The 142,126-nt window shown below is 46.4% G+C and overlaps 4 protein-coding genes across 4 annotated transcripts; 2 read left to right on the top strand and 2 right to left on the bottom strand.

Moving 5' to 3' along the window:
* Positions 1-2,313: 2,313 nt before the first annotated feature.
* LOC104305313 (high affinity choline transporter 1) lies at positions 2,314-11,146 on the bottom strand. The gene is made up of 8 exons (XM_009906147.2): positions 10,969-11,146; positions 9,769-9,882; positions 7,413-7,568; positions 6,777-6,925; positions 6,163-6,306; positions 4,982-5,135; positions 3,787-4,004; positions 2,314-2,835 (listed from the first exon to the last, which is right to left on the bottom strand). Exons 1-8 carry the CDS (start codon positions 11,144-11,146, stop codon positions 2,314-2,316), a joined length of 1,635 nt encoding a protein of 544 aa, XP_009904449.2.
* Positions 11,147-22,390: 11,244 nt separating this feature from the next.
* On the bottom strand, positions 22,391-38,959 carry LOC104305296 (transmembrane 4 L6 family member 1). Its single transcript, XM_009906127.2, has 5 exons — positions 38,826-38,959; positions 35,992-36,174; positions 32,492-32,557; positions 23,379-23,524; positions 22,391-22,592 (listed from the first exon to the last, which is right to left on the bottom strand). The coding sequence occupies exons 2-5, from the start codon at positions 36,160-36,162 to the stop codon at positions 22,391-22,393; spliced, it is 585 nt and encodes a 194-aa protein (XP_009904429.2). The 5' UTR covers positions 36,163-36,174; positions 38,826-38,959.
* Positions 38,960-58,105: 19,146 nt separating this feature from the next.
* HEPHL1 (hephaestin like 1) lies at positions 58,106-101,535 on the top strand. Its single transcript, XM_009906126.2, has 20 exons — positions 58,106-58,275; positions 69,177-69,421; positions 71,032-71,244; positions 73,267-73,446; positions 75,280-75,534; positions 76,545-76,713; positions 77,664-77,803; positions 77,974-78,105; positions 82,931-83,142; positions 83,577-83,727; positions 84,914-85,126; positions 86,435-86,648; positions 89,021-89,160; positions 90,050-90,190; positions 95,262-95,368; positions 96,921-97,143; positions 97,885-98,024; positions 99,209-99,368; positions 101,126-101,206; positions 101,286-101,535. The coding sequence occupies exons 1-20, from the start codon at positions 58,106-58,108 to the stop codon at positions 101,486-101,488; spliced, it is 3,489 nt and encodes a 1,162-aa protein (XP_009904428.2). The 3' UTR covers positions 101,489-101,535.
* A 3,422-nt stretch (positions 101,536-104,957) lies between these two features.
* PANX1 (pannexin 1) lies at positions 104,958-131,000 on the top strand. Its single transcript, XM_054164666.1, has 5 exons — positions 104,958-105,194; positions 116,566-116,705; positions 125,512-125,735; positions 126,991-127,661; positions 130,748-131,000. Exons 1-5 carry the CDS (start codon positions 105,014-105,016, stop codon positions 130,831-130,833), a joined length of 1,302 nt encoding a protein of 433 aa, XP_054020641.1. The 5' UTR covers positions 104,958-105,013; the 3' UTR covers positions 130,834-131,000.
* Positions 131,001-142,126: the final 11,126 nt, after the last annotated feature.

The raw sequence follows: 142,126 nt of genomic DNA, 5'->3' as shown, positions 1-142,126 counted from the left end.
AAAAGTTGGGCACAGCAGCACAGAAAGAAAGCTCTCTCCAGATGTAGTCATTTGCCTTTCAGAGCTGCTGGGTGGGATGGCTGGTGAGTGTGATGCTGCCCTTCACATGAGGACGTGAGGGTTTCACTCTCATCTGGGCCATGCAGCAGGTGTCTGCCCTTGTGCACTTGCAGCATGCCAGCTTTGGTCTGCTGCATGCAGTGGGCCTTACAGGTCCCCAAACTAGGTCACTCCTAAACCTTGCAGGGGTGTATGCTCGAATCAGCAGCTGTGATTTAACAAGAGCCCAGTTCTTCTGGCGCTACCCTAATGATAGCTTTGGTGTCTCCCTTAGCTAAGCATGATCTCACATGCTCCCACTCAAATCACCAGGGTATGAAAGACTTCACTGGGTGACTGCCTAGGGCCACAGTTAATGGTAATGCTTTTAATTTTCAAAGCAGTTTTATTTCCCTTTACTAGACATGGTACCATTAATATTTCATGATGGTCTCTAGAGATAGAGGAAAGAATTTCTGGTCATACAAAGCATACCAACAGGATTGCCATGCAGAGGGAGTTAAATGTGCCCAGGGGTCTGCTAACACTAGGGAAAAGCATAAAGTTCTGTGATATTTGTCTGATGAGGAGCAGAATCTCCACCTTGCTGAGGATGGGTATTTCAGAAGAGATGGATGCTCCTCATGGAGGGCAGAGTCATCAAAGCCCCAGATAGAGTTTAGGGCTACCAGTCCTCCTCCTGAGCCACTGCACTCTCCTTGGTACAGTTCAAACTGACACATGGCTCCTTGCTGAGCTTGCTGTGGCCATGCATGGTGGTACCAGCAATGCTTCTTACCTTGTGCATGCACAGTGTGGTGTTCAGCATGTTCTGTAAACAATTGATTGAGCAGCATCATAACTTCACCCTCAGCAGCTCATTTGGTTGTCAGGGTTGCTCTGCTGTGGGGTGTTTTGGATATGTCAGTAAACACCTTCCCTTCAACAGTACCAGGTGTTTCCACACACAGCAGCTTCCTCAGCCACTGTGTAAAGGTTTTGTGGTGAGGGGCTGCACAGAGCAGCTGCTGTGGGCAGGTTGTGGCTGACCCCTGGTGAGCCACCAAACAGCTGCCGTTGGAAGTATAAAGTGACAGCCATTCACCAGCCACTGCTGCAGGATCCTCCTGAATCTGTATTTCAGCTCCCTTCTTAATGACACATGCTGCCATGGGACAGTGTCAGTCCATCAGACCTCAGGCTAGAGACCAAATTCACTAGTTAGCTGGCTGGCTTTTCTGGCCCATGGACAATTTATGCAAGCAAGGCATCAAGGGCTTTTCTGATCAGAACTGATGGCTTGAAGCTTTCAGGATCTTTCCCTCAGGATTTCATGTCTCTGTAGGCAGGTGCAGATTCAGCTGTCAGCTCTTTTCTGTCATTACAGCCCTCTGAGTTCTTTCCCACCAGTTTGTCTTTCACACCCACACCCTCTCACTGCTGTGCTGGGCTAACACCTTCACATGAGAGATTTCACCAGGTGTTTTAGGCAAGACTCAGCCAAGAGTCTCTCTGACAGCTCTATTTTCCCAGCTGTCTGAGTTTTTGTTAATAGTGGCTGCATAAAACTTTCTTATCCATTATTTAAGGGCTGTTGCTTCACCTTGCTCGACTGCTTCTGCCCTACTGAGTCATATGAGAGGGGATGTCCTCTCCTTGGCCACGTAGCAGCAGAATGGCTCCGTGGCTGGGGAGAGGCATGCACAAAGGTTTTTGTGGTATCAAGGAAAGCTTTGTGAAAGCATGCAAAGAATGGTGCAGAGCTGATATTACTGCTGGAGTGCTGTGGTGCTTGCACTGCATTCAGTAATCTGTGTTTTTATAGGCCTGATGCACTCCCAGGGGATGATTATGCTAAAAGTCTAGTAATGGGAGCAGGTTTGCTCACCTGATTGTGTTTTTTAATCGAGAATACCCACTCTGTTAAGCATTAATTCATCCCCTTGGTGATGAGAGAAGCATGTGATTTGAGAAGGCCATAAATGTTGGGGCATGATTTGTAGCCCTGCTTTAGGGTGGGGTACCAGGGGTACCCTGAAGGAAACACTGCTGGGGCCTGAGGTGCCCAGAAGATTGTGCTCCATCACCATGAGCTTTTCATCACTGCAGATTGTGAGCACATGCATTCTGCTTGGATGAACAGAGCAAGTCTTTATTACTCTGTGAGGTCTTTTAAATCATTCATTGCTGGAGAAAGCAAAGGGAAGAGTGATGCTGCTTGTGCCATACTCTGGCTGCTGAATGCACTGTGGCCTTTCAAAGGAGGACCCATATTTAATCACAGTTGTCTTCTAGGGCAACTGCTGGCAAATCCATCTGTTTCTCCAACTGCTGCAAGGGGATGAGGGTGCTGGGTCCCCCCCTGATACTGCAAACATCCCACCTGCGGGGAAGGAGGTTTCTCTGAAACAAAACCTCAGCCAAGTATGAAACAGTGATGATAGTCCCCAAGGTGAGAAGCATGGTGGCTGTTTTAAAGGGGAAGAGCTGACTGTAGGTCCCATTCACCAGGGAGCAGGCTGAGTAGCAGATGGTAGGTGGGATGCTCAGAGCAGGCTCCCCCGCCAGCAGTCTCAGGAGGAGCCCAAGCAAGAAGCCAGCAGCTGAGCCGTAGGTGTTGGTGCAGGGAGCAAAGAGAGCACAGCACAGCTGGGGGAAGAGCAGGGTGTACACCAGGTCCCCACTGAGGAACCAGAGGTCATAGACAGACCTGGAGTAAAACGCCAGACCAGTAGCCCCAGCCCCAAACACCAGCACAGAGGTCCTCATGGCCCATAAGACCTCTTCCTCTGTGGCCTGTAAAACAGAGATTTTAACATTACAGACATGGCAGTCATGGGTGGGGTGACCAGCACTGCCCTGGCCTGGCAGGGCCTGGCTGGCTCTCATCATACCCTCGCTGCTTTCAGGCAGTGCTTGCCATCAGCAGGCGCCCAAAGCAGACATCTCTGGAGATGCTGCTGCTCTCTGTAATTTTAAGTGGTGTATATTTTTTGATCTTCCCTTATTATCCTGGTCCAAATGCTGCACCAGTCACTTTTATAAAGAGCAAAGCCCACCAGTGTGGGTATCTGCATGCCTACCAAGAATATAAACATCCCTGACATGTCTGAAGCTCTAGCTCCAGAACTGTTCAGCAGCTGAAGCATAGACACCTCCAATTGCAGACTGGGTCTGAGACTGGCTTGAAACAAAAGCATCTTTCCTGACACCAGAACTGCTGAATGCTGTAGTGAATCATAGAATCAATAAGGTTGGAAAAGACCTCAGAGATCATCAAGTCCAACCTGTCACCCAATACCTCATGACTAACTAAACCATGGCTCCAAGTGCCATGTCCAATGCCCTCTTGAATGCCTCCAGGGATGGTGACTCCACCAGCTCCCTGGGCAGCACATTCCAATGGCTAACAACCCTTTCTGTGAAGAACTTTCTCCTCACCTTGAGCCTAAACCTCCCCTGGCACAGCTTGAGACTGTGTCCTCTTGTTCTGGTGCTGCTTGCCTGGGAGAAGAGACCAACCTCCACCTGGCTACAACCTCCCTTCAGGTAATTGTAGTCAGCAAAAAGGTCTCCCCTGAGCCTCCTCTTCTCCAGGCTAAACAGCCCCAGCTTCCTCAGCCTCTCCTCACAGGGCTGTGCTCCAGACCTCTCCCCAGCCTCGTTGCCCTTCTCTGGACACATTCAAGTGTCTCAATACCCTTCTTAAACTGAGGGGCCCAGAGCTGGACACAGGACTCCAAGTACCTGTTTCCTCAGGATTTTCCTGTAGATATTGTGAGCAAACATGGAGCTGGCAGAGAGGAGAGCTGAATCTGCAGAAGACATTGTGGCAGCAGCAATGGCTCCCAAACCAGCAAGGGAGATGTATGGTGGGCAGAGATAATGTAAGACAAGTGGCAGTATCATCGCCGATTCCCCTCTCTCCAGCGGGCTCGGGAGACCGTAACTCGTCTGGTTCCAGTCTTTAAAATAGAACAAGGAAAAGTCACAACAAATCCTTCACTGAGGCTTCTGCTTCTTTGAATCATAGAATCAATAAGGTTGGAAAAGACCTCAGAGGTCATCCAGTCCAACCTATCACCCAACACCTCATGACTACTAAACCATAGCTTCAAGTGCCACCTCCAATCCCCTCTTGAACACCTCCAGGGACGGTGCTCACTTCGCATGAGGACTGGTCAGAGCAGGGCGAAGTGCTGAGACCCACTTGGCATTTGAAGGTTTGCATTGATTTGGTTTTGGATTCTCTTATGCTCTCCCAGTCCCATGAAGCATGCTGCAGCTCTCAACAGCTCCAAGATTTCCTTTTTCCCAGTGCTATCTACAGAAATCAGCTGTGCTCTGTGTGCTTACAGGGCTGGGACAGTTAAAAGGTCAACCTCTTAGACCCTACTTGTGAAGAGAAGGGAGTTTTGCTCTGATGCCCCTAATGACAGATGAATGAATGAGTTAACTAATTCCTTTCAATGTCTGGTGATCTGGCTGCTCTTTAGCTCACAACAAACACAGGTCTGTAGTAATTTTGCTGAGTCTTACATGCAGAGGACATCACAAGCAAGGATACAGTTTCTTGGGAAGTAGGATTGTGACAGTTTAGGCTGTGCCTTTAAGCTGTTGTTGGTGTGGGTGAGTTAAAACATCACACTACAACAACGATGAGGCAGGGTTTTACAGCATCTGCTCTCATTTTTCCTCGACACAAGGTCCATGAAAAACCATTTCATTGTGACAAAATAGCTGTAAACAGGTCTCAGGGCCATTCAAATGTCTCTAGGTAGCTGTGCCTTAAACCTTAGGGGGCTCCACATTTCTGGTGGCCAGGGCTATGCTTTTGGGTAAGGAAGGGTAGGTAATTTGAAGTCTAAATCAGTACTTCTTTGGATCCTGCTTTTGATCACCTTTGACAACATGTTCATTATTCAGAGTCAATTAGTTTTACCTGTTGATGCTGCAACTGCACCAATGAGCACAGAGGGGATGGCCATTAAAAAGCAGCCAAGTCCAGAGAGGTAGGAGATGAGCCTTGCTTGTCCTGTTGAGGCAGTGGAGAGCACTCTTTGGAAGTAAGTTTGCCACGGGATGCTCCCAAGCACCTGAAACATTCAGATGTTACCATGTGTACCCACCAGGCTGCTGGCTGCTTTAGGGCACCATCCTCCCACCCATGCAGCCAGTTGCTTGGCATAGTGAAACAGGCACAGAGGAAGGAAGAGAAGCTTTTCAGAAATGCACCTTTGGCCAAAAATCAAACAGAGCTAGAGTATCATCTCAAACTGAAAAGAAAATGACCATTTTCACTTTGCTTTCTTAGTACACAAATTTGCTCAGATAAAATCTCAGGGGCCTGTCCTCACCAAACAAGATCAAGCTTCTCTGCCTTCCTAGTACCAGTTGAGCAAGAGTCTATCAGCCCTCTGTAGTCTTGGCTTCATCTTGGTAGATGAAAAGTGGAGTTGTACAGTGGATCCATAGAATCAATCAGGTTGGAAAAGACCTCAGAGGTCATCAGGTCCAACCTATCACCTAACACCTCAGGACTAACTAAACCATGGCTTCAAGTGCCACAGTCAATCCTCTTTTGAACACCTCCAGGGATGGTGACTCCACCACCTCCCTGGGCAGCACATTCCAATGGCCAACAACTCTTTCTGTGGAGACCTTTCTCCAGTGGCACCATGCTTTCTGATGACCTGCAGTCCTGCCATTTTGATTAAGGTTTGTTTTTTTTAACAACTAGAGGGAATTTTACATAACTAGGTTAAAAGCTGCAAGCTTTTAGGTGAAGGCTGCAAGACCAACCTCTGAAAAGGTAGGAATGCTTCATTTAGGTGCCAGGAGTAGTACCAGCTACCTCAATAGTCTTACTCAAGAGATACATTCCTTCAGGAGAGTAAAAAGATGGAGTGTCCCTACTGATTTCCTTGTCACAGCTTGGCTCTGAAGTTTCCCCAGTACTTTCAGTGTGCTGCAGAGTGGCTGTGAGAGGAGGTTTTACACATCATCCTGCCTCTGTGAGCTGTGCAACACTGGGTTCCTGGGTGGAAGAACGTGCAAGTTTTCCAGTAGCAAGTTGCTGCCCAGTCCTTTCTCCCAGCCACCTGCCAAAGAAATACTCCATACCAGGTAGAAGAAGTCATCCAGCCATCTTCCAGCATCCTGTTTTGCTATTCTCCCAATCCAAGAGCCTTGGTAAGATTGGTGAGTTGCAGTGTAATAAATGCTTTCTGTTGCAGAGTTCACCAGGGCAAAGGGGATGCAGATCCACTAGGATAGAAATGGAAATTGTTAACCATTTCCCTAGGGTCCTTGTTCTTGTAGAATCCATCTAGACACTGAAATCAAGGTAGATGAAGAGCATGAAGTTACACAAAATTAAACCCAGACTACAAAGCCTTCCTTGTTCCCCTTCCCTTTAAATCTACATGTAGCTTGTTCATGGCATCGTTAAGAACATGAGTTTGTAATTCAGGGCAACTGGTGCCTTCACTAAGCAAATCTCTTCCTCCCAGCCAAGATTGTTCTGGACAGGTTCTGCAGAGCTTACTGGTGAGAAGCTACCTTCACTCTGCAAGGACAGTTCTGTGAACACTGTATGAGGACTATAAGATGCTTCAGGAGACCTAGTCTCCCAGAAAGGAACTGTAGGACAAGGGCCTGTGTTGGTGGAGATACTGAAAAGAAGAGAGAGATTTTTCCCTTAGGAAACTGGGAACAAAGAAAGGCACAGCACTTGCCAGGCTGAGTGTAATGAAAGCCAGCTGGATGACATCTGTGTATGCAACAGAGTAGAGGCCTCCCAGTAGAGTGTAGAGCGTGACAATACATGCTGAGATGATGATAGCTAAAGAGCCTCCGATATCCAAGATGACCCTCATCGTTGCTCCTGCAGACAAGGACAGTGGTCAAGCATTTCAAGACAGATTCCATAACTGCAGAATACAGAGTAAATAAGAAGATGCCATGCCCTTGATGCCAGCACATCACACTGTGCTAGCTGAGCACAATCCACTGAGAGTGAGCAGTGTGAGGGCTCAGGAGAGTTCCCTCTCTGCTCTTCTGCTACCTTGCTACACAGCCTTTGCCAAGGCACTTGGCCTTTTCACACCTGCTCTGCCCCAGGCAAGAGGAAGGTCCTAACTCATATTGCCAGACCTCTCTATTACAGTGTCATGAATACACACTACTGCCATTTGGTTTAAACCTAGAAACATCTTTTCCAGACATGAGGAATGCTTGTGTTCCTCTCACAAAAGGGGACACCAAGCACAACTTTCCACAGCTTAGTCCAACACAATGCCCAAATATGTATTACACTCTGAGAATTGTGCCAGATGACCTCTAACAGGTATAACACCAAAGTAACTATTCACCCAGGGATGCCAGGATAGCTGCAAACCAGAACACCTCTCCTAGCAGTGGTGGAATGAAGAGTAAGCTTCCCATCAGGTTCCCATAAGTTTCTTGAAGGGGATCCATCACTGTCACATAATTCTTGGATCTCATGGGATTTACAAAGAAGAAACCACCTGTCAGAAATGATGGAAATGTCATGGAATTTTGTATGTAGTACATTCTGGGGGGGAGGGGGGAGAGTGAAAATACAATTCGGGTATCAGACCCCTACAGTGAGTGTGGAATTCATACATAATGGACCCTCAGGAATGTTGCAGCCAAACAGATGCTGGGACCTCAATTTGCTTGCCTAAATGTGATATTTCATCCACCTGAGAGGTCCCAGGTTATAGAGGACATCTGATTGCAGGTGAAAGCTATGACCCTCCACTTCTGGCACACCTCCATCTTTCCAGAGTGGCTGCTGGAGGCCAGATAGGACCCTGTAGGGCACGCCAAATGGCATTAGATACCTGTGTGACCCAAGCAGGGACTTAGCTAAGAGGATACCCACATGTAGTCTCCTCTCCATCTCCAATGACCCAAAAACCTGAGGCACACACTTTTCTGAAACGCTTCCTGTGGTAAATGGCAGCAGTCAGAGTGAGACACTGCAGACTCATATTTGGCTAAATAACAGACAAAGTTCTGCCCTTGACCACGCTGGTGGCCATTAGGTCAATGATGCAAGTTCCTTTTTTTTTTTTGGTGACATTAAATTTTATGGGCTTCATTGCCTCTTCCCAGAACTATATTGTTTTAATCTGCACACTGAGCTGAGTCCCAGCTGCCTTCATCTAAATATTAGACTTCAGATGCACAGCATTTCATTAAAACCAAAGAATACGTACAGTGCCTAACCCTGAAGCCAGCAGGACTGCTTGTCTGGGCGCTACTGGCCTGAGTAAAGATTGCAGGATCAGACCTGCACTCCCCAAATTCATTAGGAAGAATTACTCACATAAGAAATGCTGGCAACACGTTTCCAAGCCTGATTCATCTTCACGTCAGCTGGACTCTTTTCTCTCACTTGAGAATGAAGGTTATTGTTCTTTTGGACATTCCTGTGGAAGTTCTGCACAGGGCTCCTGGCTTTAATCAGCCTGACTCTCTAGAGGGTTATGGCGTAACTCAGGGAGGACTGGAAGTAGCTTCGGTCCTGGTGAGGCAGCTGAACCTCAGAGTGATTCTTGGGCTTCAAAATGACAACTTATGTATTGGGCTCTGCAACCTGAGCTTAATTTCAGCAGAACGGTGGCCAGCTGTAAAGTGGGATAAGCTGGATGCACTGCAAATTCATCCCGAGACAAGACTGCTCAGGAGAATGCACTTGCAGAGAAAAATCAAGATTGTATCACTTCAGCATGCAGAAATGTTGAAGGAATAACTCAAGTTATGCCAACGCTCTCAACAGCCTATGAATTAGAGACCATAGAATCAGTCAGGGTTGGAAGGGACCACAAGGATCATCTAGTTCCAACCCCCCTGCCATGAGCAGGGACAGCCCACACTAGATCAGGCTGGCCAGAGCCTCAGCCAGCCTGGTCTTAAACACCTCCAGCATGTCCATATCCCACAAAAGAAAAGCAGTAGGCACAGTGTCACATGCTGCCAAAGTTCTCAGATAAGATTTTTGTCCTATAAGCTGCTCCAGGCAGGCAAAACTCTAAACGAAGTACAAGCTACTACATTTTTTTTGTTTGTTTTTAAGGTTTTAGTTTAAAGGGTAGCTGGAATGTGTCCAGAGAAGGGCCACGAGGATGAGCAGAGGGCTGGAGCACCTCTCCTATGAGGACAGACTGAAGGAGTTGGGGCTGTTCAGTCTGGAGAGGAGAAGGCTCCGAGGTGACCTAATTGTGGCCTTCCAGTATCTGAAGGGGGCTACAAGAAGGCTGGGGAGGGACTTCTCAGGATCTCAGGTAGGGATAGGACTAGGGGGAATGGAATGAAGCTGGAGGTGGGGAGAGTGAGGCTGGAGGTGAGGAGGAAGTTCTTCCCCATGAGAGTGGTGAAACCCTGGGATGGGTTGTCCAGGGAGGTGGTTGAGGCCCCATCCCTGGAGGTGTTTAAGACCAGGCTGGATGAGGCTCTGGCCAGCATGATCTAGTGTGGGGTGTCCCTGCCCATGGCAGGGGGGTTGGAACTAGATGATCCTTGTGGTCCCTTCCAACCCTGACTGATTCTATGGTACCTGCTTATTCTGTATCTATGGGAGAGACTGAAGAAACAACATCACCTTTCAAAATGTATTCTACACTCTGTCACACATCTTAATATATTAATATATATATATTTTTTTAAAGCTTAAGTGTCCTGATTACATGAATTATTTACCAATAACAAGGGACAAAGCAAATCCCACAGGTGCCTGGAGCCACAGTAGTCCTTTGGAAGGCAGGTAGACAACTTCAGCTGTGCCATTGATATAAGCTCCTCCAACCCAGGTGGCTGCAAACATGGAAGGTGGAAAGGTAAGAATTGTGATACAGATTTTCAACCAGTCTTGGAGAGCACTCTTGAGAGCTTTCTAGTCTTTGTCTTGCATGAATATTTAATCACATTTCTATTTCCTTTACAAAGTTTTTTCCCCTCATAGTGAGGTGTGCTGCTGAACACAAGTAACAGCAGTAGAATCTCATCCACAATGACTTCCCAGGTTCAGTAATGTGCATGGAAAAGCTCAATGTTTAAACACTGAGAGGCACTTTTAAAACATATTCCTGTTTGATTTCATTGTTCCTGGTGGAAAATCTCTGCTATAGCCAAGAGAATTGCCCTTCCCACCCCACACCCCCCCCACCCCCCCCGCTATGCCTGATGGATCATCTTATGTGAGCATCACTTACAGAGTCTGAGAAAATAGACATTAGAGGGGAGAATGATGCAAACAAATATTGCAATCAGAACACCAACGTGGGCTTAAGTGCTTTAGCCAGGCAAATAGCACTTGGGGAAGACTTCACAAAACCAACCAAATGAGAAAAAACCCCAAAACAATAAAACACAAACATGCAGCAGGTCAAAGAAGCAAATTTCAGGCAACAAGGAGAGAAAAAAGGGAAGTGGATGGCAAGCATCAGCAGGGAGAGACATTCTCTGTTTCAGTGAGAGCCAAATGTTCACCATGAGTAGCAATGTATTCCACACAGAACTGGATTATCCCAGGATTAAAATTCTTCTGTTATGCTGGATAACAGAAACTCACTGAAGAAGGAGACCACAGCACTCCTTAATGAAAAGTGTCATATTCTTCTGTTGCTCTTAAATTAAACTCTTTAACTCTTAACTGAACTCTTAAATGAATCTCTTTAATTTAAAAGAATCTACATAAACATCAGGCTCTGCTCAGTGTGAAGAGCTTTGGAAGAATCCATCCCAAAATGATTCATGAAACCATACTCCTTCAAAGCCACACTTAGGCAAAATCTGCCCTGACATTAAAGGAGTTGCCTTGCTTTGAAAGAAAAGTCCCCCAGATCTATGGAATGCATGTGTCTAAAGAAGAATATGAAGAAGTCCTTTGAGAACACTTACCTGTTGCAGTGAACAAGCCAAGGAAAACATTTATATTCCTGCCTCCAACTATGGCCATCTCAGTTGGGCTTCTGTTCTGCTGGTCCTTTTTGCTTTTCCAAGAAGCCCAAATTCCAGTAGCTAAAGTTAGTATGAAAAACACACTCAAAGACACCAAGCCTGGTAGGTTTAGAGACATTTGCTGGTGCTTAATTTAAACCAGAGAGGAATAATGGCTTGATGACAATATTCTTTGATTGAGTCCACAATCAGGAAAAAATAGATGAAGGATCAGGAAAAAAACCCAAAAAGTAGGAAAAAAACCACAACAAAACCCCCAAGAAAAATTACTACCTCCTTGTAAAGAAACTGCTAAGCATGAATTTGCTGTACTTTGCAGGGAAAGATGCAGCACAAACCCTAAAGTCTCAAGAACTTGATGCAGAGTCTTGTTCTTTTGATGACTGTTGGCAATTCTGTGTTCCCTTTTCTTTGGAAGATATTCAGGTCTGCATTTCTGGGGCACACAGACTAAGAGGGTAGTGACTGGTGCTGATAAGAGCAATGGAGCACTGATGTGAAGGGCAATACTAACAAGGCTTAAAGGAGGGGAAATGCTATATTTTGTCTGATGTGCAAGGGCATGAAGATCTGTGTGTCTCTGGGTTCTAGGCACAAGGCTAATGCAGAAGATAGGGCTAAGAATTTGTCTGCTTAAAGGTGACTGAACTAAACCCACAATAATCATCTCAATAAACCTAGGAAATGGTAGAAGAATAGAATATAGTAGGATAGAATAGTGTAGCATAGAATATGAATGGAATGGAATGGAATGGAATGGAATGGAATGGAATGGGATGGGATGGGATGGGATGGGATAGAGTAGAATGGAATAGAATAGGATGGGATGGGATGGGATGGGATGGGATAGAATGGAATGGAAGAGAAGAGAAGAGAAGAGAGGAGAAGAGAGGAGAAGAGAGGAGAAGAGAGGAGAGGAGAGGAGAGGAGAAGAGAAGAGAAGAGAAGAGAAGAGAAGAGAAGAGAAGAGAAGAGAAGAGAAGAGAAGAGAAGAGAAGAGAAGAGAAGAGAAGAGAAGAGAAGAGAAGAGAAGAGAAGAGAGAAGAGGAGAGAAGAGAAGAGAAGAGAAGAGAAGAGAAGAGAAAAGAGAAGAGAAGAGAAGAGAAGAGAAAAGAGAAGAGAAGAGAAGAGAATTAACCAGGTTGGAAAAGACCTCTGAGATCATCGAGTCCAACCTATCATCCAACACCATCTGATCAACTAAACAATGACCAACCAAAGGAGCTGTGTGCTGATATTCAAAGCTAGCACACTATCATTTCACTGCTGGAAGCAGTCAGGAGAGCAAGATGTTGTTAGACTCTGCATTGAGGCTGCATTGAAGGGAAGGTCCAGACTGTTAAACTACTTTGTGAGGCTCCCTTTAAACAGATGTAAGTCTGAGAAGATCTCATATATGTATTAAGGAATTCAGTTGCATTTATTATAGACTTGCCATACCAATCTTTTTAGCTGCCTTGTGAATCTTTTCCATCTGTCCAGGTATGATTCTTCATAACCAATTCTATGTGAAACTTGCCTTATTTAGGGCACTTGTTTGACTTAAGGAGCTGGGGTTGCTTAGCCTGGAGAGGAGGAGGCTCAGGGGAGACCTTCTTGCTGTCAACAACTACCTGAAGGGAGGTTGTAGACAGGTGGGGGTTGGTCTCTTCTCCCAGGCAACCAGCACCAGAACAAGAGGACACAGTCTCAAGCTGTGACAGGGGAAGTTTAGGCTTGAGGTGAGGAAAAAGCTCTTCACAGGGAGAGTTGTTAGCTGTTGGAATGTGCTGCCCAGGGAGGTGGTGGAGTCACCATCCCTGGAGGTGTTCAAGAGGGGACTGGACGTGGCACTTGAAGCCATGGTTTAGTTAGTCCTGAGGTGTTGGGTGACAGGTTGGACTTGATGATCTCTGAGGTCTTTTCTAACCTTGTTGATTCTATTCTATCCTGTGATGGCTACAGAAAGCAGCAGGGAGAAGTGCAGGAACTCTGTGTTTTCTGTAACACCTCTCCATGTGAGGCTTCTTGTAAGTTAAGCAGGGATCTGGTGGGAAGCCTCTCTGAAGAGTGTTAAAAAAGAGGTGAAAATTAAGAAAAGATGAAAAAGGCTAGGAAGCAGGTGATTATCCTGCCTTGGGTGAACCATCCCTTCAAATTCATACTCAGGCTGAGGGGTTTTACCTTTGACCCAATTACATGGGTGCAAAAAGGGTCACCGTGCACTTCCAAGCCACATCTCCTGGGTGGTAATTAGAAACCCTGCCTTTTATCTTAGTTGCATCTACTACAGAGGTGTAGAAACTGCAGCTGTCTGTCAGTGGAGGCACTGGTTCCTCTGGGCTGTCCTTCTTGATCACAGCAGGATGTTTCAAAAGCTTTAAAAATGCTGTTTGCCCACAGACATGCTCTGAGCCTTTTTCTGTGACCAGTTCCTTGGTGGACCTGTTGTTGTGCTCTTTTGCCACTAGATGACTCTCAGCTAATGCATCTATTTTACTGAAGAAAAATAAAATAAGAAATCTCACTAAAGGAGAGATGTTTGAGGTGGCCTTCACCTCCCTGCTCGTGGTGGAGAGACATTTTGGGTGCCAGCTGCTGCGCTTTGCAGTTCAAGCTCCCTAGGTAACCCACGGAGAGAAATATGCAGTTTTGGGATGTGATTCACTGATGTATATTAGGTCCTGTGAGGCAACACAGCTCATGGGCAGATCTCTGCCTACTGGGCTCAGAGCTGCTTTTAAGAGCTGTATCACTGTACCTGGTAGACATTTCAGGGCATGATTTGGCTGCTCACATAGAGACAGCTGGTGCCACCTGAAATCTGAGGCTCTAAAGCCTCTGTGATGTCCACACGGGCAAGGAGATGTTATGGAGCCTTTGTGGGAGACACATGCCCTTTTGTGGGAGAGAGCAGCCAGGTTATTCTGATGTACCTCCAATGGTTCTGAGTATCTGCTTGGGGAATACCCAGCCGACTTCTTACTCTCTTCTTATCTCTTGACCTTGGTGAAACAAACTCTGGTATGAGTGGTTGATAAAGACAGAGCAGTGTCTGGAGGCAAGTGGAGTGCTGCATGCCTTGGAAGTTTTCAGTTTATGGTGGAAATGACCTGCACCATAGTGAGAACTTACAGCCTTGAAGTTAACCAATTGGAAGAGATAAATATGGACAAAAGAGAAGCCTCTGTGCCTTTGATAAAGCCTTGCTCTGGCTTTCTGGGTTAAACGTGCTACATTATCCATGACGAGCTTTAAACAACTCTCTGTGAACCATGGGGGCAGGAGGTGCTATGAGGTGAGACAGAGCCTGCAGGGAAGGACAGTTCTGAAGGGTGGTTGTCCCCTGTCACTCCACTTAAAATGAACAAGCCTAATGAGCTAGTGCTCTGTAGGAAATGAAATAAAGCACTCAGAGAACATGGAAAGGGTTTACTTTGTGTCTGTGTTTGGAGTTCGTTTGCAAAGAAGTGGTTGCCTGTGAGCAGCAACCTGGGAGGAGAGGTGCAGGGCTGGGGCTGAGGTAGTAGGGCTGAGGCCATGGCACAGGGCTGTCTGCAAGGACCAAGCTCCCACTGTTTGGCTTTGCTTTGTGCCCAAGAGAAACGAAGCACTGGAGCCTCAGGCATCTGAGCTATTTGCATCAAATGATATGACAGCTCCTTTTGAAATGAGATGGTATGAATTAGTCTGTGGTTTCCAGCTCAGGGATTTGAATCATGTCCTTGGTGCTGGCTGCTGAAATACTGGGTCATTGTTCTCAAAACATTTACAGTTTGTCAGTTGGTGTCCTTGGTCTGAAGTCTGGGTTTGCAGCTCTTCCTGCAGCCCCAGTTACAATGTGTTGACCAGTTCCTGGAGAAGGCTTTGGTATCACTTTGGAGAGGACTAGCGACAAGATGAGGGGCCATGCTTTTAAACCAGGGCAGGATAGATTGAAGTTGGATGTTAGAGGAAGTGCTTTACAGTGAGGGTAGTGAAACACTGGAACTGGTTGCCCAAAGAGGTGGTGGAGGTCCCATCCCTGGGGACATTCAGGGTTAAAGTTGATGGGGCCTTGAGCAACCCGATGTAGTTAAAGATAGAATCACAGAATCAACAAGGTTAGAAAAGACCTCAGAGATCATCAAGTCCAACCTGTCACCACAGACCTCAGGACTACTGAACCATGGCACCAAGTGCCACGTCCAATGCCCTCCTGAACACCTCCAGGGAGGGTGACTCCACCACCTCCCTGGGCAGCACATTCCAATGGCTACCAACTCTCTCTGTGAAGAACTTTCTCCTCACCTTCAGCCTAAACTTCTCCTGGTGCAGCTCGAGACTGTGTCCTCTTGTTCTGGTGCTGGTTGCCTGGAAGAAGAGACCAACCCCCACCTGGCTACAACCTCCCTTCAGATAGTTGTAGAGAGCAATAAGGTCTCCCCTGAGCCTCCTCTTCTCCAGGCTAAGCAACCCCAGCTCCCTCAGCCTCTCCCCAGCCTCGTTGCCCTTCTCTGGACACATTCAAGTGTCTCGATGTCCTTCTCAAATGGAGATGTCCCTGCTCACTGCAGGGGATTTGGACAAGGTGATTTTCAAGGGTCCTTTCCAACCCCATGCATTCTATGATGCTCTGATTTTGAGATGTCAGGCTTTGCCTCATGCAAAAGGTGGTTTGAAGGATTAAAAAAGACGACAACAAAACCCAACCAAACAAAAAACCACAAACCACCAAAAACAAAAAAAAACAAAGCAAAAACCTGAAATAATGTGACCTAATTTTAGGCATCTCTCTGTGTCTGAGCTAAATGAATTTTTAGCATCTTTGTGTTTGCAAAGACAGAGGTTGGCTTTGGTCACCCACACATCCATGTTGCTAACTCCAGATGAGATGCTGAAGTCCTTAGATAGCTGTGAGTGGAAATCAGACTTGACAGAGGACATGCAGATGACCCTTGCCATCTGGAGGATGAGCAGGATTCTGTGCTGCACTTCAAGTGGCACCAGGTGCTCCTGTGTAGGGTGGACAACTGAATCTTGCCCAAAGGTAATGCCTCACACCACCTCTTTCTGTGTCAGCTGGTGAAAGGCTTCATTTCTCCATGAACTGTGTAGCTTGATGCCTTCCCCAGTGAAGACTCTTTTAGGTGGTTCAAGCTGGACAATTTAGTTCTACTTTCTGTGTTATTCCATGGCTCTTCCTATTTGAGATAGTTTGAAGTTACCGGCCCTTCAGGTCACAAAAATCCAGCCAGAAGATAACTTCATAATAATAGCATTTATTATTTACATGTATCAGTGAGGCCAGTGCTTGCACAGTTGACAGGTCAGAGGGTGTCCCTGTTAGCACACAGACACTAAACATCCCCAGGGCAGGACAGCTTGGAACAAGCAGGTGGCAGCAGCACGGTGCATGCACTGACTCTTGCTAGAGTTGGTGTGTGCCAGTGGGTACCTCTTCCTCTCCCAGTGCTGGCACAGCCTGAATTGCCCTTATCAGAGAGAGTCAAGGAGATGACTATGAGGAGAGGCTGAGGGAGCTGGGATTGTTTAGCCTGGAGAAGAGGAGGCTTGGGGGAGCCCTTCTTGCTCTCTACAACTACCTGAAGGGAGGTTGTAGCCAGGTGGGGGTTGGTCTCTTCTCCCAGGCAACCAGCACCAGAACAAGAGGACACAGTCTCAAGCTGCACCAGGGGAGGTTTAGGCTGGAGGTGAGGAGAAAGTTCTTCCCAGAAAGAGAGATTGGCCAATGTGCTGCCCAGGGAGGTGGTGGAGTCCCCATCCCTGGAGGTGTTGAAGAGGGGATTGGATGTGGCACTTGGTGCCATGGTCTAGCAGTCATGAGGTCTGTGGTGAGAGGTTGGACTTGATGATCTTTGAGGTCTTTGCCAACCTTGATTCTATGATTCTATGAAACTAAAGGATGAGGGCAGGGCTGACATTCAGGGTCATGAAGAGCTCACGGAGCCCCACTGCTGATGAAGGATTCTCTCTCGGTCTGGCTACACTCTGAATATCCTTACTTGTAGATTTGCCTCTTCTGCTGGTTGAGTCAGTTTGCTTTGTCTTGAAGTTGCTTTATATTGTAGCACTGCCCAGATTTCACTGCTGACAATGAACATGAGCTTTTCAAACCACCTGGCAGGCTTAGATGCACCCAGTGGTGACTGCAAGTTTCAATTAAGTCTTGTTTTATTTATTTATTTATGATTTTGGCAGAAGGTACTTTGAGGTTTTATGGGTCACATTTTCTGCTTCTAGGGGTGAAGCTGTGCTCAAAGGAAGCGTGCATGGGCTCTTGATCTAGTGGAGAAGAGAAGAGAAGAGAAGAGAAGAGAAGAGAAGAGAAGAGAAGAGAAGAGAAGAGAAGAGAAGAGAAGAGAAGAGAAGAGAAGAGAAGAGAAGAGAAGAGAAGAGGAGAAGAGAAGAGAAGAGAAGAGAAGAGAAGAGAAGAGAAGAGAAGAGAAGAGAAGAGAAGAGAAGAGAAGAGAAGAGAAGAGAAGAGAAGAGAAGAGAAGAGAAGAGAAGAGAAGAGAAGAGAAGAGAAGAGAAGAGAAGAGAAGAGAAGAGAAGAGAAGAGAAGAGAAGAGAAGAGAAGAGAATTAACCAGGTTGGAAAAGACCTCTGAGATCATCGAGTCCAACCTATCATCCAACACCATCTGATCAACTAAACAATGACCAACCAAAGGAGCTGTGTGCTGATATTCAAAGCTAGCACACTATCATTTCACTGCTGGAAGCAGTCAGGAGAGCAAGATGTTGTTTGACTCTGCATTGAGGCTGCCACCTCCCGGGGCAGCCCATTCCAATGGGCAATCACCCTCTCTGTGTAGAATTTCTTCCTAACATCCATCCAAAACCTCCCATGGCACAGCTTGAGACTGTGTCCTCTTGTTCTGGTGCTGGCTGCCTGGGAGAAGAGACCAACCCCCTCCTGGCTACAACCTCCCTTCAGGGAGGTCTCCCCTGAGCCTCCTCTTCTCCAGGCTAAGCAACCCCAGCTCCCTCAGCCTCTCCTCACAGGGCTGTGCTCCAAACCCCTCCCCAGCTTTGTTGCCCTTCTCTGGACACCTTCCAGCAACTCAGCATCTTTCCTAAACTGAGGGGCCCAGAACTAATGTTTCCTTCCTTATTTTGTATGAAGGGGGCATTTCTACAGAACATTGTGTGTGCTGCATTAGAGGACAACACAGGCAGCCACCAGTCTGTAATCACTGGGCTCAAATAACTCGCTCCCATGCCGCAGTGCAGAAATATGAACAGCTTTAGACTGAGCAAATATGAATGTTTCTTTCTGAAAGACAGACCCCAAGTGCTTTAAATCTATTCAGCTCTTTGTAACTGCATACATGCCTTCAGGAAGGATAAAGCTTATGTTTCAGCTGGGCTGACTCAAGGCAAGTGGTGGCATGTCCAAGGATTGAGGAGCTCCCTGAAATGATTAAGTTTCTGAAATCTGCCAGCCATGGACTTTAGCACAGAATGGAATCATTGAGGTTGGAAAAGACCTTTAAGGCCATTGAGTCCAGCCATAAATTTAGTGTTGACTTACACATTTCTGCACCCTTGGATGTAACTACTTAGTTGTTTGGCTTTGAATTTTGGTGGCATGCTCACTATGTGTTCCTGTTTCTTTGTTTTAGTAACAGGATGCTGCTGGGATATTAGATGCTCTACAAGTTACATGGCAAAGCCATCTCTAGTACCTGGAATACAGAAACTACAACCTCAGTTTGAGCTTCTTAGCCATGTACTGTGAAATATTCCCTTAGTTACATTTTTAGCAGAGGAATGGAATGGAATGGAATGGAATAGGATAGGATAGGATAGGATAGGATAGGATAGGATAGGATAGGATAGGATAGGATAGGATAGGATAGGATAGAATAGAATAGAATAGAGTAGAATAGAATAGGAGTTAACCAGGTTGGAAAAGACCTTCGAGATCATCAGGTCCAACCTATCATCCAACACCATCTAATCAACTAAACCATGGCACCAAGCACCCCATCCAGTCTCTTCCTAAACACCTCCAGTGATGGTGACTCCACCACCTCCCTGGGCAGCACATTCCAATGGCCAATCTCTCTTTCTGTGAAGAACTTCCTCCTAACATGCAGCCTAAACCTCCCCTGGCACAGCCTGAGGCAGAGGGGATTGGATGTGGCACTTGGTGCCATAGCTTAGTAGTCCTGAGGTGTTGGGTGACAGGTTGGACTTGATGATCTCTGAGGTCTTTTCCAACCTTATTGATTCTATGATTGTATGATCAAGGGCTTTATTCTGAGAGATGATGAGGAATCATGCAATTCCTGCTTGGGATTACTGTTACTGTAAGACTAGGACTAATGCAGGCTTTTTTTGCCTTTCAGATGAGATCTCTTATTTGTTCCTAAGATGTGCATAATTACTGCCCTTATCAATGTAACATTTATCTTTATCAGGTAATTGCTTCACCCATGTTATCTATTCTTCAACACTCCTGCAGACCTTTGTGGAAAATAGTGACCTTGCTAGGCAGTCTTGGAAGGGAAAAAAATGGTGGTGAGGTTCTCCACTGTTTTTTAAACCCAGGCTTTGTTAAACTGTTGCTCCAGACCCTACTGTCTGAGTTGATCCAAATGCCGCTCCAGGGCCACCACATCTCTCAGATGCTCCTGAAGAACTGACCTAGAAGTGCACTGGACTTGGACAAACATGACAGCAGGACGTTGGACTCCAGGATGGCTGAAGGAGTCTGAAAACCTCTACAGTGTTGCAAACACTGCTCAATATATTTGCTGTGCATGGTAATTTAAATCTGGGAATGTCTGGGTAGCAAGTGAGTAGGAATGGACAGGTGTGATAGTTTCAGGCTGTGCCTTTAAGAAAGAGAGCTGCAAATTCTCTAGCTGTACAGTTGGGTGTAAAAAGGAGAACAAGAGAGAGAATCCTTAGATGAAATTCATGGGTAGATGTGTGGAATGTAGTCTTTTGTTCTTACATTCTTTTCTCACTCTGTCTCTCTCTGCTGGCACTGCATGTCTGCTCCTGGACAGAGAACTCTTATCAGCTAAACTTGAGATAAGCATTACTAACTTCTTAACAACCCCTTTGAACTAACTGAAATTTCCCTAACATCTCTCTTTTCTCTTTTCTTTCTAATTAACCAGAGGAAAAAGGGAGGGGAGAGGGTTGGGAGGTGGGGAGCAGGGCAGTGTCCTCCTTCCCAAGGAGGATTTCTGTGCTGTTTCCTCTTTGTAAACAGCTGTACAATGTTGTGAACACTGTATATTTTTGTACATATCCATTGCATTCCAGTATTGCTTGTAAAATACAGCTTCTCATTTGCTTCCCCAACTGAGTTCAGCCGAGCTTTTGTTGATGTGGGTGGATTAAACCATCACAACAGGTAAGCTCAAAGTGGGTTTTGGAGGGGATGGGAGGCTATTTACATCCATTCACAGAGCATCTGCTTTGTGCAGCTGATAAATACGTACATCAACAATGGTTCCATACACACAAGAGGGCAAATGGTGAGCTGTGATCTGGGGATCCTGGTGTTTTACATGTATGTACAGTAGTCAGGACCAGGTGGATCAGTGGTTTTGCCAGTACCTGAGCTTTAGCAGGAATATTCAGAGAGATGAAAATGTGGAGTCTCAGATCTATATGATCTAGAATCTTTCCACTCTGACTTCTTCATAAAAAAAAAACAAACCATTTTGCCCCATGAAACTCCTGAACATTTTGGGCTTTGTCTGTCACCCCCTCACCAGCACAGCACAGTGCACTATCCTTGTATATGCATTGGCAGCTTGGGGATCGTCCTGGTGTTCCCTGTAGGTCATTCACATCCCAGAAATATTTGTCTGAAAGACAATGAATGAAAGATGATTAATTAATATTTCAGAGAGACATCAGGCTCAACTGCAAAAACAATGAAACTAAGCAGTAAAAATGAAGCAATGGTGATAAAGGGAACTTGAAAGAGATTTTCTTTCATTTTTTCTGAAATCACACTTTTCCTGCAGCTGGCCAACTGAAACTACCTCTGCTTTTCATCTCTCTCACTTAGAGGTGCTGGGAGGCTCATTACACTTTATCAAAAAGGCTTCTTGAATAGGAACATGACCATGCAGCACAGTATGTCAACATATCACACTGCTCTGCTGTCTTGAAATACCTGAAAACTGTTTAGAATAGAATAGAATAGACTAGACTAGACTAGACTAGAATTGAATTGAATTGAATTGAATTGAATTGAATTGAATTGACCAGGTTGGAAATTACCTCAGAGATCATCAAGTCCAACCTATCACCCAACACCATCTAATCAACTAAACCATGGCACTAAGTACCTCATCCAGTCTCTTCTTAAACACTTCCAGTGTTGGTGACTTCACCACCTCCCTGGGCAGCACATCCCAATGGCCAATCTCTCTTTCTGGGAAGAATTTTGTCCTAACATCCAGCCTAAACCTCCCCTGGAGCAGCTTGAGACTGTGTCCTCTTGTTCTGCTGCTGGTTGCCTGGGAGAAGAGACCAACCCCCACCTGGCTACAACCTCCCTTCAGGTAGTTGTAGACAGCAATGAGGTCTGCCCTGAGCTTCCTCTTCTCCAGGCTAAGCAACCCCAGCTCCCTCAGCCTCTCCTCAGAGGGCTGTGCTCCAAACCCCTCCCCAGCTTTGTTGCCCTTCTCTGGACATGTTCCAGCAAGTCTCCCAGGCAACCAACACCAGAACAAGAGGACACAGTCTCAAGCTGTGCCAGGGGACGTTTAGACTCAAAGTGAGGAGAAAGTTCTTCACCGAGCGAGTCGTTCGTCATTGGAATGTGCTGCCCAGGGAGGTGGTGGAGTCACCATCCCTGGAGGTGTTCAAGAGGGGACTGGATGTGGCACTTGGTGCCATGGTTTAGTCGTGAGGTCTACTGAGACAGGTTGGACTCGATGATCCTTGGGGTCTCTTCCAACCTTAGTGACACTGTGATACTGTGAAGTCAACATCTTTCCTAAACTGGGGAGCCCAGAACTGGACACAGGACTCAAGGTGTGGCCTAATCAGTGCTAAGTACAGGGCAGAATGATTTCCCTGCTCCTGCTGGCCACACATCCTGATGCAGGCCAGGATGCCATTGGCCTTCTTGGCCACCTGGGCACACTGCTGGCTCATGTTCAGCCTACTATCAACCAGTACCCCCAGGTCCCTTTCTGCCTGGTCACTCTCCAGCCACTCTGCCCCCAGCCTGTAGCACTGCATGGAGTTGTTGTTATTCCTGACTAGAATGTGAAGGAGAAACGGTGTGCAAATCTGTACATACTGCCCCAGCTCCTTGGAGGAGCTCATTCAGGGACTGTGTAGACCTCTCTGATTCCTAAGAGTAAAATTTGTATGAATGTAAAGCCCTCTGATGCCTCCTACTGCATACCAACCTTTCTTCTCCTCATACATGTGCCGCATATGAAAGCAGCAAGTCCACTGACAACTTGAATAAGACAAAGGATGGCTTCAATGACACCAATGGCCAGGAGAATAGAGAAAAGGATGACATTCCAAAGGATGATATTTTCAGGTTCTTTGCAAATGCTCCACGTTGTCTGGTTGAACAAATAATTGTCTCTGTGACAGAGAGAAATAATTGGCAGTCTATCAGAAACGAGTTGACACTGCTTCCTGCATATAGAATACAGAGTTCTGCATCCTGCAGTTTCTAGCATTACATATTCTGAACTTGATTGGGCAGAGTCTCAAATTCTGCTATTATTTTTTATAGCTGGTGATTCTCTTCAGAACTGCCTTTGTAGGAGTGCAGTTGATGGGTGGGGAAGAAAGCCACGTAGGTACTTTGTTGTATCCACCAGAAACTCCCTGTTGTTTTATGGCCACGCTAAATACAAAAGGGAAAGGTCCCTAAGGATTTAAAAATGTGTCTTCATAATCTCTTTTCCTGCTGTGATAGCTCAGCTCAGTCCATCCATTATCTCCAGCTCTGGTTTGAAGAGTCTGGTTGCCAAGGTTAACTTTAAGGAGTTAGAAAAGATTGGTGCTTTGCTGTTCAGAAGTAGGTAGGGTAGACTCAATTCATGATGGTTTAAGAGATCAGCATGGCATACTTAGTCAACATTTCCTTTTGACTCCACTGAGAGTCACTGCTCAGTAGCCTTTTGAAAGCACGGTGCAATTTGCACAGGGGATTGCTAACAAGAACAAGAAGAAACTTGGTCAATTTGCCCAAAGATAGTCCTTGGTCCAGCTGGTGGTGAGCTAGAACACACAGGCTTAGAGAAATATGAAATTGTAGACTGAGTGGACCATCAGTTCACTCTGGAAAAATTCACATTTGCTGTTAAAAACAGGGAGACATTAGGGAAAGCAAAGCTGGGAAAGCCTGTGAGTCATACTCACTCCAGACTGGCGTTCCTGAAAGGGTAGAGATATTCTCCATCGCCTGTGTCACACAGAGGGCCTCCAATCAGTCCCAGTGAGGAAATGACTGCACAGTATGTTCCTCCTGCAAATCCCAGCACAGCCAGGACCACTGACAGCAGCATCTGGAAGGAAAAAGACCTTCAGTTTCATGTGCACAGAGGCATTGAGTGACACGGAAGGCTTACACCAAGTGGGAAGGAAACAATCTTTGTTTCTCACTGTATGCTGAAACTCATAATGATGGACAAGCCCTGTGAGGAGAGGCTGAGGGAGCTGGGGTTGCTTAGCCTGGAGAAGAGGAGGCTCAGGGGAGACCTTATTGCTCTCTACAACTACCTGAAGGGAGGTTGTAGCCAGGAGGGGGTTGGTCTCTTCCCCCAGGCAACCAGCACCAGAACAAGAGGACACAGTCTCAAGCTGCACCAGGGGAGGTTTAGGCTGGATGTTAGGGCAAAATTCTTCCCAGAAAGAGAGATTTGCCATTGGAATGTGCTGCCCAGGGAGGTGGTGGAGTCACCATCACTAGAGGTGTTTAGGATGAGACTGGATGGGGTGCTTGGTGCCATGGTTCAGTTGATTAGATGGTGTTGGGTGATAGGTTGGACTTGATGATCTCGAAGGTCTTTTCCAACCTGGTCTATTCTCTTCTCTTCTCTTCTCTTCTCTTCTCTTCTCTTCTCTTCTCTTCTCTTCTCTTCTCTTCTCTTCTCTTCTCTTCTCTTCTCTTCTCTTCTCTTCTCTTCTCTTCTCTTCTCTTCTCTTCTCTTCTCTTCTCTTCTCTTCTCTTCTCTTCTCTTTTCTCTTCTCTTCTCTTCTCTTCTCTTCTCTTCTCTTCTCTTCTCCTCTCTTCTCCTCTCTTCTCTTCTCTTCTCTTCTCTTCTCTTCTCTTCTCTTCTCTTCTCTTCTCTTCTCTTCTCTTCTCTTCTCTTCTCTTCTCTTCTCTTCTCTTCTCTTCTCTTTTCTCTTCTCTTCTCTTCTCTTCTCTTCTCTTCTCTTCCCTTCCCTTCCCTTCCCTTCCCTTCCCTTCCCTTCCCTTCCCTTCCCTTCCCTTCCCTTCCCTTCCCTTCCCTTCCCTTCCCTTCCCTTCCCTTCCCTTCCCTTCCCTTCCCTTCCCTTCCCTTCCCTTCCCTTCCCTTCCCTTCCCTTCCCTTCCCTTCCCTTCCATTCCATTCTATAATAATACTATGATATTTGTGGGAATAAAAAATAGTTGCCTTTCTCTGACTAGTGCAGATATCCTGCATGTGAAAGGTTTTTAAACTCTATTTGTGTTGCTCTTAAAAGAGCAATGTGCTCTTGTGGCCAACAAGGCCATTGCCATTCTGGGATGTATTAGAAGGGCTGTGGTTAGTAGGTCAAGAGAAGTTCTCCTCCCCCTCTGCTCTGCCCTGGTGAGGCTACATCTGGATGACTGTGTCCAGTTCTGGGCCCTCAGTTCAAGAAGGACAGGGAACTGCTTGAAAGAGTCCAGCACAGAGCCACAGAAGTGATTAAGGGAGCAGAACATCTTCCTTGTGAGGAGAGACTGGGGAAGCTGGGGCTCTTCAGCTCAGAGAAGAGGAGACTGAGAGGTGACCTCAGTCATGTTTACAAATATGTGAAGAGAGAGTGCAGAGAGGAAGGAATCAGGCTGTTTTCAGTGATGCCCAATGACAGGACAAGGGGCAATGGTGGAAGTTGAGGCATGAAAAGTTCCATGGAAACATGAGGGAAATGTTTTTCACTGTGAAGATGGCAGAGCCCTGGAACAGGCTGCCCAGGGGGGTTGTGGAGTCTCCCTCTCTGGGGATATTCAAATCCTGCCTGGATGCATTCCTGTGTGATCTGGTATAGGTGATCCTGCTCTGGCAGGGGGTTTGGACTAGATGATCTCGAGGTCCCTTCAGCCCCTGTAACATTCTGTGATTCTGTGAAAAGTGAGTAAGGCCAGAGCTTTATTTATTCAGAGTTTTATACCTGACCAATCAATTATGAAAATTCTGCTGAGTCTTCCTTCAAAAAAGCCAATATGAAGGCAGGATTGGCTTTATATGGTCCACATCTCAAGTGCCTTGGCATTTCCACATCTTCACCAAGAGGACATTTCTCAGCCCTTGTACCAACAGAAGCCAGCAAGCAACTACTAAAGCAGGTATGAAAGCAGCAGAAGATGCATTAGTTGCTTTTGCTAATTGGCAAAGAATGCAAAAGAGCCTTTCTTATTGCTGCAGCAGAGTGGCAAGTGGTTACCACTGCCCATGCAGCAATGAACCAGCAGTGACTCTGAATGACATGTAGTGCACGTGTGTGTTCTGCATGGGCGACTCCCACAGGAGCACCACCTTTGCTCTCTTTTGGGGTAGTTTTCTACTGATGGGTGGAATGTATCTGGCTGCTCTCTGTATACAGAAACAAGAATCTCAGGCAGATGTGACGGGTGGTGTACCTGTGATAGGCTTCCCACTAGTCTTGTTAAGAACCCCTGCCTGTGATTGTTCATAGCCTTGTCAGGTAGCAGAAGACAAAAGGAAACTCTGGAGCAGACAGAGAGACAGAGGAACACCTGGACTAGGGGCAAAGCAGCAAGACTGCCTTGAAGTCAGGGCAGAAGTATGGCTGAGGAAGCACATTGGAAACACTCCCATTTATGACTTGGGTTTGAAGCCAAATACCTCTAGCAACATTTCCCTGTTGCCAGTAACTATCAGTCAGATCTAAGAGCCCACAAGGAAGGATGAAGCCTTCTGCTAATGCCAGCTGCTCCACAGGGCGTTGCATTACTGAGTCAAATGAAATATCCATCACCCACGTTGCAGATTTGTGACACAGTCCTGAAAACTATTCACTATCCAAACTTGTTCTGGCTGGTGAATGCAGTTTCCAGCTTGCCAGCTGATGACATTACTGCTTTCCATACAGCCTTGCCTGCTGCCACTGTGTGAATTGACTCATTTCGTGTGTCCTTTTGCCTCTAAAGCAATGCCTGAGTTAGAAGTGGTTGAGATTCCTATTAAGATTGGTTTCATCATAACTGATTAATAGCTCTGGTGGGTTTGGGTTGGTTATTTTTTGCAAAGCTGGACACTCCTTTTGTCTTTATCTGCATGTTGGCTTGCACTCTTGCCTCTTAGCAGTTTTGCTGCCAGCACAATGTAGGTAATTCAGCACATTATCCCAGAGCAAAGCAGCTCTGGGTCAGAGCTGATGCACTGTCTGTGACTCTAAGATCACCAGCCATGCCTTGTGATGTGTCCTGCCCATGCTGAACCATTCCTCTCCACCTATTTTCTCACTTACTTCAACTGTGCATTCTGCATCTTGGTTGAAGAATCTCAGTTATACTAACTGTACACGTATTAATTGGGGTAGTTTCAGGCTATGCCTTTAAAAGTTAGCTGCAGATTTTGAGCTGGAAAGCATCAATAAATCACTATTGGGTGTGAAAAGGAAAGCAAAAGGTTATTCTAAACAAATTCATTGGGTAAATGTCTGGGATAAGAGAAGCTGTATCATAACAATTCTTCACATTTCACTTCCCTTTTCATCCTTTTTCTCTTCTCCTCTGATCTTGGCTGTTCTGCTTTGCCCAGGAGAAGATAACCCTTCTGGCTGACCTTGAGATAAGACTAACACTGCTTTCTCTCATCTTCTCTCTCTCTCCCTTGGTACAGGGGGTTTGGGGAGGTTTGGGGGGGGGCAGTGGAGCAGCTTCCCTAGTCTTTTGGACCAGGGGGGGTTCCTTGTTATTTGCCAAGTGTACATACCTGCATAATATTGTAAATCCTGTATATTTTGTACACATTCATTGCTTTCTATTGTAGAGTGTGGTTTTTGCTTGTAAACACAGCTTCATTTGCTTCTAACTGAGCTGCTCTGGCTAAAGTTAATGCTGGGGGAAACTTCAGCCCACCACATTTATATAGATAAAGGCTACTTGTCACTGAAAGGGAAGACTGAAGTGACTGCAGCTGATGGATTTGTTCTCCTGGGCATTTTCTAGATGCACAGTGGCATTTCCCCATTATATGTGCTCTTCTAGAGTCTTGTCTGGAGGCTGGTCCTATATTCTACAGCAATGGAATAGAATGGAATGGAATGGAATGGAATGGAATGGAATGGAATGGAATGGAATGGAATGGAATGGAATGGAAAGAATAGAGTAGAATAGAATAGAATTAATCAGGTTGGAAAAGACCTTTGAGATCATTGAGTCCAACCTATCACCCAACACCATCTAATCAACTAAACCATGGCACCAAGCACCCCATCCAGTCTCTTCCTAAACACCTCCAGTGATGGTGACTCCACCACCTCCCTGGGCAGCACATTCCAATGGCCAGTCTCTCTTTCTGGGACAAACTTCTTCCTAACATCCAGCCTGAACCTCCCCTGGCACAGCTTGAGACTGTGTCCTCTTGTGCTGGTTGCCTGGAAGAAGAGACCAATCCCCACCTGGCTACAACCTCCCTTCAGGTAGTTGTAGACAGCAAGAAGGTCTCCTAAATCCAACAATTTTATTAACTACTGCATCATCTCAGCCTTTTAGCATTTTTCTGAGCTGTGCCATCATCACTTAGCACTTTGGCAAGGCTTGGGGTGTGTGTGGAATTTTCACTTCCTCCTTTGTGTCTTAAGTTGCAACAAAAGATCTAAGCTGGGATGCTTGGGATTTTGAAATTGGTTTCTCAGGGTCTTGTGTTGGCCTGTTCTCTACCTCTTGCAATGGTTTTGCTGGCAATCTTAGCTGATGTTTTAAATATCAGCCCTGCTTTCCCCTTCACACTGTTGGATTATAATTGGTGAAGTGATGAAGACTTTTAGCTGTCCTTCCTTGAGCATTTGCATCAGCTGCTTTTGTCAAGTTACCAAGTCCCAGCTTGTGTTGCTCTTTATTGCCCTGGTTCTTGTTTCATGCACAGTTCTTTCTATTCAGTTTCTTTCTCTGGAGGCATTTTGGGTGTTTGGTTTTATTTTGTTTTGTTATTTGTTGTTTCTGGGAAGTTTTTTGTGTGTCTGTTGGTTGGGGTTTTGGTTTGTTTCTCTTTTTTAATTTACCTGTCTTTATGGGGGGTGTTTGTGGAATGAAAATCCTGTCTGGTTATTCAGATATCTTGGCTTATCTGGGTTTCTTTGTCTGGAAAGCTTCTATGGCTATTCTTGTTCTACTAGTGCCTCTTAAGGAAGATTTAAAGGGAGATATTGGAGTGTATTTGCTGATAGAATAGAGTAGAGTAGAGTAGAATAGAATAGAATAGAATAGAATAGAATAGAATAGAATAGAATTAACCATGTTGGAAGTGACCTCAGAGATCATCAAGTCCAACCTATCACCCAACACCATCTAATCAACTAAACCATGGCACCAAGCACGCCATCCACTCTCTTCCTAAACACCTCCAGTGATGGTGACTCCACTACCTCCCTGAGCAGCACATTCCAATGGCCAATCTCTCTCTCTGGGAAGAATGTCTTCCTAACATCCAGTCTAAACCTCCCCTGGCACAGCTTGAGACTGTGTCCTCTTGTTCTGGTGCTGCTTGCCTGGGAGAAGAGACCAACCCCCACCTGGCTACAACCTCCCTTCAGGTAGATGTAGACAGCAATAAGGTCTCCCCTGAGCCTCCTCTTCTCCAGGCTAAGCAACCCCAGCTCCCTCAGCCTCTCCTCAGAGGGCTGTGCTCCAAATCCCTCCCCAGCTTTGTTGCCCTTCTCTGGACACCTTCCAGCAACTCAACATCTTTCCTAAACTGAGGGGCCCGGAACTGGACACAGGACTCAAGGTGTGGCCTGACCAGTGCTGAGTCCAGGGGCAGAATGACCTCCCTGCTCCTGATCCAACCCAGGATGCCGTTGGCCTTCTTGTCCCCCTGGGCACCCTGCTGGCTCATGTTCAGCCTACTGTCAACCAGTACCCCCAGGTCCCTCTCTGCCTGGCTGCTCTCCAGCCACTCTGCCCCCAGCCTGTAGCACTGCATGGGGCTGTTGTGGCCAATGTGCAGAGCCTGGCACTTAGATGTGTAATCTAAGTGCCTCTTAAGGAAGATTTAAAGGGATGTACTGGAGCGTATTTGCTGATGCAACAAGAGAAGCTGTGCTTTGGGAAGGCTTTTTTTCCTCATGGTGCCAGCACAATGGATGCTTTCAGGTGTGTGCATGCTAAACTGCATGGCATGGAATCTTTCTAAACCTGCTGCTTTTCAAAATCCTTACTCCATAATGCAAGGACAAGAAGTCAGCTGGGTATGTTTGCAAGCAACAGCAAAATGGATTAATGAACAAAACTTACTCAATGAGGCACATAATTGCCCTGAAATGGAGAATTCAACAAGGTGACTAAAAGGATGAGATATTTAGTAATTGTTATTACTCTTGTTGATACTTTAGGACCATGTCAAAGCTAGGATGAAGTCTGAAACTCTTAAACCAGGGATTGCACAAAATATCATAGGATGGAGTCCCTACCCAGAGGAAAATGGTTATGTTCTGACTCAATAACAATTCTGATCAGTATTAGCTCTTTAGCCTTTTTCTTTTATCCTGTGGAAAGGAATGCTGAGTATTCAGTGTAAATGATAATGTTATACTTAAGGTCCCCAAAGCAGAAAGGTTGTCAAACTAACCCTTGGATTACAGAAGCTCCTGAGTAGCTCCAGTGTAGGCTGCTTCTCTGCCAGCAGGTAGAGGTTGGTGGAAAAGCCACCAAGATCTGGGGACCCCGTGTCACGTCCACCCAGACTGACCTTGCAAGGAGCTCTACTACCTTGGGAAATTTGCTACCATTATGCATGTTTGAACTGGTCCCAGGGCTCCTCTCCTTTGCAGTTTCTGGTGATTCACACCATACCCTGCCTTGCTTATACTGCCCATGCACTGAGAGCATCTGAGCAAACTTTCTGTGAGTATCTGTGCATTTCCTTCACTATCCCCAAAGCAAAGCTTCCCTGAGGTTTTTTTCTCCTGAAGATGCACATCATCAGCCTTCAGATCTCCCTGCAATATTCACCTTTTTTTTGCATGATTGGAAATTACTCTTCCCCAGGGGAAATGGTTGTTTTTAATGCCATTCACATCCACTTGCATTTTGCTCATGTCTCCATCTCTACATCAAGCCACTATAGAGTGACTTGTAGAATCATAGAACTGTTAGGGTTGGAAGAGATCTCAAGGATCATCTAGTTACAACCCCCTTGCATGGGCAGGGACACCTCACACTACAGCAGGTTGCTCACAGCCACATCCTCCAGTGATGGTGACTCCACCACCTCCCTGGGCAGCACATTCCAATGGCCAATCTCTCTTTCTGTGAAGAACTTCTTCCTAACCTCCAGCATAAACCTCCCGTGGTGCAGCCTGAGACTGTGTCCTCTGTGTCCTATTTAGTGCTGGGATAAAGAAATGGAGACAGGACACCTGAGATACTCTACAAACTAAGCCCATTTCAGATGGGTTTCCCTTAGAGACTTACCATGGTGTGGGAACACTCAGACTATATCTGTTTTTCACCACCACTTTCTACATCATTCAAAGTCAGGAGAAAGCACCTGCCTCAGGCACTGGGTTGAGGGATCTTAGGCTCAGACTCCAGCTCTGCAACTGGACTACTTGGCCATCATTAGCATCCCCTCTGTGCATGTGACATTTGGTAAAATCAATGTAATGACATGTCCCTTGGGATGTACTTGTTAGGCCACACCTTGAGTCCTATGCCCTCAATTTAAGAAGGACATTGAGACTCTTGAACGTGTCCAGAGAAGGGCAATGAGGCTGGGGAGAGGTCTGGAGCACAGCCCTGTAAGGAGAGGCTGAGGGAGCTGGGGTTGTTGAGCCTGGAGAAGAGGAGGCTCAGGGGAGACCTTCTTGCTTTCTACAACTACCTGAAGGGAGGTTGTAGCCAGGTGGGGGTTGGTCTCTTCTCCCAGACAACCAGCATCAGAACAAGAGGTCACAGTCTCAAGCTGTGCCAGGGGAGGCTTAGGCTCAAGGTGAGGAGAAAGTTCTTCCCAGAAAGAGTAATTTGCCATTGGAATGTGCTGCACAGGGAGGTGGTGGAGTCACTGTCCCTGGAGATGTTCAAGAGGGGATTGGATGTGGCACTTGAAGCCATGGTTTAGTTACTCTGAGGTGCTGGGTGACAGGTTGGACTTGATGATCTCTGAGGTCTTTTCCAACCTTATTGATTCTATGATTCTATGAATAATTGATTAAATAAATCATCTTGAAGAGGTAAAGGTTTTCTCATGGATGAAAGTAAGCATTAATTGAAAGGTACATAAGAGATATGCTTTACTGTATGAAATCTCTCCTTCCAGGCTGCTTCTGAGAATGATACAGACTGAAAAAACCTTCCAAGACAGTTTATTCTTGCTAATAAGGACAGCCTCACACAAGTCTGTGTGCAGGGCTTGAGGACTAGTGGAGATGCAAGCATGACATTTTGCTTTAGAATATTCTTAATCATCAGAGGAAAAGGCCTCCCTGGCGATTTTCTGGGTGACAGAGAGCCCAAATTACATTTGCACAGTGCTTGGGCAAACGTGTGCTACTGGTCACAGCATGGAAGCAAGCCTCCAGGAAGAGGTGTTGGCTTCAGCAGCTTGGATTTTTAACGTGGGCCTGGAAAGTAGGTGACCTATCTGCCCCTACAGAGGTAAGCAAGGATGAACCTACAGAAAAGCAATTTGCCATGGAAGGATGTGGAGGAAACAGGACCAGGTGGAAGCAGGAGGAACAGGCAGCTGTCAATACTTAGGATTGGCTTGAGCAGGAGGAAATTGAGCCATGTTTTACTCTGTGTAAGGCAAAGTGGAGTGAAGGAGCTTCGTACCCCTCTGCTCTCAGTGTTGTGCCTAAATACTCCAGCACCTGCCCCAGCCGAGTACATCTCTCATGTCAGTCTGGGCTGCAATATCATAACATTCTTGTTGGCTAACTGAGCTCTCAGCCCCAACCCAGGGACGCTGTAGATCAAGCTCCCCTTCCACATCTCCCTGGCAGGGCTGTTGACAGCGGTGCGCTGGTCTGTCAGGCTGCATTTCCTCCCGCTGAGCAGCTATGTAAGAGCTATTGTGCGAACCCTACAGTGCCGTTTCAACACAACGATACCCACTTACCCCACACCTGTTAGCACAACATCTTGCTCTGCCTGCTCCCAGCATCATGAATGCCGGCAAAATAACCTGTGAAGAAAGCACAGGGTGAGTTAGGGTGCAGTACTTCTAAGTCTAGGACCTGGAGCATCATATTCCTCAAATGCAAACTACCTTCTGCCTCTTCCCTGTGAGTTACACCTGCCTAGATGTTGGTGCTTGCTGAAGAGGAGCCTGGATTACAGCTAGGGCTGACTACAAGCTTCTGATAGAGTAATTCTGATTGCTGAACTTGTGCTGCTTCTTTTCAACAGGGCTTTGGGCTTGTTTGGTTTTGGTTTTCAGGAACAATTCTGAGAGACTGAATTTCTGCTCAGAAATCAGGGTGCTCAGGGTGAGAATTACACCAGTTCAAATCTTCTAAGCATTCTGCTCTGGATTGTAGTTGGGGAACTAGTCTTCAGCTTCCTAAACCACATCTGATTTTTGGTTCTTTTTGCTATGCTTCTGCAAACCACAAAATGGACTTCACTCAGCAGGGAACTCCCTGTTTGCATCAGCTTTCTCCATCATAACTATCAGGTGGAGCTGGACTGATGGAGTGGAGTCAGCAGCTGCCTGTGTCTCAGGATATAATGCCACCTTACAGAGGCACTCTGGAGTTAGGAAAAGCTGGGTTTAGTTTGGTAGCTAGGGGGAATGAAAGTTTTTGTGTGTCTGGTTGTATAGCCAGAGCACTCCTGCTGCCTGGCCCCTGCCCACTGCTGTTGTGTAGGCAAAAAGCAACACAAGACAATGAGTGTTTGAGAATGTAGGAAATGGTCCCTATGAAGTTAATGAAAACAGGAGAAGTCCCCAAACAAACAAACAAACAAGCAGAAAAGGCCAAAGCTGTAAAAACAGCCTGACTAGTTCTCAGAGGGATGTTGTCCCACACAGGGCAGTAAGAGCAGAATGTCCATGGTGAATGAAGCCCAGGGAATTACAGGTCTAGTAGGAACATCTCTCTGGATTGTGTTATGAAACCTGTTTAGATTTAGAGGCTCCTGAGTACTTTTCAGAGAATTTGCTCTCTGTTGCCTATTGTGCATATCCCAGAGGCAGCCTCCAGACCCTGAAGATGTAAGGCATTGAGGTTAAAGAGATCTTCCTTTTCCTGGAAAGAAATCAGCTCTCGGGTAAGATGGATGGTCCCCAAGGCAGCCTCAGCCCCAGCATGCCACTGTTTGGCACTCAGAAGGTGAGCTAGTACCTCTGCCCGTCAAACCAACACTCCCTTTCCTCCAGGGCTGTCTTTCTTTGGAGGTTTCTCTTCTAAGCTTGTGAACACCTTTGTGTCATTTATTAGCCTGGCTCAGGATGAAGGGTTTGTTTGGCAGCTTTCTTTCTCTGCAGTGCCTGATTGTAAACACCTGCCTTTTGACATGGAAATGAGGATTTGCTGGATTTGGCTGTTGTCAGTGAAATGAGGGCTCTGTGTGTGTTACATGACAGTCAGTCTTCTACTTTAGGAAGAAGTCAGACACTTCCAGAATACAGAATACAGAATTAACCAGGTTGGAAAAGACCTTTGGGATCATCAAGTCCAACCCATCACCCAACACCATCTAATCAACTAAACCATGGCACCAAGCACCCCATCCAGTCTCTTCCTAAACACCTCCAGTGATGGTGACTCCACCACCTCCCTGGGCAGCACATTCCAATGGCAAATCACTCTTTCTGTGAAGAACTTCTTCCTAACATCCAGCCTAAACCTCCCCTGACCCTGGAGGCTGTTTTCTGGATACAAGGAGATTATCCAAGACTGGGCAACCTGTTGACATGGTTTTCCAGACTTTCCTTTGGGGATAATTTTGGGTGCATGGGTTACAGCCTGGTCTATCCTCACTGCAGATGAGGCTCCAGTCATGGGGCGTTCTGCCCCTTTCATAACTTTCTAGGAGGCCCAGAAGCCAGTTGTCCTTTTTCCATCCTTCAAGCAGCTGGAAATCAGAGCTGCTGCTGCTTCCTTCCCCCTGCACCCACAGGCCTTTGTACTGCTGTTCTCTGGAAAACATGTACACTCAGCAGCATTGTTTGTGGATCAATAATTACTCCTAATGCCACGTTGTGAAGGTCAGTGCAAATTTTTTTCCTCCCCTCTCAACTTGCTGTTCTCATTTTTGATGTATGTGGCGCTGGCCACAGGCAAGTCTGTGTGGAAGCCTTAGAAGGAGGCTTCTATGAGCTTGTGATGCTCTCATGCCTAACATCTGCCTTTCCTTTCATTGAACGCCAATGACTCCTGGGCTTGAAATGATATGACTTTTCCACAGGTCTCTCATGTAGTTCCACTTCTTCCTTCAGGCTTCCTTTCACAAGCCCATGCTTACGTTCGAGCTCAGCATTAGTAATAGGACCGAGCAGTAGGCGGAAGAAGAAGCCAGCGAGCAGCTGGTGGAGAACCATTTCGGGAATGACCTTCTACCATGCTCCTGCTTTGGGAAATATGAGTCTGAGCCATGTGGGTGGATAATTGGGAGAGCATAAAGAGAGAGGGTTTTCTAATGAACTGGAAAGTTCAGTATTCCCAAACAGGTTTCCTTCTAGTTATGGATATTGACATAAAAGTGATACGAGGCTGGGGAGAGGTCTCCAGCACAAGCCCTATGAGGAGAAGCTGAGGGAGCTGGGGGTGTTTAGCCTGGAGAAGAGGAGGCTCAGGGGAGACCTTCTTGCTGTCTACAACTACCTGAAGGGAGGTTGTAGCCAGGTGGGGTTGGTCTCTTCTTCCAGGTAAGCAGTAGCAGAACAAGAGGACACAGTCTCAAGCTGCACCAGGGGAGGTTTAGGCTAGATGCTAGGAAGAAATTCTTCATAGAAAGAGTGATTTGCCATTGGAATGTGCTGCCCAGGGAGGTGGTGGAGTCACCATCACTGGAGGTGTTTAAGAAGAGACAGGATGAGGCACTCAGTGCCATGGTTTAGTTGATTAGATGGTGTTGGGTGATAGGTTGGACTCAATGATCTGAAAGGTCTTTTCCAACCTGGTTAATTCTGTATTGACTGAAGTTACCAAGATAAACACCTACTGAAAATTGCTTCAGGTTGGTTTTTTGGTTGTTGTTTCTTTGTGGCTTTTGTTTTGTTTGTGAATTATGTGATCTTAAAATCAATTAGAAGAGTAACAGAGGGCTGCAGTGAAAACTCACCACCTCCAGTGTTCCTTTGACTTATGGAGGGTGAGCACCCATCTTACATAGAATACATAGAATACATACCTTTCTCCATATAAGTCAGTCCTATTGCTTGGATTCCTGATATTTATTTCAGGAATACTTTGTATTTCTGTGATCAGGAACTTTTCCAGCCTTGAATGCACTTTCTCAGTCCCATATCCAGCTTCGTAGTGTTTGTGCAAAACACATCTCTGTGACTTCTATTAACAGAGGTTTTCTTAGCCTTGAATTTAAAGCAAAACAAAGCAACAAAAGAAAGAAGGAACAAACCCACAGGATATGGAAGCAGCACTCCCCTCTTACCAGCATCCCAGCTCCCAGTATGCCATGGAAAAACCAGACCAGATCCGTTATCTCGCTAAGCTGCAGAACTTGTCCATTGGGGAAGTACAGGAGGATGTTGGAGACTATGGCACAGGCTGCCAGCGGGAGCAGGGTGATTCCAATGCACTTAGAACACTTCCTCGTGCACATGGCAGCTCTCTGCTGGGGAAATACACAGGGAGTTTGGGGTTACTGCAGTGCAAGGGAGCACAGGATTTCAGTAGCTTTCCTAAAGAGAAAAGAAGGGGTTTTGAAGCAAGAGGTGTTTTGGCTTATGTGGATAATTGTGTTCCACAGAGCCTGCTCCTTGCAGAGACATCATCTAAAATGGATTTATTACAATTTAGAATGTTTAATTGAATTGGTTTAAAATTTCCAGGAATAAGCATGTGTTGATATGAAATGAACAGAGAATTTCATGTCAGTTAATGGACAATTCTCTCTCCCTTGGGAACATCTATAACAAAGCCATGGCCACACAGATTGATACCCTGGCTGACACACTTCTTGGTGGGGCTAAGGCCTTGGGTAGAAGGAGAAGAGAATGTATCAGGTTGTCTGGGATCACTCTCAGGAAGTTGCTTTGAAATCTCCTACACTGAAGGTCTTGAAGAGCAGGAAGTGATTGCCAGGAATGTCACAGTATCACAGTATCACCAAGGTTGGAAAACACCTCAAAGATCATCGAGTCCAACCTGTCACCAAGGACCTCATGACTAGACCATGGCACCAAGTGCCACATCCAATCCCCTCTTGAACACCTCCAGGGAACAGCTCTGCCTTGGTGCTAGGACACGTGAAGGAGCTTCACTAGGGCCCCTACTAGATGGGTTTTCTTTATTTCAGTCAAAAACACGTCAGCAAGTATTGGAGAAACTTTCTTTACTGTTCCTTATGATGTGCTTGTTCTGCAGATAAGGATAGATAAGTCTGTGGGCTAAGAGAAGGGCAACGAGGCTGGGGAGGGGTCTGGAGCACAGCCCTGTGAGGAGAGGCTGAGGGAGCTGGGGTTGCTTAGCCTGGAGAAGAGGAGGCTCAGGGGAGACCTTATTGCTCTCTACAACTACCTGAAGGGAGGTTGTGGCCAGGTGGGGGTTGGTCTCTTCTCCCAGGCAACCAGCACCAGAACAAGAGGACACAGTCTCAAGCTGCACCAGGGGAGGTTTAGGCTGGAAGTGAGGAGAAAGTTCTTCCCAGCAAGAGAGATTGGCCATTGGAATGTGCTGCCCAGGGAGGTGGTAGAGTCACCATCACTAGAGGTGTTTAAGAAGAGACTGGATGGGGTGCTTGGTGCCATGGTTTAGTTGATCAGATGGTGTTGGGTGATGGGTTGGACTCGATGATCTCAAAGCTCTTTTCCAACCTGGTTAATTCTAATTCTAAATTTTTTTAAGGAGTTGTTTGACATCCACTCTAAAATATATATATAAAAAAAGGGAACATGTCTAATCCTGCAGCTGTTTGGTAAGAGAAGGTCACAAAGCCATCCCACCTCATTTTCAGAAATCCACCATAATGTGTAGAACAGTAACTCAATATTTTACAAGTCAGGTTCCTCTTTTCAAGTCAAACAATCACCTTTTGAAAACCAAAGAATCAAAACAAATGAAGCACTGGTTGAAAGGGGTCTCTGCAGGTCTCCAGCCTTCTGCTGAAAGCAGAACTGCCATCAATACTATGTTGCTGCGTCAGCCATGGCTTTGTGTAGCCAAGCTTTGGAAACCCCCAAGGACAGAGCTACCACCTCCTCTCTGTGTGACCTGTTGCAGGGCTGCCCCAGAAAAAGTCTTTCATCATGTTCAGCATGAATCTCCCAATCTGTAAACATGCTGCTGCTCCCTGTTATATCCTCTCCCATCACTCCATCGCCTTTAATGAGCACTGCACTTAAATGCCTTCTCTTCTGAGCACTTTGCCATCACATTATGCTTTTAGATTCCAGCTTTGTAACAAGTGAACTGGCACTCAACTATTCTAGAAGGGAATATTCTCAACAGAGGTGCTTTTTAGTTTATAGCTGTTATCCATTGTTTATGTATTGCTCAAAATTGGGCAGGGAATTTTGCAAGCCTTCGGAGAAAGCTCCATCTCAAACAGCTACAAATCTAAGCAGATTGACAATGTGCAAATGAAAGATGAAGCAGGGAGGGAGTGAAGGGAAATGGAAGGAACATTTCACCTGTTTTTCCTCTCAAATGCCCAATGGATTTCCTCTCTCTATATATCTTTTTGGTTTTCCTAGACCTTTCTGCTTTCCTGCCTCATTCCAGCTTTTGCTTTTCCATATGTTTGTTCAACCTCACCTGCTTCCCCAGAGAGAAGCAAACAAGCTCAGGCACAACCTGGCCTCCTTCTATTAAAGCTAAGACTTGGAGGTGAGTTATAAATTCTCTTCTGTATCTTTTGCACATAGCTGGAGGACTCAGTTCTTGCCTGGTGCAAAGCAGCGCACTGTTGCTTTGGCTGGAAGAACAGAAGCTTACAACCCATTCTCTGACCTAGCTCAACACCACTTCCAGCTTCAAGGATAGCTTAACCTAAACATCAAGCACCAGACCCAGCAAGAGCCTCTACCACCAAAATGCCACTTTGCTGCTTGTGTACATCAGAGGATCTGACCGTGCTGTTACGCATTAAGTAAACACTCTGAGCTGCCTCAGCACTCAAAACACTTTGTTAATTCAGCAGACAAAAGCACTTTCTACAGCTTTCTAAAGCAAGGTGACCAGAGCAAGCTTCTAATTTTAAAGTAGGGGTTTTAGAAAGCTTTTGCTTTTTAATGCTGAGGAAAGCATGCAAAGATCTTTACTTACTTTCTACACAGGGCTACAATGGCCTCCAAGCTCCAGAGCTTTCCCCACAGCCAGCTTCAGGCTTCTCTGGCTTCTCTGTCTTGGAGTGTGGTGATCTGAGGGAGCCCAGCAATGTTTTCAGGCTACAGCTTCTATTAAACAAATAGCTATTTCTCTCCAGAGAATGAGGAAATACCCCAAGCTATCCCTGGTTGGCCAGTGCAAGGCTGGCATGTCACCCAGCAGTATTGATTATTTTAAGGCAGTGTTCCAGCGGTCAATGCCTTGGCCCCCCCAGGACAGGCGGATTGGAGCAATAGAGACCTTTTTACTGCTGCAGCCATTTCACTGTGCAGAGTTTTGCAGAAGAGGAAAGGCAGGATATGCCAGGGGTGCAAGTGTGCAGAGAGTGGTAGAAAACGTGTTTGAAGCACAAGGTGGTGCCCCAAGCTTCAGCTGACATCGGTGGCAACACCATTTCACCGTGCCTTTTGTGATGGTGCTTCAACCCCAAGGAAAAGACAATCTTCAGACAGGGCAAAGGCCAATGGCATTTAAAGGATTAAATTTTGAACAACTTGAAGACCATTAGCACTTTGCACTGACAGCTGGAGCAGCTGGGTTGACCTGCCAGCTTGTGCAGAGTTGAGAAGCAAATAAGAAAACTTCATGGTGATAGTTAAGATGAGCCCTTCCCCAAATCCCATACCCTGGTTGCTTGGAGTTTTTATAGACTGTTACTCTATAATACCCCTAAGGTAACACCTTTTCCATCCTTACATAGCTGACATTCTCATTCAGGCTCAACATGCTTGATTTCAATTCTGCTTTTCCCTGATGTTGCCTTGCACACAGCCCTCTGGGCTGATACAAGGCTCACCTCTGTAGTTTCTCATCTGTATTGTGTCCCCAGCACTCATTTTCTAAGGCTTCTTCTTTTCACCTTCCCCAGTCTGTCTCTCAGGCATATCAGACTTCATTTATCACTTGTCATTGAGTGTTTCAGCTTGGTGCCTAGACTTGATTGTGCCTCTTAATTTCAAATACCTCTCAGAACCATTCTCTGCTGAATATTAGCAGTTTTTCAACAGGTGCACCATGAGCAAAACCAATGTTGTGTTAGTTGTAGGCTTTTCCATTTGCCCACAGCAATCTCTTGTCTTTTGTTCTGCTACAAAGATTTTAAACTTGTTTGGGACAAGTTCAGTATTTTCATCTGTGTTTGTACAGTGCTTTGTGCTCAAAGACAAAAGCTTCTAGCCAAGGGAGGTTGTAGCCAGGAGGAGGTTGGTCTCTTCTCCCAGGCAACCAGCAACAGAACAAGAGGACACAGGCTCAAGCTGTGCCAGGGGAAGTTTAGGCTCGAGGTGAGGAGAAAGTTCTTCACAGAGAGAGTTGTTAGCCATTGGAATGTGCTGCCCAGGGAGGTGGTGGAGTCCCCATCCCTGGAGGTGTTCAAGAGGGGATTGGATGTGGCACCTGAGGCCATGGTTTAGTAGTCATGAGGTGTTGGGTGACAGGTTGGACTTGATGATCTTTGGGGTCTCTTCCAACCTTATTGATTCCATGATTCCAGAATGACAAGCTGTGTTAGGCACAATTGTCACACTGCTTCAGGAATAGCTTTAGATTTGCTTGCTGTGTGTAGGATGTATATTCAGCCTGATGAGATCTGAATTAATAAGTGCTGATTGAAGTATAGAAGGAATGCCAGAGAGCAGAGCACCACAGAAGTCTGTATGAACACCAGAGTGCCTGTTTTTCTGAAGTGACTCATCCTAAAGAAATGAAAAGAGCCACCATGCTCTAAAACATTTAGACTTCTGCCTGTGAAGCGTGTAGTGTCTAAGCTGAGTTTATATGGTTGTGTACATCTGTTTTTCCCTCTGCAGTATTGACTTTGAAGGCAGTGAAAGCATTTTGTGTTCCACTGGTCAATGCCTCCTGGTTATATTGACTTATTGTACATCAGCTCTGGTCCTGCTTTTATTTCTATCCTTTTAGCCATAAACTCTTCACTAATTTTCCAGTTATATGTACTAGCATGGACACTGAGAGAGGAAGTTTAAACATGTGAAAAATCCTGTTCATCACTCTAGAAATGAAAACCATTCCAGCCCTACAAATTCCCTGGGTGCTGCAATGTATGAGCTAGAAACTGAAGAATTAGAGCTCCATGCAGGCTTTGAAGGGCATATCTGACTGCCCACTTACTCTATTAATAGATCTGCCCTATTTGATGTGCAGCTGCAGTGCACTAATGAGAAAATGCCCTTTTTGTTGTTGATATGCTGTGTAAAAAGGAGCCAGGCAGCTCTGCTCTCATCCATTCTAGGACAAATCTCAAGTGGATCCTCTGAAGTCAAAGCTTTATTCCAAGTACTCAGTGACATGCACCTCAATTAAATTGATTCCACTTTGGCACCATCACACAAATGGTCTCTTGCTGCTGTTTCCTGCAACACCTTGCTCTTAATGTTTTCATCAACTGAGATAAAGGGAGGTTGAGTTTCCCGAGGAAGAACCTGGACAACAACTGCTGTTATGAGGCTTTTCCCAATATGGGATGGCTCCAAGGGGATTCAAGAGCTGGGGCACTGCCCTGGAGTTCCAGATAGGCTTTCCTGCTCTTGCAGCAGGTACATAGGTTAACATGCCTTGCCCCTGTCCAGAAGCGTACAAATGCACTGTTAAGGTAGAAACAGCAAGGTGGAAGTGGCAGTACCAGGGTTATTCTGGTTCTCCTTTAACTGAAGCATCCCAGCCCCACACAACCCCAGCCAACAAGAAGCTGATCACATGGCAAAAGCACTGAGGAAGATGAGGAGCAGCTCAAAGCAAAAAGACTCAAGTCCTGAATCAGATCAGAGAGAGCCATAAAAAAATGAGTGAATGATTGTGTGGTGCAGGTTATAGTGCTTATATTAACAATATGCATGGGTCTGAAGAGGTGAAATGGAAGTTGTTCTGGACCAAATCTGAAACAGAGTCTCTGCACTCTTTGGCAGTGTATTCACTTCATGGTACTGTCAGACACTTGTTCCCAACACACAGCATGCTGTAGGCATGCACTTCACAGCAACAGACAGCTCCAACGTCACAGGGATGGATATTTCCTTCTCTTCTCCTTCTCTCATTTTTTCCCCAATGTGTTTTTCCCCATTTCTTTTCCCTTGTCTTTCCATATTACTCATAATTCCCTTTCCTACATATTTAGACTCTCTCTCTCTCCTCCCTGAGATGACATCCTGCTGAGCAAAGGTTTCCCTCTTTCCTCAGCGCATGCATCACTGCCTCTGGTGACACTAGTAACACTACTAAGACACAGCCCTTTGGGAATGAACCCTGTAGTTACCAGTGAGTCTCTGAGCCTGATGCATCCCAAGGGTGCTAAGCTAATGTTCTGCAGAAGCACCTTCTAGGATGAGGGGAACGGTGCTGAAACAACACCCAGTGAGCTCTGTGCACCCAGCAAAGTATTGCCCACCGCTCGTGTGTGTGTATGCTCATCTGATTTACCACAGAGCTCGTTTTGCTTAATTACCTGAGTGCTCTGTCCAGGGATGTTACTGTGCCAGCCTCACTGTTTTCTGAAACAGCAATGAACCATGACCTGTGGCCAAGGGCTGTTTGTGCTCCTAACACAGAGCGACACTGTCACTATCCAATATTAAAATAATTAGAGGTTGGTGCTTTCATTTGGCTGCCTTCATGCAACACTGCTTTCTGGTTTGGGCTGAAAGGCATTTCTCATCCCTGTGTTTTGTCACTGGGGTTTGTCCAACATGTGCTCAGGGTGCAGATGGATTAGGAAGTAAAAGCAATGCCCACTGGAGAATGCCCCTATTTACGTGACCAAATGGGAGAGATGTTGCTTCTTCTGGTCATGCTTCCCCTCTCTTCCCAACTTTCCCTGAACTGCCTTGAGTCCCTCAGCAAGCCTTCAGTACTGAAGAGCAACTATTTGGACTCTACTGAAGGAACATGGATTTTGTCAAAAAGCACCCACTGCATTTTTTTAGAGCTGTTTGACATTGTCAGGAAAGAAGGTTCCTGTAGTCCAGGGTGGTGGCTTTGAACAACCTGAGAGAAGCATGACTTGACTGGATAACCTGTGAGAGATGAAAAACTCTCATGTAAGCCAAGGCACCTGGGGCAGTGACTCCCACCAGCAGGAAAGAGGAGGGCAACAGCCGAGAGGTTAAAAATGATCCTTGAGTGTTTTGTTATTGCAAGGGGACTGTCCTCTTGTTGACCATCCCCGTGTAGCTTTGTGCCAAAACCCCCAACCAAGCCAAAAACCAAAACCACCCACAACCCAAACAGCCAAGGAAAATCCATACTGGTTTGGTATGTGTAGCTGTAACGTTTCAAATGTGTACATGAGGCCAGGTTTGTAGCCAGAGTTACTACTTCCTGCTAGAAGTATTTACTCTCTACTTTGACCTGCATCAGATAAACTGATACATGTGGAAAAGTTGCATAGCTTTGGGAGATACAGCTGGTCTTCAGATCTTAATCTGTTTGGTCATTCCAGCTGGTGGCAGCTCATTGAAGAAAGGAAATCCATCCCCTTGCTAGCCCCAAAGTTGTTAGTTTGGATCCACCATGGGACAGAACTGTATTTGAAATCTCCACACATCTTATGCAGCAGAAAGGCCCCAGGCAATCAGGGCAATGCTTCTGCTGGTGGGAAGTGCCTTTGAACATTTCTTAGCACTGCTTTGGATTCTGAAAGGCATTAGCTGCTTGCACAGACAACCACATCACAGAATTAGCCAGAAATGAAGCAATCTATAGAATCATAGAATGCTAGGGCTTGGAACACGCCTCCAGAGATCAAGTCCAACACCGCTGCAAAGCAGGACCACAGCAGGGCAGGTCACACAGCAATGGGTCCTGGTGGGTTATGAAAAGCTCTAGAGAAGGAGACTCCACAACCTCTCTGGGCAGCCTGTTGCAGTGCTCTGTCACCCTTGCATTAAACAAACAAGCAATATATATATATATATATATTTACTAAAAAAAACTTCTCATGTTGAGAAGGAATTTCCTGGGATTGAGTTTATGTTCATTACCCCTTGTCCTATTCCTGGGTATCACTGAAAAGAGACTGGCTCCATCCTCCTGCCAGCCACCCTTCAGATATTTGTAGATGTCCCCTCTCAGGCTTCTCTTCTCCAGACTAAATGGCCCCAGGTCTCTCAGTCTTTTCTCACAAGAGAGATGCTCCAGTTCCTTCAATATCCTTGTAGCCCTCCTTGAACTCTCTCCAGTAGTTCCCTGTCCCTCTTGAACTTGGGAGCCCAAAACTGCACACAATATTCCTGACATGGTCTAACTAGGGCTGAGTAGAGGAGGAGGAAAACCTCCCTCAACTTGCTGGACACACTCTTCTTAATGCATCCAAGTAGACTGTTGGCCTTCTTGGCCACCAGGACACATTGCTGTCCCATGGATAACTTCTTATCCAAGGTCCTTCCCTGTGGAGCTAGTCTTCAGCAGGTCAACCCCTAACCTGTGCTGGTGCATTGTATTATTGTTCCCCAGATGCAGGACTTTACACTTGTCCTTGTTGAACGTTGTCAGATTTGTCTTTGCCCATCTGTCCAGTGTGTCCAGGGCTCACTGAATGGCAGCACAGCCTTCCAGGGTGTCAGCCACTCCTCCTCTCTGCTTCTGTGTCCACTGAATGGCACTTTCAGGTTTTTCTGAGAATGAGGGGATGTTGAGGAAGGTGGACTGCAGGCATTTCTGTTTATCTAAAATTAGGTGCCAAAAGGAGACACAATTTAAAGTCCTTTATAAAAAAGGTGTGAAGTGCCTGTCTCCATTCTTGGTAATATCCAAAAGCTGTCTGGGTATGGTCCTGGGCAATGTTCTCCAGGTGGCCTTGCCTGAGCTTGGACCAGATGACCTCTGGAGATCCTGCCAAGCTCAGTTGCTCAGTGGTGGTGTGTCTTTGTGAAGGACTGTCATCTGTCAGAGGGGGATAACAGCACAGTGCTGGTGTTTCAAGGGGGCAGCTACACCACTCTTTGCACTGAGCACCATGGCTATGTTAGCAGCAGTGGCACTGTGCTGCCATCGGCTTCGGTCCCTGGTCCCTCTAGCAGAGCTGGCTTGAATCCACAGTTCCTTCACAGCCAGCATGAGGAAGACATGAAAAAGATAGACTTGAAAACATGAACAAACTGTCCAGCATATGCTGCTGTCATCCTTCAGTGGTGTAATCCATTCTTTATATTAGGGTGTGGGCCTAAATTGAGCTAAGGGCAGGACATGCATTAACTGTGATGACAGCAGGTCTCCAGGAGCTGGGAGAAAGACAAGAACCTGGGGAAGTGTTAAGAAAGAGGATACTGGGTGGAGACAGAATCATAAAAGAGGCAAATGAGAGATGAACCCACACACATTAGAAAAATAAAAACCTGGAGGGCCTCCTCCTCTGGTAGACATAGTTTGCCCTCTGCAAGAGCAGGGCTTCAAGCTTGTGTCTTGCTCCACCAGCATGCAGGAAGGGAAGGAAACATAAAGTCTGTAGCCATTAAAGGGAGCTTGGTGAGAGCCCAGGGATGAAACACAAACCTGGAAAGCTGGAGCAGTGCATGGAGGACAGCTGCTTCATCATTTTAAACCTGGGTTTGATATTCTTAAAAACTGTTTGTATTGTTGTGTATGGTTAATATGAGAGAGGGATGCACTTCCCTATGACCTGCCAGAAACTACTGCCTCTTCCTTTCAAGAATCCCTTTTTGAAAGAGTCAGGGATTCTTTTAAGAGTACTTTAACAGTTTTCATAGCAGCACATGTTTGGTGGTAGTTTGCATCAGGTATCCTCATCCTGCAATCAAATCACAAAAGAAATGCAGCTGATGTTGTCCAAAACCTGATCACCAGATGATGTTATATTAGCTGGATGCTTTTACCTGGGAAAACCCAAACAAAATGACCATTTGGATTCATACAGCAGTCAGACAAAGGTTCAGCAGTTGCTGGATTCACCCAGAACATCACAGACCCGGCTACAACCTCTTTCCACTCATGGGTTAAAATTGTCATGGGTGAGAAATGCAGATGCCCGACCATTGGGCTAGCCTAGGACTGCCTGGCTCAGGATATGCCCATGTGAATCTTCGTGCTCTGAGGAAAGGTGGAGTGGTTCACGTTGGTGCATCTCTCCCCAGAGCATCCAGTCCTGCTACACTGCCGGCCTTGGTCATGCCTCCCACCCCTTCCTGAGCCAGTGCCAGCTGTTTAGCAGCCACTTGTGACAGCTTTCAGCATCTGCCTGTCTAGTCAGGCGTTAGATAAAGGAACAAATTACTGTGGAGCATCTCATTACTTCATGTAAACTTCTCTGCATTGTGCATTGAGCCCCTGGCACCACGGGGAGAACGGAAACTAATTGTGAGAGACTCACTGGGTGCCTGGGAGGAAAAGGAGATGAGCTGCCACCAAGCCCACACTCATTCCCTTGCTGAGCAGCTAGCAGCAACCTGTTGCAGCACGGAATTTGTCTTATTCAAATACTTCGACTTGTCCTTTGAGAGTTGTGATTTATTTTATTTTTATCTTCTTTTAAGAGTGGAATATCTTCAGTCCTCAAGGCTGCAGAGGAAAACTTCACAGCTCGATTTACTCCTCCACAGTTCGATTTACTCAAAAATCAGAGGCCGAATAAGGAGAATTATTGCCATTTGCTACTTTTTTTTTGGTACAAAGCTTTGAGAGCCTGACTCTTGATTTTTACAGTCTCCAGAGGAGTGGTATTGTGCTCTTTTGACTGACAGGGCACTTTGAAAAAAGCAGCTGTTGCAAAATAACGTCACCCAGTTTTCTCTGGGTTTGTGCTCCTTTCCTCCCTCTTTGTCTGGTTTATCTGGCTGGTGAGATTAGGAGCACTGCAGGGCAGGGAGGGTCCCTGTCTGTGTATTTGCACTGTGTCTTGCCACTTGTAAAGGAAGCGAGTAATCATCACCCTTTCTGCTTTCATGTCTACTTGCACAATAGAAATAATTAATAGTAATAGCAATGCTTTGCCTATCTGCGGCTCCTTTCATCTGAAGACCTTAAAGTGCTTGACAAACATTAACTAAATTAGCTTCCAAATACCCGGAGAAGGAGTCAGATATAATGATCCCCACTTTGGAGATGAGTACACGGGAGGAGAAGCTAAGGCTAACAGTGCTTACAGTTAGTCAGCTGAAACCATGTTTCCTCCAACGAGGGAGGTTGCTCAGCACTTCTGAGGCTCAGGCTGTTTTCTCAGGTGCCCAAAGGTGGGTTTTCGTGTCCACTTTTCGCTTCCAAAACATACAGTCTTCAGGCCTGTGTGATCTGCCCCGGTTCCTGCAGGAGCTGGAGGAAGCATTTCAGTCCCTGTGATTCATGAAGCTTCCCATTCAAACGACTAACTTGGCCTAGGAAAAGAGGAAGCTCTGCTGACACCGTGTTGGCACCACTGTGAGCAGGCAAAGCCAGGGTGGCTCTGTCTAGGCTAGTCCTGATTTCAGAAATGTAAGTGGACTCCTGGTGCAGAAACACTCCAGCTGCAGCTTGAGGGTAGTGCAGTCACATTTGCATCATGCTTTCACATCATAACCCTTTGGGAGAGGGGTCTGCATCTGAGTTGACAAATTTGCTGAGTCTTCTGTGTGTGCTGCAGTCTTACCAGGTTGCCTCCCTGCCGCGGTGTTCACAAGCTCTTACCTGCAAAGAAAGGTATCTGGGCTCTTAAACCTTAAATCTTGTCTCCTGCACATCTCTGTTAAACCAAGGGTGCTCTGCACCTCCCAGAATTGCACCCAGCAGACGAAGGAAGGGACTGGGCAAGAGCTGGGCAGAGGAGAGAAGAAATCCTCAGTAGGGACTAGATAAAATTCAGTGCTGACTAGAAATTATGTAAGAAAGACAAGTGATGTTTTGGAAGCTTTAAAGGTGAAAAGTTAGTGTCTAATTCTGTAGAAATTATTTTCCTTTTAGACAGCAGACCTGAAAGAGCTCCATTTCATGAATGGCATCCTGGCTGGATCATAAACTTCTTCCAACAGGAAGCAACAGTCACCGAAGAGCGGTAGGGCTGCCTTTTATTGCAGAGCTTCAAAGACACAGATGAAAGACACTAAAAGTGTTGCAAATCATCTGCAGATCCAATAAATCACAGCATTTCAACGTGGGCATTCATCCAGGCTTCCACAACCTCATGACATTTCCCCCACTTTCTCCTTTTCAGACAGAGAAACTTGGCAGAAGAAGATGCCAAGACAGCAGATAACTTCTGTTAGCTTGTCCACCACACACAAAACACTCCCTTTTAATCAGCAGACCCCAAACAAAGTGTCACAAGCACGCTGGATGTCTGCAGGGACCCCAAACAAAGTGTCACAAGCATGCTGGACGTCTGCAGGGACCCCAAACAAAGTGTCACAAGCACTCTGGACATCTGCAGGGACCCCAAACAAAGTGTCACAAGCACGCTGGGCATCTGCAGGGACCCCAAACAAAGTGTCACAAGCATGCTGGACATCTGCAGGGACCCCAAACAAAGTGTCACAAGCACACTGGACATCTGCAGGGACCCCAAACAAAGTGTCACAAGCATGCTGGACATCTGCAGGGACCTCAAAGTGTCACAAGCATGCTGGACATCTGCAGGGACCCCAAACAAAGTGTCACAAGCATGCTGGACATCTGCAGGGACCCCAAACAAAGTGTCACAAGCATGCTGGACATCTGCAGGGACCCCAAACAAAGTGTCACAAGCACTCTGGACATCTGCAGGGACCCCAAACAAAGTGTCACAAGCATGCTGGACATCTGCAGGGACCTCAAAGTGTCACAAGCATGCTGGACATCTGCAGGCTTAGAATGTTCTTGGGAATGGCTTGCCTGGCAGAGGTGACTTTGCAGCAGTTTGGAAGCCACTTGTGCAGATGCAATCACATCACTTCTTCCTCTCTGCTACCTGCTTAAAGTCCTGGTTGATTTTCAGATGCTGGGGTTTCTTACCACAACTCCCCTATTTAGCCATAGACAAAATGGGGCAATGATCTCATAGGAGAAAAACAAAAGGGCCACATTTCCTCTAGAGTAAGTAAGTAGGTCAGTGCTGTGACACATGATAGAAGAGGATCCCACGATGCCCACAGGGCAGCTGGAGGAGGCTGGGGAGGCATCAGGGGACAGCTGAGATGGATCTTGGCACTGCCCCTCCTGTAGCATCACTCCCATAAACACTGAAAGCCCAAGATCCTGGTCTCCACCACACTCCTGCTGATAGGAAAGCAGGTGGGGCAGGAGGGCTCTTGCCTTCCTTCCAGGACTTGGAGTTTACCCAGCCTTCCTCTTCTTCATTTGTATAATAGGGTTATTAAACAAGCTCTGCCCCACAGTAATGACGTAAAGTTAAGCTCTTTCATGTTTGCAAAGTGCTTCAATGGGCAGCACCATAGAAACCCATAAATAATGTACCTTGAAGTTGTGTCGAGGCATTAGCCTTCTTTTAACAGTGCAGATATTGCGAGTTACCACATGCAACAAGCTCCTCTTAATTAGGATCAAAACTTCCCTTTTTTAGCTTTGCTTTAATGACTTTTTGGAGTGAACACATTTCCCTTGCCCAGCCTATTTGGCAGTTTAGTATAACCACTTTAAACTTGCACCTCCTTTCAGCACACTGTTGAATGCTTTCCTTCTTGTTTTTGCAGAATCCCCTGCACAATATTCAAATGTGTCTTTCCCCCTCCTCCCCCCCCAACATCTCATTAGTTTCTCTAAAGCCTATATTCAGCTACAGTGTGGTCCTTTGGTGCCATATAGGATTTGGCTCAAACCCATGATGGAAAGGAAAGGATCTGCAGGCTGCTTCAGATGAAACAGGAGTCCACTTTCCCATTTCACACCTTGTCTCAAGACTTGTCCACAACTGGTAATGCACCCAAGAAGCTGTTCTGCAGGGAGAGTGTCTGCACAGAGATGCACAGAGAAAATGAGAGTGGTGAAGCCCTGGAATGGGTTGTCCAGGGAGGTGGTTGGGGCCCTGTCCCTGGACGTGTTTAAGGTCAGGGTGGATGAGGCTCTGGCCAGCCTGATCTAGCGTGAGGTGTCCCTGCCCATGGCAGGGGGGTTGGAACTAGATGATCCTTGTGGTCCCTTCCAACCCTGACTGATTGTATGATGCTATGATTACAGTGCCCTATTGTGGCAGTTTTAGGCTATGCCTTTAAAATTCAGCTGCAGATTTTGAGCAGAAAAGTAGAAAAAAATACAAATAAATCACTATTGGGTGTACAAAGGAAAACCAAAGATTATTCTAAACAAATCAATGGGATGGAAGTCTGGGCTTAATGAAGTTGTATCATAACAATTCATCTCACTTCACTTCCATTTCCATTCCTTTTCTCTTTCTCTTCTGATCTTGGCTGTTTTGCTGTGCCTGGGAGATAATGCTTCTGGCTGACCTTCAGATAAGATTAACACTGCTTTCTCTCTCAAAAAATCCTTTCTTCTGGTACAGGGGGAAGGAGGGAGGGTTTTTTGGGGTGGGGGGCAGTGGAGCAGCTTCCTTGGTCTCTTTTGTACTGGGGAGTTTCTGTCTTCCTTGGTCTCTTTTGGACCAGGGGGGTTTCTCTGTTCCTTGGTCTCTTTTGGACCAAGGAAGGTTTCTGTGTTATTTGCTAATTGTAAGTATCTGTATAATATTGTAAATCCTGTATATTTTGTGCATATTCATTGCATTCCATTGTAGAGTGTGGTTTTTGCTTGTAAGTACAGCTTTCATTTGTTTCTAACTGAGTTAGTCTGGCTAACTTAGTTAATGCTGGGGGAAATGTCAACCCACCACACTTAACGATCTGCAGACAACCGTTGTGGTTAAAGTCCAACTGTGACCCTGAGCTGGGTGCATGGACTGAGCCTGAATGGCTAAAGGGCAGACATCAGGAATCCATGAGGGCTCTGGAATGGGAATCTGGAGGGTTGGGCTAGGTCTTCATCCTGCCACAAAGACTTTAGAATAGAATAGAATTAACCAGGTTGGAAGAGACCTTTGAGATCATCGAGTCCAATCTATCACCCAACACCATCTAATCAACTAAACCATGGCACCAAGCACCCCATCCAGACTCTTCCTAAACATCTCCAGTGATATTGACTCCACCACCTCCCTGGGCAGCACATTCCACTCTTTCTATGAAGAACTTCTTCCTAACATCCAGCCTAAACCTCCCCTGGTGCAGCTTGAGACTGTGTCCTCTTGTTCTTTGTCCTGCCACCTATAATATGGGCTACATTTTCCTTTCTAATGTCCTTACTGATCATACACCTGTGCTGTTCATGGGCTTTCAATGGCTTTTTTGTCTTTCTGCCTCCAACAGTTTCAGTGCACAGACTTGGAGTAATTCTGGAAAATGCTGTGTATGCCAAGGAAGCCTTCTTAGCAGAGTCCTATCCAGAACTGCAAACAGAGTTGATGGATGCCTTGGAGAGCAGATGGGGTTTGAGATTTGAGATTTGGGGCTGTTCAGTCTGGAGAAGAGAAGGCTCCGAGGTGACCTAATTGTGGCCTTCCAGTATCTGAAGGGGGCTACAAGAAGGCTGGGGAGGGACTTCTCAGGATATCAGGTAGTGATAGGACTAGGGGGAATGGAATGAAGCTGGAGGTGGGGAGATTCAGGCTGGAGGTGAGGAGGAAGTTCTTCGCCATGGGAGTGGTGGGACCCTGGAATGGGTTGTCCAGGGAGGTGGTTGGGGCGCCGTGCCTGGAGGTGTTTAAGCCCAGGCTGGATGAGGCTCTGGCCAGCCTGATGTAGTGTGGGGTGTCCCTGCCCTTGGCAAGGGGGTTGGAACTAGATGGTCCTTGTGGTCCCTTCCAACCCTGACTGATACTATGATGCTATTTCCAACCTGCCAGCACAAACTCAACAGATTCAGGGGATTCGGATACACCTTGTGTGACTATCCAAAACTGCAACAAGAATTTAACCTTCTGCTTATTACTGCTGCAACTCAGAAAATAATTAGAAAGTAGAAGTTGTTTTTCCACAGATGTACTATGGGGCTTTTGTATTTAATATGTGTTTGTGGCTGAAGAGTGTGGGAAAACTGATGAAGGGGAAGGATGGCTTGGTCAAAAGAATGGTGTGAAACTGGGGAGGGTGTAACACAGTTCCCAGCTTTACCTTAGGCACTCTCTGTCACCTAGGCATGTTCACAACAGACATACCTCCAGGTTTGGTGGCAATACTGTCTGAGGGTAATCCTGTGGCTGGCAGACTAATTCCCCAGCATGGACTGCAATGCAGACACAAACTGATACAGCAGACAGACCAGGAAGGAGTGTCTACAAAAGGGAAATCTACTGCTATCAAGGAGAAGCAGAGGGAATAGAGTAGTCAGTCTCTTTGAATATCAGCTCATCAGCTGCTCTGTGAAGAATTCAAAACAGCACTTGATTTCATGGCACCCAGTTTCAAGGAACTGCAGGAGATCAGCACATCAGCACATCCAGCATCTCTCTTCATTGGTCTTACGTCCATCATCAGGTTAACTTCAGTATTCTAGTTAATCTGCTTACATTAGTTGGTACAAGTCTGAGCTTTAGTGGATTAACTTGAGGCAATTATTGCAACCATTCCTGATGTACATAAAAAGAAAACTCCCTTGGTGAAATTCAGGGCTCATTCACAAACTGGTACCCAAGGTGTTCACCCTTCAGACCTACGAATGTCGCTCCTCATTACAGAACTTTGAAACACAGCCATGAACTAATTTTAGCCTTCAGAGGGATAGAAAGTCTCAGAGGAGCCAGTATCCAATCCTTTTGCTGAAAGAATCCTGAACAAAGTGACAAACTTAATCCCATTACCTCACTGCCAGAGGGGAGCTTCCCAGAAATTTTCCTGATGCAAGGGCAAAACATCTGTTCTTTCATCTTTCTCTGAATCATGCCCACAGCACCTCTCCGGAATGTAAATGTACCTGGGTTTAATGATGTGACAAGGTAATTAATGTTAATGTGGGGATGCAAAAGGTATACAAGTTGCCAGATCTAGTAAATGCTGAAGCCAAGCTAAGGCGTTTACCGGGCTTACAACACATTGCTGATACAGAGTGCTGAAGCCCACACACTGCTCTCCCTAGACAAATCATTTTCACAGCAGTGGACAAAGAAAGGAGCTTGGAGTTTGAATTTTGAATAGCTACCCTGGCAAGAAGGCAACCAAGACCTAACTCCTGGAACATGAGAAGCAATAGAAAAACTAGGACATAGCACTATTATTATTTAAATGACTCTGGTGTAGTCAGATGCCAGCTCAGAATTGCACACTCCCCCTTCTAATTGCCCATTAGCTTGATGCACTTGAGTTATGGGAGTCCACCTGTATATAGACAGAATTTTGTTAAACATAGGATGGAATTCTCTTCTGAAGAAAGGTTGAGGGGGTTGGGGTTTTTTTAGCCTAAAGAAGAGAATCACAGAATATATCTGGTTGGAAGAGACCTCAAACGTCACCCACTCCCACCCTCGACCCACCACTGAAGAGTCAACAATAAACCATGTCCCTAAGCACCAGCTCCATACACCACTTGAACACCCCCGGGGATGGTGACTCCACCACTGCCCCAAGCAGACCATTCCAATGTTTGATAACCTTTTCAGTGAAGAAATATTTCCTAGCATCCAGCCTGAACCTCTATAGTTCAGCTTGTAACAATTTCCTCTAGTCTGGTCACTTGCCACCGAGGAGAAAAGGCTGCCCTTTCCTCCCTCCAACCTATCTTCAGCTAGGTGTAGAGAGCAATGAGGTCTCCCCTCAGCCTCCTCTTCTGCAGATTGAGCAACCCCAGCTCCCTCAGGTGCTCCTTGTAGGTCATGTGTTCCAGGCCCTTCACAAACCTCCTTGCCTTTCTCTGGACACACTCCAGTGCTCCATATCCTTCCTATCGTGAGGGCCCCAAAACTGAAGAAGATTGAAGTGGGATCTTATCAATACTTATAAATACTACAAGGGTGGTTGTCAGGAGAATAGAATTAGAATAGAATTAACCAGGTTGGAAAAGACCTTCAAGATCATCGAGTCCAACTTATCACCCAACACCATCTAATCAACTAAACCATGGCACCAAGCACCCCATCCAGGCTCTTCTTAAACACTTCCAGTGATGGTGACTCCACCACCTCCCTGGGCAGCACATTCCAATGGCCAATCACTCCTACTGTGGAGAATTTCTTCCTAACATCCAGCCTAAACCTCCCCTGGAGCAGCTTGAGACTGTGTCCTCTTGTTCTGGTGCTGGTTGCCTGGGGGAAGAGGCCAACCCCCATCTGGCTACAACCTCCCTTCAGGGAGTTGGAGAGAGCAAGAAGGTCTTCTCTGAGCCTCCTCTTCTGCAGGCTAAGCAACCCCAGCTCCCTCAGCCTCTCCTCATAGGGCTGTGCTCCAGACCTCTCCCCAGCCTCATTGCCCTTCTCTGGACATGTTCCAGGCAGTCTATTTTCAGTGGTGCCCACTGGCAAGGACAAGAGGTAGCAGTCACAGACTTCAACACAGGAGGCTCCATCTAAACATAAGGAGGAACTTATTTCCTTTGAGGTGGTAGAGCACTGGAACAAGCTGTCCAGGGAGGTGGTAGAGTCTGCCTCTCTGGAATTATTCAAAACCCACCTGAATGCCATCTTGTGCAACCTGCTCTAGGTGAACCTGCTCTGGAGGGGTATTGGACTTGATGATCTCCAGAGGTCCCTTCCAACCCCTAGCATTGTGTGGTTCTGTGAATCCTTTAGGTACAAACCAACAGGCAGGACATAGCAGAACAGTCTGGATGAACCTGGCCCTGTGCCTGGTCTTTAAATATCTCTAACGCTATGCAAATGGCTGATTTAAGCAATTGAACTCTACGCCATCTCATTCAAAGCACACATTACCCTCTCAATAAAGGTATCTGCTATTCAAATGCAAAACCCCTTAATATTTTATGGCAATGAATATTTTCCTAACAGGCACCTGGGTAGTTATGTAAACCCAGGTGCTAGAGTGACAGGGCATGAAGTTTGTAACTTGTCTGGGCTCAGGACAGCTACTCTGGGCAATGGAAGCATTAACTGCAGGAGGCTGCAGGGTCCCAGGCCTTCTGCAAAGATCATAGTGGGATCACATTAACCTCCAGGTATTTCCTTGGCCTTTTCATAGCTTCACAGCCCACTAACTGGCCTGCTGGTCCCACCACAGTTGCATGTTGGATAGCTGTGTCACTGCCCTGTCCTGCAGCCATTGTCTACCTGAAGGGAGGCTGTAGCCAAGTGGGGGTTGGTCTCTTCTCCCAGGCAACCAGCACCAGAACAAGAGGACACAGTCTCAAGCTGTGCCAGGGGAGGTTCAGGCTGGATGTTAGGAAGAAGTTCTTCATAGAAAGAGTGATTGGCCATTGGAATGTGCTGCCCAGGGAGGTGGTGGAGTCACCATCACTGGAGGTGTTTAGGAAGAGACTGGATGGGGTGCTTGGTGCCATGGCTTAGTTGATTAGATGGTGTTGGGTGATGGGTTGGACTTGATGATCTCAAAGGTCTTTTCCAACCTGGTTAATTCTTTTCTTTTCTCTTTTCTTTTCTTTTCTTTTCTTTTCTTTTCTTTTCTTTTCTTTTCTTTTCTTTTCTTTTCTTTTCTTTTCTTTTCTTTTCTTTTCTTTTCTTTTCTTTTCTTTTCTTTTCTTTTCTTTTCTTTTCTTTTCTCTTTTCTTTTCTCTTTTATTTTATTTTCTTTTCTTTTCTCTTCTTTTTTCTCTTTTCTTTTCTTTTCTTTTCTTCTCTTTTCTTTTCTTTTCTTTTCTTTTCTTTTCTTTTCTTTTCTTTTCTTTTCTTTTCTTTTCTTTTCCTTTCTCTTCTCTTCTCTTTTCTTTTCTTTTTTCTTTTTTCTTTTCTTTTCTGTTTTCTTTTCTTTTCTCTTCTTTTCTCTTCTCTTCTCTTTTCTTTTCTCTTCTTTTCTTTTCTTTTCTCTTCTTTTCTCTTCTCTGTTCTTTTTTCTTTTCTTTTCTTTTCTTTTCTTTTCTTTTCTTTTCTTTTCTTTTCTTTTCTTTTCTTTTCTTTTCTTTTCTTTTCTTTTCTTTTCTTTTCTTTTCTTTTCTTTTCTTTTCTTTTCTTTTCTTTTCCTTTCTCTTCTCTTCTCTTTTCTTTTTTCTTTTTTCTTTTCTTTTCTGTTTTCTTTTCTTTTCTCTTCTTTTCTCTTCTCTTCTCTTTTCTTTTCTCTTTTCTTTTCTTTTCTCTTCTTTTCTCTTCTTTTCTTTTCTCTTCTCTGTTCTTTTCTCTTTTCTTTTCTTTTCTTTTCTTTTCTTTTCTTTTCTTTTCTTTTCTTTTCTTTTCTTTTCTTTTCTTTTCTTTTCTTTTCTTTTCTTTTCTTTTCTTTTCTTTTCTTTTCTTTTCTTTTCTCTCCTTTCTTTAGGCATTTTAGAATCACAGTACTATTGCTTGGCACCATTTGAGTAACCAAGTGCCATAATGCAGTGGAAAAGGAAGATGATTTTTTGCATCAGAGGATGCAGGCTGATAAGAGAGGCCAACAGGCTGGGCAGCATGTGGAACATGTCAGAAGAATGAAGAGATGAGCAAAGCCTTTGAGGTTATCAGGAAGTTTGTGGGTACCACTTCTGAGGATCAATATCTCTGTACAATGTCTGTATCATTCTATCACTTCTCCTTGTCATTGTTCATCAGTTACCTGACTTGAAGTAAAGAACATCAGCATGTCTCAGAGGGAAGCTTACAGCTGAGGGATTCTTGCTTTTACAGCTATGTTAAGCTGACCATTTGCAATTGTCTAACTGCATCCTTTCCCATGTATACTGAGTTTTCAGTCCTCTTATCTGAAGAGATGCAAACCATAGCCTAAAGAAACTGAAAGCTTCTTTAGTAAGGTACTATGTGTGCCTATGTTCCTTGCCTCTTAATTTAGATGAGATCTACCACAGCCCAGGTGCCTGCAGGCTGGGCTGCTGTGAACCTCACCTGCTTTTTGAGTTATTCTCTATGTGACTTCAGAGACACCTGTACACCAGTGAGGGAGAGAGGTGTTCAGCACAAGCTGACCACATGTGTAGCTGTCACATTCCACGGGGTGAACCTCACACAACTGCCACATGAAATCACATCACTGAGCTAGGTCTTGACTGATGACATTGAACCTGTGGCTACCAAATTAGTTTGTGAGGCCTCTTGCACTCCTAGCCATGAGTAACCACTAGCTTCAATGGGGAGAAGTTAGGTGGTTCCAGGGCTGAAAGGGGACTGTCACAACTGTTAAAGTTTAAATGAGTCTCAGGAGTAAAGCTGCACTCCAGAACTGCAGTTTTAATATCTCTTTAGCTGGTTATAAATCAATGGCAGCAGCATGATTTTGCAAAGTGCCTTGCCACTTAGGCAACTATTTTTTGGGGTGTTTCCTAAGTGCTTTGGAATATCCTATCAAGTTGTACCCACATAGGTTTACACTTGGCTTTGCCAAGATGGTAGAAGAGATGCCCTCTTAGAGGAAGATAAACTATAGAGGGAGGGGCTGATTTTCTAGAGAGCTACATGGGCATGTTAATTATTGAGGCTAATGAAAGGGTGGTCCTTGTGTGCTTCAACTCTTAGGTGTCCAGACAGAAAGACTTCACAAAGCTTCTCATTTCCAGACATGCTCATAAGAATCAGCCTCATTTTGGGCTTTCTAAAACTGAATATATTCACATCACCTGAAATCTCAACAAATGGGTCAGAAAACCCTAGAAATTGGAGAGGTCCTGGCAAATTCTCTCTCTCTCTCTCTCTCTGGCAACACTGAGTTATGACCTAGAGTCATGTGGTTGAGAAAACAAAAATGATGAAAGATTCTAGCTTTAGAAATCTCAGGCATGGTGAAACAGTTAAAATAAAAATGAAGAGTTTTGACAAGGATGGTAAAAACACCAAAAAACCCCCACCCTGCCCCAATATGCCATACCCTCCATCTGAAGTGAAGGAGACAAAAAAAAGCATCCAGACTTCCAAAGAAACACTGACTGGCTCTGGCCTGGATAGGTAAGTGAGCAGCTTATGCATTCACCGAAGCATTGGCAAAGGTCCTGCCACGAGAGCAACCTCCTCCCTTGCCCTGCTCTGCATAGCCAGGCTCTCTACCTATCCCAGTCTTAACCTGCTGAGAAGGAGGAGCTTTGCTCTGACCATTCCTTATTTATAACTTGTTGAGAGCTGGGAGGGAGGGGTGAGCTCTCTGTGGTGCATCCTGCTGCTGCCGCCGCTGCCAGCCGTGCAATCACAACTACAAATGCCTCCCGCGCAGCCTGGTGGCTGCCTCCGTGCTCTTGGGTTCCTCTGGCTGTTTGCAGTAGTGGAAGCAAGGACCAGAACCTATTACCTTGGGATTGTGGAAGAGAACTGGGATTATGCACCATCTGGGAAAAATCTGATCACTGGGCAAGACCTCTTAGAGGACAAGTAAGTCACTGAGAGCTCTAATAAATTGGAGGTTCATCCACAGCTCCAAAGAAAATTGACTTAACGTGGTTAATGTTGCTGTAACTGTCTTAAGATGGGCTTTTTCTTAATGCCAGTGATGTTGTCATAGGTGGGAGTTCAGCTTCAAAGGAAGGATAGACTTGGACTGACTTCTCATCCATCATCCAGTTGAATAAGTAAGGTGATAGTGCATATTTGAAGGTGATGTTAAGGAACTGATGTTTGTCAGAACCAAAAATCAGAGAGTGGGCTCAAAATCTCCTGCTTGTGTTTTGTGGAGGTGTTGGTATTTCAGGGACCTGTTGTCTAAAGGCAAATTTCAACTTTGCCATAATCAAGCACAGCTCTTTTCAACAAGACATAGAAGTCTGTTTAACTTGCAAAAGCTTTCTCCCCCTGAGATGATAAAAGCTGGGGGCTTGGCAAGACATCACAAAATTCAGCTGCATGCAGTACCTATGAATGAGATGCAGGTAGATTGTTCATATTTATCCCTGCAATGCAGGCAGCTGTGGAGACCTCCATTGAGGAAATCTGTTTAGACAAATGCTTAAATATACCACAGTGAATGGGCAGAGTCAAGTCCTGTTGATCACCTGCACTGAAACTGGACTGTGTTGGTAAGCACTGTGACGAATTGTGCCTCAGCCAGAGGAAAGCAGGCACCCATTCGTGTGCCTGCACTGCTGGGGTTGGCTCTGTGTCCTTCCCACACCAGGAGAGCTCACCCAGATGGTGGATGTGGGTAGCACAGATCCTTGGTGTCTCTCTATACTATGGCTTTCAGTCATGTACAGGAGTATTTTTAAGATTGAATTAATACCTTTGATACCCTAGAGACAGGCTGGGGCTCCTTCCTCTGGGCTTGGCAGGGGGGAGCTGTGAGGAGGTCCTGGTGTTCACACCAAGTTTGAAGGCACACTAGGAGCTGGATGGTGTTTCCTGGAAGTTAGAAATGGGAATGTTCTTTCTGACTTTTCAGGAAATCCTGAGCAATGCTGGACTCCTCAGTGGTGTCCAGTCACTTTCAGATAGACTCTCAGCTGGATTCCATACAAGAAATGATTTTGCCACAGGCAGGAGGCAAGAAGGAGTTTTGTTTTTCAACACAAATTTATGCTGTCAACAACGAAAAGTAGGAGACAGCCAGTAGGTGTTACTTTTACAGGTAGAATTCAGGGTAGTAGTTTGTTCCCAGCTCATTAAAACAAGCTTCACTGGAAAAGGTAATTCTTTAGTTGGGAATGGCTTTAATTCAGCTATGTTAAACACTTCAATTTCATACTTCCCTACTCTTTTTAGCAGAGGATAATATTCTTCACTCTAAACTGGAAGTGCTCTCACTAAAAGCAGCTCAGGTTTTAGTGAAGTGTGTGTGCTTGTAAATCCAGCCCAATGCCACAGAGAGATTGGAATCTGTTCTGTGAATTATACTTTTAAGGCTGTCTGCACTTTGTTCCTTAAACATGAAGGGGCACATGGAAGTCTGTGCCTTTTACATGGCACGGCAGGGAGGGTAGATAGCTCATGTCTTCAGTCGTTTCTGTACTGTAATCGTTACAGAATGAGTTTGCCCACAGAGGATTTTGATGCAGACCATACACTCAAGGCTGGGGAGCTGTTTGTGATGAACTCTCTACCTGCAGAATAATGAAGTGATTCTTGTAACTAGTTTATTCCATTTCCAAACTGCATTGAGTTAAGGCAGAGTAAAGCACTGTAGTCTGGAATAATGGTGTGTCTACATGTGGACTAAACACTCAGCCATTAATAGCTATTTTGACTATTTGACTCTTCAGAATGACTTCTAAGGTAAACTTAAAGCAATATATTAATGAGTTATTTCTTGCCTAATTAGTTGGTTCCTATGGATGCTATCAAAAACATAGTTCCATAAATGACATGGAAGGAACAGCTCTTAGGCAGGGACAGAACTGTATTTTGAGCCATCTGTGTTCTGCACCAGCAGCACTCAGGTTTGCTGAGCCTAGCACTCCTCACCTTGTGATGCATCCTCAGAATAGCCATCTGATGGGGCACTATCCCAGTTTTATGGATGGGGAAGTGAAGATAAAGAGGTTGCAGACAAACTGATTATCTTTAAAAGCATAAAGGAATGCTGCCTTTGATTCCAGCTAGCCCACAGAGATACCATCAAAATTACTTATTCTCCATGACTTAATAAAAATGCTGAATTAGCAGCTGTGTAATGGAAAGTGTTACATTACCTGGATTAGACAGCAAGATTTAAGGTGATTTTCAGTGTTGCTGAGACAAAGTCAATAATACCTTCCTGAGCCTTTAGCTTTTAGCAGTAAATAGGAAAAAGGGAACTTCAGTATCCAAGGCATGGGGCTGGAAATTGGGTGAGCTGGAGCTGGCACCAGGCAGCTGCTCAGTTACTAGCGTGCCGGTGCGGAGCGAGCTGCCTCCTGAGCCAGGAGCCCTAGAGCTGCATCAGCACCTCCCTGGGTGTGAGTTGTAAAGGCTCAGCCTCTTGTCTGAACAGATTAACCCAAAGGCAGCCCTGTGTTAACACAACTATTTTGCTTTGGATGCTAATTTTTATTATGCCTTGTGTTGTTGGACTGCTCAAGGGCCAACTTGCTGCTTGCACAGAGCAAGTATCTTGCTGTGCATCTGTGCTTCTTATGGAAAGAGAGTAATGAGGCTGTTTGCCATTCATCTTGTCTGCTTGCCTCTGCCATTCATCCTGTCTGCTTGAAGCCTTGAGCTGTTTCACTAATTCTCATCATTTGGAGCATTATGAATGAAACCATGACATTTCACTCTTGGTTTTCCCTTCAAAAACTAAGATGACATTTTCTGAAGCTCAGAAGACTTTGGAAGTCACAGATGCAAACTGTGGCCTCTGAGTATAGGTGATCTGGGAAGAGGTTCAGCATCCCCTTCCACGTCATATAAGTGGTAAAAAAGTTAACATCATTAAATTGTGGTGGACTGGACACACAGGGGGCAAGGTGCTGCCACTGATGCTGGATGTGCTGCAGAACCATGTGGTGTTTTGTGGGTTAGGACACAAATATTCTGTAGTAGGAGGGAGAGCTCAGGCATTGCCCACTCCCTTTAATGGTCACATAAGCAATGGTCTTTCAAGAGAAACATACACCTAGGTGGTGTAGCTTGATATACATCAGCCTTTCCCTCCCAGCTGTGGCTCATCCCTCAGGATGAGAGTTTGGTTGATAATCCTGTTACATCAATTTGGTAGCTGTTTGTGATGGACACTTAAATCTTGGTTTGCTGGTAGGAGATGTAACTGCTCATCCCTTCTCTTTAGGTCACCAAGCCTACATTTATCTGGGCCAAGTCTTGCACCTACCAATGCTAACAGGGGGGGTTTCTATTACTACAGCATAAAACACAGTTTGTGCAGTTTGCCTGTGAGGAGATCCCACCCAAATAAATGACAGTGAATCTGTCATCACAGATGCTAAACTAATGGCTGAGTCATCGTGCGGCCAAATGACCTAATTGCATCATCTGAGATGATCCATGTGGGAAGGGTCAACATCAAAAGGGCATTCAAGGTGAAATTCTGGCTCTGATGAGGTCTGAGAGGCATTTTATTGCTGGCTTTATGAGAAGCAGAAGTTTATTCTAGGAGAGAAACCATTAAAGCACACTTAACCAGCAATGCATCAGACCTTCAGCTAAGATTTTATGGGCTTCATTGACCTCTTCCATGGCTTGTGTGGATCAGAAAAGGCCTAAAACATCCTTTGAAGATATTGCATCTTTCTCTTGTGAGGACAACTTGCTCCTTGAACTTTGTGGTTGGGGCACTATCCACACATGTGAGTTGGAACCACTGGTCCCTCTCCACTGGCCATCCCTCTAACAATAGACGTTGCGCTGGCCTTAGCATTGGAGTCGTGCTTTGACAGATGGTTTTCCTGAGCAGAGTACATGACCCAGGGATTAAGATGACTGGGACAGCCTGGAGCCATGAGCACTGCCCTATCTCACTCCAGCCATAGGGAGAACCGGCTATTCTGAGGCAAAAAAAAAAATCTTTTAGAACCCCTACCATAAACTATGTGAAGAGGATAGAGAGTAAGGAAGGTTTCACCACCAACAGATTTTAGAGAGAAAAACAAACATAAAGATAGTGGTTTAAATGGTTGTCAGTGTAGAATCTATGGGACTTGACTTTAGTAGATAGAGTAGACTAGACTAGACTAGACTAGAATAGAATTAACCAGGTTGGAAAAGACCTTTGAGAGTATCAAGTCCAACTGATCACCCAACACTATCTAATCAACTAAACCATGGCACCAAGCACCCCATCCAGTCTCTTCCTAAACACCTCCAGTGATGGTGACTCCACCACCTCCCTGGGCAGCACATTCCAATGGCCAATCTCTCTTGCTGGGAAGAATTTCTTCCTAACATCCAGCCTAAACCTCCCCTGGCACAGCTTGAGACTGTAGTGAAAGAAAGTTTACGGTTGCACCCAAGAGCATACAGTGGCCATTTGGCATGTTGACTGCAGGAGAAAATCTGGGACTCCACATCTGGTAGTTACTTGAAGTGCTGATTTTTCAGTTGTGATTGCAACAGCCAACAAACTCAGCAGATTCCAAAATGATAGCAGCAAGGGATCCGGCTTCAGTCTACTGCGGAGCTGTTTGGCCACGCACAACTTGTTAGTTCTTTCCATTTCTTACTGCACACTTTGACACAGTACTCACATAAGGGCCTCTTGAAAAAAAAAAAACCACCACCTTTTCTAGGTTGTAGTTCTGTTTCTTAAGATTAAAGCCAACACAAACATGGTAAAATGTTGGCAACGTGGCTGTTTTGTGTGATAAAAGGAACGGGCGTAGAAACTGCATGGTCCTGTCCTAACTCATGGTCCTACTCTGAGGCAACAGAACAGCTGCATGCCTAATCTTGATTGGAAGTGTAATCTGCAGGAAACTCTTGTTTTAGTCTTTTTACAATGTGGAAGAGTCAGAGTGCTCATCATGGCAGGGAGATGAATGCCTGTATGTTAATACATATTTAAAGGAGTCAGAGTTAATGCTCTATTAGTAACTCCCCACCCCACTCTTGTGCATTGCCAACTTCTCTTGGAACTTAAGAACTGCTGAGACTGATCAACTGGCAACATGAAATTTGGCACAGAAGTAAGGACTTTTTTTCCCCCCTTAGTCTGAAGAAGGCATTTTATGCCCTGATTCAGAAGCCTGCTTACCTTTGTATGTAACCTCAAGGCTGGCCTGATTGAAGAGGATGAAGGAAGGATCAAGAAGTTTGCATGGGTACAGCTCCAGAAGATGGAGTAGTCCCCTTTCATACATGAAACCTTCTGCACATGAAGTGCAGGCTGACAGCTTGGTTGGAGGGAGAAATTCAGGGGTTAGAAGAACAGCTCTGAAATATCCACAAGACTGGAAAGATGGGGAAAGGTCAGGCAGCGATATCATAAAGACAACAGGAGGATAAAACAGTTGGATGTGATCAGGGGAGCATGAAGAAACAGAGAGAAGGTTGGTCTTCTTGTGACAAGAGGGGAATGACATCTAGGAGGTATTTTGGCCCTGTAGAATAGGCAGATTGTGACCACTGGAAGAAAGAGGCAATGGCAGATTGAGAGGTTGGTTCTGTTTAGCCATTAGAGCATTTGGAGAAGACACTGCTGCAGTAACATATTGGAAGGAAAGTGGATGGGAAAGAACAAAAGAGTTAAGGTTGGATAAACTCAGGGATGGAAAATATGAAGAGTTTCCATCAAAAGACAGGTAATGGTGTTTAAGAACTGTTGTCAAAGACAGGAGATAAAAGGACACTATCCTGAAGCCTTAAAAATCTCTGAGGGACTCCAGAGATGAGTGGTAAGGAACTGCAGGGTGGGACATGCACCAGCATCAGAGACTTTGAGGACTCTGAGAAGTTTTCACTGAAAGAAGAGGAATAGAGGGACAACTTCTGTCCCACATTCATGGAGCAGCAGGACCTGTGGTGTTGAGCCTGTGCCAACTCACTCTGACACATCTGCTGGCTGTGCTTCTGCACTAGGTGGAGGTACCAGCCCCACAATGTGGCCACATGGCCATGATACAGGCATCTGGGAGTGTACAGAAGACGTCATTCCCACCTGTGCATCCTTTCTGTGAGCTTCCTATGGCTGATACCATTACCCCCAGCACGGGTAGTCTTTCTGCCAAGGAATTTAAACACTGGAACCTGCAGCATAGCAACACTCACAAAGAGTTAGTTACCAGCTACCTGCAAGTCTGAGGTGGGCACTCAGAAGTCTTTCTGGATGAAATGGAGTAGCCTGGACACCTGGGGGACTCATAACAACCAGTGTGCTCTGTTCTTGGATACTCAAGGCAACCCGAACAATGTGCTGAAAATGCATGTTTCTGTATAGGTGTAAGAACTGGGCTCTACCCCTCCCAAATGGGAGGAGTGAGGCTGAGGTGCCTGCAGTCCAAGAAACTCCCAAATATCATGGTATTTTGGGTAGGAAATTCTTCTGCCCTTTGCAGAGTGTGGATCTAGAGGAAAGGAAGCTGTGGAAGAGCCTAAGTCTGTAACACAAGGGAATCAGTGGCATGTAGGATTGTCTTTCAAAGTTAATTAGTTGGGTTTTTTTCAGACAATGATTAAATAAGATTCATAATTAACCAGGGCCAAAAGGCCAGGCTGACCCTTTCCCATCATGTTCCTTTTCTGGCTCTCTGACTCTTGCATTGATTGATGCCCTGCACAGAAGAGCATCACCTACACAGTGTCTGGCTGCATCTGATACTCATTGCACTGACAGTGGTCTCTGCATCTCTGAACAGGCAGACAATCTGAATGGACCTCCTTTCATAAAAGCTCATGCTCTAAAGACTTATCCTGATTCCTAGATGGCTTTAGGTAAGAGGCAGGCACATATCTAGCCAACAGAGCTGCTACAGCATGACTTCAGGCACTGAAAAAATTCTTTGGTGCCTAAACCTACAAGGTTTTCTCAGGGTGACTCCTGCAACTTCAGTATCTAATTGGAATAGAATAGCATAGAATAGAATAGAAAAGAAAATAGACCAGATTGGAAGAGACCTTCGAGATCATCAAGTCCAACCTATCACCCAACACCATCTAATCAACTAAACCATGGCACCAAGCACCCCATCCACTCTCTTCCTAAACACCTCCAGTGATGGTGACTCCACCACCTCCCTGGGCAGCACATTCCAATGGGCAATCTCTCTCTCCATGAAGAATTTCTTCCTAACATCCAGCCTAAACCTCCCCTGGTGCAGCTTGAGACTGTGTCCTCTTGTTCTGGTGCTGGTTGCCTGGGAGAAGAGACCAACCTCCACCTGGCTACAACTTCCCTTCAGGGAGTTGTAGAGAGCAATAAGGTCTCCCCTGAGCCTCCTCTTCTCCAGGCTAAGCAACCCCAGCTCCCTCAGCCTCTCCTCACAGGGCTGTGCTCCAAACCCCTCCCCAGCTTTGTTGCCCTTCTCTGGACACCTTCCAGCAACTCAACATCTTTCCTAAACTGAGGGGCCCAGAACTGGATTTTGGGATCCCTGATCTTTGTGTTTAAAGGCAGTAGGCTCATACCAAGCCCAACAAAGTGTGGGGTTGTGGGAGAAGGTGCAATGTTGTCTGGCCCAAAAGCAATGGGCATAAGGGCACCATCCTCATGGGGAGAGAACAGTGTCACTGAAGCACCTCATTTAAAATGCTTGGTGGCTGATAGCAATGGAACATTTTCTACTATAAAATCCCTCCTGAAAAGAAGCACTTTCTGGAACAGTTTGGTTGGGTTTTTTTTCTGGAGAAAATATCTTAAAAACAATTAAAAAAAATCAATTTATAATTCAAATTAGAGCATAACCACATTAATATATTGTCATGAGGTAGGGAAACACTACTCCTGACACCACCTACAACTCTGTGGTAAGGGCACTTGTAGCAGGTCTACCCCCCAGGCAGTGGAAGGTATTGTCTCCTTGGTGAAGGTGGTGCAACTTGCCAGGTCTTGCTGTGCACACAGACAGTTACCACAGACCTGCTAATTCACTGGAAACACAGACTTCTTGGCAAGTCATGCCTTAACCACCCTTTTAGAGTGTGTTTATCTGACACACATTATTCTGGGAAGAAGCAGGCCAAGAGATTCTGTCCAGGAAGATAAGAATGGAATGGAATGGAATGGAATGGAATGGAATGGAATGGAATGGAATGGAATGGACCAGACCAGGTTGGAAAAGACCTCAGAGATCATCAATTCCAACCTATCACTCAACACCATCTAATCAACTAAACCATGGCACTGAGTGCCCCATCCAGCCTCTTCTTAAACGCTTCCAGTGATGGTGACTCCACCACCTCCCTGGGCAGCACATTCCAATGGCCAATCTCTCTTTCTGGGAAGAATTTCTTCCTAGCATCCAGCCTAAACCACCCCTGGTGCAGCTTGAGACTGTGTCCTCTTCTTCTGGTGCTGGTTGCCTGGGAGAAGAGACCAACCTCCACCTGGCTACAACCTCCCTTCAGGCAGCTGTAGACAGCAATAAGGTCTCCCCTGAGCCTCCTCTTCTCCAGGCTAAGCAACCCCAGCTCCCTCACCCTCTCCTCACAGGGCTGTGCTCCAAACCCCTCCCCAGCTTTGTTGCCCTTCTCTGGACACCTTCCAGCAACTCAACATCTTCCCTAAACTGAGAGGCCTGGAACTGGACACATTGGACACTCTCCATTGTAGACAACTGTTTCTGCCACAGCAGTATCATTGGTAGCATTTTCATTTGTGCCCAAATAGCTCCTGGCTTACTATAAAGCACATTTTTCAAATGAAAAAGCATTCAGTCTGGAGGCTTTTGTGACTGGATCACTTCAGGGATCTGTTTTAGACAGTGGCCAGAGATGTGGGGAGGCCATGAGTTAGGGTGACAAGAAGCAGCACCTTGAAAAGGAGGAGTGGTTGATGCTGCGGTGAAGAAATTATAGTGAATCATGCCTTTGAACTTGTGTGACATCCAGCACTTAAGCTGCTGGTACTGCACCTAAATGAAATGTGTCCAAGCAGGTGAGCTGGCCAGTCATAAAACCTCACTATAAATACGAAATTACTGCAGTTCTGCCAGATATACTCCAGGAAAATTCAGCTTGGCTTTCTTAATGGGTTTATTAGGAAGTATTAAAGGTCAAACAAACTTCAGGGGATGCAAAAACTCATGGAGCAGTCAGCTATGGTAAAACTGGCCATGCAGTCCACCACTGGTTGTAGAGCAAAGGAGTTCATTTCTACTTTCTCTGTGTGGGATATTTAGGAATGAAGACTGTGTATCATACTGTGGTGGGTTGAAGTTCCACCCCCAGCATTACCTTTAGCCAGACCAACTCAGTTAGAAGCAAATGAAGCTGTATTGACAAGCAAAATCTGCACTCTACAGTGGAATGCAATGAATGTGTACAAAATATACAGGAGTTACATTATTTACAGCTATTTACAATTAATAAACAGCACAAGGAGCCCCCTGGCCAAGGACCAGGGGAAGCTACCAGCTTCTCCCTCCCTTACCCCCCTGTACAAAAGGGACAAGAGAAAGGAGCAGAGAAGTTAGACTTAGCCAAGGCCAGCCAAAAGCACACAGATTCTCTCTCCCAAGTGAAGCAAATCCAGCCAGAGATCAGAAGAGAGGAGAAAAGGGAAGAATTGTTCTGGTACAGCTCCTCTTATTCCAGATATTTACCCAATGAATTTGTTTAGAATCCTCTTTTGTTTTCCTTTTCACACCCAGTAGTGCTTTATGTGTATTTTTCTACTCTTCTGCTCAAAACCTGTAACTAAATTTTAAAGGCACAGCCTAAAACCACCACACATACTTGTCATCTGCAACCTGGAAACAAGTTAAAAAGGATATCATATTGTAACAGATGGGATGAACATAGGTTGCCAGTATGACAGTCTAGTTAAAAGAGCAAAAGTAATTCCCAGCTGTGTTAGAAGCACTGACTGGAAGCACCTCAGGCATTAGCTGGAATATTACCTGGCTATTGTGTGAAGATCCTGTGCTCAGACTTCAAAAGAGATAGAGAAATATTGGAAGGCTTTCAGAATAGAGCTTTGGGAAAGATGTGTGGTATAAAGCATGTCAGTGTACTTGGTTTCTCCAGAAGAAAGGTAGGGAGGCAATTTACTCAACTAAATAAAACTTATGCAAGTGCCTGCATAGGAGAGAAGCTCTTGATGGTATGTGGCTGTTTTGATCTGAGGGCTTGATGGGAACCAGTGGTTGGGGTGTGGAGATAGATGATATTAGACTACAAATTCAATCAAAGGTTCGGAGGGAACAAGTATTTAACAGCTCTAATATAACAACAACTGGCCGTATGGTGGGTTCTCCATCACTTGAAGTTGCTATAAACAGGCTCTGAAATGTAGAAATGATGCATTTCCTGCAAAAAAAAAAAAAGGGGAAAAATAATTCCATGCTGCTCTTTTGGAGTGTCAGACTGGTTGGCTGGCGTTGCTCTCACTGGCATTTGAAAAAGCTTTACTCTCCTTTCCTTCTGAATCCTCCTGCTCTCAGATGTGAGGTTTCAAATCTTTGCAAGAGGGAGAAGCTGCTAAAACTGTACAGAAAGGCCTGAGGAGCTGGTCCTCAAGTGAAGACTTGTAGTAACCCTGCTAAAAGACCAGACCTGCAAGTAGGATGACTGTTACTGTACAGAAATGGGGTCATACCCTGCTAGTGCTGTGCAGGGTTACTCCTCAACGTTTATTCCACTGGCTATGTGATGTGTCCCAAGGAGCTATTGAATGGCACTGCAAGTACCAGTCATTTGAGCAACTCTTAAAGAAGTTTTTTTTCCTTCTCTAAATTGTTTTCCCTTCCCACCACCAGGTTTGCAAGTGTGTATGCAACAAGGGGAGCGAACCGGATAGGACGTGTCTACAAAAAGGCTATTTTCAGGCAATTCACGGATGACACTTACTCCCAGGAGATCCCCAAAGCAGCCTGGCTGGGGTTCCTTGGGCCAGTCCTGAAAGCAGAAGAGGAGGATGTCTTTATCATCCATCTAAAAAACTTTGGTTCCCGCCCATACTCTGTGCATCCTCATGGGGTCTTCTATGACAAGGAGTCTGAAGGTAAAAGCTGCTTTGTGTTTTCCTCCCCTTTTCCCTGGAGAAGCTAGTATCACAGACAACATTGTCCAGGTGTTTACTGTTCTGGTAAATGGCATCAGAGGACTTTAGATCACCCTCTCATAAATTAATAGAATCATAGAATCAATGAGGTTGGAAAAGACCTCAGAGATCATCAAGTCCAACCTATCACCCAACACCTCAGGACTAACTAAACCATGGCTTCAAGTGCCACATCCAATCCCCTCCTGAACACCTCCAGGGATGGTGACTCCACCACCTCCCTGGGCAGCACATTCCAATGGCCAAGCTCTCTTTCTAGGAAGAATTTCTTCCTAACATCCAGCCTAAACCTCCCCTGGTGCAGCTTGAGACTGCGTCCTCTTGTTCTGGTGCTGCTTGCCTGGGAGAAGAGACCAACCCCCACCTGGCTACAACCTCCCTTCAGGTAGTTGTAGAGAGCAATAAGGTCTGCCCTGAGCCTCCTCTTCTCCAGGCTAAGCAACCCCAGCTCCCTCAGCCTCTCCTCACAGGGCTGTGCTCCAAACCCCTCCCCAGCTTTGTTGCCCTTCTCTGGACACCTTTCAGCAACTCAACATCTTTCCTAAACTGAGGGGCTCAGAACTGGACACAGGACTCAAGGTGTGACCTAACCAGTGCTGAGTACAGGGCACAATGACCTCCCTGCTCCTGCTGGCCACACTATTCCTGATGCAGGCCAGGATGCCATTGGCCTTCTTGGCCACTTGGGACACTGCAGGCTCATGTTCAGCCTACCATCAACCAGTACCTGCAGGTCCCTTTCTGCCTGGCTGCTCTCAGCCACTCTGACCCCAGCCTGTAGCTCCGCATGGGGTTGTTGTGACCAAAGTGCAGCACCTGGCACTTGGACTTGTTGAATGCCATCCTTTTGGACTCCATCAGTTACAGCAGACGATGACTAAAATCAGGAACAGCCTCACCTCTTAACACTTTTTGCCACCAACTCTCAACCCCTGGAATAAACAGGTTAGGTGGGTCTTTTTTCCATTAATTATTTTCCTAAATTATAAGTCACCAAAGCAACTTGCCTCCTTCCTTCTTCTTCCAGCCTGTTTGAATGGAAGGAGTTCTTGTAAGCAATTTTACCCCCTCTCTCTAGGGTTATAGCAGGCATGATTCAATTTTCAGACCTGTGCATGTGTATTTTGCTTAGAGGACCCTATGGATTTGCCTACATTTCTTATCCTTGTCAGTTTTCTATGAGAAGACATACAGTGTTTAGCTGGCAAAATGTGAAGTGAATGAAGAGAATAAAGAGCCAAGGAATGATTAAAGCCCTTTTAAAGCTTTGTCTGCTAATAAATAATGGCTTTTAACTCTCAGCTTCTTATATTGATTTATTATGATACTTTTACCAGAACTCCTGAGGTGTTCTTTTTAGTTTCTCAGTGAGTCTTTGTTTATGAGTGCTTTTACTGTTTTATACATCCGTGATAAAATAGAAGAAATGAAACTGTTTTACTGTTTTATACATCTGTGATAAAATAGAAGAAATGAAACATTTATTTAAGGAAAGAAAGCAGTTAAGGTCTAAAAGTTTCCTTTTTTCCCCCCTTTTTTTTATGCATTAGGAGCACTTTACCCTGATGGAACCGGCGGTAAAAGCAAAGAGGACGACTTTGTTGTTCCTGGTGGAAATTACACATACACATGGCCAGTAAGGAAAGATTATTCTCCAACTTTGGCAGACTCAAACTGCTTGACTTGGATTTACCATTCTCACATTGACACACCAAGAGATATTGCATCTGGTTTAATTGGGCCACTGCTGGTTTGTAAAAAAGGTACTGAGCTAGAAACACAGAGAAAGCAAGCCCCTCTCTCAGGCTTGGCATCTTAACAGTCATTTTTGCTTACAGGTATAAACATGGTGGTCTAGAGTCTATCCCTACATAGCCCATAAAAAAGGGGCAAGGAATAGCTGGGCCATTCCAGGAGCATCCCAGGGTAGGTATTGTAGCTCTGGGACAACCCCCTTCCTGCTCCCCTTTGGCTTCATGAGAGATCTGCCTCGGCTGGTGGAGGGACTGCAGCGAGCTCTGTGGCCCGCCGGTCGTGAGCAAGACCAAGAATAAATGTCCCCAGACTGGGATTGTAGCAGGACAAGCAAAGGACTTGCTGCCCAGGAAAGGAAATTAGTGCTGAATGGTGACTTCATCATTGGCAAAGAATAAATGTCCCCAAACTGGGATTGTGTCAGGACAAGCAAAGGACTTCATCATTGGCAAAGAATAAATGTCCCCAAACTGGGATTGTATCAGGACAAGCAAAGGACTTCATCATTGGCAAAGAATAAAGGTCCCCAAACTGGGATTGTATCAGGACAAGCAAAGGATTTCATCATTGGCAAAGAATAAATGTCCCCAAACTGGGATTGTATCAGGACAAGCAAAGGACTTCATCATTGGCAAAGAATAAAGGTCCCCAAACTGGGATTGTGTCAGGACAAGCAAAGGACTCGCTGCCCAGGAAAGGAAATGAGTGCTGAATGGTGACTTCATCATTGGCATAGCCATATTTGACACCACAATGTTCTTGGCCATTTTTACCCCATATGGTTTATATCTTTCTTTTTGCTCACAAGTTGCCTCCAACAGCCATACAGGGACGTGTGCTGAACAGCTGAGGCAACAGCCTGCCATGTGTATTTGAGAGCCTTCTAATTTTGTGCTGGAGCCACCAGGGACCATATACCAGCCCTTTCTCCTCTTGTCAGCTGAGTTATTGCCTCCCCTTCCCTTTGGGTGCCTGTAACTGCCACCTTTTCCCAGTACTTGCCACAGTAAAAATCAGCCCTGATTTTATATACAGAACATGTAAGCGAAGCAACTTTTCTGGATTAAGACAAGAAAGGCTTCATTGTGGAAAAGAGAGGCCTGGTCTCCAGCTTAACTCACAGAAGTAAAACATCTTGGATTCTTATTCTCCCAAAGAGCCTTTGAAATTTGCAGAGCTGCCTGAGTATGTGAAAATGAGCTGATGACTATGTGAGAATGCACGAAGATGGGAGCTAGCACTTGCAAACCAATTGTAGCCTGAAAGGTTATCTGGATGTCTGGCCTTGAATTCACCAAGGTGGCTATCTGCACGACGCTACTGTTGTAGTCCTCCATCCAGTGGTGGTGGGTGGCTCCTTACAGGACTGACAGCAAGGCTCTGGAGCTCCCTCCTATAGGAGATGGGGAAGCAACTATTTTCTTGGGTTCAGATGTAGGCTTCCAAATGGTCACTCAGAAAATGATGCTGAACTTAGCCTGAAGAAACATTCATCCTGCCTTCAACCTTTCTTATCAAGTACTAGATAAATGCCAAGGTTTCCTTCTTAGTTCATGGAGAGTGAGACACATTTAGATGATTTTTCTGAGGGCATAGTTCACCATCACTCTAATGCAACAGAAAGGCAGGCAGACCTCTCCTTAATTCCCTGCCAAAACAGAAGTCACTCGCTTCTGGTTGGATCAGGCTCATGAACTGGCTTGCTGTGTAGACACACAGCTGTTAGCACTGACTAAAGGACTGGGTTGGGGACAACGGGCCAAAGATGGGGAAAATGGGACCACAGATATCAACAGGTTACTTGTGCTTATGTAAACTCAAAGAGGTTGTGAAATACCAGCTTGGCTCAGATGAGATGAACTGCCTGGTGGAGGGAGGTCAGGATGGTTTAGACATGAGGTGACTCATTGCGCCCTATAGATTATGGGCAGAGCACTTTATTTCCTCAAGTGCTCCAAAGTTGTTGTCACTTTTAAATTCCATCCCCTCCAAGGCTTTTTTTATCACTTTCCTTTTTGTTTATAATTTAGGAACTGCAGATGAGACCTCAGTAGAAGGCACTGGTGCTGCTAATGCTTTTGCCCTGATGTTTAGCATTGTAGATGAAAACTTCAGCTGGTACCTCGATGAGAATATAAAAACCTTCTGCTTGGAACCAGCCACAGTTAACAAAGAGGATGAAGGTTTCCAGACCAGCAACCGAATGCATGGTGAGCAGGACTCTTGAGCTAATGGTGACCTACAGCAGTGCCCAGGCTTTCTGTCATTTCAGCAGGACTTTCTGTCCCTTGTGATGTCTCCCCTTCATCTGTGTCAGCCAGGAATGGGACAGGATGTTGAAGTTTCTCCCTAAATACAGCACATTGATTTGCAGAAAGGAGATTTGGCTTTTATGCCCAGCTCTACCACTTGTTTGGCATTTTATCTTAGGCAGCAGATTTAAACCATTTGGTGACTGTTTGACCAGCTGTGAAAAGAGAAAAGCAAAGTGCAGAGCACTGTGAGATGTGTGTGTTGAAAGAATCCAGCATTTCTCAAAGGGCCTTGTGGGTAGTGGGCTGGTGGGTACAAGCACTCCTGCCCTTCAGGGACCTATTGGTCAATAGTACTTTGTGCCATCTGGAGACATTTGGATGAGGGGACTGAGCCCATCATCAGTAAATTTGCAGATGACACCAAGCTGGGGGCAGGAGTTGATCTGTTACAGAGTAGGAGAGTTCTCCAGAGGGACCCTGACAGGCTGGACAGATGGGCAGAGTCCAAGGGCATGAGATTTAACACACCCAAGTGCCAGGTTCTACACATTGGTCACAACAACCCCATGTAGTGCTACAGGCTGGAGTCAGAGTGGCCAGGCAGAAAGAGACCTGGGGGTACTGGTTGATGGTAGGCTGAACATGAGCCAGTAGTGTGCCCAGGTGGCCAAGAAGGCCAATGGCATCCTGGCCTGTATCAGGAATAGTGTGGCCAGCAGGAGCAGGGAGGTCATTCTGCCCTGTACTCAGCACTGGTTAGACCACACCTTGAGTCCTGTGTCCAGTTCTGGGCTCCTCAGTTTAGGAAAGATGTTGAGTTGCTGGAAGGTGTCCAGAGAAGGGCAACAAAGCTGGGGAGGGGTTTGGAGCACAGCCCTGTGAGGAGAGGCTGAGGGAGCTGGGGTTGCTTAGCCTGGAGAAGAGGAGGCTCAGGGGAGACCTTATTGCTCTCTACAACTACCTGAAGGAAGGTTGTAGCCAGGTGGGGGTTGGTCTCTTCTCCCAGGCAAGCAGCACCAGAACAAGAGGACGCAGTCTCAAGCTGTGCCAGGGGAGGTTTAGGCTGGATGTTAGGAAGAAATTCTTCCCAGAAAGAGAGATTGGCCATTGGAATGTGCTGCCCAGGGAGGTGGTGGAGTCACCATCACTGGCAGTGTTTAAAAAGAGACTGGATGAGGCACTCAGTGCCAAGGTTTAGTTGATTAGATGGCTTGGGTGAGAGGTTGGACTTGATGTCTGAGGTCTTTTCCAACCTGGTTCATTCTGTATTCTATACTCTGTAAAATATTTTACAAAATACGAGTCTTTTTCTCCTAGTGTCATAACACATTGTCAGGTGTGGAAGCTGAGGAAGAGAGAGCTGACTAGACTGATTTTTGGCTGATACCATAATTTTCCAATCTAAATTGCTTAAGCCTGGCATATAGTGGTGTGTTTATGACTCAGCATAAGAGGAAATAGATTTCAGACATGCTAAATAGCTGCAGAACAAGTTAACTTAATTATCAGAGGTTTTTTGGGGATGACTTGGATTTTGCACTATCTTGCTATCACCCAGGCAGGTTTTCATAGATCCAAGCAGAGAATTTGGGCTTTTTGATCACCCAGAACTGTAAGCTGTATATTCATTATGTTAGTCCTCATCAAAGAGCCAGTGGGTGCCTCATTCAATGTGGACAGTCAGACAGCTGCTTTTCTGTGCCAGGAATGACCACCCTTAGAAATGGGATCAGAGGAACAGGGCACATCTCTTTCACGTCTCACAAGGTGTCATGCTTTTGTTTTTAGCAATTAATGGTTACATTTATGGCAATCTCCCCGGCTTGGAGATGTGTGCTGACACTTCCATGTCCTGGCACTTGTTCGGCATGGGAAGCGAGATAGATATCCACGCTGCCTATTTCTACGGCCACACGTTCACTAGCAGAGACCAGAGGGCAGACGTCATCGGTTTGTTCCCAGCAACGTTCATCACAGCAGAGATGACTCCTGGCAGCCCTGGGAGGTGGTTGATAACGTGCCAGGTTAATGAGCACTTAAGAGGTATGCTGCTACAGATCTCCCTGATTGTTCAAGCCCCTGCTATGCTTGGAAAAGCAAAGTGAGAGGTGTTTCCAGAGGAAGCAGGGTTTGACTCCTTTCTTCTCTTTTTACTAACTGAACAATTTGGAACTGTTTCATTAGATAAGCATCAAGAACATGAGTTTAGTCACCAGTGGAAATTATGCATGTTGGGCAAAACTTCTGCTAGTACTAATGACTTAGCTGTGCAGTTCACCTGAGGAAGGCTTGCTAGACCCAGTGCTGACACCACGCTTTCTACGTCAACCAGAGATGAGCAATGAGAGGAACCTTCATCATCACTTGCCTTAGTAGATAAGGACTTACACATAAAGAAAAACCATGTCAGCTGAACACTTCATAGCTTTTTTTTTTCCCTTTACAGAAATTGGACAAAAATTGCCAGTGTTTTCAGAGAGCTTTAAGTGCAGGAATTTGATGGTGGTGTGATGACACTTGGGTGGTGTCAGAGCCTGAAAGCGTGTACCATAAACCAGGCCTCACAAGAGCAGGGCATGTATAGTTATGAATTCAGAGACAAGTTGGGATAATTTTTGCTTTTAAGAACTTGCATAATGAGTTCAGTGGGATGTGCATCAGGCAAATCAGACTTGATTCTGGCTGTCAACAGTGTAGTGATAACCAGCCTCTATTTTAATAGAAGCCAAGGGGAGCTGATGCCATTTTTGCACACTTCAGGAGGCAGTCGGACCCTCAAAAACATTCTACCATCCTTACCCAGATGAACAAATTGAGCAAATAATCCACTGAAGAGTCTCACAAATTATCATCTTGCAAGGGAAGAGTTCTAGAATCTGGCCCAGCATAAGCAGAGGAAGTTTTTAAACCCAGAAATTCACCCTAGGAATTTAGTCTGGTGGCTGTTTCCAATCCATGCAGCCCCTAATGAGTTGTGAATGCGCATTTGTGTCCATCAGACTGCTGACTGCACAGCTGGCCAAGAATTGTCTCTAGATTCTTTCTCCTCCCAGGTGGCATGGAGGCACTATATGATGTTCAGATCTGCCAAAAAAACCTGTCTCAGCCTTCAGCACCCCATCACATGAGGAGATACTATATCGCTGCTGAAGAAGTGCTCTGGAATTACGGACCTGACGGTTATGATAAATTCACTGGGCAAGGTTTAAACGCCACTGGCAGGTAAGATTTCTTGTCCTCTCCTGTTGTGCTTTAATTTCTGGAGTCTGGGTGAGACTTCCCCAGTGACTCACCAGGGCTAGGTCTTGCAGTGTTATTAATTTTAATGAAAGGGGCAGAGAGGAATGGATTTAAAGAGCCTTGTCAGGAAGTTAGATTTCTAACTGAGATACTCAGAGCTGCCTTCTGGAAGTACTTATCTTGCTCTATTAAGTCCATGGAGAAAGTGAGCCCTGGTGAGGTATGCAAAGTCCACAGAGTTATTAACCTTATGTGGAGACTCCTCAGGTATCTGTCACACTTACAATGATAGAGCTCCCCCCTTCCCTATTATTACTGATGAAGATGAATTGTATTATAGCATCTCCCAGGAGAGCTAACGAGGGCTAGAGACACATGATACATTAGGTCACTGCAAGTGTGAGAGGGGCTGGAACCACCTTCTCTGAGAGAGGCCCAACAGGCAGGCAAAATACATGATATGGAGGATTCCCTGTCCTCTCTCCACCTGACTGAACACTTGAAGGAGAGGGGGTTGTGGCAACACATTCCTGTCCACCCCAGAAGGCACATCACCTACAAGTTCACCTTTCCAGGTGCCCTTGCACAACAGGCACAAAGCTCTGCAAGTGGAACTGAATAATGAAGGCAATGGTTTGTCTAGCTTGGAGGTGTGGCTAAGGTTAAGTCAGCCTACACCCTGCATCAAAACTAATTCTACAAAAGTCAACCAACCAACCTAACCCCAAAAAACCCCACCAAAACCCAAAAACCACGTCAGTGTGACTGGTGACTCCCTTCTGAAGGGAGCACAAGAACCCATATGCAGATGGAACCCACTTCTTAGGGAAGTCTGCTGTCTCCCTGGGGCCTGGGGGGGGATCATTACCCAAAATGAAGGGTTCCCTCTGAACCTCCAATTATTTACTCAGTCCAATTTTTCAATTCCACAGTGAATCTGCAACATATTTCACACGAGGGACTGACAGGATAGGAGGGCAGTACTGGAAGGTTCGCTATGTGGAATACACTGATGCAACGTTCAGTAAGAAGAAGATTTTGCCAGAGGACATGAAGCACCTGGGAATACTTGGTACAGTGAATACTTTCACCTTCTGTCATTGCATCAGGTTTGAGGGCAGATCCACTTGGACCCAGAGGGGAATTTTGTGCATGCAGCTGACAGTTAGCCCTCTCTTGTTTAGGTGGAAGTATGTTAGAGTGTGGTTCTTCTAATATCTTCACTTACTCTTGTTGGTTTAGGTCCTGTTATAAAAGCTGAAGTGGGAGATACCATACTAGTTACTTTTGCTAACAAAGCCAAAAGAAGCTATAGCATTATGGCCCATGGTGTAACCTTCAGCAAGCTGTCAGAAGGTGCTCCCTACTTAGATGGTAAGTTTTGACTGTACTGCTGTATTGCCACAGCCAGAATATCTCTCATTCTGCAAGATTGCCCTTTTTGTGGATGCTAAGGTCCTGAAGCAATGATCTCATTAGTTCTGATCTAGCCTATGAGCCACAGCCCATGAGACTCTCCAGTCTGCCAATGTGATAGTTCTTCCCCTTGGATATGTGCCAGTCAAGGTGTCAAAACCTAACTGAGGTCGATGTTGACCAAAAATCACAAGCACATCCAATTTGTATAAGTTCTAATACTGCAGTTATAGAATGGAATGGAATGGAGTGGAATGGAATGGAATGGAATGGAATGGAATGGAATGGAATGGAATGGAATGGAATGGAATGGAATGGAATGGAATGGAATGGAATAGAATAGAATCAACCAGGTTGGAAAAGACCTCAGAGATCATCAAGTCCAACCCATCATCCAACACCATCTAATCAACTAAACCATAGCACCAAGTGCCCCATCCAGTCTCCTCTTAAACACCTCCAGTGATGGTGACTCCACCACCTCCCTGGGCAGCACATTCCAATGGCCAATCTCTCTTTCTATGAAGAACTTCTTCCTAACATCCAGCCTAAAACTCCCCTGGCACAGCTTGAGACTGTGTCCTAATAAAGTGTGGGATCTGGCATGCTGTCCCTGCTGAGTCTTGGGATAGAGCTATCCACATGTCTGGGTTGCTTCACTTCTGGTTCTCTAATCCAAGTCGGGCATTGCCCTAGCTTCACTGTCAGGATAGTCAGTGTTGGAGGCAGCTTTTATCTGACCAACCTAGAATGCAAAGCAGCAAGGATCCTTTTTAATCCTCATAAATATGTGAATGCTGGAATGGAACATTCACCAAAGGCTTCCTCTCATTTTGTGCAACGACAGGACCTTTATTACCTATATGTTAAATGTCAAATGTCATCTTTAATTAACAGGCAACTTCTTCAGTCAGTGACAAGAAACAAACCCTTCAGAGGGTGAGGAGTTTCATTTACTTCATGTTTTAGAAAGCATAGGTTACTGTCTGGAGATGTGTTTCTATCAGCTACGGAAGCCTAGAGTCTGGGGTAGAATAGAATAGAATAGAATAGAATAGAATAGAATAGAATAGAATAGAATAGAATAGAATAGAATAGAATAGAATAGACCAGGTTGGAAGAGACCTTCAAGATCACCATGTCCAACTCATCATCCAACACCATCTAATCAACTAAACCATGGCACCAAGCACCCTATCAAGTCTCCATCTAAACACCTCCAAAGATGGCAATTCCACCACCTCCCTGGGCAGCACATTCCAATGGCCAATCACTCTCTCTATGAAGAATTTCTTCCCAACATCCAGTCTAAACCTCCCCTGGTGCAGCCTGAGACTTTTGTTCTGGGGCTGGTTGCCTGGGAGAAGAGACCAAACCCTGCCTGTTCACAACCTCCCTTCAGGTTGTTGTAAAGAACAATAAGGTCTCCTCTGAGCCTCCTCTTCTCCAGGCTAAGCAACCCCAGCTCCCTCAGCCTCTCCTCACAGGGCTGTGCTCCAAACCCCTCCCCAGCTTTGTTGCCCTTCTCTGGACACCTTCCAGCAACTCAACATCTTTCCTAAACTGAGGGGCCCAGAACTGGACACAGGACTCAAGGTGTGGCCTAACCAGTGCAGTGTACAGGGGCAGAATAAGCCCCTGAATAGTTAGGGACATAGAATTAGTTAGGGACTAAGCTTCAGGTGGCTCAAGTAAGGTGAGCTGAATCACATCCCTGGTGCCCACAGAAACAATATTGTGGTCTCTGAGAAAGATTATGCTGCATTTGCAGCACTGAAAAGAAAGGCAGGTTTATTGCTGCCGAAATGACTTTGTTTCCAGTACAACACACCAGAAAGAAGCTCGCAGGACATAATCCCTCTTTTGAGAACTCTGCTGAGGTAATTAGGTCAACATGTTAAACTCATAACATCATACAATAAACCAATACAGAAGGCATTATTAAATGCTGCTGTCTTTAGTTACCGACCTTGCGACACAACAAATTTGCCAGGCGGCCTCACACAACAGCCGGATTGAGTTCAGTCTTGAAGTTCTCTGCACACCTCCTAATGCCACCCATGTCAGTTGTCACTCCCTCATGGCAGTGCAGCTTCCCTCTGCTCACAGCCCTGTCATGCCTGCAGTTAATGCTCCCCAGTAAGAGCGCCCATCAGCGCTGCACACTTGGGTGTGGAATAAAATCATAGAATCATAGCATCAATAAGGTTGGAAAAGACCCCAGAGATCATCAAGTCTAACCTGTCACCCAGCACCTCATGACTACTAAACCATGGCACCAAGTGCCACATCCAATCCCCTCTTGACCACCTCCAGGGACAGTGACTCCACCACCTCCCTGGGCAGCACATTCCAGTGGAATCAATGCAGTTCAGCAGCAGCATGCACTGCTCACCTCTGGAGAGCAGTTGGAGAGGAAGCTTATTCCAGATTCATCAACAATCTTCCTGCCCCTTCTTCTTCCCTTATAACCCTTGTGTCTTGGATTTCCACCATGTCTAGCAACGGGTGTATACATGCAGAGGCCCTACAGGGACTCTAGGTTTCCACTGAAGGTAAATGATTTTCAGAGTCTGTGCATTGCCTGAGTGCAGCTTACTCATGTGAAAATTCTGTGTGTAAATGTCCCTACAGAGGTTTATTGACCTGCAGACGTCTGTTTCTAATTGTATTCTCAGGAAATACTCTTCCACGTTGCGTTTGCTGCTTGCCCAGCCTCAGAGGATTTTTAACTCCAAATGGATGGTCTCCTTCTTGAGCACTTGTCTCAGTCCAGAGAGGGAAAGAGACTCAGTTCTTTTGACTATCCCCCTGTTATGAAATCAGAGGCACAAATGAAGCCAAAATATCAACAGCTAGACTATTTATTACACAATAAAGTGGAAGGATCAGAAGGAGAGAGAGAAAATAGAGAGGGGGAGAGAGAAGAGGGAGACAGAAGAGGAAAGGAATTATATTACCACACCCCTCAGCCTCCAAGACAGTTTGAGTCTGTGGAGGAAAGGTGCTGCAGCTTTGTCTGTAGAAGAGATGCTGTCCTCTGAGCAGCCTCTTCAGCTCCATGAGTTGCAGCAGGTGGAACTTAGGACACGGGGAGAGGGTTCCTCTCAGTCTGCTTCTTCCAGGCTGCGGTGGATCGATGTTTTCATTTTGATACCAAAACATTCAGCCAGAGTGTTCCAACACTGTCCCTTTCTTAAAGGCACAGCCTCAAACGGTCACACAGGTGACGTGGGGATGTCTCTGTCATTTTTTTCTCTCCTGGTATTCTCTCAAGTTTCTTCAGAGCAGCATTGCCCCGGGGCTTTTCCTTCTCTCATGTTTTCCTTCTCAACGGCATTGTCCAGGTCTTTTCCTTCTGTGTTTTCCTCCTCCTGTGTTTTCCTTCTACTGAGCCAGTAGTTGTCTTTTTATGCAGTTTTTGAGTCCCTAGGTGAGTGTCCAGGTATAGTTCCCCAGAAAATCTTCCTGTGTATTTCTTTGTGTTTGGACAGGGATCTAGAGGAAGGGGGGTGTGGGGGGGTGTTCAGCCTCCTCCTTCTCCATTTACCTGCCCACGCACCCAATACACATCAGGGGCCAGGTGGTGAATCCCTTGTCTCACCATCCTCCCTTTCCAGGGTACCTGATGGGTGGAGATGATCTTGTCTTATGCATATTCCCTATGGTATCAATAGCAGTGGCCTCGGTCCACTGTCTGGGCCAGCAGCAAAGGTGATTTTATCTTTGTCAAGTCACATCAAGAGACAAGATTTAGTCTCTCACAGCACTGTTGCAGGATGAATCCAGTAGTAACAGACACTGCTGAAGCAGTTCCCTCCTTGGTGTTTGGTTTTGTGGTTCACATGGAACACTGCCATTTTCATGTGCCTAAGCTTTCAAGAGTCTGCTCTCAGAGGGTTAGAGAGGGATATTGGATCAGGGCTGTCTACTGCCACCAGACACACCTGACCACACAGAGAAAATCCAGTCAGTGGAAGCCTAAATGTTCACCAAAACTTCTGATTTTATCTGACTGATTTCAAAGCCCAGAGAGTTTATACTCAGCACCTTTTCCACAGAGAGTGCAAGGCTGACCCATTTTCATAACTTTCCTTTCAAGTTTCTTTTGTAAGTCCTGTCTGAGTGGACATCAACACTCTTTTACAGTGGCTGGGTTACACAAGTGGTGTTGCATCCTCCCTGTGCCCAGCAGCAGACAGTGGCCCAAATCCTTTAACAGTAGCTTCCAGAAAAAGTAATAGCAACCGCCCTCTGAAGGCTTTGACAGAGGCTCCTGTGTACTGCCACCAAATCAAAAGGAAACAATTGTTAAGATCAGATTTGTTTGGAATTTCCAAAGACCCACAGCTGCAGCTCTGTTTGCTGATGTAATTGCTTTGGTGCCTAATGAAAAGCCAAGTCTGCCTTCATGCTGCAGATGAATCTCACGATCAGGCAGGTAAGTTACAAACATCAGAAGCAGCCATTTAAGCAGACGGATGAGCTCTGCATGCTTTGTCTGATTGCAGCGAGATAATGCAGATAGTGCCAGAAAGTGTCTGGGTGAAGCAGCTACCCTGGTTCTGCAAGGAACCAGTTTGGTTATCCCTATGGCACAGGACTCCAGCAAGATGTCCCCGTGGCACAAGTGCCCGTCCCTCGGGGTAGTGCTCCAGCTGTGGCTGCAAGAAGGAGCTTGTCCTCAGAAAGAAACAGCTATGTCTCACTCCCAGCTAACAACTGTATTTAGGAAGACAAAACCTTCCCATAACCTTGATGCCTCTCGATTTTCTCTCTGCAGGCTATCTGAAGCCAGGAGCCCACGTTAAGCCAGGTGAAACCTTCACCTACAAATGGAGGGTTCCTGAAAATGGAGGTCCGACAGGGAGCGACCCTCCATGCCTGACCTACCTGTACTACTCAGCCACTGATGCTGTCAAAGACACCAACTCCGGCCTTGTGGGGCCTCTGCTGGTCTGCAGGAAGAACACGCTGAATCACGATGGGACACAGGTGCCCAAAGCGCTTGTTCCTAACGGCGGGGTGGTGAACTGCAAGGGGGTTCCCATAGGGGCCAGTTTCCCCACTTCCCAGCTCAGTTTTAAGAGCTTAAACAAATATTGTTCCTCAGGGTAAAAGCTTACTTGAAAGGATAATTAGGAAGGTGAAACTGCCAGCCCACAGAATTCTGGCTCATCCCTAGGTTTTCCATCTTTTCTATGTGCTTATTAGTAATGAAGGCATCTTTCCACCCTAAGCAAGTAATGGACACTTTAATTATCCTTCTGGTTGATGGGAGGGTGTCAGTTCTTGTCTCTGCAAGGAGCTCCACAAGACAGCTGAAATTTTGAGAGGAGAGACAGCTTTGTTATAAAGGAAAAACCCCACTTTAACTTGTCTAATTCTGTATAAACTCTTTTCTTTTTCTTTTCATGTCTTGGCTGCAGAAAGGAATAGACAGAGAATTTTACCTCCTTTTTTCGATCTTTGATGAGAATGACAGCTGGTATCTGAACAAGAATATTGAAACATTCACTGGAGACCCTTCAAAAGTAGATGAAAATGATGCAGATTTCAAGGAATCCAACAAAATGCATGGTAGGAAATATTTAATACCTGTTAACGCTAGCCTTTCTGAAATCACGTTAGGAAGATGAATTGGCAGATGCTATCATCATCTGTAGCTGATGGCAGTGCACTGGAGGGTGAGGGAGAAAGCTGTCAGTTTATGGCCAGCCCTTGGAGGGCATGTTGAAACCCCGGGCACATTAACAATGGATACATCCACCTGCCAACTGCATCTGGTGAAAGGGAGCAGAGTATAGCTTTTAGGTACAACACTTGGACATATAAATAGGCATAATGCCAGAGTCAGGCACTGGTGTTTTAAATGTCACTGATGGCCTTGGCATTGACTCAGACAACGAAGGTCATAGAATCATAGAATCATTAAGATTGGAAAAGACCTCAGAGATCAAGTCCAACCTGTCACCCAACACCTCAGGACTAGCTAAACCATGGCTTCAAGTGCCACGTCCAATCCCCTCTTGAACACCTCCAGTGACAGTGACTCCACCACCTCCCTGGGCAGCACATTCCAATGGCCAATCACTCTTTCTGGGAAGAACTTTCTCCTTACCTCAAGCCTAAACCTCCCCTGGCACAGTTTGGGACTGCGTCCTCTTGTTCTGGTGCTGGTTGCCTGTGAGAAGAGACCAACCCCCACCTGCCTACAACCTCCCTTCAGGTAGTTGTAGAGAGCAAGAAGGTCTCCCTTGAGCCTCCTCTTCTCCAGGCTGCACAACCCCAGCTCCCTCAGCCTCTTCTCACAGGGCTGTGCTCCAAACCCCTCCCCAGCTTTGTTGCCCTTCTCTGGACACCTTCCAGCAACTCAACATCTTTCCTGATCTGAGGGACCCAGAACTGGACACAGGACTCAAGGTGTGGCCTAACCAGTGCTGAGCCCAGGGGCAGAATGACCTCCCTGCTCCTGCTGGCCACACTATTCCTGAGGCAGGCCAGGATGCTATTGGCCTTCTTAGCCACCTCGTCACACTGCTGGCTCATGTTCAGCCTACTATCAACCAGTGCCCCCAGGTCCCTTTCTGCCTGGCTGCTCTCCAGCTGCCCTGGCCCCAGCCTGTAGCACTGCATGGGGTTGTTGTGGCCAATGTGTAGAACCCAGCACTTGGATGTGTTAAATGTCAATGTGCTAAATGTCAAATGTGTTAAATGTGTTCGATGTTGTTTCCACCAACCTACTGGCTCTCTCCTTCTCTTCCAGCTGTCAATGGCTACTTGTATGGCAATCTGCCAGGCCTGGCCATGTGCAAGGATGACAAAGTTTCCTGGCACCTCATCGGACTGGGCAGTCACTACGACATGCACGGGGTTCAATTTCAGGGAAACACCATTGACCTGAGAGGGACAACGAGAGACGGGCTGGCCTTATTCCCTCATTTATCAGGGACAGCACTGATGCAGCCAGACCGTGTGGGTACGTTCATCAACTTACCATGGTGGTGTGGTGTGTGTAGAAAACCAGGCAACCAACATAACGGCCATTGAGATGCTCTGCTCTGCTCTGCTCTGCTCTGCCCTACTCTGCCCTGCTCTGCTCTGCTCTGCTCTGCTCTGCATGAGGGAGCCTGAAAATGTGGAGAACATGGGGACCTGGTGTAGCTCAGAATTCAGGCTGGGCTACTTTTCTGGGAAAGTGCTAGCAATGTGTATGTGCACCAAAGAGTGGAGGCTTTGATAAGCAGGGAAGCAGGCAGAGAGATAGCTAAAGGGGTGCTCACAGGTTTTCTACAACTCTTATAGCAGGTTTTGGGGTTTGTTTTTTTAGCAAAGATAAAATTCACTGCTATGTAGATAGTCAGAATCATTTAGGTATTTCAGGACTTCAATAATAGGATCTTCTTCAGAAAGACTGGAAAGACTAACATGGTCTTCTTCTATGACAAGGTGACCTGCTTAGTAGACAAGGGAAAGGCTGCAGGTTTAGGGCAGAGCGTCTGGAAAGCTATGTGGTGGAAATGGACCTGGGGCCATTGGTTCACAGGCAGCTTAATGAGCCAGCAGCGTGCCCAGGTGCCAAGAGGTCCAACAACATTCTGACTTGTATTAGACACAGTGTAGCCAGCAACAGGGAACTGATGGTCTGCCTGTACTTGGCACTTGGTGAGCCCTCGCTGCAGGAAGAATATTCAGGTGCTGGAGCATGTCCAGAGAAGGGCACCAAAACTGGTGTAGAGACCTAGAGAACAAGTCTCATGAGGAGTGGCTGAGGGAACTGGAGTTGTTTAGTCTGGAGTAAAGGAGGCTAACAGGAAACCTCTCTTCTACTACTTGAAAAGAGATGGTAGCAAGTTGGGGGTCAATCTCTTCCCCCAAATAACAAGTGACAGGACAAGAAGAAATGACTTGAAGTTGTGCCAGGGGAGGTTTAAGTTGGATATTAGGAAAAGTTCCTTCACCAAAAGGGTTGTCAGGCACTGGAAGAGGCTGCCCAGGGAAGTGGTGGTGTCACCTTCCTTGGAGGTATTTAAAAGACATGTAGATCTGGCACTTAGGTACATGGTTTAGTGGTGGAGTTGGCAGTGATAGGGTAATGGTTGGAGTCAAAAATCTTGAAGGACTCTTCCAACCTAAATGATTCTATACAAGCATCTCCTTGCTTGACTTGCCATACAGCATCCTAGAATAGTTTTGTCTGAGGACAGGCAAAGCACAGGACCTAATTTGACATACTCCTTTCAGAAGCTTTTCAATTTGTCTGAATCTCTTGTGCTTTCATTTCCAGGCACATTCAAAGTGGTTTGCAGGACTTTTGATCACTTTGCTGGTGGGATGAAACATCTCTACGAGGTCAGCAGCTGCCGTAATACCAGCGGAGGTCAGCAGCAGCATGGAGCCATGAGGCTGTATTACATCGCTGCCGAGGAGGTGGAGTGGGACTATGCCTCAAATAAGAGCTCAGCACCAGGGCTTTACAACATCAGCATCTATGAGGAAAGGTATCCAGAGCAAAAAAACGCTTGTGGGCATGGCATGCACTTATAGTGGAGGAGAAACATTGAAGGACCCTTTCAGGAAGCCAGTCTCACACGTTTTAGGACTCTCTCCTTGCTGAATAAAATAAGAGGAAATGCTTTTATAAAGTGAGATCTTCTCAGACCAGACTAGTTCACAGGCACTGTTTTCAAATGTTTTCTCCTCAGAGTGTCTTGTAATGTTAGTGAAGCCAAGAAAGCTTCCATGTTCCAAAATCCATCTGTGAGTTCCAGCCCAGGCTCTTTGCCACAATGATGCCCTCCAGTCCTCTCCTCTGTCTTCCTCGCTCTCCCCAGCCCCTCTGCCTCAGTGCTCATTTCACAGAGAAGAAACCAGGCACCTGTCCCAGACATGAGCCTCTGCAAGCAATGCAGATGCATTAGGAAGCTGCCAATCCTGCTTCACTGTGGTGCAGCAGCCCCTGTCTCCCCTGGAAAAGTCAGAGGGCAGTGACCACTGCAAGGGGACCACATCTGCACTGCACTGTGCTAAGGACTAAAAACCATGTGCAGAAGATAGGTGCTCCAGACCACGCTGCAGAGGGAAGTCTGTCTGAGACCACTTTGATTCTTTTTCTTAGAAATATGTTCCTTATTCCACTTATTCCAAAGTGGAATAAAGAGCCTATTTCAAATATAAATGTTAGAAAAAGTGGCAGGAAAACTGCAGCCTGCAAAAAGGAAGAGCACAGCCCAGCTGGCAGAAACTAGACGTGAAGAGTCACAGGTGATGAAATGTGTTTAAAGACTGTGTTAAGTCTGGTATTGGCAAAGGCTGCTGTTGCACACACAGGGGATTACTACAACGAGCAGTATTCCAGGGCCATTTTTTGCTTTTATTTAATACGTTGTGAGCCAACCTGGCTACTCCCTTGCCAGGGGCACCTCGGAGATGAGCTGCCAGGAGACAGAGGTGCTCTCAGAAAAGGGTGCCCGCTCTCCTCCGCAGCTGGTGGCGAGCGTCCTCTGCTGGCGAGTCAGCCCTCTGGGATCCCACCAGGGAATCACAGAATCGCCAAGGTTGGAAGAGACCTCAAAGATCACCAAGTCCAACCTGTCACCACAGGCCTCATGACTAAACTATGGCACCGAGTGCCAAGTCCAATCCCCTCTTGAACACCTCCAGGGACGGTGACTCCACCACCTCTCTGGGCAGCACATTCCAATGGCCAACAACTCTCTCAGTGAGGAACTTTCTCCTCACCTCGAGCCTAAACCTCCCCTGGTGCAGCTTGTGACTGTGTCCTCTTGTTCTGGTGCTGGTTGCCTGGGAGAAGAGAGCAACCCCCACCTGGCTGCAACCTCCCTTCGGGTAGTTGTAGACAGCAATAAGGCCTCCCCTGAGCCTCCTCTTCTCCAGGCTAAAAACAAACTGGGGGGGACTACACAAACATGAGGGACACAAAAAGTATCCTCTGCCAGGTGCAGAAAGGAAAATGCATATATCATTTTATCTTTATGCTGGGAACTCATCCAGCCCTGTGCAATATCTGGAAGCAGGAGGGCAGGGTAGACCAACCTTCTCTTATCTCAGATGACTGCATTTCCTTTCACAAGGTTAGACTTGGGTTATCATACTCCTGTGGCTGACTAATAGCCAAAATAGTGGAAATAGCCAACATGGGAGGAGGATTCAAGTTTACAGGGACAGGTAATGTCTTAATAAGGCTAAGGGGAATGGAGCAAAAATAGAAGTGGGTAGATTTCAGAGTGGATGTTAGGAAGAAGCTCTTCACCATGAGGGTGGTGAGACACACGAACAGGTTGCCCGGGGAGGTGGTGGAAGCTCCATCCCTGGAGGTTTTAAGGCTAGGCTGGATGTGGCTGTGAGCAACCTGCTCTAGTGTGAGGTGTCCCTTCCCATGACACTGGGGTAGGAACTAGATGATCCTTGAGGTCCCTTCCAGCACTGACAGTTCTATGATTCTGGTGGAACAGAGGATGCAGCCAGACAGAGTGGCCAAACCCACTCTTAGCTTGAAGCTCTTTTCTGCTCTGACAGTTCTGTTGAAGGATTTCTGTTTCCAACATTTTGTGGTGAGTGCAAGGCATGCTCAGCTTCACCTCCTCAGTTTGAAGAAGGTGTGCAGTTAGTGAAGATTATAGCTGCTATTAGTTGCTATTTAAAACACCTCGAAGATTATAGCTGCTATTATTTGCCATTTCAAACATCTTGCAGCACTCAGGGCTTCACATCAATCAGCACATTGGACCTGGCTGCAATAATATGATGTGATTAATAATTATAATAGTGACATTGTGAATAACACAACAGTTACTAGCCTTTAGACACATGAAGTTTTGGTACTTTTAATTCTTGTCTTTTTATTTTGCAGCTATGGGCATGTTTTCCTGAGCCAAGCAGAGGACATGATTGGATCAAAATACAAGAAGGTGGTTTACAGGGAGTACACCAACAGCAACTTCACACAGCGCAAAGTGAGGACAGAGGAGGAGGAACACTTGGAAATCCTGGGCAAGTAGCTCTCATGGCTGACAGACTGAGCCTGATGGAATGGAATGGAATGGAATGGAATGGAATGGAATGGAATGGAATGGAATGGAATGGAATGGAATAGAATAGAATAGAATAGAATAGAATAGAATAGAATAGAATAGAATAGAATAGAATTAACCAAGTTGGAAAAGACCTTTGAGATCATCAAGTCCAACCTATCACCCAACGCCATCTAATCAACTAAACCATGGCACCAAGCACCCCATCCAGTCTCTTCCTAGACACCTCCGGTGATGGTGACTCCACCACCTCCCTGGGCAGCACATTCCAGTGGCCAATCTCTCTTTCTGGGAAGAACTTCTTCCTAACATCCAGCCTAAACATCCCCTGGCACAGATTGAGACTGTGTCCTCTTGCTCTGGTGCTGGTTGCCTGGCAGAAGAGACCAACCCCGACCTGCTTACAACCTCCCTTCAGGTAGTTGTAGACAGCAAGAAGGTCTCCCCTGAGCCTCCTCTTCTCCAGGCTAAGCAACCCCAGCTCCCTCAGCCTCTCCTCACAGGGCTGTGCTCCAGACCTCTCCTCAGCCTCGTTGCCCTTCTCTGGACACGTTCAAGAGTCTCAATGTCCTTCTTGAATTGAGGGGCCCAGAACTGGACACAGGACTCAAGGTGTGACTAGAATTAGAATTACTTATATACAAAAAAGGATTACTTATATGTATGGAGACTTCAATCAGCTGAGATAACAAACCAATCTTTATGGCTTTGCTGAAAGACCAGGAGAGCCCTTGGGTTGTGAGAAAAGCCTTGGCTCCACTCCGAGGCTCCACTCTCCCCTGCTTCTGAACTTGTTGCATTCAGAAAAGCAGCATTTTAATCACTGGCATTCTTCTGGTTTAATTTAGGACCATTACTCCATGCTGAGGTTGGTGACTCTGTACTGATCATATTTAAGAACAAAGCCAGCAGGCCTTATTCGATCAGTGCACATGGCATAGAAGAAGTGGGTTGTGAAGAACAACCTGAGACACCAATTACCCTCCCTGGTAAGACTCTTCTTTGGTTTTTCTTTCTTTTTTTTTTTTTTTCTTTTTGTTTGTTTGAGCTAAAAGCTTCTATAGAAAAGCTTTTAAATGCATTCATAATAACCTCTCATCTCAAGTTGACACATCCCTATGTACTTCCAGGCATACCAGGCACAACTTTTATTGAGATGCTAATCTGTGTTGTTATGCATGTAGGTTCTTGATCAACCAAGCATGTTCAGGCAGAGAATGAGCAGTATGCTAATATCACTGGACAAGCTCCAAAAAAAGAGGCAGAAACAGGGCCATGATGATGGCAAACAGAAGTGTAGGCCAGCACCACATTTGGCTCCAGGCTGACATTCTTAACAGTGGTTTTAAAACTGAGAGGGAGGCAGTGGTAGCCTTGCAGTTGGCAACGTCAGCTCTGCCTCTCTCTCTCTTGATCTACACAGAAATGACATTTGCATTCAGAGCTCAGGCATGAAATGCCAAATGGAGCTGTCATGAACTGAAAAGTCTTTGGAGAAGTGTTTCAAAAATGCCCCAGCTTCCAGGGAGGGAAAGAGTGGGAAATTATTTTCACAGCATTGAAGGTTTGTTTTTTTTTTCAGATAGAGAACTACCTGTTAGGATTTTGTATTTCTCTTTTAATGCTGAGTTTTGTATTCTAGCAGGCAGTCAAACTCAAACCTGGGCAATACAATCACTCCAAAATGTACATACATGCTTTTGCTTTCCAACACCTGTGTAATTTTTTTCCCCCCACACAGTGTTTTGGGCTTCAGTGTCAAACTAAATGAAAATAAAATGTAAGGTACTAAACTTCTTTACAAGCTGAAAGTCCTTTCTTGCAAGTAGCTGCATTGATACAGTACAATCACACAGGCATTCATGGCCAAATTTGATCCAACATCTGCTTTGCTGGAGTTTGATCAAGGAACACCTGTTGTTAATATGTGGGGGGAAAAAATAGAAGGGGAAAAAAAAATAGCTGATTTATATGATTCCCTTGTTTTGTTGTTTGCTCCATGATGTTGTTGATAACTGCTTTGTTGACAGCTGAGGTGTTAACCCTGAGAACACTATTGCCATGTCTCCTCTGTCCACACGGGAGCAGGCTTGGGATGAGCTAGGCAAGGGAAAGGGTCTGTGTTTAACCTTATGCCACAGGAAAGTACTCTTCAGCAAGACCTAAATTCAGACTTTTCCTTAGGCGTTTGGAAGCAGCACTTAACATGAAAATCAAGACCCTCAAGACAAGAATTATTCCTGGGAACTTCAGTCCCCACTACCATCATCTAGAAATCCTTGCTGTCTGTCTTCCCTGAGCAAGCTAGACCTGCTCACCCCTAGCTTCTTGAAGCCCATCTAGTTCTACCACATTCTGAACCAGTCATCAGTAATATTTATACCCAACAAAACTGTGTTCCCAAGAGCACTGCCAGCTCCTTAAGAGACTGAATGGCATGGCAAAGAGATGCAGAGAGTAGATCCATAGCAGCCTAAGCAAAACCAGCTCTCAGTTGTTACACCTTTGTTCAGTTCCTTTCCACTCCTCCATTTGCTCAGCAGCAAAAAAGGGAGAAAACATCTTTTCCTCTTGCTTGTCAGTCTTTTCAGGGGTTATGCTTCATTTGCACTCCAAAGATAAGCCTTTGATGCCATCTGAAGTGTCTCAGGTTATAAGCAGAGCACAGATTTTTCCATTTACAACCTCCAAACATCCTGAAGTGAGGAGTTAAAAGTGAGGAAGTGGTGAAAGACTATGGCCATGGCCAGACTCTCTTCATGCATCAGGCCCCAGAAAGAACAGAGTAGAGTAGAGTAGAGTAGAGTAGAGTAGAGTAGAGTAGAGTAGAGTAGAGTAGAGTAGAGTAGGATAGACTAGGCTATGCTAGACTAGACTGGACTAGACTAGAATAGAATAGAATTAACCAGGTTGGAAAAGACCTCAGAGATCATCAAGTCCAACCTATCACCCAACACCATCTAATCAACTAAACCATGGCACCAAGCACCCCATCCAGTCTCTTCCTAAACACCTCCAGCAATGGTGACTCCACCACCTCCCTGGGCAGCACATTCCAATGGCCAATCTCTCTTTCTGGGAAGGCTTTCTTCCTAACATCCAGCCTAAACCTCCCCTGGCACAGCTTGAGACTGTGTCCTCTTGGCCTGGTGCTGGTTGCCTGGGAGAAGAGATCAACCCCACCTGGGTACAACCTGTGGACAATGAGGCCCTAATAAGGCCAGCTCTCAGTCCCTGGAGGCAAGAGAGAGAGTGTGGAGGAAAGAAGACTCTCTCTTACTCAAGGGAGACTGGATTAGAGATCACCTAGACAAGCTGGACACTCACAAATCCATGGGTGCCAATGGGATGCACCCATACATGTTGAAGGATCTGGCTAAGGTTATTACTCAGCCACATTCCATCATTTTTGAAAGGTCATGGAGACCAGGGAATGTGCCTGAGGCCTGGAAGAAAGCCAATGTCACTTCATTCCTCAAAAAGGGCAAGAAGGAGGTCCCAGGAAACCACAGGCCAGTCAGCTTCACCTCCATTCCTGGAAAGGCAATGCAACAGCTCATGCTGGAGATCACCTCTAAGCATGTGGAAGAAAAGAAGATTATCAGGAATACTTAGCAGGGATTCACAGAAGGGAAACCATGTTTGACCATGATAGCCTTCTATGATCCAGTGACCAGCTGGGTAGGTGAGGGGAGAGTAGTGGATGTACCTTGACTTCATTAAGGCTTTTGACACTATCTTCCATAACATCCTCATAAGAAAGCTTTAAAAGTGTGGGTTAGATGAGTGGATAGTGAGGTGGATTGAGAACTGGCTGAATGACAGAGCACAGAGGGTTGTGATCAGTGGTGCAGAATCTAGCTGAAGGACTCTGGCTAATGGTGTTCCCCAAGGGTCAGCACTGGGTCCAGTCTTGTTCCATATCTTCATCCATGACCTGGATGAAGGACAAAGTGCACTCTCAGCAGCTTTGCTGATGATACAAAACTGGGAGGAGTGGCTGATGCACCAAAAGGCTCTGCTGCCACTCAACATGACCTGGACAGGCTGGGGAGCTGGACACAGGCAGACCTCATGAAGTTCAACAAAGGCAAGTGTAGAGTCCTGCACCCGGGGAGGAATAAGCCCCTGCATCAGTAGAGGTGAGGGCTTGACCTGCTGGAAAGCAGCTCTGTGGAGAAGGACTTGGGAGTGCTGGTGGGCAACAAGTTCACCAGCAATGTGCCCTTGGACCAAGACATCCAATAGTATTCTGGGATGTATTCTGGTGTGGCCAGCAGGTTTAGGAAGGTTCTCCTCCCCCTCTACTCTGCCCTGGTGGGGCCATACCTCAAGTATTGTGCCCAGTTCTGGGCTCCCTGGTTTGAGGGGGTCAAGGAACTACCAAAGAGTAACCAACAGAAGGCCACAAAAATTACCAGGGGACTGGAGCATCTCTCTTATGAGAAGAGGCTGAGAGACCTGGGGCTCTCTAGCCTGGGAAAGAAATGGTTGAGAGGGGATCCTATAAATGCATACAACTGTCTAGAGGGTGGAGGTCATGAGGATGAGGCTGGGCTCTTCTCAGTGGTGGCCAGTGATAGGACAAGGGGCAATAGGTGCAGACTAGAGCACAGGCTGGTTCACTTGAACTTAAGGAAAAATTTATTTACTGTGAGGGTGATGGACCACTGCCCAGAGAGGTTGTGGAGCCTCCTCTCTGGAAACTCAAAACCCTTCTGGATGCATTCCTGTGCAACCTGATCTAGGTGTACTTGAGTTAGCAGAGGGACTACATGATCTCCAGAGGTCCCTTTTAATCCCTACCATTCTGTGATTCTATGATGACATGTAGATTAGATAAAGGTGGGTGACAAACTCTTCTTTGGTATTTATCTCCATGGCATGAAAGCCTCTGAGACTGAGGGGTTTCTTGTTAGTGTTTTCTGTCCTGTCAGTCTGGTGCTGTGTCTTGAAAGCCTTTCTGATCTCTGCTGAAGCATGTAAACTGGGCTCAGTCACTTCACAACTCCTTAAGCTTGAGAACTTTTCTTTCCTGCTTCCCACAGCTCCTGTCAGCCGTTAGGTTGTGGCTGTACTAAGATCGTGGCCAAGAGTTCTGCAGTTTCTTTGTCTCCCCCCTGACTCACAGCACATCCCCAGCTGTTCTTGGCTTGTGTCACCTTGGAAGGCTTTTTGGCCAGAGACTGCCTGGTTCAACATTTCTCTGTCACTTGCAAAGCGTGGACCATGCCATGGGCTTGTGCCCCTCCCTGCAGTACCAGCAAACCAAACCCAAACCAAACCCAAACCAACCAGGGGAACACAGCACAGTCAGTTCATCTGAACATAGATGTGTTTGTGTCCAAGGGGGAAAGCTGATTCTCACCCAAACAGGTCATTTCCCCACCAGCTTGCTCTGGTTGCTTTTGTGGTTTGTTTGTTTATTTGAATGCTTGTCTGTTTTTAAAACCAGAGGTTAGAGAATCTCTGCTCAGGGAGGATGTGGGCTTTTAGGAAGAGGCAGGGGTTCTCAGGTAATTTCTGGGGAGAAGGGGCTTAGCTGGGAGAGGAAAGGATCTCCTCACTGCTCCTAGTCAACAGCTCTCCTCTCCTGGCTCAGAACTGATACACTGCTGCAGCACCATCTGCAAAGTCTCAGTGGCAACTGCCACATCTTTGTGCCCTTCTCAACGGAGAAAGGCCAAGAAGCATTTTCTGGAGCTTGGCTCCCAGCAACTACAACTCACCTTAAACATCAGACCCAAGATCATCAATCTGCTACAAGTATTGGCAGGGAGAAATATGAAGAGTCCTGCCTCCAAAATTCTCTCTGTGGGATGCCACTGCTGCCAGTATCCTTTTCAGATCTCCTTTTCTGGGGACTAGCTGCCTTCACTTACACCATTGGAACCTCAATGACCTCCTGGAAGGCAGAACCACATTCATACCCCGTTGCTGCATGCTGCCACAGAGAGTTTTGATGCAGATCATGTTTTGATGAGGAGGGTAGCAGATCTCAGTTACAGGGTATTCTAAGCCTCTAATGCCCAGCTGTTGAAAATGTTCTCTCTGTTTCAGGGGAAATAAACACCTACAGGTGGAACGTCCCAGAGCGATCTGGCCCTGGTCAAACAGATCCAAACTGCATCACTTGGGTTTATTACTCAACAGTGAATTTTGTCAAGGTAACAAGGTGGTCATGAAAGATTACACAGCTTTGGCTAAAGCATCCTGCTTTGCACAGTGTTTCTGAAAAGCTCCTGCCTCACATTTATGCGAGGACCACAGGCTGGAGGAACGATTTCACAGTATCACAGTACCACTAAGGTTGGAAGAGACCTCAAAGATCATCGAGTCCAACCTGTCACCACACATCTCATGACTAAGCCATGGCACCAAGTGCCACGTCCAATCCCCTCTTGAACACCTCCAGTGATGGTGACTCCACCACCTCCCTGGGCAGCACATTCCAATGATGAATGACTCTCTCAATGAGGAACTTTCTCCTCACCTCCAGCCTAAACCTCCCCTGGTGCAGCTTGAGACTGTGTCCTCTTGTTCTGGTGCTGGTTGCCTCGGAGAAAAGACCAACCCCTTCCTGGCTACAACCACCTTTAAGGTAGTTGAAGAGACCAATGAGGTCACCCCTGAGCCTCCTCTTCTCCAGGCTAAGCAACCCCAGCTCCCTCAGCCTCTCCTCACAGGGCTGTGCTCAAGGCCTCTCCCCAGCCTTGTTGCCCTTCTCTGGACACGTTCAAGTGTCTCAATGTCCTTCTTAAACTGAGGGGCCCAGAACTGGACACAGGACTCAAGGCGTGGCCTAACCAATGCAGAGTCCAGGGGCACGATGACTTCCCTGCTCCTGCTGGCCACACTATTCCTAATGCAGGCCAGGATGCCATTGGCCCTCTTGGCCACCTGGGCACACTGTTGGCTCATGTTTAGGCGGCTGTCAATCAGTACCCCCAGGTCCCTCTCTGCCTGGCTGCTCTCCAGCCACTCTGACCCCAGCCTGTAGCTCTGCATGGGGTTGTTGTGGCCAAAGTGCAGCTCCAGGCATTTGGATTTGTTGAATGCCATCCTTTTGGACACTGCCCAACTGTCCAGTTGGTTGAGGTCCCTCTGCAGAGCCCTTCTTTCCTCTAACTGACCAACATCTGCTCCCAACTTGGTGTCATCTGCAAATTTGCTGATGACTGACTCAATCCCCTCATCGAGATTATCAGTGAAGATGTTAAAGAGGATGGGCCCCCGCCACTGATGCCTGGCTGCCAGCTGGCTGTGGCACCATTCACCACCACTCTCTGGGCTCGGCCCTCCAGCCAGTTCCTAACCCAGCACAGAGTGCTGCTGTCCAAGCCATGAGCTGACAGCTTAACCAGCAGTCTGCTGTGGGGGACGGTGTCAAAGGCTACAGAGCTAGATGCTCTATCCTCCTCAATAACAGTTGCACATGCCTGGGTAATTTGATCTGAAATCCCTAAGGGTACACCAAGGTAATGTGATTCCCTCCTTAAAGAATAGCTGAAGGGATTTGGGATGAAGGCACAACATGACTTTGAAATGACACTTTGATACATTAACATAAGGGCATGCATAGAAAAATATCTCTAACCAGACAAAGTAATTGTAGGAAAAATGGAATTTCACCTTTATGTACTCTATAGTTAATCTCTATCTATTTCATAACTGGATTAAATCAAAGCCTGCAAAATGTGTATATTTATTTGATTCCAGGACACATACAGCGGTCTGGTTGGGCCTCTGGTAGTCTGCAGAAAAGGAGTTCTAGATGAAAGAGGTCTGAGAAAGGACATTGATCGTGAATTTACTCTTCTGTTTATGGTGTTTGATGAAAATGCATCCTGGTATTTCAAAGAAAATATTGAAACATACCTTCAGAAGAGTCCTGACGAGTTTAATTCCACCAAGATCTTTGAAGACGCCAACTGCATGCACGGTATGTAGGACTCCCTGGCAGCAGCCAAGAGGGGAGAGGTTTATTTTTCACAGCCCTTTTGGGAAGACATTGGCTTTAGCCCACAATTACTCAGCCATGTGACAACCTCCATAAACTTCAGCTCTGGAAACAAAAAGGTTTCATGAGGCTCAGCCAAGATATTTTTCTAGCACGATGGTTTGATCTAATGCACTTGGGAAGTGGCCACCCTGTCGGGCTCCCCTTGTCATTTGGGAGCTGCATTCCTTGCAAGCTTGTTCTGCATGGGCTTAAGGATGACATTTTAAAACTATGGCTGTAGTAGCAACCAGACCAAGAGCCAGGCAGAACAAACTGCACAGGGGCAGGGGCAGCCCTGGCAAAGCAAACTTCTCTTTCTACAGATGATTCCTATTTTAGGCAACAACTTGCACGTAGCTTCTTGGCATAAAACCTGTTTGTTCAGGAGTCTGATCTCAAACAGCAAAACCCTTATATATACCTTTCAAGACAGAAAAATTGTTGCTTCTATGTACTTGTTGCTTCTATGTACTTAAGTGATTTGGAAACTGAAACAAACCCATGACTGTCTCCCTCCAATGGCAGTGAGCACCATGGAGAGCCTTTGCCCTTCCACAGGTGCCTGCCCCCTCTCTGTCTGGGCACCCCTTCTTGAAGAGAAAGTGCAAAGGGTAGCTGAAGTGGAGGTTATCCTCACCCATACCACCACCCTTAATCAGTTCTGGTTTGTCATTCTTCCAGCAATCAATGGGAAGATTTATAACAGCCTTCTGGGTCTGACGATGAACAAAGGTGATAGGACAAACTGGTACTTGATAGGAATGGGCAATGAAGTGGATATACATACAGTTCACTTCCATGCACAGACCTTCATCTTCAAGGTTGGTAAGATTAATGAAAGTAAAATCTTTGCAGTGTGATGGGAAAGGTCTGCTAAAAAGCCCTGGGTTTGCAGCTTGGGTATGGAGCCCTGGGCTGATGCTGAGGTTGGTGGGAATTTTGCATGTGAAAGAAATACCAAACTAATGACATTGTGGCAAAGCCTCTACTCTGAGCCTGTTAGGAAACAGGAGTAAATGTGGCAGTTTCAGGCTGTGCCTAGAAAATTGCCCACAGATCTTCCACAGAAAGTGGTGCAATGTAAATAAGTTATTATTGGGTGTAAAAAGGAAAAGAATGAGAAGTTCTAAACTATCCCATTGGATAGATAATAAACATAAGCTGGTAATGGACTTGATGATCTCTGAGGTCTTTTCCAACCTTATTGATTCTATGATTCTATGTAAACTATCTTTCTTTTCAGCTTCCTTGCTCTGGGAGTCACTAACTTGTGCTTCTGCTTGGCTTTGCTGACCTTGGCTGTGCTCTTTGTTGTGCCTGAGCATCCTAACAAAACAACTCTCTTCTCTTTCTCTTGTCCCATGTGCAGGGGGGAAGCAGGGAAGGGGAAGCTGTTGCCAGCTTCCCTGGTTTGTCCAGGGGGGTTCTTGTGCTGTTTATTAATTGTAAATACCAGGAAATATTGCAAATGTTGTATATTTTGTGCATATTCATTGCATTTCTGTTTGGATTGCAGCTTAGCTTGCGAATACAACTTCATTTGCTTCCAGCTGAGCTGGTCTGGCAATGTAACCTTGGGGGGAAATTTCAACCCACCACACAATGTCACTATTGGAGGACAGTTAGCTGGGTTAAAACACAAGTTCACCCACGAGTATAAGGGAAGATTCAAGCAGCAAAGTTGAGACAGTTATGCTTAGAGTACGGTTTTATGTTGTGACAACTTGCTAGGACAGGACTGTCTGAAAAAAATCTGTCTTTCAAAGAAACAGCTGTGCTCAAATAGCACTTGGAGTCCTTAGGAGGGGGTTTCTGTTGTTTATTAGTTGATTGATTAAACTAGAGATGTTCACAGACCTCAGTATCCCTGAATGAAGCTCACTAGAAGCATAAAACAAGAAGCATTTGATTTGCCTCGATGATCTGAAAGTCTACCTAGGATGTCAGCACCCATGGAAGGTATTTGGGACACAACTCTCACAATTCTGGTTTTGCCTTGCCACAGACAGATAAGGAACACAGAGGAGATGTATTTGACCTTTTCCCTGGGACTTTCCAAACTATAGAACTTGTAGCAGAAAACCCTGGAACATGGCTTCTGCACTGCCATGTAGCCGATCACATCCACGCTGGCATGGAGACGACCTACACTATCAACGAATCAGGTGCTGTATCAGAAGCATGTCCTAGGGCTTGGAGGTGGTATCACAGCAGATTGGATGGGAGACAGGGAGGAAAGTAATAGAGCTAATGTCACTGTTGTCCCCTGCATGCTGGTGGGAAGCATCTGTACATTACTGCCACGGCCATTGAGCATCATCTAAGGCCAGAACAAACATCCCTAATGACAGAGCAAAGACAATAATCCTTGCTGCACTTTGAAACTTTAAAACAGTTGGTTCTTCACAGGAGCCCTTCTAATCAAGTGGTGGCCTGTGGACCATCACTCATCTGCAGATGGTGCAGAAACCAACTGCAAAGCTTTTTTTCTGCCTTTCTGCCATGTGGTGTGCAGGAGGGCCTGCAGACCAGCATGATGCTGGTTTCTTCCTGCAAACACTATCAGGTCCCAGAGCGATTCCAGCTCCTTCCTGCAAAGGCAGAGGACAGCTGAAATACAAGATGATCCAGACAATGATCATTCATCCTGTCCAAGAAATAGGCTATCCTTTGACTAAGAAAAGTTGCTAAACTTTTTGAGTGATGCTGGTTTGACTTGTGACTGAAGCCAAAAGTGCTTTGTGAGCCTTTCCACATCTTCAGTCTGACTCCACCACCATGAGCAGGGGCACCTTCCACTAGATCAGTTTGTTCAAATCCCCTCCAACATGCCTGGAGAAGAGGAGACTGAGGGGTGACCTTATTACTCTCTACAACTACCTGAAGGGAGGTTGTAGACAGACGGATGTTGGTCTCTTCTCCCAGGCAAGCAGTACCAGAACAAGAGGACACAGTCTCAGGCTGCGCCAGGGGAGATACAGGCTGGATGTTAGAAAAAAGTTCTATACAGAAAGAGTGATTGCACATTGGAATGGGCTGCCTGGGGAGGTGGTGGAGTCACCATCACTGGAGGTTTTTAGGAGAAGACTTGACGGGGTACTTGGTGCTGTGGGTTAGTTGCTTGGGCGGAGTTGGATTGGTTGATGGGTTGGACGCGATGATCTTGAAGGTCTCTTCCAACCTGGTTTATTCTATGTATTCTATGTATTCTATGTATTCTATGCCTTTGAACACTTCCAGGGATGCAGCATCAACAATTTCCCTAGAAAATCCGTGCCAGTGTCTCACCACCCTCATCATAAAAGATTCCTTTCTTATGTCCAATCTAAATCTACCTTCTTTCAGCTTAAAACTGCTACCCCTTGTCCTGTCACTACTGTAAGTAGTGAAGTGGCAATGAGGCCTCCAGAGAATGGGGACCTTGCCCATGGAGGTGCCCAGAGCAATAGCTGCATTGGTCTAATCATGATTTCTGTTCACATCAACAAGACTGAAATCATCGAATAAAACCAGCAACACTTTTGCAGAAGAGAAAGCAAGAAATATTTGTTCAGGCTTTCAACTCAACTTATTGCCTATTGCTCTCTACAACTACCTGAAAGGAGGTTGTAGACAGGTAGGGGTTGGTCTCTTCTCCCAGGCAACCAGCACCAGAACAAGAGGACACAGTCTCAGGCTGTGCCAGGGGAAGTTTAGGCTTGAGGCGAGGAGAAAGTTCCTCACAGAAGGAGTAATTTGCCATTGGAATGTGCTGCCCAGGGAGGTGGTGGAGTCACTGTCCCTGGAGGTGTTCAAAAAGGGATTGGATGTGGCACTTGGAGCCATGGTTTAGTAGTCCTGAGGTGTTGGGTGATAGGCTGGGCTTGATGATCTCTGAGGTCCTTTCCAATCTCATTGATTCTATGATTCTTTCTCTGCACAGAGCGGGAAGCTCCTTCAGAAGGAGAACTCACAACCAAAGCATATGATACAACTACTGCAGGCAACAGAACAGCTGCCAAGGGTGAGGACTTTTCTCAATGTCATTTAAAACTGTTCAGATTCATGTGTTGCTTTCTTATTAACTACTTCCCTTTTAACAGACTATGACAGCAAAGGGGGCAATATATTTGGCAGACCTTTGAGTCCTGGAGATGCCAGCCTGATACTTGCAGCCTTTTTCTTCATTGGACTTGTTCTGCTGTTAACAGTATTGATCTTCTTCTGCCTCATCACCCGCCAAGGAAGCAAGATCCATTACACAGCTCTGCATGACAAAAGTGCACTTCTAGCAGATTCCCTGTAAACCCCCACCTTTAGCACCACTCACAGAGCCACACCGGATTTCATGACATGCTGCTAATAAAACTGGAGCGAGACAGATGCTGATAGTCCTACCCCCACAGCCAGAGCGAACGTGAGCTGTAGCTTCGTACCACCCACCGCCTTTCCCCACCTCTGGAGTTCAGCTGATTTACCCAAGCTCAAAGCTGGCAGCGGAGCAGAGCAGCACACCTCTTGGCATCCACAGTGGCTGCACAGGATTTCCATGGGAGTGAGGAGCAGGCAGCATGGCACCCATGTGCTCTTGTGCAGCAGCATGGGGCTCATGCTAAGGAGTAACTACCACCAGGGACTGTTTAAGTATGCTGTCTCCTGGAGCAACAGATGTTGATCTGGAAGTCCCCACAGTTTCCCAAAATCTGTTTCAATGAATTCACTGGTATTTAAGTAACTCTCCCTTTTTTCCACCCCCCTCCCCCTGTTAAACGGGGAAACAGTGCATTTGGGGCAGAGTTTTCAAGTCTTTTAGGCACCTACTAATATATTTTAGCACCTGATGGGAGTTCATCAGTGCCCCTGCTGTTAGCTTCTAACAGCTTTTGTTAATCTCTCTAAAAAATCTATCCCTGAGCAACCTCTGAGAAAGTTGACTTTGTAATTGCTGCTTGTTGTGATCCTGATCCTGTACCTCTTCTTTGCACCGAGTAGCATCTCACTCCCTGCCTGTAATGAAGCCATCAGGAGGGTGACCTTTGTGCTCTGCGAGGAAGACAGGCAGAATCAGGCCATCTTCAGTGATACTTGAATATTTATAGCTCAGTTTCAATCAGGTACTGCTCATTCTTGCCTGCTCACATCAGCTACAGCTCTTGCAGAGGAACTCTAGAACAAACACACCCAGGAAGATGCTTGTCCAAATTTGATCCTGAATGTAAACTCAAGCTGTTGGATTTTTAAATCCCCCCCTCCCCCTTCTGAATTTTGAAGTATGATCAAATGTAGGAAACTTTACAGCTCATCACTCTTACATTGTAGCTTAATGGTGTCCAGGGTTGATGTCCAGCTAACCAATATGTTGAAGTTTCTTGGATGTTTCTCAGTTATTTATCAATTCTTTGTTTTCTTCAGTCATTTAAGAGCACACACATGAGGTAGAACTGCAGGACTGAGCCCTAATAGGAGGTACATCACAGCAATAAACACTTCAAGAGTCCTTCTCTAATTCTCCCCTTTGAGCTGACAGATACTCTAAGGTCTTTCATCTTTCTCTTTTGGAAACACGAAAATTGAGGTCTCCTGTTCTGTGCAAAACCTCTGTCTTTCTGTGCAGAACATTTGCTGTCTGTATACACACCAAATTAAACCCTTTCACTTAAACACACACTGTTAATAAAGGAATTTATTTGGTGCTTTCCTTTTAGAGTGGCTTGTGTGTCTGCCTTTTTAGAGAGAGAGCCATAAATATCCTTTGGCCATAGAAACTAGCCAGCCAAAGTGATTACAACAATCAATTAAAATCCAGTCATTTGTACGAAGTTTCTGGCACACTTCATTTCATCTGGCACACTTCTCAGCTGGGTGGTGGCTGTGAGACAGAATAAGGCCTCCAAAGGTCCTCAGGGCCTCAGGACATCACCACTGCTCTCCCAGGAGACACAGCCAGCCACACAGAGTGTGAAGCATCACAGAAAGTGTGAAGCATCACAGAAAGTGTGAAGCATCACAGAAACCGTGAAGCACTGAGTTCACCATTGCCTGCCTTGTGCAGGCATCCCTGTGACCAGCCATGCCCCAATGCCTGTGTTGAAGGGCAGCATCTCTGTTGGGCTGAAACACTAGTGGGAAGACAGGAAAGCAACAAAAGAGCAAAATTAACAAGTCACCAGGGCAGGCCTGTTCCCTACAGAAAATACAGGCCCTCAAGTAGAAAAAAATCTGTATTATGAACATGAGTAAGAGGTGGAAACTATTCCTAGCACCAAGAACTTGGAATGTGACAAATGCTAGACCAACCTTTAAAAACTTTACAGAGGAATAAGCAGCCACACAGTGAAAACTGGCTGAAACTGTTCTAAATAAAAACCCCCTGAAAAACCCAGGAAAGAGGTCAAAGGAACAGAACAGATCATGGAAGCATCAATACTGTTTGGGGGTTTTTTTCCCCTTAAAAATAACTGTGCTTCTGTGAGGTCTCTGAAGGCCCCCCCTGGATGAATATAGCCTGCTTACACTTCCTTACACTTCCACAAAACATTTAAGAAGGTCCTTAGTTAAAGCTTCTTAAGGAAATGAAATGACCATGGGATGAGAGGAAGGGTCCATGGAGGTTAAACAACTGTTAAAAGACAGGGAGAAATGGTCAGATTTCATGCTGAGAGCCAGTCATGGGATGCTGCAGGGACCCTTGCTCTTCACTATTGGTGGTGCGACAACGGGTGACCAACTGAGTGACAATCATAAGTCCATATAGCATGAAAATTGAGTGATTAAAAAAGATAAAAATTTAGTGTTGATGTGTTTACTTGTGGGGAAAAAAGCAATCCCAGCTCTATGTGCTTAATACTGTCTAATCTCAGAGATGGGATCTTACTTAATCCAAATTCCAATGCTAGCAGAGTGCTTTTTAGCAGGCAGAAAGACACCTGGACTTTAGGAATCAGTAGGAGTTAAGAACAGAGCAAACCAGAAAACAACTTAGTACCATTACATAAATGTCTGTGACACCTGTGTCTTGAGTGTGGCCAGGGTCATACCCCACAGCCTCCTCCAGGAGAGGACTCAGCAGCACAAGAACAGCACAGAATGCACAAGTTTCCATATGAGGAATGATTTCCTTGGATTGTGGCTTGGAAAAGAAAAGAAAAGACAGCTGAAATCAGACAGGACATCAGTTTTGTAGATGGAGAGCTGAGCAGAGAGGGGATAATTTGTCCCCTTTGGCAGAAGTGGTATGAGTAAGGAGAGTGGCACACGCAGGCAGCACCGGGCAGTCTGCCACCGCTGTAACTCCTGGTCTGAGCGGACTGAAAATGTTCCGAGCTTACAGAGCTTCAGAAAGCAACTGGAAAACTGGGGGGTTAGGGGGATGGGGGTTGTTAGGGGTATGAATTCAGGAATGAGTTCAGGGTTATTAAAGAGCTGGGATTGATCAGCCTGGAGAAGAGGTGGCTGAAGGGGATCTTAGCAGCGTGTGCACGCAGCTGGCGTGAGGCAGCGCAGACAGAGCCGGGCTCTCCCCAGTGGTCCCCAACCAGAGACCCCAGAGGCGAAGGCGCAAACTATAGCACGAGAAGTGCTCATCCCTGGGGACACCCCACGGCGCCGGACACGGCCCCATATCTTTTGCCCCACCTCCAGTCCGCCTGTCCCAGGCGGCGAGGCTCCGCCGGGCATACTCCCCCGCCCCGCCGGGCGGAGCCGGGCCGGCACGGGCTGCGGGGGCGCTGCCGAGCCGCGCCGGGCGGAGCCGAGCCGAGGCTTGCCGTGCCGTGCCGAGCCGAGCCGTGCCGTGCCGGGGCGTGTGTGGCCGTGCCGAGCCGGGCCCACCATGGCCATCGCGCACATCGCCACCGAGTACGTCTTCTCCGACTTCCTGCTGAAGGAGCCGCCGGAGACGCGCTACAAAGGGCTGCGGCTGGAGCTGGCGCTCGACAAGATCGTCACCTGCATCGCCGTGGGGCTGCCGTTGCTCCTCATCTCCCTCGCCTTCGCCCAGGAAGTCTCCATCGGTAGTTGGCCTCCCCGAGAGGGCCCTGGCGGTCCCCGGCGTTTCCCGCGGTGGACAAAGGGATCGGTGGGGCGGGGGGCGGCGGAGCGGTGCGGGGCTCTGGGGGGGCTCCGCTGGATGGGCGGGCGTGCGAGCGCTCCGTGGGGCTCGGCTAACAGCTGCCAGGCAGGATTTCTAATCGGGGCTAGGGCAGAAGGCGCCTTTGGGCCGCGGGGAGTGCGCAGCAGGGAGTGCAGCTCTGCCGGCAGCATCTCAGGGAGCAGACGGTGCCTCTGCTTTCCCCAGGTATGTTGGGCATCCCGGCCATCTTTTCCCGCTCTTGCCCGTTCCCTCCTCCTCCGTGGGACATTCCCTGGCAGCTGCCAGTCCGTAACAGCTCCTTAGCAAAAGCCCTGTCGGCTCAGCTGCTGCATGTTTTCCCGCGGGAGGGCTTGAGACGAGCCGTGGAGCCATGCCGCTCTTTGTGTCCCAGCGCTGCTCAGCCTGCAGCGTGAGCGACCTGCCGGGCTGTGCCTTGGGTACTGCTATGGTCCCGGCGCTCGGAGTCTTCCGCAGCTAGATCTCGCTGTCATTCGGCAGCTGTCAGGGGCAGGTACCAAGGAAAAGGAGGCTTCGAGCTCTGCCGTGTGTTGAGCCTGGTCAGCTGCTCCTCAGATGCTAGGCAGGGTGGGCAATGGAAGCACTCTCCGCAGGTTTTTTCCCTGCCCTGTTGCCTTTCTGCGGGTGTTCCAGTTCAGCTTCTGGTGTGCCTCAGTAGACGAAGCTGCCTTCATTCTTTACAGAAGAAGGGCCAAGTTCTTAATTATATTAACTCCCCCCTCCCCCCAAGTTATGGAAGTGCTTGTGCAGCAGCCAAGTAGCCAGCCCTTGTCAGAGTCTGAAATGGTGAGGAGACTTTGGATTTAAATCCAAATGACAAGGACTTGTAACAAGTTTGATTTACTGCATGTACCTGTTTATTGGTATTCAGTGTTGTATACCTGAGATGTATCATCTATAGGTGTGAGACAAGTGAATGCCAAGAGAGCAGAAGCTGGAATAGGACTATGAGTTAATGCTGAACCTGTGCAAAGGCATCATGAGTAGCAGTAATCAGATACCAGACTGCTGGCTTCCCAGGGAAGTGATGGAGTCACCGTCCCTGGAGGTGTTCAGGAGGGGACTGGACGTGGCACTTGGTGCCATGGTTTAGCAATCATGAGGTCTTGAGTGACAGGTTGGACTTGATGATCTTTGAGGTCTTTTCCAACCATACTGATTCTATGAAAATGCCCCAGACTGCTGTATTTACATCTCCTTACACACCTATTGCAGTAAATGTGTGTTTGACCCAAAACACCGTGGCCTGCAATAACCATACAGAAGAATCAAGGACAACCAGGCTGGGAATGCCAAGACTAGATCTGAGCCCTTTGGCAGCTCTGGCCAATCAGTGACTGGATGGATAGAGCAGTATTTCTGTAGTCTAACCTGCTGCTTTTTTAGATCTGCTGCTGCTAAGGGCACATTTCCTCCTCTTAAGGCAATAAATAGAAGGGAGCTTGCATTTCCATACACTAGCTCGTGTATGGGCCCCTTAGTTCTTCTGCTTCTTCTCTCAAAGTGCTGGATGCAGTTTGAAACAGAGCCTGTGTTTCAAGGTCTCTTTTATTAGCTCTGCAGAGGTATTTATTTACATAAACCTCCAACACACAGCTGAATTGTAGAGCTTGGTAAACTCATTATTTTGGATGAGTTAAGTTGCTCTCTTTGGGGCCTCAGTGCATGCTGTATCTAACATACTACAGTATTAAGCTAATTAAAATCGAGTCTGTGACTCCAGCAGATCCAGGAGGCAAGAATTAAAACGTGTGCCACATCTTGCACGTACTTGCTATTGCTTGTAAGGCTGATAACCTGTTAGAAGGAAACATGAGTATGAAAGTACTCATACTTCCATGAAAGTAAGTATGGGAAATACTCCAGGCCCTTGCTGTGGGTGAAACTGCCCCACGTGGTTTCCATACAGAAAGTGATACTGCATCAGCCACGCTGCAGCTAGGGCTGTTGCCTACTTCCTGCATGCTCCTCGGGCTGCCTGCTTACTGGAGATCCCCAGGCTGTTTCCATCCAGGCTTTTGGGTGGGGACAGAGAAAGTCCTGGAGGCCAGATATGCCTGCTTCTGTGAGCACAGGTGTTCAGCCAGTGATAAAATAGAAAGTAAGATTTGGTTTCAGATGCCTCCTGATGTAATTGTGCTTTGAAAAAGGCTCAGGAGTGCTAAACTGAGAGGAAATGGTAGGGTCCACTTTAGGTCTGAAGAAGAACAAGTCAGAAGTCGTTGTGAAAGCCCTGTGTGAGTCACAGCATGGAAATGCTCTGCCTCCGGGTACTAAAACTGAACACCCTTTCCAAAAATGAATGCTCAGCAACTATTTCTGTTGGGATAATTGCAATCTTCCCACCTAAACATTTCTTGGCATCTCTAGCTGTCATCTGCCCTTCCTGCTCTGCTTTCCTGTTTGTTGCAGTGCAGCGTCAGGTAACTGCAGTTTTCCTCCTGCATGTGGTTGCTGTTAATTGTGCAGGAGGATTACAGTGCTTCCAGTGGTGATGCAGTGTTTTCTGGAGCTGCCAAGGCACTTTTGGTTTTGATAAAAGGTCCAGGAAATAAATGAGATCCCATTTGAGTGTCACAGAGGATTTCTCTGCTGGAGACACAGAAAGCCCACCTGCCAAGCACAGACAGTAAGCACTCCTGAAACTCCTGGGGTTAGTGCCTGCACCACACTTGGGCATCCTTCAGGGGCACAAGGAGAGCTAATCCAACTTTATTCTTGGTTATATTTTTAGGAAGCCTTGGTCACCTGCAGGTTTATGATGATTTCAAGCTGTTGCTGGTAGTGCTTGGCAGTGATTGAGCTGTTCTTTGCAGCCCTTGAAAGCTTTGCTGATTGAAATCCTGCACCTGTTACCAGAATAGAATAGACTAGAATAGAATAGAATAGACCAGACCAGGTTGGAAGAGACCTTCCTGGAATGGAATGGAATGGAGTAGAATATAATAGAGTAGAATAGAGTAGAATAGAATAGAATCAACCAGGTTGGAAAAGACCTCAGAGATCATCAAGTCCAGCCTACCACCCAACACCATCTAATCAACTAAACCATGGCACTAATTGCCCCATCCAGTCTCTTCCTAAACACTTCCAGTGATGGTGACTCCACCACCTCCCTGGGCAGCACATTCCAATTGCCAAACAGTCTTTCTGGGAAGGACTTCTTCCTAACATCCAGCCTAAACCTCCTCTGGTGCAGCTTGAGACTGTGTCCTCCTGTTCTGGTGCTGGTTGCCTGGGAGAAGAGACCAACCCCCACCTGATCTGTGTGACAAAAGGATGGGGTACTCCCAGCAGTGTATGAGCCATGAATTAACAGATTTCTTTTCCTGGGTCATTTATCCATGACCAACTTTTTTTATAACAAGAATATCTCTGAGGCAGGATTGAGATTCCAGTTTTTAAGCTGTGTGTATTGTAAGATATGCTTGCTTACTGTCAACAGCTTAGCTGAAGACATAGATATTTATTCCCCACCACTGCTTGTAGCAGGCTACTGCAGCCCTGAGCAGGCTGTTGAGCAGAGAATTGAAACAAGCTGATTAATTTTGGCAGAGGCTTCTTTCCAACTTAGTTCTGGGAAGAATTTCAGTGGCTGGCTTGGGTTGCAGCTGAGAGAAGAGTAGATGTGAGAGCTGTCCCAACTGACATCAAAGATCTGCATCTTCTCCCATAGGAAGGCAGTTGGGGGTTGCTCATAGATTCTTAGCCTGGAGAAGAGGAGACTCAGGGGTGACCTTATTGCTCTCTATAACCACCTTAAAGGAGGTTGTAGACAGGCAGAGGTTGCTCTCTTCTACCAGGCAACCAGCACCAGAACAAGAGGACACAGTCTCAAGCTGCACCAGGGGAAGTTTAGGCTGGAGGTGAGGAGAAAGTTCTTCCCAGAAAGAGTAATTGGCCATTGGAATGTGCTGCCCAGAGAGGTGGTGGAGTCACCATCCCTGGAGGTGTTCAGGAGGAGACTTGATAGGGTGCTTGGTTGCATGGTTTAGTTGATTAGGTGGTGTTGGGTGATAGGTTGGACACGATGATCTTGAAGGTCTCTTCCAACCTGGTTTATTCTATGTATGTATTCTATGTATGTATTCTATTAAGCCCAGCAGCTGGTTGCCACTAAGTTGTCCCCATGCTTCCTTCTTAAACATAGTGTCTGTTCTGTTTTCCCCAGCCTGCCACTTTGGGAAGCATCTGTAAGGAAATAATCCCTTCTGGTCTGCTCTTCATGCATGCATGTACACCTACACATACATCTGCTTCTTTGGCATGTATTGAGACAGCTGTTTTCCATATTTTAAAACACTTTCTTGCTGCTGGGGTGGAAGGGGTGTGGTAAATGGTGCTTGGCCTTGATTTCTCCTGCGTGGGGGGTTGTGCTTTAGTGGTTGCTAACATGGATCATTCTTGCTAGATAAAAATCAGCTGTTTGGGTGTCATGCCCAGTTCACGTTGCCTTGTGGAAAATTGCAGTGGTAATTAATGATCAGGTTTTTCATCCAAGCTTTTGCAAATCTCTTTCCACTGACTGTGGTGTGTTAGAAAGCAAATCATTACTTACCAAAGGATTAATCCTGTCAACTACAAAACCTGATCCTAGTTCAGGAAAAATAGTTCAGCAGGGGATTAACACTGATTCTTGGAAGTACTGCTGTAGTTTCTTAATTAGGTGTTTAAGTGAGAAGGGGCTGTTGAGCCACTAGGGAGGAAACCAGTCCTGCCTGCTGGGTTTGTGCTCTTCTGGTAAGGGATGCAGCCAGAGGATGCTGAGCCCTCTGCTTGTCTTGCACCCTAGCATAGCAGTTGGATACTGCAAGCCCTTCATGACAGTGGTAAAGTACTGGAACAGGTTGCTCAGGAATGTGGTTGAGGCCCTGCCCCTGGAGACATTCAAGGTCAGACTGGATGTGGGCCTGGGTGGCCTGATCTAGTTGACCATGTCCTCACTGCAGGTAGGGTTGGACAAGATGATCTTTGAGAGTCCCTTCCAACCCAATGCAATCTGTGAATCTGTGACTCTCCTTCAGAGCTGAGATTTTTTCCCTGGGGTTCTGGGAGTTCATTTTTGTAGGTAGGTTTCTTCTTCTGAAAAGCATCCACAGGGTCAGTAGGGTGGGAATCACAATAATTACTTGTGTCATGCTCATTTAGCATCAACAGTAAAATTGCCTCCTGCATTTGGGCAAAAGGAGTTGGAGTAGGCCCACTGTTTACATCTTGATTCTGAGAAGTCCCAGCTGGGATTGGGGAATCTTCTTTTAGATACCTGATGACAGATCCTTCCCAAATAATCATAGAATGATAGAATCAATAAGGTTGGAAAAGACCTCAAAGATCATCAAGTCCAACCTGTCACCCAAGACCTCATGACTACTAAACCATGGCACCAAGTGCCACGTCCACTCCCTTCTTGAATACCTCCAGGGATGGTGACTCCACCACCTCCCTGGGCAGCACATTCCAACAGCTAACAACTCTCTCTGTGAAGAACTTTCTCCTCACCTCAAGCCTCAACTTCCCCTGGCACAGCTTGAGATCTTGCAAGGCTTAGGCAAAGTGGATGAAAAGTTGTCGCGTGAGCACAGGACACTACAGCTGTGACCTCCACCTGTAGGTAGCCCATGCTGTGTTTTACAGTGCTTTATAGGAGCTGCAGAGCAACCAGCTGCAGAGCAACCAGCTGCAGAAGAAAAGGGTTCTCCTGCTGCAGACATGGGGAAGACAGCTGGGGACTCGTTGGCAGAGCACACATGAAGATGTGCCACACCTGGGTGGGGTGACAGCTCGTCCTTGCTGCTTCTGGCTGTAGTGACTCAGGCTTGTACTCTGCACTCAGTTGCATGCCTGCAAGTAATTCCTGCACTCAGTGACCAGCTCCATCTGATAATCATAGTACACTGGTAAAAGTGACATTTAGGCTGGATGTTAGGAAGAAGTTCTTCGCAGAAAGAGAGATTGGCCATTGGAATGTGCTGCCCAGGGAGGTGGTGGAGTCACCATCACTGGAGGGGTTTAGCAAGAGACTGGATGGGGTGCTTGGTGCCATGGTTTAGCTGATTAGATGGTGTTGGGTGATTGGTTGGACTCGATGATCTCAAAGGTCTTTTCCAACCTGTTCTGTTCTGTTCTGTTCTGTTCTATTCTACTCTATTCTATTCTACCCTACCCTACATGACTGTACACCAGTTGCTGCCTCGAATTTCTGCAGCTCTTTTGGGTGGTGCCTCTTTAGGGCAACCATATAGTAAGTGGCATTTTTTTGCATCCTCATTTGTTTGCAAAAGTGTAAGTCCAGTCCCCATCACTCCCTCTCCAAAGCTGATTTAGTACCAGGGAATGGTGATAAAAAAAGTGCATTGCCAAGTCTAATGATACCTTGGCCAAAGGCTATTGTCACAGCTCCTTGATGCCATGGTCTAGTCATGAGGTCTGTGGCGACAGGTTGGACTTGATGATCTTTGAGGTCTCTTCCAACCTTGGTGATACTGTGTGACACTGTGATGAATGTAGTCATTTATTATTCCTCATCCTTCTTGCAGTGTATTTTAATTCCCTGTTGTTATGGGCTTGGCTCCTGCTTTCTTCCCTTCTGTTACTGGTGGGAGCAAAGGACAGGGTTTAGCTTCATTGTCAGCCAGGAGGATATTCCTTTCATAGCAGAAGACTCTTAGCCTTCCATAGACCTAGCTCTGTGTACATGTGTGTAGGTGCACAGTGGGTCTGTGGACCACTTCTGCTTAATTTCTCCTCTAATAAGATCTACAGTTCATATTTTTTCACTTTATTCAGAACAGCCCAAAATAAAATGCATTTTGTATAGGTTTATTGCTATTTATGGACTCACAGAATGTTAGGGGTTAAAAGGGACCTTGAAAGATCGTCTAGTCCAAAACCCCTGCCAGAGCAGGATCACCTAGAGTAGGTCACACAGGAACATGTCCAGGTGGGTTTTGAATGTCTCCAGAGAAGGAGACTCTACAACCTCTCTGGGCAGCCTGCTCCAGTGTTTTGTCACCCTCACAGCGAAAAAGGAGACTCCACAACCTCTCTGGGCAGCCTGCTCCAGTGTTTTGTCACCCTCACAGTGAAAAAGGAGACTCCTCAACCTCTCTGAGCAGCCTGCTCCAGTGTTTTGTCACCCTCAGCGAAAAAGAGACTCCTCAACCTCTCTGAGCAGCCTGCTCCAGTGTTTTGTCACCCTCACACCAACAAAGGAGACTCCACAACCTCTCTGGGCAGCCTGCTCCAGTGTTTTGTCACCCTCACAGTGAAACAGTTTTTCCTTATGTTCAAGTGGAACCTCCTATGCACCCACTGCCCCCTGTCCCAGCACTGGGCATCACTGAGAAGAGCCTGACTCTGTCCTCCTGACACTTGCCCTTCACATAGTTATAAACATGAATGAGGTCACCTCTCAATCTCTTCTTCTGTAAGCTAAAGAGACACAGCTCCCTCAGTCTTTCCTCATAAGGGGGATGTTCCACTCACTTAATCTCCTTTGGAAGGGAGAAGAAAGGGGGGGGAAGGGGAAAGCTGGAAAATTGTAACCATTTTCAGAGGCATTTAATAATCTGTGTTCTGTGTAGATCATGCACAGAAACTTCCTTTCAATTTAAACCAGAACACTGCCCTGGTTAGTGTAAAGCTGTAATTTACATTAACACCTGAAACCCGAAGCTGCAATAATGTTAATTACAAACCAGTGCCACAGCCAGAGTGTCACCAGCCTCTGCTTGATGTCCAGCTCTATCTGCTCGACTCCCAAGGCAAGTTGCCAAAGGTTTCCAACATGCCTGCTGAAACCCTGGGGATCAGAAGAGCTGGGTTCACTGCTCTGCTGCACCACTGGCATTGCTGTAGCTGTTCTGGTATTACAAACAATAGAATTAGCCAGGTTGGAAAAGACCTCAGAGATCATCGAGTCCAATCTCTCACCCAACACCATCTAATCAACTAAACCATGGCACCAAGTGCTCCATCCAGTCTCTTCCTAAACACCTCCAGTGATGGTGACTCCACCACCTCCCTGGGCAGCACATCCCAATGGGCAATCACTCTTGCTGGGAAGAACTTCTTCCTAACATCCAGCCTAAACCTCCCCTGGCACAGCTTGAGACTGTGTTGAAGGTCTCTTCCAACCTGGTCTATTCTATTCTATTCTATTCTATTCTATTCTATTCTATTCTATTCTATTCTATTCTATTCTATTCTATTCTATTCTATTCTATTCTATTCTCTCGTGCTGGTATGAAGTTGTGCAGGTGACTCTCTGGAGAAGGAGGCTGCCTGCCTTTTTTCTCACCAATTTAAACACTCCCTTGCTTTCAGTGGTTTCCCACTGAACGAGAATGAACACATGGAATGTGTTTCTTGTTGCAGATACACAAGAGATGACCAGGACAAAGCATCTTCTGAACGCTCCTATTACTCTCCCTTTGAAAGGGTCTTTTGTTTGGTGCTTCACACCAAGCACGGCCAGAAGCAGGAGGTTCATTGAGTGATGAGAGCAGAGCGTGAGTGGTCCCTAGGCAGTGCAGAACAGACAATCCAATTTTAGTTTGTTTATTTTTCAAAGCCCCTCTGCATTGTGTTGTTTCTTGGAATGTGTCCAGAAAAAGGCAATGAAGCTGGGGAAAGGTCAGGAGCACAAGCACTATGAGGAGAGGCTGCGGGAGCTGGGGTTGCTTAGCCTGGAGAAGAGGAGGCTCAGGGGAGACCTTATTGCTCTCTACAACTACCTGAAGGGAGGTTGTAGCCAGGTGGGGGTTGGCCTTTTCTCCCAGGCAACCAGCACCAGAACAAGAGGACACAGTCTCAAGCTGTGCCAGGGGATGGTTAGGCTGGATGTTAGGAATTCTTCCCAGGAAGGGTGATTTGCCATTGGAATGTGCTGCCCAGGGAGGTGGTGGAGTCACCGTCCCTGGAGGTGTTCAAAAAGGGATTGGAGGTGGCACTTGAAGCCATGGTTTAGTTAGTCATGAGGTGTTGGGTGATCAGTTGGACTTGATGATCTTTGAGGTCTTTTCCAACCTTATTGATTCTATGATTGGAAGTTTTCTGGAAAGCAGAAACTCCCAAAGCTTTGGGAGAGTGCCAGTGCTTGTCTGGTGCCAACATTGCTTAATCACATGAGCTCTGGTCTGATAAACAGTAATTTATTTTCCATAAGGGAGGCTTGTGGCAGAGCAAACCCTGTCTTTATGATGCTGCTGCCTTAGAAATATTTACAACAGTGACTCACAGGGAAAGGCTCTTATTCATAATGCCCCTGGACTATGCTACGTTGTACAATAGCTATACAAGTTACAAGGCAAATCTATCAGCCTCTCTTACACAAGAGGTGCTTGTGAGTTCTGAAAACTAAAGCAGCAAAAGGACACATATGATACAATCTCAGACAAGATACTTCCCCCATGGAATGGAATGGGAGGGATGGGATGGGATGGAATAGAATAGAATAGAATTGAATTGAATTGAATTGAATTGAATTCAATAGACCAGGTTGGAAAAGACCTTTGAGATCATCGAGTCCAACCTATCACCCAACACCATCTAATCAACTAAACCATGGCACCAAGCACCCCATCCAGTCTCTTCCTAAACACCTCCAGTGATGGTGACTCCTCCACCTTCCTGGGCAGCACATTCCAATGGCCAGTCTCTCTTTCTGTGAAGAATAAGGCACAGAGCAAAGCTGTTTGCACTAATTTTGATGACTATATGAAGAAACAAAAGTAGCAATATTTCCCTCCTATTGCTGTTTTGTTCTTGGTGTTGTGTTGGAGGAAGCTTTGGAGGGATGTTCCTGGAAGAGCCATCTTCACTTACTGTAATCATTTGGTGAAGCAGCTGTCCTGTTATCTAAATGTGAAAAAGTCTGCTGGAAAGGTGTGGGTGTGTTTGCTTTCACTGCCAAAGCTTCAGGAAGAAAATCAAAATCCCCTATCCTGTTTTACTACTAGCTCTAATGCAAGAAGCCACTGATACTCCACTTCCCATAACCACTCTTTCTTGCTGAGCTGTGCTGCAGTAAGACTGGGCTGGTGCCTGTAGCTGGTCAGAGCAGTTAGTGGCCCCATCTATGCAGTGCTTGGGTCCCTGGATCAGGAGAGGGAAGACAAGAGCCTAGTAGTGGTTGAGGCCAGAGATGGAGGGGGCCCCCACTGGGACAGGCACTGCCACTATTTTGGTAACCAATGTAAACAGTCATGCTCCAGTCTCCCTGCAAGGGATCTACACTGTGTTTGTCTCTGAGAATGCAAGTATTGATGCTGAGGTGGCAGTGGTGTCTGCTGTGGACAGAGGAGGGAGAAAATGCCATGGTGACGTTCAGCATCCTCGACAGGGACAATGACCACAAATTCTTCACAGAGACAGCACATCACTGTGCTGGTGAGGAGGGAGGGGGTCTGGAGGCTAGGATTGCTCTGCCAAAAGTTACATGAGGAGATCCTTGTTTTCACATGTGTAACCTGAACCCCTCAAAACTCATTCACAGTCTCACAGGCAGAAGAGGTGTCAGCACCCTGGGCCAAACTTGCTCTTGCATCACTTCAAGGATGGCTGGGCTATGGGAGTGGTGTTTGAGGCCTCGTTTCAATAAGCAGTAGAGGTTGTGTGTTTGAGAAGCATGATGGTATGTGATTGGGCATGATGGTATGTGATTGGGCATGATGGTATGTGATTGTAGCTGTTTCCTTGGAAAAACAACTTCAGCTGATCGTGGTTTGCATCTGCTGATTTGCCTTTGGCCAATCTGAAATAAGTGCAAGTGAGAGAGGTCCTGGAGCTCATATTCCATCCCCTTCCCACCCCCCAAATGTAAGAAAATAGACCTAATGAACAGATGCTTCTAATCATAGACTCATAGAATCAGTAAGGCTGGAAAACACCTCAGAGATCATCAAGTCCAACCTATCACCCAACACCTCAGGACTAACTAAACCATGGCTTCAAGTGCCACATCCAGTCCCCTCTTGAACACCTCCAGGGATGGTGACTCCACCACCTCCCTGGGCAGCACATTTCAATGGCAAATCACTCTTTCTGTGAAGAATTTTCTGATGCATTGTCTCAACCTGTAGGAGACATCAGAAAAATCCCTGTGGGACCGCAGTGGGAATTTAGTGCCTCTCCTCCCTGCTGAGCTGCAGTCTCATTTGGTCACTGATAGCTTTGAATACCATGAAATCCAGAGTGTGAGCTTTCCTTCTTTGACTTGATTTCTTTGTTGTTGTTTTAATTTTCTGAGGACATGATAACTTTTGTTTTCCCAGGTGCCCAGATAAGCTGCTTCGCACCCAGCTCCTTCTCCTGGAGACAAGCTGCTTACGTGGACTCCTACTGCTGGGCAGCTGTGCAGCAGAAGCAACCATCCCAAAACAACTTAGAAAACATCCCCCTGTGGCTGCATAAAGTATGTACAGATCTCCTTCTCCTGGAAAAAATGCCCCCAGATAGAAGCCTCCCTTTGCCTTAGTTTTCTTGCTGCTCTGCTCTAGTCCTTGGCTTTGACTTTACTCTCTATTTTTAGAGAGTATGTTTACTTTCCCTTGCTTCCAAAGAGGGTAATACTACAGAAGGTATTTTCTGCTTTTCAATAAAGAGTCTGTTTTGCTGTAATAACAAATAGCACCAGTTAACTGACATGAGTAGTGTTGATACACCAGAGGGACCTGGACAAGCTGGAGGGGTGGGCCCAGGTGAACCTCATGAGGTTCAACAAAAGCAAGAGCAGGGTTCTGCACGTGGGATGGAACAATCTTCACTATCAATACAGACTAGGGGAGGAGGTGATAGAGAGCAGCCCTGTGGAAAAGGACTTGGGGTGCTGATGGATGAGAAGCTGGCCATGAGCAGTCAGTGTCTGCTTGCAGCCCACAAGGCTAATTGCAACCTAGGATGCATCAAAAGATGCATTGCCAGCAGATCCAGAGAGGTGATTCTGCCACTTTACTCTGGTGAGACCTCACCAGCAGTACTGTGTCCAGGTCTGGAGCCCTCAATATGGAAAGGACATGGACCTGATGGAGAGGGTCCAGAGGAGGGCCACTAAAATGATCAGGGGGTTGGAGCACCTCTGCTATGAGGACAGGCTGAGGGAGCTGGGGGTGTTCAGCCTGGAAAAAAGGGAGGCTTTGGGGTGACCTAATAGCAGCCTTCCAGTAGCTGAAGGGGGCCTACAAGAAGGATGGAGAGAGACTGTTTACAAAGGCCTGCAGTGACAGGACAAGTGGCAATGGCTTCAAACTAGAGCAGAGCAGATTTAGATTGGATGTGTTAGGAACAAGTTCTTTTCAATGAGGGTGGTGGAACACTGGAACAGGTTGCCCAGGGAGATGGTTGAGGCCCCATCCCTGGAGATATTCAAGGTGAGGCTCAACGAGGCTCTGGGCAACCAGATCTAGTTGGGGATGTCCCTTCTGACTGTGGGGAGGTCAGACTGGCTGACCTTTGGAAGTCCTTTCCAGCCCAGATCATTCTATGATTCTATGATATTGCTGTGTTGCTGTGGAGCTGAGTGTCTCACCTGGCTCGTGTCAAAATCTTACTCAAGGGAAAATGGCTAGGAAAAACGTTTTGTAGTTTAGTTTTATTACACTGGGCTTGACTTTTCATGCAGAGGAACTCATGGCAGATAGGTGTTTTGGGAGAGATTAAATTAATCAGTGGTACCAACAGTTTTAACTCTGTTGTCAGGGTGCTCACCTTTGCTTCTGCAGGCTGTTCCCTTGCAACCAGGAGCTGGCTTTCACCGCTCTGGGTAAAGCAGCATCATGCTGAATGCAGAGTAAGAGACTTGTTTTATGGGTTACAAGTGTGGTAGGTACAAAGATACTTGAGTTGGCTCCAGGTGGCTAGCAGAGCTTTGGCAGGAGTTACAAACTCTGATAAAATGCCATGCTAATGCCTGGAGCTGACTCAGCTCGAGAGGCAGCGTCGTCCTGCTTGGGCACTGCTGATGCCAGAGTAAGAAGTGCTGGAGGTAGTTGTGTGCTGCCTTCCTCAGCCCTTCTATTACTTGTCCTAGCAAACACCTGCCTGGCACCTAGGAGCAGAGGAGAACCTGGTGTTAGAGGGTGCTCAGGTCTGGGACCTGCAGCACCTGTATTTCTGAATGTTGCTTGGGTACCATTGGAATGTGCTGTCCCAGGGAGGTGGTGGAGTCACCGTCCTGGAGGTGTTCAAGAGGGGGTTGGACATGGCACTTGGTGCCATGGTTTAGTAGTCATGAGGTCTTGGGTGACAGGTTGGACTTGATGATCCTTGAGGTCTTTTCCAACCTTATTGATTCTATGATTCTACCCCTTATCCCTTTAGCAGGTGATATCTCCTCTGAAAGACTCTCCAGGGCTGTTGGCTGATTTGTTTGTGGACCCAAATCACTAACTGTAAGGATTTACTGCTGCCTTCTCCAGTTAGCACCACTCATAACCTTGACTGTTGGTCTTGTCTTTCATAAATATTAAAGTCAGAGACTTGTTCACTTCTAGTTTGAACTTTTTCTTGTTGAGTTAGTGCTCCACTTTACTTCAGCCAGACCTTCTACAGAGGCCAGTCAAAGCTGCTAGAACATCTTGTGATGCAGGTGGCTTGTGTGGATGGAAACTCCACCTGCAAACCTGGATATGTTGCTGCCCCTTTCTCTGATTTCTTCACATTGAATTTTGTGCCATAGTCACCTGCTGTAAGTCTCCTAGTTTGCCAGCCATGTCCAACAGCTTAAGCAATCATACTTTTATGATGTCAATTTGCTCTCTGGTTCTGGCTCAGGAATTGGCTTAGGGCCCTTCTGCCAGCAGTTTCTCTGACAGCTTGATGGTAGGTAATGTTTCTTTGTAAATACCCTGCAGACTGGCTGCAAGAAGTGTGTCTGAATGGCTGAGTCAGAGCTTGTAGAAGAGGCTGGGTGCCTCATCTTAACTTCATCAGTCCATGCTTAGCCACCTACCCTTCCAGTAACCCCTGCACCGGGAGCTGCAGATGCGGTTTGGAGGGCAGTATTAATTAAAATCCTTCTACTGGTTGTTCATCAACTTCCATGCTTAACAAGTTGCCAAGGAAGGAGTGGTGTTACAGCTATTGACACTGCCCTTTGGTTCCCACTGAAGATGTTTGGCCAGCAGCTGCAGGGCTGATGGTTTCTGCAGGAAAACAGAGCTTGGGTTGCCTCCTGGTGCAGGCTGTGCTCAGTGAGGTACTTACAGCCTCACTGCTCTGTGCTGTTAAAATGGCAGAGCAGAGCCTTTGTGGGAGCACAGTGATGGTAATGATTTAAAGGAGCCTTCCAGAGCTCAAGTGAGAGAAGGTTTGGCTCCTGCATGCAAGGGCAGGGGTGCACATACAGGGACAGAAGATATCACTAGGTCCACTTTTTCTTAAGACAACACTTAAGCTTTCTTCCCTGCATTCTGGGCAGCAGGGCTTTCATTTGTAAAGCATCTCAAGTTTCTCATACTCTGACTCAGCATATACATATATTGGTGTGCTGGAAGGCTCCATTAAAAAACGCTCTAAAGGAGGCATTCTGTTACAGCTTTGAAGGAATGAGGTTGTAAGCCCCAATTCCTGATGGAAACAGATGAATTTCCTTATGGCACACACACTCTGTGCTCTGTCAGAGGTGCTGTCAAAGCTTTGTTTCCTTAGGGCAGTGCTCAGTGTGGTATAGAGAGGAAGTAGGACTGGTATAGCTCTTTGATGAAGAAGGCAACTTGCCCTGTGTTTCTTTCAGCTATCTGCTTGCTCTTAAGGATTGTCAAAGCCAGGCTGCATTACAGAAAAAATGAAACCTTCCCATTTCCCTCCTATTTGAGAGTACAAGTTAGTGCTGGAATTTCTGGGGTTTCAATCAATAATTAATTAGAATAGGATAGGACAGGATAGGATAGGATAGAGTTGAATGGAATTGAATGGAATGGAATGGAATGGAATTGAATTGAATTGAATTGAATTGGGCAGGTTGGAAAATCCCTCAGAGATCATCAAGTCCAACCTATCACCCAACACCTCAGGACTAACTAAACCATGGCTTCAAGTGCCACGTCCAGTCCCCTCTTGAACACCTCCAGGGACAGTGACTCCACCACCTCCCTGGGCAGCACATTCCAATGGCCAATCTCTCCTTCTGTGAAGAATTTCTTCCTAACATCCAGCCTAAACCTCCCCTGGTGCATCTTGAGACTGTGTCCTCTTGATCTGGTGCTGGTTGCCTGGCAGAAGAGACCAACCCCCACCTGGCTACAACCTCCCTTCAGGAGGTTGTAGACACCAATAAGGGATGAGGCTTCTACCACCTCCCTGGGCAACCTGTGCCAGTGTCTCACCACCCTCATGGTGACGAACTTCTTCCTAACATCCAATCTACCCATTTCTAGTTTTATTCCATTCCCCCTAGTTCTATCACTCCCTGACACCCTAAGAAGTCCCTCACCAGCTTTCTTGTATCCTCCTTCAGATACTGGAAGGCCACAATAAGGTCTCCTCAGAGCCTTCTCTTCTCCAGACTGAATATCCCCAACTCTCTCAGTGTCCTCACAAGGAGAGGTGCTCCAGCCCTCTAATCATCCTCGTGGCCCTTCTCTGGACATGCTTCTTGTAATAGGGGCTCCAGAACTGGAGGCAGTACTCCAGGCATGGTCTCACCAGAGCAGAGTAGAGGGGGAGAATCACCTCCCTCCACCTGCCGGCTGTGCTTCTCTTGATGCATCCCAGGATGTGATTGGCTTTCCGGGCTGCAAGTGCACATGTTGAGCTTCTCATCCACCAGCACCCCCAAGTCCTTTTCTTCAGGGCTGCTCTCAAGCCAGTCACTGCCCAGCCTACATTGATGCTTGGGATTGCCTTGACGCAGCTGCAGGACCTTGCATTTGGTCTTGTTGAACCTGATGAGGTTGTCATGAGCCCACCTCTCCAGCCTGTCAAGGTCCCTCTAAATAGATGCCTTCCCCCCAGCGTGTCTGCTGCACCACACAGCTTGGTGTCATCAGCAAACCTGCTGAGGGTGCACTCAATGCCACTGTCCATGGCACCCACAAACTTGTTGAACAAGCCTGGTCCCAGTACTGATCCCTGAGGGACTCCACTTGTCACTGGCCTCCACTGGGGCATGGACCCATTGACAGCCACCCTTTGGTTGTGGCCATCAAGCCAGTTCTTTATCCACTGAATGGTCCATCCATCAAACCCATACTGCACCAGTATGTGCAGGCAAATGGTTCATCTGACTGACAGGAGAAAGAAGAGGTCTTCATACATGGCACAGCCAGGAGAGATTAATTGTCTGGTTCAGGTCTCTGTAAAAGTGCAGGGCAGGTGCTGTGGGACCTGCTCAAAACATTGCATCCAAAGAGTGGGTATGAAGCCTTTGTGTGCATGGAATGAAAATAACCTTGTTGAGACTCCTCACTTTTTGTAACAGAAATAAGATTTACCATGGGCCTGTGTTCTTTTAATTGCTTGTCTGTACATATACCCAAATAACCCTGAGAGTCTTCACCATACTGTTGTTACGACTGATTGTTGTCTGGTTCTCCTTACTCACTGTTTGTACAACTTCTTAGCTGAAGGACTGAGGACTCTTCATGTTTGTTGCACCTCTAGAGCCCCACCCAGAGGGATTAAGTGTGATCAGAGCAAGGAAACCTGAACACGGGTTCTCTGAGAGCTTGGTGGTAGAGCCACTTGAGCAGCATTAGTCTTACCAAATGAGACTGGATAAATACAGCTTTTAAGCTGTGTCAAACCAGGAAATAAGTAACAAGTGGGGTAAAGAAGGGTCATGTACAGTTTGAGATTCACTTTCAGATCTGGAAACAGGATAAGCTCTCAACCACAATGATGAGTCATTTATAGCTCAAGTTTCAGCCCACCAATTCAAACAGGGACAGCATCATATCCAGAGGGAGCTTAAGACCTTTGCTTCTGGACACATGGAATGGCTGTCATTAGCCTGCTCAGGGGCTGGTGCTTTTGCTTAGGCTCTTCCTGGTGCCAAACAGAGATTTGGAGCTGAAGAAGTGAACACTTCACTGTGATCTTATATTTTAATGAGAAGTATTTTAATCTCAGGTGAGGGAAGACACTTAGAATAGAATAGAATAGAATAGAATCGACCAGGTTGGAGGAGACCATCAACTTCAGTCCTTCCTTCTTTGTTGGGGACTGGATGCCAATGAATTTTCTCAAGACCTGGGCAGCTTTTACAGCTTTGTGCTGTTGTACTTAAAGTTACTCTTTGACCAGTGTTAGGTATGGCAGAAGTCACAGTGCTTGCAGTCACTTTAATAGCATTGTCCAGAGGAAATAAGGAGTGAAGATGCAGTAAAATGAGACAGCTGTGGTTTTCTAAATGCCACTAAGGTGGGTTTCATCTTCTGACAGCTCTCTTTATCCAGACCTTGGCAAACTTTCTGTAGGCTAAGTCCTTGAAAATGCATTTTGGTTCACACCACCTGTGGCAGCTTTGGATGATAATTGAGCTTATGAAGAAGTTTGTTTCAATGCCCCTTTAACCTATTTGCTGTTTGTTTACTGCATCTTGTCACAGCTAAAGCTACTGCACAATAGACTATTGTGTGTTTCAGTCTGCTTTTTCCATTCACCTTCAGGAAGGTGGGATGCTAATGCATCCTTGAAAGACAGTTTCAGATTCCACTGATTTATGTGCTTCTGTAAACAGATTACTCCAACATTTCTTCTTCTCTGCCCACACATCGGTTCTGGTTGAACAGGTAGCTGAATTCTGACAAATTGACTCAAGCAGACTGCTGTCTTCAAAGCCTTATTTCCCTGACCTCCCAATAAGTGGTGAAAAATATCATACCACAAGAAGATGAGGAATTAACTTTAATATTTGCAGTGCTAGCACTGTTCTGTGCATTCCTCAGGGAAATTCATCTCAAATGTGCATTGAAGACTACAATGTCCCAAAGATGGTTGAGGTGTTCTAGTTAGATTCCAAGACATCTCTGACCCCTCAGGCACACACACAAATAAGTAAAGTGTACACCAAGGCCCTTTATTGATTCCCAGCAAATACATACTGAATAGAATAGAATAGAGTAGAGTAGAAGTAGAATAGAGTAGAAGTAGAATAGAATAGAGTAGAAGTAGAATGGAATGGAATGGAATGGAATGGAATGGAATAGAATAGAATAGAATAGAATAGAACAGAATGGAATAGAATGGAATGGAATAGAAGTGGAATGGAATAGAATAGGAGTATAATAGAATTAGAATAGAATAGAATAGAAGTGGAATGGAATAGAATAGAATAGGAGTATAATAGAATTAGAATAGAATAGAATAGAAGTGGAATGGAATAGAATGGAATGGAATAGGAGTAGAATAGAATAGGAATAGAATTAGAATAGAATAGAAGTAGACTAGACTAGAATAGAATAGAAGTGGAATGGAATAGAATGGAATGGAATAGGAGTAGAATAGAATAGGAATAGAATTAGAATAGAATAGAAGTAGACTAGACTAGAATAGAATAGAAGTGGAATGGAATAGAATGGAATGGAATAGGAGTAGAATAGAATAGAATAGAATAGAATAGAATAGAATAGAATAGAATAGAATTAACCAGTTTGGAAAAGACCTTTGAGATCATTGAGTCCAACCTATCAGCCAACACCATCTAATCAACTAAACCATGGCACCAAGTGTCCCATCCAGTCTCTTCTGTCATTCTGAATATTGATCTGAGTGTAGATGTTCACACATTCTGGTAAGACAGGGTTGTTTTAGAAAATACATGTTCAGTTTGTGTAGATGATGTTCATGAGAGGAGCAAATGCAAGCACTTGAATGAATGGTCATGACCTCACGAGAGTTCTTCTAGGAGATTCTTCTAGAGTTTGGCCAGCATGCATGCAAGTTATTGTTCTTCCCCATCCATAGCAGCTAGTATTGATTTTAAATTGCTCATTCCCCCCATCTCCTCTGCCTCATGACAGGCTGTTGTCTTATGAAAACCAGCATCTGCCATCTTCCCTTGCACCTCCTCCTCTCCCTGATTCCTTCACCACTACCTCTTCACCTAGAAGTACCACACCAGGGCAAAGGCACATCTGCCACACACGTACCGGGCTTCCCCTCGCCAGGCTCCCGTCATTCCCAAAGCTGTAGCCTATGGCAGCATGAGAAAACACTGTGCAGCCCTTTTCTGGATGGCCTCCAAAGCAGAGCAGCAGCGTGACCATTAGCCCAGCTCTTTTTTGTTTGGAAACAAAGGCCTGTATTTGTCAGCCCTTCCACAGCACTTGATGCACAGCTCCATCCTTCTCGGATCCTGGCTCCTGTAGAATGAAAGCTACACTTGTTCTGTTTGTTAACAGGAGGCTTAGAGAACTAGCACATGGCTGTGAATCATTAAAATATAAGGCCTTTAACTGACAGGCAGAAGTGAAAATGCAGAGTCATCTGGCACGGGTCCTAGGCTTTAGGGCAACAGGTTTGGATCATCCAGCTCATCTGACTACGTTTTACAGTCACACATAATGACTTCCCAGTTTAATCATAGAATCAATAAGGGTGGAAAAGACCTCAGAGACCATCAAGTCCAACCTATCACCCAACACCTCAGGACTAACTAAACCATGGCTTCAAGTGCCACATCCAATCTCATTTTGAACACCTCCAGTGATGATGACTCCACCACCTCCCTGGGCAGCACATTCCAATGGCCAATCACTCTTTCTGGGAAGAACTTTCTCCTTACCTCGAGCCTTAACTTCCCCTGGTGCTGTGTCCTCTTGTTCAGGTGCTGGTTGCCTGGGAGAAGAGACCAAGCACCACCTAGCTACAACCTCCTTCCTCCCTTCTGATCTCTGGCTGGTTTTGCTTGGGAGAGATAATCTGCATGCTTTGGCTGGCCTTGGCTAAGTCTAACTTCTCTGCTCCTTTCTCTTATCCCTTTTGTACAGGGACATAAGGGGGAGGCAGGCAAGGAGAACCTAGTAGCTTCCCCTGGTCCTTGGCCAGGGGGCTCCTTGTGCTGTTTATTAATTGCAAATATCTGTACAATATTGCAAATCCTGTATATTTTGTACACATTCATTGCATCCCATTGTAGAGTGGAGATTTTGCTTGTAAATACAGCCCCATTTGCTTCTGACTGAGTTGGTCTGGCACAGTTAATGCTGGGGGGGGGGGGGGGCGAAACTTCAACCCACTGCAACAGGTGGAAGCTAACCTGATTTCTTTTCTCCCTTCAGTTCTTTCCATACATCCTCCTGCTCGTCGCTATCCTGCTGTATCTACCATGCTTGTTCTGGCGCTTCACCGCAGCACCTCACCTCTCTTCAGACCTGAAATTTATCATGGAAGAGCTCGACAAAGCCTACAACAGGGCAATCAAAGCTGCTAATAGCATCTGTAGAGGAGATCCCAAGGATCCTGCTGACTTGCTGCCAGCTGCCAATGAGAACTTGACACAGAGGTAAAATTCTGGGGCTCAGCTTTCTTGGCTCTTTTCCTTAAGCTCTTAAGAGATGTGACACCAGCACTCTCTTAGAAATTTGCTGGAAAGGTTTGAGTAGAGTAGAGTAGAGTAGAGTAGAGTAGAATAGAATAGAATAGAATAGAATAGAATAGAATAGAATAGAATAGAATTAACCAGGTTGGAAAGGACCTTTGAGATCATCAAGTCCAACCTATCACCCAACACCATCTAATCAACTAAACCATGGCACTAAGTGCCTCATCCAGTCTCTTTTTAAACACCTCCACCACCTCCCAGGGCAGCACATTCCAATGGCCAATCTCTCTTTCTATGAAGAATTTCTTCCTAACATCCAGCCTAAACCTCCCCTGGTGCAGTTTGAGGCTGTGTCCTTTTATTCTGGTGCTGGTTGCCTGGGAGAAGAGACCAACCCCCACCTGGCTACAACCTCCCTTCAGATAGTTGTAGACAGCAAGAATGTCTCCCCTGAGCCTCCTCTTCTCCAGGCTAAGCAACCCCAGCTCCCTCAGCTGCTGCTGCTTTTCCCCATTGTAGTTGCACTGGTTGGAGATTCGGTAGGAGTAGTCTTCACAGGCATCCCCGTGGAGGCAGCGTGGACCCTTGATCTCACACCTGCCCAAGCTCCTGGGGATGTCTCCCCTTTGTGACAGTTTAGGCTGGCTGCTTCCTGTTCCTGCCACATAAACTACATCTCCAGTGTCCTGAGTGTCCAGCCCAGTAGGTGGACACAGGAAATAGCATATTTCATATCCTGTGCCCTATAAATCCAACTGTAAAAGAAAAGTTCTCATGCTGCTCTGTGCATGGATATCAGAGTCCTGTTAAGAAGAGGACACATACACAGCCAGGCAGCCAGGCAGAAAGGGACCTGGGCTTACTGGTTGACAGCCAGCTGAACATGAGCCAGCAGTGTACCCAGGTGGCCAAGAAGGCCAATGGCATCCTGGCCTGCATCAGGAATAGTGTGGCACCAAGTGCCTCATCCAGTCTCTTTTTAAACACCTCCAGTGATGGTGACTCCACCACCTCCCTGGGCAGCACATTCCAATGGCCAATCTCTCTTTCTGGGAAGAACTTCTTCCTAACATCCAGCCTAAGATTCATCCCCAAAAGAGGGATTCCAATCTTGTGTCTGTTTCAGAGTGCTAGGATTTTGAAACTTGAGGGAGAGGTGAATGCTGCAGCATCTGATCTATGTGATCTGAGGGGATGTTTTTTCTCTCTCTTTCAGTTTGTGGGAAATATCTGAAAGCCACTTTAAATACCCAATTGTGGAGCAGTACCTGAAGACAAAGAAGAATTCCAGATGCTTAATAGTTAAGTACATTATCTGCCGTTTACTCACGCTAGTGATTATTTTCATTGCATGCCTCTACCTGGGCTACTACATTAGCCTCTCCTCTTTGAGTGATGAGTTTCTTTGCACTATCAAAACTGGGATCTTAAAGAATGACACCACTGTTCCAGAAGTGGTTCAGTGCAAGCTTATTGCCGTCGGCGTCTTCAAGGTGCTCAGCTACATTAACCTGCTCATCTATCTCCTAGTGATGCCGCTGGTAGTGTATGCAATGTTTGTTCCGTGGAGGTGGAATTCAGGGATTCTCAAAGTGTATGAAATCCTGCCAACTTTTGATGTTCTGAAACTGAAGTCCAAGTGCTTCGATGACTTAAGCCTTTACCTCCTCTTTCTTGAGGAGAATGTCAGTGAACTCAAATCATTTAAGTGCCTCAAAGTGCTGGAGAACATCGCGGCGTCGGAGAAGTTCGACGTCATGCAACTTCTGGTGAACCTTGGTACTATTAAGACAGATACCATAGATGGGAAGCCAGGGACAGCTGTGTTGGAGAAGTCTGAAGAAACAACTACAGAAGAGCTAGACAAAAATGCAACAGAACTACAAGGTAAGGTGACCTGCTCTTTCTTTAAAAAGTAAAATCAAAGAAAGGTCTCAAAACCACCACATCTAAACCTGCTGCTGTAGAGGGATAAGGAATCCACTAACCCCCCAGCTGATACATGTATACTTGTGACATTGCAAATTGTAGAATCATAGAATCTATAAGGTTGGAAAAGACCTCAGAGATCATCAAGTCCAACCTATCACCCAACACCTCAGGACTAACTAAACCATGGCTTCAAGTGCCACCTCCAATCCTTTTTGAATGCCTCCAGGGACGGGGACTCCACCACCTCCCTGGGCAGCACATTCCAATGGCTAACAACTCTCTCTGAGAAGAACTTTCCCCTCACCTCCAGCCTAAACTTCCCCTGGCACAGCTTGAGACTGTGTCCTCTTGTTCTGGTGCTGGTTGCCTGGGAGAAGAGACCAACCCCCACCTGGCTACAACCTCCCTTCAGGTAGTTGTAGAGAGCAGTAAGGCAGTGGGACAGGCTAGGCACTGCTGTGTCTGGTAAGTTAGTGGTCCTTGCTGACCTCTCTGCTCTGGTAGTAAGAGACTTCATCTGTCTGAACTTAAAGTCCTTAAGACCACCTGCACAGTGGAAGAGCACTAGATTGGCCTTCAGTAGGTTGTGCTTGAAGAAGCCCGAATCAGAAAGCTCGTGGTTTCAGGACATTTGTTTTTCAGCTCAAGAGAGTAACAACTACTGCTTCTGCTTTTCATTCAGGCTTTGACAGAAGTCTTAGGTGAATGTAAAAAACAAGTCTGATGCTCAGAGGAACAGAAAACAACAGAGGAAGGGAAGTGGAGCCAGGGCCGGTGAACATGCTCCTCTTCCTTCTTACAGAGAGAAAGGGAGGCTGACTATAAAGTGATTTTTGCCAAAGTGGCCTGAGTTGATCTGGATTGGTGCAGCTGTTCTCTGAATACTCTCACCAGCTCCCAAAATGATCAGCTCTGAGCAATTGCTCTTACGTGACACACAGTCTCAGATTCCATGCTAAATAAATGCAGCCTGTATTAAATGTGATTCCAATTCTCTTCTCAAGTGCAGAATTAGAGAAGAAAAGCCAAACATCCAGGTAGAAGGGAGAGAAGAGCTTCTGATGTGAGCGTGGCTGCTGCTGTAGTGGTCCCCACGGAAGCAGCAGGACAGTAGTGCTGAAGTAACTCACACTCTGTGGGCTGCCGCTTACAAAGTCCTTCACTTGTGGAAGTGAAGATGCTTTGAAATGTTTAGTAGCTGACCTGAGCAGGCAAGCACAGTGCTTAGGGCAAGTTAAAGAACTGTTCCAAAAGCAGGAAAATATTAAATCTCCTTTCTCTTCAGGAGGCTGTGCCATGTGCTTAGTAAAAAGAAGCAGCAGCACCCAGAGGTAACTCTTCCTCTGTGCTTTGGTCAAGCAGTTTGGAGAAGCAGTCAGTTTATACAAAGGAGAATTCAGAGCAAACAAGCAGAACTCTTTTCAAACTAGAAGCAGCATTTCTGGGAGCCAGCTCTGGCAGAGTGATGTGCAGTAATACTGACAGTACATAGTTTTCCTCTTAAGCATGTCCCTTTTTGACTTTACAGGTGGGTGGGTTTTGGTAGGAGAATTTAAGAGCCCAAGTCCCTTCTCAAGGAGCTGAAAAAGCTAATAGAAAATCTGACTCATTTTTACCTCAGAGCAGAATTTTTGACACTGCTTTCATCTCACAAAAATGCTTCAAAGACTTGTTTTTCTCCAGAGCAGAACAAACTCATGCTTGAAACTACTCAAGTGCATTGCAGAAAGAAGTTGCCATTTCATGACCGGTTCCAGCAGGTGCAGCCCCAGACTTCACTGCACATTAGCAAAGCTTCTCCCATGCTTCACTGACAGTCTCAAAGTGCATCAGGGGAAGTTTAGGCTCCAGGTGAGGAGAAAGTTCTTCCCAGAAAGAGTAATTGGCCATTGGAATGTGCTGCCCAGGGAGGTGGTGGAGTCACTGTCCCTGGAAGTGTTCAAGAGGGGATAGGACATGGCACTTGGTGCCATGGTCTAGTAGTCAGGAGATGTTGGGTGATAGGTTGGACTTGATGATCTTTGAGGTCTTTTCCAACCTTATTGATTCTATGATTCTTATTTAGCTCTTTTTCTTTTGTCACTAGTGTCATCTTTTAATTAATAAGAATGTTAACAAAACAATAGTAGGTGCTGACTCTGGACCATAAGGGCAGGAGAGACTGCAGGACATCCTGCCACTGGGCACAGCTTCCAGACAGCACAGAATCATAGAATCGATAAGGTTGGAAAAGACCTCAGAGATCATCAAGTCCAACCTGTCACCCAACACCTCAGGACTAACTAAACCATGGCTTCAAGTGCAAAGTCCAGTCCCCTCTTGAACACCTCCAGTGATGGTGACTCCACCACCTCCCTGGGCAGCACATTCCAATGGCCAATCTCTCTTTCTGTGAAGAACTTCTTCCTAACATCCAGCCTAAACCTCCCCTGGTGCAGCTTGAGACTGTGTCCTCTTGTTCTGGTGCTGGATGCCTGGCAGAAGAGACCAACCCCCACCTGGCTACAACCTCCCTTCAGGTAGTTGTAGAGATCAATAAGGTCTCCCCTGCACCTCCAGGCTAAGCAACCTCAGCTCCCTCAGCCTCTCCTCATAGGGCTGTGCTCCAGACCTCTCCCCAGCCTCGTTGCCCTTCTGGCAATCTCACTGGAGGTGTTTGTCAAGAGACTGGATGGCGTGCTTGGTGCTATGGTTTAGTTGATTAGATGGTGTTGGGTGATAGGTTGGACTTGATGATCTCAAAGGTCTCTTCCAACCTGGTCAATTCTATTCTATTCTCTTGTATTCTATTCTATTCTATTCTGTTCTGTTCTATTCTATTCTGTTCTGTTCTATTCTATTCTATTCTATTGTATTCTATTCTATTCTATTCTACTCTATTCCGTTCTATTCTATTCTGTTCTATTCTATTCTATTCCGTTCCGTTCCGTTCCAGTTTATTCTATGTGCAGGTGCTTAGACCATTGTCTGGGCTAGGGCACGTTTTGGGGTTTGACCCTTCAGGACACCCTTTCACTTCTAAAAGCTTCCTTTCTCTCTAGTTTTGACAGGCCATGATGCAAGTGGCAACATGAATACAAGAGAAGATAAGAAACTCCGCCAAAGACTTGTAGATTCTTCATGCTGATGCTGCCCCACCACAGCAGGCAGGAGCTTCATGCTGCAGGGGGACTTCTCCTCCACCTTCACTGCACTCAACACAAGGTGCTGCTCTTTGAATGCAATCACCTTGGTAGCCTGACAATTCCTCAGAGGCCAGACTGGTTTACAGACTCTTTATTGTGTAACAATCAGCAACCATGTACCTGATAAAGCATGTTGCAGATTTCTGTTATTTATTAAAAAAAGAGGGAAAAAAAAAAACCAATACCCAAGGAGCAAGAAAAGAATAAGTGACATGTGTTGAAGGCAATTGAAGCTGGCAGCACTACACTGTACAGAGGTGGGAAACATAACCCTGTAGCTGACAAAAAGAGATGGCCAATTTGCATTCTGAAGTGTTGCTCTGCTGGGAGCAGCCACCGGAGTTCTGGGGTTTAATGGAGGCATCCTGGGGCTCTCTGCCCTGGAAGAGGAGGGAGGTGGAGGTGAGTGGTAGGGGGTTTTTAAATGAATCTGGTTCATCTGTACCAGGCTGGCCACTGACAGTGGCTGTGTCTTCACAGGAAAAATAGAGGTTGCTTTGTTCGGCCTGGGATGTCTTGGTTAAGCATCTCAACTCTGATGCCTGGGTTTAATTACTTGGCCCTGATGAAAAAGAGAGTACAAACAGGCTTAGTGTAAGAGGCTACTCTAAGTGTTAGGGATTTTGAATTTTCTATGTATTAATAAATTAATGTCTTGGGGTTGTTTTTTTACACAATGTAATGATATATAAGCTAAATGTTAGTTTAATTTCCATTTCTCAGTCCTTTTGGTCTTGGTGACTAACATATCCACCTTGGAGTTTAGGCTGATGACCCATGAAGTTCATTCCATTTATTGCAGAAGTTGTTTGGATGTGTGGAATTTGTTTCTGCATGTTTGTGATCCCAAACACGACGTTGGTTGTGCTGCTTTTCAAACCCCACTTTTGAAGACAAGTCTTATCTGTATCACAGTAGTACCTGAGCGCCTCAGCAGAGCCAAGCACTCAACAGCCAGCGTGAGGGAGATGTAAATAAGATGAAATGTTATCCTCTCCACACACCTGGTGACTTCATTTTAATCAAGAAGGAGATGCTGAAGTGGGCTGGAACAGACAGAGAAGGGGGGGTGGGGCTGTTTGTAAATTGGCAAACTGTCCTGCTTGGTTATTAAACTGTTGGGGGAGAGTAGGATTCAGCCCTGATGTTGTTCCCCCTGCCCAGGACCTCAGCTTTGTATGAGCATTAAAATGACCTTTGCCTGGAATGTTAGATACAAGGTGAGGTGAGGAAGGGCTTAAGCCACAAGGGCAGTGTTTCTCTTTCACAAGTGATACGTGGTCACTCGTTTTCCCCATACTGTCTGTGTAACCAAAGTGTTTTGCCTGTCACCTTGTCCAAGTTACCATTTTAGGCAAAGTAGAACCTCTTTCATAGCTAGATAGGACTTCCATTTTCCAGTTTATCTGTGTCATGGCACTGCTGTATTTCTGTGCTGTTAGCATTCTTCACAAGGCTGAGGACGAGGGGGAAAAGAAGCGGATCAGCGAAACCATCTGCACACAGAGGCGTTCATGTGCTGCAGCAGACTGCAAAGAGACAGCACAGCCCACACTGGTTTGCCAGCTGCTGTTAAAGGAGTGGATCTCAAAGTGCTGCCATACTATGAGCTAGTATTACAAGAACTCCTTAGTTGTTACATGGCTTTCAACTAAGATAAGCCTGACTTAAAAGAGAATCTTAAAAGCCATAGTATTATGCTACCTCTGCCCTGGACATAGCACAGCTGCAGTCCTAATGTCCTTTGCATTACCAGCAAGAAAACAGGGCTTGTGTTGGATACTGCTGGTCCCAACTGCTCAGTTTTACTGCTGTACCTCTCCCAGCAAACCTACAACTCCTCTGGCCTTTTCTAGATTGTTCCTGCCTGGCTGTGCTGCTGATGGCCCTTTATGTGGTCCTTTCAACCCACCACAGCAATGCAGATGGCACAGCATGCAGTGTGTGTTCTGAACAAGGAGCTATAGTGCAATATTAAGGTTCTGTGATGTCAGTGTGTTTGAACTGTTTGATTTAAGTAGAGTTCTCAGTCTTTGAAACTTGAAGCTCCTTAAAGCAACAACGTTCCTGTTTCAGGTTGGACGCAAACCTACCTTTTTTACTAATCCCCCTTTTGTATTTAAAAGTGACAAGCCAAGCTCTTCGAAGATGCTTCATAAAATATGTGTCTGTTCTTCTGGGTTATTTAAATAAAAGCAGTTTTATGAACTACAGCAGGAAGGAGCCTGTCTCCATCTGTCATCCCCTACTGCAACACTTGTGCTGGCTGCTAAACCCTGAGCAAACTGGTGGCACGGTACACATCCAGCTGGCGGCCAGGCACCAGTGGCGTCCCCCAGGGATCAGTGCTGGGCCCCATCCTCTTTAATATCTTCATTGATGATCTGGGTGAGGGGATTGAGTCAGTCATCAGCAAGTTTGCAGATGACACCAAGTTGGGAGCAGATGTTGGTCAGTTAGAGGGCAGAAGGGCTCTGCAGAGGGACCTCGACCGACTGGACAGATGGGCAGAGTCCAATGGGATGGCATTTAACAAGTCCAAGTGCCAGGGGCTGCACTTTGGCCATAGCAACCCCATGAAGAGCTACAGGCTGGGGTCAGAGTGGCTGGAGAGCTCCCAAACAGAAAGGGACCTGGGGTTGCTGATTGACAGCTTCCTAAACATGAGCCAGCAATGTGCCCAGGTGGCCAAGAAGGCCAATGGCATCCTGGCCTGCATCAAGAACAGTGTGGCCAGCAGGAGCAGGGAAGTCATTGTGCCTCTGTACTCTGCACTGGTTAGGCCACACCTTGAGTCCTGTGTCCAGTTCTGGGCCCCCCAGCTTAAGAAGGACATTGAGACACTTGAATGTGTCCAGAGAAGGGCAACGAGGCTGGGGAGAGGCCTTGAGCACAGCCCTGTGAGGAGAGGCTGAGGGAGCTGGGATTGTTTAGCCTGGAGAAGAGGAGGCTCAGGGGAGACCTTATTGCTCTCTACAACTACCTGAAGGGAGGTTGTAGCCAGGAGGGGGTTGGTCTCTTCTCCCAGGCAACTAGCAGCAGAACAAGAGGACACAGTCTCAAGCTGCACCAGGGGAAGTTTAGGCTGGAGGTGAGGAGAAAGTTCTTCACTGAGAGAGTTGTTAGCCATTGGAATGTGCTGCCCAGGGAGGTGGTGGAGTCTCCATCCCTGGAGGTGCTCAAGAGGGGATTGGATGTGGCACTTGGTGCCATGGTTTAGTCATGAGGTCTGTGGTGACAGGTTGGACTCGATGATCCTCAAGGTCTCTTCCAACCTTGGTGATTCTGTGATTCTGTGCAATTGTGGTGTAATTTTCCTCATAAAGTTGGCAGAGCAATATGAATTGGCTCAAAACCAGTTTCACCTTTGTGTGTGTGTGGTTGTTGAGAAAACATCAGCACATGATGAACACCCTGCCATATTACTACCTAAAAACATTGCCACTGCCTTAGCACATCTGAGCTTTTCAGCTGGTTGTGGCTGCTTCAAGAAGTTGCTACAACTGCCCAGCTCAGTTCTTACATTTTAGTGGGATTGCTCCTGCTGTGGTCTCTTCAGGTCTTTTCCAGGAGCTCCCAACAGGCCTTTGCTGACTCAGAGACCCACATAGCTACGAGGTTATCCAGCACCTCAACTTGTCATTTGAGAAGTATGTTGGACTTCCTCATGTTGAACCAAGACCCAGGAGAGCTGGTCAAACACTTCACTGATTCTGGAGGAGGTCCCTCACAACTGCCACAGCCATAACAGTCTGTCTGAGCCCCAGAGAAGAGAGGCTCAAGTTCTTTTGCTCAGAATGAAGTGCCTCTTTCATAAAGAGCATCCTTAAGAGTTCCCTAAGAGTTGTTTCCCTCATTCATCTGAAGTTTGTCCTCTAGTGAAGTGAGACTATCTCCCTGCTTTCATGCCCTAGGATTGAGCTGCATCTCAGCATGGATTTCCCACGCTCTTCCTGGGCTCACAGTCTCACAGGAGTAATGAAAAGCTGGAAACCATAGAATCATAGACTGAATAAGGTTGGAAAAGACCTCAGAGAACCTCAAGTCCAACCTGTCACCCAACATCTCAGGACTAACTAAACCATGGCTTCAAGTGCCACATCCAACCCTTTCTTGAACACCTCCAGGGATGGTGACTCCACCACCTCCCTGGGCAGCACATTCCAATGGCTAACAACTCTCTCAGTGAAGAACTTTCTCCTCACCTCCAGCCTAAACTTCCCCCGGTGCAGATTGAGACTGTGTGCTCTTGTTCTGATGCTGGTTGCCTGGGAGAAGAGACCAACCCCACCTGGCTACAACCTCCCTTCAGGTAGTTGTAGAGAGCAAGAAGGTCTCCCCTGAGCCTCCTCTTCTCCAGGCTAAACAACCCCAGCTCCCTCAGCCTCTCCTCACAGGGCTGTGCTCCAGACCTCTCCCCAGCCTCATTGCCCTCCTCTGGACACATTCCAGTATCTCAATGTCCTTCTTAAGCTGGGGGGCCCAGAACTGGGCACAGGACTCAAGGTGTGGCCTAACCAATGCTGAGTCCAGGGGCACAATGACCTCCCTGCTCCTGCTGGCCACACTGTTCCTGATGCAGGCCAGGATGCCATTGGCCTTCTTGGCCACCTGGGCACACTTTCCACCAGCCCCCAGGATTCTGGTACTTCCAGAGCAGCAGCAACTATTTTCCAGCTTTAGATACCTCTTCAGACAAACTGCTTTCTGCTAAAGCACATCTCACACACCACTGCTATGCACACAAATGAGCTCTGACATTGCAGGGCTGCTACTGAAGGTCCACAATATCAGCCTCTTCCTCTTCACAGGTCAGATAGTGAGCTGCCACATCCCTCATCTGAAAGGAGAGTTGTTCCCAACTGAATGAAGTATTTATGTCTTTAGAACTGCATCAAAAGATGAGGAGAAAGTTGTCAAAAGTATGTGTCAGGGAGGCTATCTGGTGTTAGTCATCCCCAGCTACAGCCCTATTCTCATGAGGGTTTAATCACTGACCAGTTTTGAATTGAAGGATAAGGTATAAAATGTTCTGAAATACTTTTCACTGAAATGCCAAACTGTTTTCCTTTTCCTCTCTTCTACACTGCAGGCCCTCAAGGCTTGTTGCAGGAGGCTGAGTGGTAGGTGACCACTGATGTCCTCTCAGACCACCATCACCACCCAAGCCTCTGTCATTGTCTATGTCAGTCATGATCTCATAGCCCTTTGATTCATCACTGAGCACCTCAGGGACAGGGAGAAGTACTTTCTCCTGGTTCTCAGAGAAGCAAATAAAACAAGTCATGAGGGCAGTAAGTCTACATTGCACTGACTTTTATTTCCACTGTGTTTTATGCTACCTTTCCCCAGCTTACCATTTGGGGGATTACTCCACATACTCTTTAATAAGAGGAGGCTCAGGGGAGACCTTATTGCCTTCTACAACTACCTGAAGGGAGGTTGTAGCCAGGTGGGGGTTGATCTCTTCTCCCAGGCAACCAACACCAGAACAAGAGCAGTCTCAAGCTGCATGAGGGGAGGTTTAGGCTGGATGTTAGGAAGAAGTTCTTCATAGAGAGAGTGATTGGCCATTGGAATGTGCTGCCCAGGGAGGTGGTGGAGTCACCATCACTGGAGGTGTTTAGGAAGAGATTGGATGGGGTGCTTGGTGCCATGGTTTAGTTGATTAGATGGTGTTGGGTGATAGGTTGGACTCGATGATCTCAAAGGTCTTTTCCAACCTGGTTAATTCTATTCTATTCTATTCTATTCTATTCTATTCTATTCTATTCTACTGTGGAGAGTTAAGACACTTGCTGCCAGCTGCACAGCACGTGGCTGTGGCTCCAGAGAGAACACTGTGTGTGTGCTAGTGATGGTGAGCAGAGAGCCCTTCCCATGCAGGCTGGCTCTCCTGCAAGGATAGCTGCCCTGGAAGTCATGGTGCTGGGGCTCTCCTAAGTAGAGAGATTCACTGGAAGGACAGAACAAGGCACAAAGCATTCAAAACAACACCTCAGCTCTTCAAATTTCTTTTCTTCCTGCAGCACAATGCTTCTGTGCAGCATTCTGGTCTGTTCTAAGGGTGAATGCTGCTTCAAGCAATGTGGTTAAACCTGAAACTCAGTTTGTGTTTCCTCCAAGAACATCTACAATGTCATGGTTGTCACCCAGCAGGTAAAATCCTGGCATTTATTTAACTGTTATTTAATAAAGAGTTTCATGACATGCTTTGAGGATTGTTGTCCACACACAGAGATTATTTATTTATTGTGTTCTCCATTGCCCTGTGAAGTGACTAACACTTAGTCACCTCTCAGGAGATTATCTGGTTGGGGAAGTGCAGCCAATAGACACATACAGGCTGGGGTCAGGGTGGCTGGAGAGCAGCCAGGCAGAAAGGGACCTGGGGGTACTGGTTGACAGCCAGCTGAATATGAGCCAGTAGTGTGCCCAGGTGGCCAAGAAGGCCAATGGCATCCTGGCCTGGATCTGGAACAGTGTGGCCAGCAGGAGCAGGGAGGTCATTCTGGCCCTGCACTCCAGTTTTGGGCCCCTCAGTTTAGGAGAGATGTTGAGTTGCTGGAAGGTGTCCAGAGAAGGGCAACAAAGCTGGGGAGGGGTTTGGAGCACAGCCCTGTGAGGAGAGGCTGAGGGAGCTGGGGTTGCTTAGCCTGGAGAAGAGGAGGCTCAGGGGAGACCTTATTGCTCTCTACAACTCCCTGAAGGGAGGTTGTAGCCAGGTGGGGGTTGGTCTCTTCTCCCAGGCAACCAGCACCAGAACAAGAGGACACAGTCTCAAGATGTACCAAGGGAGGTTTAGGCTGGAGGTGAGAAGAAATTCTTCATAGAAAGAGAGATTGGCCATTGGAATGTGCTGCCCAGGGAGGTGGTAGAGTCACCATCAGTGGAGGTGTTTAGGAAGAGACTGGATGGGGCGCTTGGTGCCATGGTTTAGTTGATTAGATGGTGTTGGGTGATAGGTTGGACTCGATGATCTCTGAGGTCTTTTCCAACCTGGTCTATTCTATTCTATTCTATTCTATTCTATTCTATTCTATTCTATTCTATTCTATTCTATTCTATTCTATTCTATTCTAATCTAATCTATTCTATTCTATTCTATTCTATTCTACTCAGGGGCACATTATTCATGCTGGCCACATTACTCCTGATGCAGTCCAGAATGCTGTTTGCTTTCTTGACCACCTGATCACACAGCTGGTTCAGACAGATGTCAACCATGTCCCTTGCACACTTAAAAAGTTCAGGTACCTAAAGCAACTGAAGCAAAACCCCTCAACCAGCATATAATGGGTGGGGGGTTTGTCTGCTCTTTCCCTCATGTTTGTGCTGAATTAGGAAGAGAGACTGACATGATGCTGCAGAGGACAGAACTATGCCTCCATGCTAGGGGTCTGACCTGTAGGATGAGAAACAGACTCGAGGCCTGCTTGTCTGTTTGGCATCTAGGAATGTGTTTGCACTGCTGAATAGCAGCACCAGGGACCCAGCTGAAGGTTCTGGTCCCTGCTGTCCTCATTGTTCGAACATTGGCTCATTCTTGAGCCCTGTCTCAGGCTCTCTCCAAGACAAATTCTGAGCACCCTCCTGGGAACTCAGAAGAACACTTCAAGAAGAGCTCCCAAAAATGCTGTAGGGATGAGACCATAACAAAGTGATTGCCACCACCTCCCACACCCCATCAAGTTTTGCACCTTCAGAGACCCTGATGGCATGCTTTTAGGATACATGTCCTTAGCTTCAAATTGTTAGGAACTCTTCTGGTGTGCTCTGGCACATCATAGTGCTTTCAACTGAAAAGCACACCAAGAAATGAAATTATGTCTTAATATCCCCACACTCCTGGGAGACACGTGGGGCTCAGAGACAAGGACAGTGTGTCATGACATAGCTGCTCTGCTCTCGATGGAGCTAAGCCCTACACACCGTGGAAACAAGTGAGCTGACATCTGAGAAACAGGAATCATTTGTAGACCTTCAGTTGTTTAGTTGGACAGGAATCCCAGGCATGTCCGCAAAAGCCCTGCCTGCAGAGAAAAGTTACACCTAAGATGTGGCTGGGAAACTGATCTAAAGGGAGTAGAAGTTTCCCTGTCTTTGTTTAGTAGACAAAGGCAATTTTTCTTCTGACCAGGACATTACAGTGATGACTTGATTCTTCCCTGCTTCTGTGAGGTACATTAAGTGACTCATCAGTGATGTGAAGACTGGGGGCAGCCTGGGCTGGAGTGATCATGCACTGGAGGGCTGGAGCACCTCTGCTGTGAGGACAGACTGAGGGAGCTGGGGCTGTTCAGAGAAGAGAAGGCTCCAAGGACACCTAATTGTGGCCTTCCACTATCTTAAGGGGGCTACAAGAAAGCTGGGGAGGGACTTTTTAGGGTGTCAGGTAAGACTAGGGGGAATGGAACCAAAATAGAAATGTGTAGCTTCAGATTGGATGTTAGGAAGTTCTTCACCATGAGGGTGATGAAACACTGAAACAGGTTGCCCAGGGAGGTGGTAGAAGCCTAATCCCTGGAGGTTAAGGCCAGGCTGGATGTGGCTGTGAGCAACCTGCTCTAGTGTGAGGTGTCTCTGCCCATGGCAGGGGGGTTGGAACTGGCTGATCCTTGAGGTCCCTTCCAACCCTGACAATTCTGTGGTTCTGTGTTTCTGCAATCCTAAGGGACATGGGACAGGCAAGGAGCAGAGTCAGTACATAAGACCCTTAATGGGAATGTTGTGAGTTCAAGCCTGCAGTGGGCAGTAGTGTCCTCCCTACTCTAGTCATGAGGTCTGTGGTGACAGGTTGGACTCGATGATCTTTGAGGTCTCTTCCAACCTTAGTGATACTGAAAGAAAATGTACTGAAATGTACTCTTACATTTTTAGGAAGGCAAACTTCCAGCTCCTTAGGGAATTAGTTAGTATGAGCCCATGACATGAAAAGGGATCCTCAGGGACAGAGGAGCAGAGCAGAACTGTCCGGGCAACCTGTTTCAGTGTCCCACCAACCTGTTCCAGCGTCTCGCCGGACATGCCCAGTCATGGCGTACCAGACATGAGCTGTGGGACAACAGGACCCCTCTCTCTCCCTGCCAAGCCCCTGAGACCTGTGGCATCATGTGAGTGGCTCTGCAGGTGCAGACTGTCACAGCCTGCTGGCTTCCACGCATGGCTAGAAGACTGCGTCAGTAGCAGAGCTGGCTGCGTGCCCTCACCAGCGCTCCGGAGATGCATGAACAGGGCAGTGAATGACAGATCTCCCCAGTCTCCCGGGAAACTGCTGCTCTAAAGCTTTGCCTGTGTGTCCATGTACACTTTCTAGCTTTGTTTAGAGGGATAAGACATCCCTGGAGCCCTTGAAACACGTTTCCTGCTTTTTAGTAGCTGTTGCTTCTTTTTAAGTCCACGAAAGTCTGATTTTGGTGGCAGCACCTGCCCAGGGCCCCCCTTTGCTGGCTGGGCATGTACCACACAGTTCTGTATACATGAAACAGAACTGAAATTCATGCATGGATCATAGAATCATAGAATCAGTCAGGTTGGAAAAGACCTCAGAGATCGTCAAGTCCAACCTGTCACCCAACACCTCAGACTAATTGAGCCATGGCTTCAAGTGCCACCTCCAATCCCCTATTAAACTCCTGCAGGGATGATGACTCCACCACTTTCTCCTCACCTCAAGCCTAAACTTCCCCTGGTGCAGCCTGAGACTGTGTCCTCTTGTTCTGTTAGTGGTTGCCTGGGAGAAGAGACCAACCCCCACCTGGCTACAACCTCCCTTCAGGTAGTTGTAGACAGCAAGAAGGTCTCCCCTGAGCCTCCTCCCCTCCAGGCTAAGCAACCCCAGCTCCCTCAGCCTCTCCTCACAGGGCTGTGCTCCAAATCCCTTCCCAGCCTTGTTGCCCTTCTCTGGACACATTCAAGATCTCAATATCTTTCTTAAACTGAGGGGCCAAGAACAGGACACAGGACTCAAGGTGTGGCCTAAGTAGTGCTGAGTACAGGGGCAGAATGACCCCCTGCTCCTGCTGGCCACACTGTTCCTGATGCAGGCCAGGATGCCATTGGCCTTCTTGGCCACCTGGGCACACTGCTGGCTCATGTTCAGCCAGCTGTCAACCAGTCCCCCCAGGTCCCTTTCTGCCTGGCTGCTCTCCAGCCACTCTGTCCCCAGCCTGTAGCACTGCATGGGGTTGTTGTGAGCAAAGTGACCCAATGATGTGCTCATGGATCAGTGTTGTGCAGACCGTATCTACTCATGGTCAAGAGCTGTGTAGCTTCATCCAGCTGGGATGAAGCTGAGCTGGGAGCTTGTGCTGAGCTCAGCAGCATTACTGCACAAATATAACCTGCATCCTGGAGGAAGCTAGGCTGTGTGTAGAGCAGACAAGTCCATGGCTGACAAAGATGCTGGGATATCACAGTGCTGTCCATCAGTGACCTCTGTGCAGGACATAGCCAGACTGTTTTAATCATGGTTTACCCAAAATACACCAAAAAACCCATCCTGAAGTTTCACAATCAATATGCAAACGTTTCAGACTCTCAGTAACTGAATGATGAGAGTAACCTCTCTCTCTTAGTGGTGCCAGGAAATGGAGTCACACATTGTATTTTCAGTCTCCAAAGGAAGAACAGTGCATATCATCTATCTGGACTTTGCAAGGCCTTTGACATTGTCACCCCACAACACCCTTCTTGCTAAACTGGAGAGATGTGGATTTGATGTACAGGCTGTTCAGGGGATAAGGAATTGGATGGAAGGTCCTCTCAAAGGGTAGTGGTCAATGACTTGATGTCCAGATGGAGATGGATGACAAGTGATATCCCTCAGGGATCTGTGCTGGGAGCAGGGATTGAGATCAGTCCAGCAGAGAAGGATTTGAGGAGAGGACAGGAGACTCAAGGAGAGGAGACTCAAGGAGAGGAGAGGAGACTCGAGGAGAGGAGACTCGAGGAGAGGAGACTCAAGGAGAGGAGAGGAGAGGAGACTCGAGGAGACTCGAGGAGAGGAGAGGAGAAGAGAGGAGACTCGAGGAGAGGAGAAGAGAGGAGACTCGACTCGACTCGAGGAGAGGAGACTCGAGGAGACTCGAGGAGACTCGAGGAGAGGAGAAGAGAAGAGAGGAGAAAAGAGAAGAGAAGAGAAGAGAAGAGAAGAGAAGAGAAGAGAAGAGAAGAGAAGAGAAGAGAAGAGAAGAGAAGAGAAGAGAAGAGAAGAGAAGAGAAGAGAAGAGAAGA

This window comes from Dryobates pubescens, chromosome 10 (assembly GCF_014839835.1).
Source record: "Dryobates pubescens isolate bDryPub1 chromosome 10, bDryPub1.pri, whole genome shotgun sequence".
Classification (NCBI taxonomy): domain Eukaryota; kingdom Metazoa; phylum Chordata; class Aves; order Piciformes; family Picidae; genus Dryobates; species Dryobates pubescens.
The sequence above is the reverse complement of the archived record's forward strand: the minus strand, read 5'-3'. Positions and strand labels throughout refer to the sequence as shown.

Bases quoted from the DNA above. Each gene is read 5' to 3' on its own strand.
- PANX1 (XM_054164666.1), top strand. From the start codon at position 105,014: ATGGCCATCGCGCACATCGCCACCGAGTACGTCTTCTCCGACTTCCTG. The intron at 116,706-125,511 runs GTATGTACAGAT...TTCTCCCTTCAG, and splicing joins TCCCCCTGTGGCTGCATAAA to TTCTTTCCATACATCCTCCT. The intron at 125,736-126,990 runs GTAAAATTCTGG...TCTCTCTTTCAG, and splicing joins AATGAGAACTTGACACAGAG to TTTGTGGGAAATATCTGAAA.
- HEPHL1 (XM_009906126.2), top strand. From the start codon at position 58,106: ATGCCTCCCGCGCAGCCTGGTGGCTGCCTCCGTGCTCTTGGGTTCCTC. The intron at 83,728-84,913 runs GTAGGAAATATT...CTTCTCTTCCAG, and splicing joins GGAATCCAACAAAATGCATG to CTGTCAATGGCTACTTGTAT. The intron at 85,127-86,434 runs GTACGTTCATCA...TTTCATTTCCAG, and splicing joins GATGCAGCCAGACCGTGTGG to GCACATTCAAAGTGGTTTGC.
- LOC104305296 (XM_009906127.2), bottom strand. From the start codon at position 36,162: ATGTGCACGAGGAAGTGTTCTAAGTGCATTGGAATCACCCTGCTCCCG. The intron at 23,525-32,491 runs GTAAGTGGGTAT...TTTTCCTTCCAG, and splicing joins GTTGTGCTAACAGGTGTGGG to ATGCTGCTGTCAGTGGTCCT. The intron at 22,593-23,378 runs GTGAGTATGACT...TCTCTGTCACAG, and splicing joins TTCAGGAACGCCAGTCTGGA to AGACAATTATTTGTTCAACC.
- LOC104305313 (XM_009906147.2), bottom strand. From the start codon at position 11,146: ATGTCTCTAAACCTACCAGGCTTGGTGTCTTTGAGTGTGTTTTTCATA. The intron at 6,307-6,776 runs GCAAGTGCTGTG...TTTCTATCCTAG, and splicing joins CTTTCATTACACTCAGCCTG to TGGATCTGCATCCCCTTTGC. The intron at 5,136-6,162 runs GTATGGAGTATT...TGAATGTTTCAG, and splicing joins TGGATGACTTCTTCTACCTG to GTGCTTGGGAGCATCCCGTG.